Source organism: Rhinoderma darwinii, chromosome 3, assembly GCF_050947455.1.
Source record: "Rhinoderma darwinii isolate aRhiDar2 chromosome 3, aRhiDar2.hap1, whole genome shotgun sequence".
NCBI classification, from domain to species: Eukaryota; Metazoa; Chordata; class Amphibia; order Anura; family Rhinodermatidae; genus Rhinoderma; species Rhinoderma darwinii.
Window position 1 is genome coordinate 18,233,495 of NC_134689.1, and position 122,014 is coordinate 18,355,508.

Below are 122,014 nucleotides of genomic sequence, written 5' to 3' on the forward strand. Positions count from 1 at the left end.
CTAAACTGAGTCCTTTAAAGTTGGACAAATGGGTGTTAGGTGCTCCCAGGACCAGATCAAAGTCTTTGGGGTCCCCTGAGAACAATAGGCATTGAAGCCCTCTGCCAAAATTTTGGAAAGGAAATAGAGATTAAAACTGAATAGTGCTGCCCAAATAATTGTGCAACATACCCGGCCCAGCTATTTAAGGCCTCATGCCCACTTCAGTTATTTTTGTCATGGTGCTATCTGTTTTTTTTAACTGATAGCACCCTGACACATTCATTTCAATGGGGCCATGCACACTTCCGTTGTTTTAATGGAGCCGTGTGGCCGTTCCGTCAAAAATAGGTCAGGTGCTACTCCTGTTCCGTTTTTGACAGAATAATCTCTGCCTTTTCATTGATTTGGTCCATTGAACAACGGACTGCACACAAAAGCCATCAGAGCATAATTAGGACTCTCATCGACTATGCAAATTAGGCGTGTTTTTGGCGCGTTTTACACGCTCAGAATTGACCTGATGCTTCTTTTTTTACATGAAGCGTTTTTTAAACACGTGAGCCGGAAAAATAACAGATCGTATGCACTACACTGTGTTTTTCCATTGAAGTCAATGGGAAGCTTAAAGCATTCAGTTTTGACGTGTTCTTGACGTGTTTTTCGGCGCGCAAAACGTGGCAAAAATGCAGTTTGAACAAGGCCTTATGGGCTCGGCTGCTTCCATTACTCCTATAGACTGCTTTCTTTAATGCAAAAAGCAGCGCATGTGCCCAACCTGCTCTATCATTCTTCTCTTTCTTATTTTTCACCAAAAAGTCAATGGTTAGAGAACCTCTTTAGGTTCAAGATAAGCCTAAGGAGGAACGTGGACTGCATGTGGTGGTGAAAGCCTTTAAATGGTGTAAGTTCTAGGGCAATTGCCCTATTTGCCCCTTCAGCCTTGGTTGTACCCACCATGCAAACCCTTTGACACACTTAAACAGGTAGGGTCAGAGGGGGCTTCTAGAGGTGGGCTCTTAAGTATATGTGGCCTGTTGTGTTGCAGTCAGTATTCAGCAACCCCAACTGCTAGATTTAAAGGAAAAGTCTTCCCAAGTGAAAAAACTTCATAGAGGTTGTAGACCACTGATAGCCTTCCTGCCTCCCAAAACGGAAGGATTCGGTATATCAAATGTAAACAATACAACTCCATAGAGCTTTAGTATTTAATTTTCGCTCACCGCGTTTCCACTGCGTTAGTCCATGCATTAGTCAAGTCCACGGCATGAATAGCAAAGGTGCTCGAAAATACCCCAAGAAGAATCCTGAGTCGACAGCAGGTATACAAGGCAATGGGAAAAGAAAAAAATGGTCTATCCAGCACTCTAAATAAAACATAGGCTTTATTTAGTCATTTTAAAAAACAGGAGAATTAAAATGATAATCCCGGGACCACACTTACGCGTTTCAAACCTCTAGGGTTCTTAATCTAAGAACATGGGGGAAACCCCTCTCCTATCTACATTTGAGCAGGAGGACTCATTTAATTTGACCAAGGGTCATCCAAAGTGGGCAAACATATTAATGCGAGTGATACAGAGAATAATCTTGATTCTGAACATGTACAAATACATAGAAGTCTTATATTACAGTGCACAAAACCATGAAGTGAATGTCCAATTTTGTTGCAATTATATTTTTTAATCTAAATAGGTCCAAATTCTTAATGCGGATTCATTTCTTAGTATATTTTTATAGTGGTCAGAGCTCCTTTTCTGGTGGTACAGATACCGGTCATTACCGCCGGCACGGGAAATGTAAAATTATTTATGCTAGACGGTCGAGAGGTGTGTGTCTCTTAATGAATTCTTAACAAATCCAACTTTCTTTATGTTAAGACTGGTGTATGGAACGTCAGTCTTAACAAATTCTCCCCTATATCTATATAGGACATTTAAAGCTCCATATGACAAAGGCGGAGCTCCGACCTCTGTAAAGATATATTACAACATTAATGAGCACATCATTTAGGACCTAAAAATTACATTATGTTAAAAAAGGAGCATTCACTTTAAATTATGCTATGAAGCTGGTCATAGATGTAACAATCTTCAGGTCAACAAACATTTGTCGCATTGGCCATAATTACATTATGATAGGTTTTGTTCTGATTTTTTTTCAACCGGTACTAATCGAAAACTATAAGGCTTCGTTCACATCTGCGTCAGGGCTCCATTCCGTTGGAGACTTCCGTCGGAACGGAGCCCTAACAGACACAAACGGAAACCATAGGTTTCGACTATGTCGACTAGCACAACGGAGACAAACGGAAATTATTGCCACCGGATCTGTCATCATTGATATCAATGGTGATGGAAACGGAAACCTATGGTTTCCATTTGTGTCACTCAGGGTCCCGTTCCGATGGAAAACTCAGACGGAACCCTGGCGCAGATGTGAATGAAGCCTTATTATTACGTGTGCAGCAACGAACATAAACAACACTTACAATAGTAAAATAGTCTTGAACCTGGAAAATTATTGACATGTATCATGTCATGTCCGGCCCTTTATTGACCAGCATCGAGATAGCAAGGAATATCGGAATGCTAGTTATATCGGGGCAGATTGTCCCATCAACAGCCAGGTTAAAGGCAACGTCTCATATTTAATTTTAGTTTCATTAAGTCTGTAGAAGAAAAATGATGTTTCTTCTTTTTAAAAATTTTGTAGACATTTATTTTTTAATTTCAAAAACTTGGGGGCGACCATATTAGAGAAGCACACTTTCTTTTTGTGTTGTCTGTATAGACAGTGCAACAGGGTGTGTGCTTTCTTGCAGGTGCAATGAATGGGAGTCAATTGACAGAGAGATATCAAAAACTATCACAGTCGCCAGGAAGGAATGGACTACACCCCTCCCCCAGAGATCAGGGAGTGACAGGGGAGCTGAATACAGAGCCTTATCTGTGTTTATGGTCTTATTATCTTGCCTTACCTAGGCCTCCAACAGTACAACAGAGCGGTCATTAACTCGCCCACTCTCAAATGATAATGAGATGACTCTGCTTATTCTTTCCCAGTCTATAGAGCAAAGCTGATAAGTGAGCTAAAGAAAGCAGGAAGTTTCAGCCTATGGTGACTACGCTAGTGGTCAATTTGAGAACTGCAATCAGATTTTTTTTATGTGTATAGTCATTTTAAAAAAATATGTTTAGAATAAAAACCTCATATAAATTGTATGTCATTTTCTTTTTATTCTGTAGCAATCAATGAGAAAAGAAAGAAGGACAACTAGATGACACAGAATAAGAGTCCAAAAAGTTATGCTAGTATTTTTCTAACTGTAGCGTTCCTTTAAATAGCCATTTTTCATGTATTTTCTTTTCTTCTTTGTATTCTGGTATTATATTATATAAAAAAAAAGTCCATCATTTTTCACATGATGAAATTACAGAGCTGTCACTGAATCTAATACATTGTTTCTATCTAGCCCAAGGGGTGCTTTGCACCAGTTATTGGAACCTTGGGTCCCCAATAGAATTTCTAGCACAGAAACCTGTACAACAACCTCGATGAGAGACGAACTCTGTTCTTTGTTTTCTAAAAATAACTCCCCTTCTGTCTGCCGTGTCCCCGGCGTATCCTCGTTCTCGTCCATGTTACAAAATACTGCATATATTTTTATCGCTACATTAAAAAAAGTAGACACCGACATATAAAGAGAGAAAATGTGTGATTTTCAGGGGAAATAATATGATTATATGCCAAGAACAATAACCAGGTTTATAGACCCGTAGCTACTTGCAAAGTTTGAACAATATAAATTTCACTGTGTCTGATTTATGACTACAAAGGCCTAGGTGAGCTGGATACACTATAAATAGGGGGGGGGTGACATTTCTTCTGGGGCCTTTATCGTGCGTTTAGCGTCTGATTTGCACCCTTTGCTTGCGTGTAGCTATTTTTTATCATCTGCAAGAACAAGAAGTTCAACACGTTCCGAATTCTCCCCCAGTAGAACATTGGTCAAACTGTCACTGGCCGCTACACTTTGTATAATTATTCATACCCTGCACATTTTTTACTAAAGCAAAAGTCTTCTGAGAGCTCATGTCTTATCACTTTTCGGAATGGAAGGGAATTTCAATGTTTTATAACTTTGCGTGGGAGCCGGAAACTTTTTAATTTTTTCTTTTTGCTTGCAACACATACTTCTATACACATTTTTCATTACAGTCTCATAAAAATAGGAGCGTTACCACTGTTATTAAGGATACAAATGAAATAGCTACTGGCAAAAGAGTGGTTTGGACCAGCAGTCAACACTCTTAAACTCTACGCCTATGATTAAGAACCCCAGAAGTTTGAAACGCGTTAGCGTGGTCCCGGGATTTTCATTTTAATTGTTCTGGTTTTTTTTTAAATGACCAAATAAAGCAAATGTTTTTACTAGAGTGCTGGATACACCATTTTTGTCTTTCTCCATTGCCTTGTATACCTGCTGTCGATTTAGGATTCTTCTTGGGATATTTTCGAGCACCTGTATCATTCAAGACATGGAATCAACTAACGCATGAACTAACGCAGTGGAAACGCGGTGAGCGAACCTTTGTAATCACTTTTCCTATTACTCTTAATCTCTCTTGCTCAGGGAAGTAACTGCTTCATGGTCTAAGTTGACTAAATGTGCATGTTACCCCCTATGGGAATGGAGGGGAAGTAGCTGCCCGACACCTCGGGGGTGGAAACAAACTACAAGATGGGCAATTTAAGACATATGAATATTAAAAACGGGGATCCACCACTTGGGAGATCCCTCTAGAGCAGAAAGATGTCAACAATGAGTGTCTTTCATTTTGGTGGAACCAGTCTGTCCATTTAACCCCTTCCCGCCGCAGCCATTTTTCGCATTTTCACTTTCGTTTTTTCCTCCCCACTTTCCAAAATCTGTAACTTTTTTATTTTTCATCAATATCGCCGTATGAGGGCTTGTTTTTTGCAGGACGAGTTGTAGATTTTTACAGCACCATTTATTGTACCATATAATGTAGTGGAAACGGGAAAAAAAATATTTGTGGGGTGGAATAGGAAAAAAACAGCGATTTCTCAATCTTTTTGGTGGTTTTGTTTTTACGGCGTTCACCGTGTGGTAAAAATGGCATGTTAACTTTATTCAGCGGGTCAATACGATTACAGCGATACCAAATTTATATATTTTTTTAATGTTTTACTACTTTTACAAGGAAAAAACTGATTGTTAAAAATAAAATATGAGCTTTGTCGAGCCATAACTATTTAGCAGTATGAGAGCTTATTTTTTGCGGGACGAGCTGTAGTTTCTATTGGTACCATTTTGGGGTACATGAGACTTTTTGATCACTTTTTATTTCATTTTATGTGGGAGATGAAGTGACCACAAAACAGCAATTCTGAGGTTTTGTTTTTTTACAGCATTCACCGTGCGGACCAAATAATGATATATTGTAATAGTTCAGACTTTTACGGACACGTCAATACCAGTTATGTTAATCTTTAATTTTTTTACATTGTGCTTGAGGGAAAAAGGGGAAAAGGGGGTTTTTCATTTACATTTTTTTTTTATTTATTAAAAAAATCTTTATTTCACAGTTTTATACTTTTTTTTTTTACTTGTCCCCCTAGGGGACTTGAACCAGCGATCGCTGGATTGCTCGCATGATATACTGCAGTACTAATGTATTGCAGTATATCGTTATACTGAGTCTTCTATGAAGCCCTGCCGGAGGCCGGGCTTCTTAGGTGTACAAAGATGGCGGACCTGGGGGCCTACATCAGGCCCCCATGCAAACCAAACGGCACCCCCCGGTCGTGCCACGGGGGGGGGGGCTGTTGAAATGTTACAGGGGGTTGCTCCCCTGCTTTTAGTCATTTAAATGCCGCGGTCGCTATTGGCCGCAGCATTTAACGGCTTAAACGAGCGGGATCGCGCTCAAGCGGGATCCCGCTCATTACCCGGAAGTGTCGGCTGTGATACACAGCCGACACGCTTGTTCTATGGAGTGTGCCCACTCCATACTCCACTACCAGACGTGTGCCGTATATATACGGCAGATGTTGGGAAGGGGTTAATAAATGGTCAGCCAATAATTTGAATGGCCAGCATGTAATACTACACTTCCCTCGAAGTGGCTCTTGTAGGGGAAATTCAGGCTGGCCCCAATTTTCAAAGGGGTTGTCCTCATGAGATATTAGTAAGGCCTAATGCACACGACCACAGATCTGTTGCGATCCATTTGCCTGCAAAAAAACTCTTGTTGTACATCCATTTGTCATCAGGATTTACGGATCCGCAACAAAAAAAAAAATTGATGTTGCCAGTTTGTGAAGTTGCAAATCCGGACCGTAAAATGAAGTTTTTGCGGCCCGGATAAGTGGTTCCCGCACGGATCCGTAAACATCACGGTCGTGTGCATGGGGCTATAGAAATTAATGGATCCGCAATTTATCCAATTGGGGCGTATGGGTGTTTCCTGTGCCCTCCATTTTGGCAAACTGTGAAGTATAGTATAGTTAAAAGGCAATGCTATCTTAATTCTTGACAAATTCTGAGTAGGGTTTCTCCTTCTACTTAATTTTTAGTCTCCATCCTGTGTGATATTTTATTCTTATTGAGAAATTCAAGATTGTGGAACCCAAAAACTACTATTCAGTAGATGCAGTTCGCACCCGCAGACTCTATTAATTAAAGGAACACTGAGAAAGGCCTCATGCACACGACCGTAGTGGTGTGTGCGCCTGTGATTTTCGGATCGGACGGCCGCAGAGTGTCACCGCGGGCCGCCTGCAAATCGCGGGCCGTGCACATGGCTGCGTGCATTCATTTCTATGAGCCTGGACCACAAAACACGGGAGTAATAAGATATGTCTGTTCTTTTTGCAGTCCAGGCTCCTGGGCAAAGCACGGACTTGTGCATGGGCCCATAGAAATGAATGAGACCGCAATTCACCCGCAGATTTGAGGGAGAATTGTGGCCGCAAAAACACGTTCGTTTGCATGGGGCCCAGTGCAGACCCTGATAGGGTGCTTGACATAGGGATCCTCTATTCTATTTTGTTCTTTTCTCTTCCTCCTTCATGAACCACCTCTTTAGGCCCTGGAGTAGGCATAGTTGTCCACTTTGGACAATCCCTTTTTGTAAGAAGGGTCCTCTGATGATAAGCTGGTGACAGGGTTTCCCCTGCAATCTGCGATTGAACCCATTAGCAAGTGTTTAATTCCTCTGCAGTGCCACCACAGGAGAAATGAAGCATTACACAGTTTCCATCAAAATCAATAGGGTGTCTGTGTAATGTACAGACATGCTGGGTCGTCCAGAGCAACTCTTTGTAGCGGCTAATAGAAGAGGGTCCTGAATGAGGGACTCCCCCTCTATTATCGCAGAACTCCTTAATAGGGTATTTGAAAGGGGGTTTTATACGGAGCCCACAGGGATTATCTAACCAAGGTTGAAGTCATTGTTATTGTATACAAACAACATAAGACCACCTAATGCATTTTCCACCAAATCCACCATCATAATATATTGAAATGGTTTATCTCAATCAAAAATCTCCTATCCGGGTGTGGGAAAGTGACAGCAGTAATGGATTTTCTTATAACACAATTTATAATCCTATATTTCCTTTCAGTATAGCAGATGTTTAGGAAATAAGATATTACAAAAAGTCTCCCATTGGGGCTATTAATAGTTTCTTAGTAAGGGGATCCACCGCTAAATATGTCAGAAGGTATCTGTCAATAGACGGATGGAACAAGAAGAAAACAATAAAGAGAGTGCATTGCAAATAAGAAATAATGAGATCCAACTATGTCTTCTACACATCGGAACAAATCTTACACCTGAGGATTTATGAACAACAAAGACCTGCCGTCTAATCTGAAATTAGATTCTGTATTTTAGAATTTGAGTTGTATTATAAGATGTTGAACGACTATGGAGTCAGACTACGTTGACTCGGTCCACACAGATGCTGCCATGGTCCGAGAAATCACAGGTTTTCAACAGCAATTACATCAACAAATGGAATGGGAGAGAGGAAAAAACATCCAAGATTAGGCTGTATTTCCGTATTGCCAGAATTACACCAGTATTCGTATAAAGAGGACCTGTCACCGCTCCTGACGTGTCTGTTTTAGTAAATACATGTATTCCCCCTGAAATAACACTTTTGGAGCATCATTTCTTAGAACTGTTTGTGCTGTTCCTCTGTTATTCCTCCTGGAAATTAATAAATTGACAACTGGGCGATACCATTCCCCTGTGTCCTTTCCCAGTGTGACTCTGTCAGCGCTGATTGGACATTGTCAGAGGGTGAAGGGACACTCCCCATTGACAAGGAGAATGGTAACACCCAGTTGTCAATACATACATTCAGGAGGAATAACAGAGGAACAGCACAATGCAGAATTGTAAGAAAAGATGCTCCGGAATTATTATTTTATGGGGAATACAATTATTTACTAAAACAGACATGTCAGCTAACAAGTCCTGTTTTAAGAGGTGTAGTCCTACCAGATATTTAGTATAGTACCTGGAAAGAAGCTACAATTCAGAATGGGGTTATTAGTGCCAGGGTAGACCACAGGGGCTATTAGTAACAGGCCAGCAATTTAGATTTAAGTTCTTAAATTTCAACTGTTGCGAATTACTGCCCGCTTGGAAATTGTTGTCCAGTTGGTGGACAAGGGAATAAAGTCTGGTCTTTCCAATCTCAAAGTTAGGAGTTTCTCTTCTCAGGACTCCTCTACCCTTACAAAGCTATTTGATGGGGTGCTCAAAAATGTAATCTAATTTGTACAGTAGCAGGCAAGACCCATTTTTGCCTCATCATCTGGACACCCTATGAAATATCTTATATTTCAGTGTTTTGTTTTTTTACCAGGTTTGATGAAATGGACCTCGTAGCGATGATCTGCTGTGAAACCCCTCAGAGATAATTTGCCACATTCTCCAGGGATTAGCTTTCCCCTTTGGAAGGTCTATCAAATGGGTAAGAGGCGATGAAGGAGTTCTCCAGATATAGACAAGCTCTTCGGAACTTCAACTTCTGTTTTTGCACCTGATATAGTAGACTTTGCCAATAAATCCCAAAAGCATAAGTCAAGGGAAGCCTCCTCTCCACCATCTGTAGGCACCTGACTACTGGCTTTTAAAGGCTATGTACACTTTTGAAAAGGATTTTTTTTTTCATACATAAAATGGTCAGTCAGTGTGATTGGTGCAACTTTACAATTAGTTTTTATTAACAATTTGTTTTACTTTTTAAGATACAGAGCAGCAGTATCTAGCGCAAAGACCTGAATCCGTCAGTCCTGCGGACCTAATGGGTTCAGCGTCAGCGGGTCCTGCCTGTCTCTGACACGCAGGATTCGCCTGTAATCAATCAGATCTAAGTTATGACACGCAGGACCCGCTTTCACTGAGCCCGGCAGTCCTGCGGGCTTGACGGGAGCAGGATTTAGCAAACTATACAGCTGCTCTGTACAATTTTTAATACAAATTATTTATAAAGTTGCACTAATCACACTGACTGACCTTTTTATGAAAAGAAAATCCCTTTCAAAGGTTTACATAGCCTTTAAAATCCAGGACTGTGTTATTATGACAGTCCTTTACGTTGTTAGTGGCCCTTGATGACCATCAATTCAAGGGACACCGAACAATTGTCTTTGCTACTCAAGAAGGGACGTGTGACCTTCTCAACAAAGAACAGTCTCCTGTACTGCTTAAGGCCCTATTATACCGGCCGGTGCAGCGAGCGCTGATCAACGAGACATTATTGATCGGCGCTCGTTTACTCCTGTCAGAAGGAGCTATGGATGGGGACGAGTGGTCGTTACTCCGATCGCTCATCCCCATACATTATTATCATGTCGGCAGCGCGTCTCCCTGTTTACACAGAGATGTGCTGCCGACAACAATAATATTTCACTTTTTTTAAAACTATACGATCAGCCGATGATATCACAAGTGAAAAAGTATGCGTTACCTCCAGTACAACAGTCAAGGGCAACTAATCTCAGATTGCCCAATCACAATAGCATCATGTTTGTGCATAAGAAAATTGGAATGATCTTACTATCCCACTTGCCATAACGGCAGGGGCTTTCGGACTTTAATAGGTCCTGGTCCTTTACTCTTCAGATCCACATGACGGATGGACGCGTCCAATGTTCCTGTTAAACTAGATCAATGTGGAAGTCTGCCAGTTACCCTAGTACCTAACACCGAGCTACCACCGCAAAAAGGGCGACCCCATCCGCAACCTTCCCTTCCCTATGTTTACCCTACACAAGTCCGTTATACATTCCGGATGCGTCTCATCTTAAACTTAGGGAACCCAAGAATTGAGCGACTGTAACAGCACGGCCTGTCACCGCCATTTCTGACTTTTTTCAGAGCGCAGGGAAGTTCGACAGCGCTGCACATAAGGAGTCCAATGGTATATGGAGTCCATTATTAGCCACCCATAGAGTCAAATATCTTACTTGTGATACAATTCTTAGGATTTGCCACTAATACATAATTGTGCTACACCAGATTCGATGTCCTGATCTACCATGTGGCATTTGTAATACTGTTGTCTTCTTATGTGGCAGAGGGGTCTCTGGACCCCGTCATGCACTAGGGCTTGGGTGCAACTACTACCTCTGCACCACCTATAGCTACACCCCTGGTAATAGCAATACCTACAAGAGTTCTTAGCGGAGGGATGTTCCCCCAGGTTACCAACTCTGACCCTTATGACCTAAAAATACGTTATTTAACCAACTATTGAGACCTGTTTACGTGGCTTCTGCTTCACAACGTGAATTACAAGTAAAGCCTATTACACCGAGAGATTTTGGCAGGTGCAGCGAGCGCCGATCAACAAGACATCTTGATCGGTGCTCGTTTGCTCCTGTCACAAGGAGCTATGGATGAGGACGAGCGGTCGTTACTCTGATCGATCGTCTCCATACATTATTATCATGTCGGCAGCACGTCGCCCTGTTTACACAAGGAGATCTGCTGCCGACAACGATAATATTTTACTTTTTTTTAAACGATATGATCGGCAGATGATCCAGCGTTTGCTCGTTCATCTGCTGATCGCTGCCCTGTTTAAGGGAATGTGAGGTTTTGGAAAGTAGATTTAAGGAGAAAAATTTCCCTAGACAACTTATTAAAGGTGCACGTTCAAAAGCCGCAGAATTGACCCAAAAGTCCTGTGTGAGCCAAACTAAAAAGACAGAGGATACTACCGATTGCACTAATAAAAATGGAAAAACGAATACCAACAAGATTAAGTTTACAAATAATTTTATTACATCGTATAATAGTGGACATAATTTGGTGAGATCTATTTTGTCCAAACATTGGCATATCTTGAGAAATGATCCTTTCCTCAAAAATTCTCTACCCGACAAACCAAATATCACCTTTAGACGGTCAGCTAATTTGAAGAATATATTGGCCCCTAGTCGTATTAACAATCTTAAACCTTCTATTCCAAGAGTTCTACCAGTTTTGAATGGATCCTATAAGTGTAGCCAAGGACGTTGTCTGTGTTGTAATAATATCTCACACAAAAAACTGACCTTCTGTTCCAATACAACCAAAGAAATTTTCCCAATTAAGGCTTTCCTTAATTGTGGTAGTAATTTTGTAATTTACCTCCTTGAGTGTTCGTGCCACTTACAGTACATTGGGAGGACCATCCAATGTTTGAGAAGCAGAATCAACAAACATAGATATAATGTCCTTAAGGGGTTTTTAAAACACAGTGTTTCGAGACACTGTGCTTCATCCCATAACTGCCAGTTCAATAGAATTACCATTACGCCTATTGAGCAAATTCCTTGTGACGTTCCCAACCGGTTCCAAAAACTCAAGCAACGAGAAAATTTTTGGATATTTAAATTATTGACCCTACATCCAAACGGTTTGAATGACATTTCGGAAACTAATCTTGATTAATGCCCCTTTTTTATCACAGTTATATTTGTGTTTTTTTAGCATATAGGACTCACTTCTGACTTATACATGTATACTTAATACTTATATATTTTTTTGGTAGAAATCTGTAGTGAATTCTCCACATTTTACTACACAGGATAATCACTGTTAATACTATCATGATCATCGTAAAGGATGAGCAGTGGTTCTATTAAAATTAATATCATTGGGTGTAATTTCCCTGATTATTTTGGGGTCTGGCCGTTACGGGTTTATAGTATTTTTAATCATTTTCTCCTCCTGAACCCATTTTTTTCCAAAATCGTTTTGATTGCAAGTAATTGGTGAATTACCGCAAAATATCGCTGTTTTGATACAGCACAAACTTCTGTATTTTTTCTTGAGCTTTTAAACTTTTATCTTAAATCATAGTTAAATATTTGAGATTGTCTAAAATAGCCCTCCCTGTTATTCAAATTAACTTTACTCGACATCTACATCTTTGTATGATGGAATGTTCTTATTTTTTTCCATAGGATAATTACTAAAAATAAAAATATAAATGACATTCAGATCAACTTAATGGTTGATTGTTGTTTTTTCACCGAAATATACATCATTTTTATGGTTTCCACGTTCAGTTGAGTTCCCAGTAATATGGGTTCAATAGCAGTTTTTATTATTTTCACCTATTCAGTTTATTTTCTTTTAATTCGTTTTCATCTTAATTAAATGGTGAATTACCGCGTAATATTGCAAGTACGATACATCGCTAAACTTCTGTATATTTTATTGTGTTTTAGCAACTGTTTAAATTCATCGATATGGATATTAATGTTTTATAGATTGTCTGCAATTGTCCCCCCTCCCCCCTTTTTCTTATGGCAAGATCCCATACCGCATTTTATTTCCACTCTGCCGATTTTAGTTTAAATTAACATTATATACAATTGGATTTCTTTCTTGTAACTGTTATGTTTGAACTGTTCACAGTGATTACGTCATCTTGCACTTTAACCCTGTCTACATTGGCGTTTTTTTTCTCCCGCGTGGTGTATTTAAAGGGCTGTTGTTCAGACTGCAATGTGTGTGGCCTGAGGAAGATGCCGGTGCGGCATTGAAACGCGTAGCCTACAATAAAGTTTCAATTATAACTACTACTGTATCCGTTCCTGAGTAGCAGCGCCGTATGGGGTCCCGTTTTTTCAAAGAAATTATACATTTACATCGCGGTGGTCCTTCAAGATCGACCGGGCTGGGATCTCGGCAGCAGCACTCATCCATTACTTATCTACCTACTACACGCTCCTGACATTGTCACCTGTGGTAAGCCTCCATCTGTCAAACATAGTTTGTTATTTCTTGGGCTTACTCACACTATGTGGCGCCGTGCTTTTTTCTCTCAATTCTCTGTTTACACAGGGACATTATCGGCAACGAGCGTTATATGAATGCTTGTCTGCCCAATAATCGTCCAGTGTAAAACCCCCTTAAATCTCATGAAGTATCTTCAAACTTAAAAATTGACACTAGGAGAGAAACTTAGTTTACTCCGTCACCAAACTCTAGCAGTAACTGGATGTGCTATAGATCTAGATTGCTATCTCTGCAGTCCATAAATAGACTTAAATATCATCCAGTTCATAAAGTCTCTGAGGTCATGAAAGGCGCCAGGGGCATTGTTCAGCCAAGACACCTATAAAGTTTTTAGGTGAACAAATTATACAACAATGTGACTTGAATTCAATACCGTATCTTTATAGAGAAGAGACTCCATGTAGTTAAACAAATGAATGGGTTTTATGTTTATCAGGGCTGAACTCTTGAAGCAAAAAGTTGACAAAATAGAAAAAAAAATTTGATGTCAAAAAGTTCCTTCTTTCCATAACTTTTTCATGAGAAGGTGACTCAAGTCTTACAAATTGACTCGTATTTCAAAACCGTACAAATGTACAGCCCCTTTAAGAACAATCCGACTCTATGCAGAGAAAACCACTGCAAGTGTGTTAGATAAACAAGTCGCCGATCACACTTAGCCGACTCGGAGTGACCGTAAATCCCATTACCATCAGCTGGAGAAGATGGAGCTCAAGGTAAGTGAATCTCCGTCTCTGAGCATCTCCCAGAGATGATTTAATGCCGCCATTTGTGTCGCTAGACAATTTATCATCCTTGTTGTTTGTATCACGAGTCAAATATAAAAAGTAATGGTAAATTTCAGTCATCTGTAGCCGGAACAGTTTGTTCCATACAAACATTGCACTTTTTAAAACATTTATAGCTTCGAATTTTCCTTCCTGAATATACTTGGTAATGTGATGTTACCGCGCGCGTACACCCTATAAATGAAAATAGGAAATTTTTTCTACAACCGGCTGGAAATAGGAGTTTGATGGCTGAAAAATCCTTCTGCAATGACTCATTAAAATCACTGTCTGTAGTATGAACATACTAAACTGCGGTTCAATTCCTGCTGGAAACATAAAAATAGACTTATGTGTACAGTGCTGGAGTCATGCACCTATTTACTGCATACAAATCCCAGTAGTGCAATTCATTACCCAAATTTATAGTGCATACTACATTGCCCTGAATGCCATACAATAATACAGTACCCACAAAAAGACAAAAAGGTACCCACATAGTGTTATAATGTGCCACATGTTGCCAAACAGTACCCAGAGCATGCCATGCTGTGCTTTTCCTCTGCTATGCCTCCTAGAAATGTATGAATAAATTGCCAACTGGGTGTTACCATTCCCCTTGTCAAAGAGGCGTGTCCCTATACAGTCTCACTCTGTCCGCACTGATTGGACAGTGTCAGTCTGTTTAGGGACACACCACCAACTGCTAACACCCAGTTGTCAATTTATTCATAAATTTGCAGCAGGAATAACAGAGGAATGGCACAATGTAGAGTTCTAAGATAAGATGCTCCAGAATTGTTATTTCATAGGGAATCCAATTATTTCCTAAAACAGACATGTCAGGAGAGATAACAGGTTCTCTTTAAATGTTTTTGAGTCATAAAGGATCTCACATCTGTTGGGACCTATAGGGCACATGAGAATGGAGGAGGATAGTATTTAAAATACAGGACTGTTTTACTGGATCCAGGAAACTTGGGAGCTACATGTTTTTACAGATCATTTGTCTATGCTAGGTTCACCAAGCATCAGATGAGATTTCAAGTTCCTCTCCGCTTCATAGAAGGAAAAAAAAAAGGACATAGCCTTGCTATCCTCTCAGTGCTGGCCCTTACTGTAAGGGGTTGTCTGGGTATAAAAATCCTGTTTTTAAATACCCCATTATTCTGAGCTAATGAAGGAGGGTCCTGCATTCAGTTCCTATCTATTAAAAAGGACAGGGAGAGGCGACAAAGAGTTTCTCTCATTCTGGAGGACCAAACCAACCCGTACATTACATGGACAACTCATTGATTAGAAAAAAAAAATCCTGTGTAATTCTTCATTTTCCCTGCAGTGGCGCTGCAGGGAAATGGAATTCTTGCTGCCAGGCTCCTCCACATAGTACACCTAAACGCTGTGGGTCCCATCAGCAGGTTACTTATTGATCAGCTTATTGTCAGGGGACTTTTCTAACAAAAGAGGATTGTCCAAATTGGAGTACCCCTTTAAGAGTGGTGAAAAAGGAATTTATAGTCTTTTTTTGTATCCAAGGAAGTATGTGGTTAGTTTCCCCTTTCCTCCCTCGGTAGGGCATGTAAAACAAGAAGCTTTTAAAACTGGGCTAAGCGTTTATCACTCCACTGCTTTGTCAGCAATGGAGACAAGTAATTTCCAACCAAAAATGAGGGAACCAGGAGAAGGTGGACGCTTTTTGGGACACGTAAAAATTCTTTCAAATGGTAGGTAAGTGTTTTCTTTATTCATGTTTAGATTTAGTGCCCTTAAAGGGGTTGTCTGGGTTAGTAAAATCCATTTTCAAATACCTTATTAGGGAATTCTAAGCAAATAGAGGCAGACCCCTATTTTGGACCCTCATCTATTAGTCAGTGCAGAGAGAGGCTAATGTAATGGACTACAAAGTACTGCCCTGCTAACCTTCTTAGGGTATGTTCACACGGAGAGTCAAAAACGGCTGAAAATTACGTAGCCGTTTTCCGAAAAAAAACTGCCTCTGATTTTCAGCCGTTTTTGAAGCTGAAAACTTTTGTTGAGGCCTTTTTTCTAGACGTTTTTGGAGCTGTTTTTCTATTGACACAAAGAAAAACAGCTCAAGAAGTGACATACGCCTTCTTTTTACAGGGCGTTTTTTTACGCGCCGTCTTTTTTTAAAACAGTGGCGTAAAAAAAAAAACACCCAGTCTGAACGAAACGCTGTTTTTCCCATTAAATTTAATGGGCAGATGTTTGTAGGCATTTAGCTGTGTGTGAACATACCCCTCATAGTCCATTAGGACTGTTTTAGCTCCCAACATGATATACATATGTATACCAGACTTACTTATTGTTTCACATTTTGCATGAGATGAGCAAATCTTTCCACCCTATTTGTATTCTTTGTCATACTCGATTTCCTGAGTTTCTGATTTGATTAAAATAACCACTTGGCAAATTGATCCGCCAGTATTGCCGGGTTGATTGGAAATTGATTGGCAAATCGGGCAGATCACTTTGTCTATCTCTGTTTGGTATTAAATCTGTGTTTATTATAGACATGTCACATAGTGAATACTGTCATGTACTGGATAATCGAGTGAAATTGAGCCGCCTGCACGTTACAAACTGCTCTATGCTATCAGGGAAGCATGAAGGAGAGGTCAACAAAGCCTCAATTAATCCCAAGGGGTCAGCCCTGGCACAAGGTCCACTGAATGAGCTGGTGGCTGCCACATAAATCAAAAGCAGGAGCAAAAGATATATAGAGTCTAAATCCTAGATTTCTTATATACACAAAGAGATCTAAAGAACTGATGTCTATGTAGTAAAACACAAAAAATAATCAGTCACTTCATGCTGCATCCAGTTCATGTAGTGAACCATAAATACGTTCCCAAAATATTAAATACCTAAAAGAAACCTAAGGTATGTTCCCGTGGTGTTTTTTGGCGCTGTTTTTGACGCAAAAACCGAGTCAGTAACCACGTAAAAAAATGGCCGAAAACGCCACTCATTGATTTCAATAGGAGGAGGAGGCCTTTTTTTTCCCGTGATCGGAAAAAAATGCTCACGGGAAAAAGAAACGGAGGTGTTTCCGTCTCTGACCTCCCATTGACATCCATAGAAAGCAGAGAAAACGGTTTTGTCTGCGTGTTTTGCCCATGGCACTCAATGGCCCCAGCCGAAAAAGGCAGCAAAAAAGTGGCAACAGCGTGCAGGCAGATTTTTCTGCCTGCAAAAAAACCCTGTGTGAACTAGGCCTAAAAGTGTATTATATCTTCAGCAAAAAAAACTAAATTGTATAATAAAAAGTTATACTGTTTTTGATATACTATCTGTATCAATTCCTCGTGGTTTATAAAATCTCTACTTGCTGTCTTTCAGTAGGAACCTTCACTGTTTACTTCCAGAGAATAGAAATCTGTTCTAGTCATGTGATGTTCACACAGGTGCACAGCTCGTTACAGTTATCGGAGCTGTGTCTTGTAACGAGCCATGCACCTGTGTGATCATCACATGACTAGGAAAGATTTTAACTTTTCCAGAAATACTACATTTACATAATATACTCTGTGTTGAAGTTCTTTCGCATATTGTTGCTATAGGTATCTCTGTGTGGACGGGTCAATGCCCCTCTTCTCCTCAGTCGGAGTCCAAGAATGAAGACTGCTTTCTGAGTTATTGGTCATTTTCTAATGAATGACAAGTAGAACCTACTTATGGTATAATTTACCCACAAGGCAAAGTAGTGGCCTTGACTGTTGACCCTTCCATTGTTTGCCCATGGAGAACCGGACGCAAAGGTGGCTGACCATTTTGGCATCAGAGGAGCACCGGTGGAGCCCATGGCCATAGGAGGCTCAAAACCCCTAAGTAACTTACAGCAGTCACAAAATTTAAGTGTAGGACTTACAAAAAGTGATAACGGCCCCTCTAATGCAAGTGTATCATGGCTCCAGGGGTTGGGAAGGGGTCTATGGCTTTTAATGGCTGTGGGCCTCAAAAAACTCCAAGTCCACCTCTGATGGAATTGGCCCTCCATAACACTTTCACAGACTGGTATATTTTCCCAAAAATATTTTGAAAGTTGATATAAAATTTGTAGGTTGCCAAAACATTTCCCTTTTCCGTAACATCACTGTAATAATCCAAGGCCATTAAGATAATCGGAGACAGCAATGTAAAATATGGAGACATCATTTATTGAATAAGTACGCTATTTAATTCGTTATTACCTCTCTTCACAGACGGTGCAGCCTTAACACGTCCTTGAAGTTGATTAAATTTATCACCTTTTTAATTTAGGGAATACTTGACTCAAGAAGTAATCTAGCTTTGAATCTTATATCACTGGCCTGGGGGATTTAAGAAAAATGTGGTTTGACATGACATTGTATTGGAAGAACATTTTCTACAAGTGTACACATTTAGTATGCCACTCATATGTGTCTACCCTGACAGGACGTTATATACGGGGGTTGTTTAGAGGTCTTGCTATAATAGTGGTGTGAACTTTTGTGTCCTTTTAACGTCTCTTTGTACAGAACGTACCTTTCAGTTTTAGTCTCCAGTGATAGTTGTGCAGCCTGACACATCAGAATGGTGTAGTCAATGTAACTGGATATTTAAGTCATTTAAAGTAACAAAACAAAAAAAAAAAATTAAACATTTTTTGGACTATTAAACTAATTAAGACTTCCCTCGCAGTCTAAGGCAGTGGAGGGGTTAATATTTCATTTACTTGCGGTCTAGGGTAAAAAAGGAGGCTAATATTTGAGTCCCTGGTAGGGGGGGGGGGTAATATCCCCTTTCTTTGTCATCTGGTGTAGAAGAAGAGGGGGTTAATGGCTCCTTCTTTGGTGGTGTGGGGCAGTATAGAGGTTAACATTTTTATTCCCTTGTGGTCTGGGATAGAAGAGGGGGTTAATATTTGAGTCCCTGATAGTGTAGGGTAATGGCCCTTTTCCTAGTCATCTTCTGTAGAAGAAGAAGGGGTTAATGGCTCCTTCCTTGTTGGTGTGGGGCAGTATAGAGGTTAACATTTTTATTCCCTTGAGGTTTAGGATAGAAGAGGGGGGTTAATATTTGAGTCCTTGGTAGTGTAGGATAACACCTACTTTCTTGGTCATTTACAGATGCGTAAGGATCGCAGGCGGTGCGACCGCAAAAAGGGCCCAGAGGCATTGTAGAGAATTGGAGAAGTTAATATTCGATTATTTTGTGGTCTAGGGTAAAAGAGTGGATTAATGTTTGATTCCCTGGTAGTGTAATGCTCCCTTTCTTAGCAATCTAGCATGGAAGACAGAGAGGAAGTGATAGTTAATGCCTACTTTCTTGGTGGCCTAGGGTAGAAGGTGGGATTTTTTATTTGATTTCCTAGGGGTCTAGGGTAATGCCCCCTTCTTAGGTAGTTTAGGGTATAAGAGGGGTCAATATTTGTTTCCCTGGTGGAATGGGTTACAAGAGAAGGTTCTACTGGATTCCATGGCATGCCGTATTACGAAGGTATTTTCGTCCAGTAGAAGCATTGCTTCTATGAGTAGAAAATGGTGCCTCACGAAGGCAACATACAAGGGCACGTATAGAGCCATAGGGACTCCACGGGGCACCCTTCAGGTTCTGTACACGCACCATGTCATGTGTGAGAGTTCTAAATCTAACTTTTAACCTAGTATAACTTCATATTCTGCTTTCACATGAATGAACTTTCGACTGTCTGGATTGTTCTGTGTTTTGTTCCTCTTTGAATATACAAAATCTCATCATTTAATTAGGATTTCTCTCAATCCTTAATCAATGGGAAAGGTTGGAGGAAAGATCCCATGGTAAAATAACACTACACATGAAATTTTCTGCCAGATAGTGAGAAACGCTGAAATCAGGACTAGTATAGATCCGATCTTTAATGGGAGACTGCTGGGAGACCTGGGGAAGGAAGATTACGTTACGTGGTTGTTAAAGGGGTCAAAGTAGATATAGAAATCTGCCGCTGTTACAAGACGTGAACCCGGGCAGGCTGAGGTTAGATGCTCTCATATAAATGAATGGAATTAGAATCTGTCAGTTTACAGTAAGACAGGCCGATAAAACAGGCACAAGGTCGTTCTCTCGCTGTGGCTTGTGAAGAAGCAATGACTTGGTGTTAATTTGACATTAATTTGGCAAGAGCCTGGAGCGAGATGTGGAAGGAACTCTGGAGAATTTTTCTGTAAAAGGTTTAGTTTCTACTGAGGCATGGCATGTAAACCTTTATCTGATGAGCGGAGACGGAGGGAGGTGAACGGCAATAAAAGGAGATAATTATTTTATTTAGTATTATAGTGCTGTGAAAAAGTATTTCCCCCCCCCCCCCCCAATCACACATATTATTTATACATTTGTCACGCTTAATTGCTTATGAAGGAAAATTTAGTATAAAAAAAACCAAAAACAAAATAAACACTAAATACAGTTTGGTTACTCAGTAATCCAATTAGCTAAATTGTACTAATAATTGGGTTCACTAATATTAGACACACCCTGATATAACTACTGCCATCCCTCTTAAATCTAAACAGGGATTTTACCACCATTAAATATCATATTTAATGTATAAATCTTAAAAATAAACTTGAAAAAATATCCAGTGAAGAGTTATAACATTTACTTATGGCGCCACTTGGTATTTAAAGTGTATAGCAATGTGAACGTCGAACTAATGACCTGAGTGGTGGTGGACACGAATGCTCAGTCTCTCACCTCACAGCCAGGTCTCCGCATAATAATCCTCTGCAATGTCCTGCAGAGCAGCCAATAGAAATAGCTTTCTGCCCTGCTTGTCAGGGAAGGAGCAGAGCGTCTGCAGTAACATGGCAGTATAGCTGTGAGGACTTCTGCAGGGGATGTAAGAAGGGACTATATCGTGAGCTGCCAGAGAGATAAGAAGAGTGAGTCTGATCAGAGACGCTCCCCATAGATTAACAGCTGCACCAAGGGGGACACATGGAGGCAAAAATGATGACGTTTTTTTTATTTTTCATGCTTGAAACGTTGCAAATTACTTTAGTGAATGTAGTATGTATGTAGTGAGCATATAGTAGGTGTGTAGTTAGCCTGCATGTGTTTGTATATGTGTGGGAAAATATCTATGCATGCACAGTGTACTTATTTGAGCATGAATGGATGTAGTGAGCATGCACGTATGTAGTGAGCGTGCATATGTGAGCAAACGTGTGTAGTAAATGTTGATATGTATGCATGAATGTATGAAGTGACGTATGGTGATTTTTGGGTAGTATTCAGTTGTATTACTTGGGGACTGTATGGCAGTTATATTAGGGCACTATGTAGTGGTACTATTTGGGCTTTATATGACAGTGATATTATTATTTTGGCTCAATGTAGAAGTAATTGAGCAATCTTTGGATGGTTTTGGCGATATTATGTAGATGTCGTACGGCACTGCTATTTGAGAATTTTTTAGCAGCATTATGCACTTGGTTGTATTGTTTGAGCACTATATGGCACCATGTTGTTAATATTATTATATACAATATAATTTCTGCTTTAAAATAAAAAATGTTGTTGGCATTGCACGACGCTATTATATAAACATTATTTGTCACTATGATTTGAATATAATATCATAAAAAAGTCTCCAATACCAATGACACACTAATAAAACACAAAAAAAAATCTGCTATCGTTTTTCATAAATATGAATTTAAAAGCTTCAAACGCTTATTATTAATGGATATTTGAAACACAGCATTGATTGTGGGGTGGAGGACGCAGTTTTCCCACATACAGCGGACTACCAAAAAAATCAACAACAAATTGAAATTATTAAGTTGTCTTCTGTCAAATTGTAAAATCTGTATCCAGCATTTTTTATTTATATTATATCCTGGGAAAGATGGGTATAACCAATATGGACGCCTTACGGCAATGTCATTAGGCACGTGGGTAATTTTTTTTATCCCTTGCGTAACACTGCATATCAAGATATATTTTCAATTCAGGAAATATTTATGAGATCTGTAACAGCAAGTATTTTGGATATCGTCCAGCTTTCCCAGAGGTGTAACTTCAGACTCCTGCGCCCCCACCTACCATGTGCCATTCATATTTCAGGTGTCTACTTATGGGTAGAGGAACCTTCAAGACCCTCTTAGGCACCAGGTGCGACCGTTACGTCTGCACCCCCTATAGCTACACTACGGTAAAGGTAAAGGTGGAGGCTCAAACCGCCTGTAATTCCTGGTAACATAACAACTGGATGACATTTTACAGTCAACTACACAGCAGATATTAATGGAATTAGAATTATCTCCAGTTCTGACAAGGTATGAGAACTTTCTATAGATATCTGTGAAGGTTATTTTTAAAGTTGTAATATAGTTATAGTTGCTATGCTGCACTCTCTCTCTCTCTCTCTCTCTCTCTCTCTCTCTCTGCAAGTGCTATGTGAAGATTTACCTTTACTTTACCGTATATACTTAGGAATAACGTTATAATGTAACGTGGGGTTCCTCGAGTGGATCCCCGTTAAAAGAAACACAATTCCAGACAAAATGAACGTTGAACAAGTATTTCATTGGAACACACAACTGTTATCACAGTGGCACGCAACCATACGGTTATTTCCTTTTTATGAGGCACATCAAGCGTAATGGTTACAACACATAAAGTGGTATGGACTCCTAAACGTTACTAAACAGTCAAACAGATCCATTTCTCAGACTATTTCCTTCTACAGGTCTCCATCTGTCTTTCCGAGACCACTACCCAGTTTGTGCTACTTCACACAGCTCTCCACCTATTCCTCAGCTTTCCCGTCTTTCTGTCAGCTTCCCGCACTTTTCTTGTCCAACCTCCCTTCTATTAGTGCTCTCTATGTGTCTTTTCATCCCTTCTGGCCTTAACCTTACTGGCCCTAGTCATCTAGTAGCTCTGATCCCACCCTTCTAGGGTAAATTCGCTACAGGACACCGTTGTCCAATATTTACTGACACACACCTGACAGGCAGTCCTATCAGTAGGTCTTCAGACCCAAACAAGGTCTCCTCCCTCACACTTCCTGTCACTCCAGGATACAGGTAGCCTATTCACTAGGGCCCTGCTCTTATTCGTCACCTACTGCTACCTACTCCTATGACTAGTTAGTCCAGCTTTGCCTAGGATGACAATTACCAGGCTATGTTTAGGCCTCCAGAGCAACCAGATAATCAAGAAATGGACAGAGGCAGCACTTCCAAAAAGCATCAGCAGTTTATTCACCCGTGCGACGTTTCAGTCCAGCAGGACTTTTTTCAAGCATAAAAACAGACATAAGTATATAAAGGCTCACGAGGCCCAATCAAGATAAAACAGTGATTAAGACAAAATACAATATAAAATAAGCTGCACAAAGACAAAATGCAATGTGAAGGTACAGTCATTAATACCAGTGATAATATAAACATACATAATGGTGATTAAGGGACTGGTACAGAAAAAGGCAGTCCTAGGCTCAAAAGAGTGTTAATAACATAATGACTCACCCAGTTGTATATAATAAAAATTGTTCCAAATTATCATTTACAGAAACCGGAAGGGCGAATTCCTCTTGGTCTCAGATGTTCATGTGTGTATACTACACCGTGTTCCAAATTATTATGCACATTGGATTTAAGTGTCATAAACATTTAATTATTCGTTTTTCAATTAAACTCATGGATGGTATTGTGTCTTAGGGCTCTTTGGATCATTGTAATCAATCTCAGACACCTGTGATAATTAGTTTGCCAGGTGTGCCCAATCAAAGGAAAACTACTTAAGAAGGACGTTCCACATTATTAAGCAGGCCACAGGTTTCAAGCAATATGGGAAAGAAAAAGGATCTCTCTGCTGCTGAAAAGCGTGAAATAGTGCAATACCTTGGACAAGGTATGAAAACATTGGATATTTCAAGAAAACTTAAGCGTGATCATCGTACTGTGAAAAGATTTGTGGCTGATTCAGAGCACAGACGGGTTCATTCAGATAAAGGCATAATGAGGAAGGTTTCTGCCAGACAAATTAATAGGATTAGGAGAGCAGCTGCTAAAATGCCATTGCAAAGCAGCAAACAGGTATTTGAAGCCGCTGGTGCCTCTGGAGTCCCGCGAACCTCAAGGTGTAGGATCCTCCAGAGGTTTGCAAGTGTGCATAAAGCTATTATTCGGCCACCCCTAAACAATGCTCAGAAGCAGAAACGGTTGCAGTGGGCTCAGAAATACATGAAGACTAATTTTCAAACCGTGTTGTTTACTGATGAGTGCCGTGCAACCCTGGATGGTCCAGATGGATGGAGTAGTGGATGGTTTGTGAATGGCCACCATGTCCCAACAAGGCTGTGACGTCAGCAAGAAGGTGGCGGAGTCATGTTTTGGGCTGGAATCATGGGGAGAGAGCTGGTAGGCCCCTTTAGGGTCCCTGATGGTGTGTAAATGACCTCTGCAAAGTACGTAGAGTTTATGACTGACCACTTTCTTCCGTGGTACAAAACGAAGAACCGTGCCTTCCGTAGGAAAATTATCTTCATGCATGACAATGCACCATCTCATGCTGCAAAGAATACCTCTGTGTCATTGGCTGCTATGGCCATAAAAGGAGAGAAACTCATGGTGTGGCCCCCATGTTCGCCTGACCTTAACCCTATTGAGAACCTTTGGAGCATCCTCAAGCAAAATATCTATGAGGGTGGGAGGCAGTTCACATCTAAACAGAAGCTCTGGGAGGTTATTCTGACATCCTGAAAAGATATTCAAGCAGAAACTGTCCAAATACTCACAAATTCAATAAATGCAAGAATTGTGATGGTGATATCAAAGAAGGGGTCCTATGTTAACATGTAACTTGGCCTGTTAAGTTTTTTTTTATTGAAAGAGCTTTTGATTTCTGTAAATATGACCTCCGGATGCTGCAAATTCAACAAATGACCATTTTAGTTCTCTTTACAACCTTTAAAATGTTTTGATCTCTGTTGTGCATAATAATGTGAAACCGTGCATTTTGAGATTTTTACTTCTAAAAAAAAATCTGTTATCATTAGGAGATTTGTTCAATAAAATTTGCATTATACTCCAACGGTTGATGGCTTGAAGATTATACTGTCTGTTGCATCGACTATTTAGGAAAATCAGCGAAAAATCAGCGAAAAATAACATTTGCATAATAATTTGGAATGCGGTGTACGTATATCACACATGTGTGATAGAACTGCAATCACCGCCTGCGATACATCGCAAAATCACGCGAGATCGCAAGTATTTATCCCCGCGCATGCGTACTAGATCGCACACAGCGCGGGAATAACTACTTGCGATCTCGCGTGAATTCGCGATGTATCGCAGTCGGTGATTGCAGTTCTATCACACATGTGTGAAATACGTAGTATACACACATGGACATCTGAGACCAAGAGGAATTCGCCCTTCCAGTTTCTGTAAATGATAATTTGGAACGATTTTTATTATATACAACTGGGTGAGTGTAATGTCCGTGGCTGCGGGCTGTTAGCTCCAACATCCACCTGACAGCCGCAGCCACGAGTCGGCAAGCGCTGGCCCCAGCCTCCTACTCTGGAGACGCCAGCGCTCACGTCCACTCACCTCTGCCGGATCCCGTAGAGCGGGCACGAGCGTGCACGCGCACCGGACCTCATGGACGAACTTTACCCTGGACCAGGGGTCGGGAACCTATGGCTCGCGAGCCAGATATGGCTCTTTTGATGGCCGTATCTGGCTCGCAGACAGGGCTCCTACCTGTCTATGGGAAGGATGCATGCACCGCGCTCCATCAGGCCGCGGTGCACGCTGATATAGGGATGCACGGTGCATCGAAACTTCGATACTGTTTCGATACTGTGCATCCCTAAACGGTTCGATACCGCTATTTCCTGTATTTCGATACTTCGCTGCGCAGCCGCACAGCTCAGTATAGTAATACATGAATGTATGGGAGCGCGGCTGCGGCTGTGTAATTCAGCCACTGCCCCGCTCCTGAGTCATGACATGTGCGCGGGGTCAGGATGATGCGATGCGGCCAGCGCTGCACTAATGAGCGGCGGCACTGAAGACAGAACATGGCGGTCGCACTGCAAAACACCCCCATGTTCTGTCCTCAGTGCCTGAACTGCCGCTCATTAGTGCAGCGCCGGCCGCACCTCCTCATGCTGACCGCGCGCGCACTTCCTGTCAGGAGCGGGGCAATGGCTGTATTACACAGCCGCAGCCCCGCTCTATAACGGCGGAGATCAGAGAAACCTCTCATCTCCGCCGCTATTCCCCTGAATGCTGCCATCACAGCTGACTGCAGCATTCAGGGGAAAGTGAGCAGGGGGGATGCCCCTGGATCGCGTCACAGGGAATTCCTGTGACGCGATCGAGGGCCATACCATATATGGGCAGACAGCCCAGGGTCTATTGACGGACCCCAGGGCTGTCTTACCATATTTCATGTTGTTAGGACATACCCAAGTATGTCCTAACAACTGCCTGTGTATTATCTGTCCACAGGCTAATGTACTGGCATATATCTGATATATGTCAGTACATTAAAGTTTAAAAATAAAGTAAAAACAAAGTATTGTTAAAATTTAAAAAAAAATACACATTCACCTTTTTTACAATAAACATTAAAATAAGTCTCAATACATAAAATCGACACATTCAGTAATGGCGCGGACAACAATGTTTTTTGCATCATTTATGATGTGTACGCTGTAAAAAAATGAAATAAACACGGCTTTCATTCACTTATTAATGTGAGGCACGAGGTGCGATGAATTTACCCTCCATGTTCCTCACATTAATAGTAATTAACCCCATCATGTACCTCGCACATTAACCCATTATGACTGAGAAACATGATGGGATTAATTACTATTAATGTGAGGCGCGTTCAAAATTCATCACACGTCGCGCCTCACATCAGAAAACTGAAGATTTTTCTTTTTTATTACTGTTGGCAAAAGTATCGAAATTGGTATCGAAATCGCAATACTAAACGAAGTATCGGTATCGAAGTCCAAATTCTGGTATCGTGACATCCCTACGCTGATATTGGTAGTTCTTTGATGGCCTGATAAGCATTGGCGGCAGTGGTGAGCGGCAGGGAGCATGGACTACATTTCCCATAACTCCCTGCATTGCCGCGCCGTCTGCAAGCACGCACCTGCGTCCCCTAGTAATCATTCAAAGCGCGCTTTGGAGAATTTCGTGAGCACACTCGTCTTTTTAAGTTCATCACTCATCCACATGAGTGTGCACTGGACAGCACTGACCTGAGTTATATCCCTGGTGTCTCCATCAGAGATTTTGAGCTACAAGCTGCTGACCTGAAGGCTTCAGACATGTGGGTGAATAAGTTTAAATCACTTAATGAAGATTTGGAAAAACTTGTCCAACATTCCAGCTTCTTTCTTCTGCGAATGCCTCAAAGCTGGCATTCTCTCAACATCAGGTGGGAAGAATGCCAGCTTCCAGTCATGCGCAGGAAAAAGAAGAAGCCAGACTGCTGGACTGATGTCATGCATCGCAAGCTCACAATGTAAGTTATTTATTTAATTTTTTACTGCTAATTACCATTGTTTCAGTCCAGTTGTGGCTTTATACAGCAGGGAGGAGCATTCCTTGCTGTACTAAGTGAACATTGGAGCGATTGATCTGTCAATGGCCCTTTAAACATATTGTACGGCTCTCGCGGAATTATATTTCAAAATATGTGGCGTTTACGGCTCTCTTAGCCAAAAAGGTTCCTGACCCCTGCCCTGGACTATAAGAGGGGTCCAGCCCCCTAGTTCTATGCCTGAGCGTTGTTGTGTTCCCTATAGTTGATGGCCTCCTAGTGTGTTTCCTGTTCCAGTTCCTGTTTCAGTCCCTGTTCCTGTCCCTGTACCTATACCTGTTTCCAGTTCCTGTTCCTAGCAATCCATACCTTCCTGGTCTAGCGCTGAGCTGTGCCAAAGTCGTGCCGTGCTGCATCCACGTCTGACCTGCTTCACCTAGCCTGACATCCGCCTGCTATCTAAGTCCCAGCCGAGCCTGCCCTGCTGGTGTCTGAGCTGCCACAGGTACCTATAGAACTATAGACATTCACCTGCTTCCTGTTGGCCAGCTGCCTTACCGCCAAGGCGGTACGGCCCAGTGGGTCCACAGACCCTTCGTGACAGTGAGTCATTATGTTATTAACACTCTTTTGAGTCTAGGACTGTCTTTTTCTGTACCAGTCCCTTAACCCGTTAGTGACCGGCCCATAGTCTTTTTACGTCAGTCACTAACGGGCCTTATTCCGATGCCATAGACTTTTTACATTGCGGCATCGGAATAAGTAAACAGAGCAGGGAGCTGTCAAATCTCCATGCTCTCAGCTGCCAGAGGCAGCTGAGGGCTGGGGGCGTCCCTGCTCTGCCGGGTGAGATCGATATTAGTATCGATCTCACCCGTTTAACCCCTCAGGAGCTCCCTCTCTCTCACCTACACCCGGCGATACGATCGCCGAGTGTCAGTGTCTCCGATGGCAGCCGGGGGGCCTAATAAAGGCCCCCAGGTCTGCCTGGAGCGAACGCCTGCTAGATCATGCCGGAGGCATGACCTAGCAGATGCCTGTCCGTTTTAAACGGACAGGCATAATACACTGCAATACAAAAGTATTGCAGTGTATTATAATAGCGATCGGAGGATCGCATAGTGAAGTCCCCTAGTGGGACTAGTAAAAAAGTTTAAAAAAAAGTTTAATAAAGTTAATAAAACAAAAATGTGAAAAAAAAATGAAAAACCCACTTTTTCCCCTTACAAACTGCTTTACTATTAAAAAAACTAAATAAAGTTAAAAAGTTACACATATTTGGTATCGCCGCGTCCGTAACGACCCCGACTATAAATCTATTACATTATTTAACCCGCACGGTGAACGCCGTAAAAAATTAAATAAAAAACAACTGAAAAAATGCTGTTTTCTGTGAATACTGACTTTAAAAAAATGTGATTAAAAAGTAATCAAAAAGTCGCATCTACTCCAAAATGGTACCAATAAAAACTACAAGTCTTCCCGCAAAAAAAAAGCCCTCATACAACTGCATCGGCGAAAAAATAAAAACGTTACGGCTCTTCAAATATGGAGACACAAAAACAAATAATTTTGGAAAAAAAAAAGCGTTTTTACTTTGTAAAAGTAGTAAAACATACAAAAACGATACAAATTTGGTATCGTTGCAATCGTAACAACCCGCTGAATAAACTTATTGTGTTATTTATACCACACGGTAAACGGCGTAGATTTAGAACGCAAAAAAGAGATTGGCGAAATTTCAGGTTTTTTCTATTCCCCCCCAAAAAAAAGTTAATAAAAGTTAATCAATAAATTCTATGTACCTCAAAATGGTGCTATCAAAAAATACAACTCGTCCCGCAAAAAAACAAGACCTTATACAGCTATGTCGACGCAAAAATAAAAAAGTTATAGCTCTTGGAATGCGATGATGGAAAAACGTAAAAAATAGCTTGGTCATTAAGGTCCAAAATAGGCTGGTCATTAAGGGGTTAATCACCATTATGTATGTTTATATTATCACTGGTATTAATGTCTGTACCTTCACATTGCATTTTGTCTTTGTGCAGCTTATTTTATATTGTATTTTGTCTTAATCACTGTGTTATCTTGATTGGGCTTTGTGAGCCTTTATATTCTTATGACCTGATGTGTGTTTTTATGCTTGAAAAAAGTCCTGCTGGACTGAAACGTCGCACGGGTGAATAAACTGCTGATGCTTTTTGGAAGTGCTGCCTCTGTCCATTTCTTGTTTGTCTGATATTGAGGACCGTGGACCAGGCCCAATTGAGGCGTGCACCCACCTGCAGTCCAGTGCTGTGGAAACAATTTGTTTTCCAGAGCAACCAGACGCGCTGTAGCTTCCATCCAGGCCCACCTGTTCAAAGAATCAATCCAAACTCAACTACTAGACCCACTACAGACGGGTTTGAGAACAGTTCTGCTCATTCGCTCCTGGTCCCGACTCCAGGGCTGACTATCTCCACAGCCCCCAGCAAACTCACCGAGAACTACCCCTCTAGCAAAGCAAAATACTCAGCTATCGGCACTGCTTCATCGATGGCCTGCTTGTACTTGCCAGGCCACCATCCTCCATGGCCTCTCTCCGTTCTAAACTATATACTGTATGAAGTCTGATAGCTCAGACCTCTGCAGAAAAAGTCCTGATGCCAGCCCCAAGTCAGGAGACGGCGCCTGAGAGACTTGACGGCTCTTCCAGATGGCATCACAGACATTCCGGGAGAGATGGCAAGTATGACATAAATCTGAAATGCATTCCCCATCTCTTCACTTTCATATGGGGGAGCTTGGCGTCAACCACTATAGATGTAAGAGGGTCAGTTTTTAGTGTATGTTTGGCCCTCGGTCCTAACCCATTACCCCACTAAAGGATTGCACAGACTCCTCTCCATAAACCTTCCTCCAGTCCCTGTTGTACTACCAGTCCCATGCGATATCTACTCCTCACACCTGACATTTTGCTCTACACTGTACCACTCTCTCTCAGTACACGACCCACTCTCCTCGTGTCTCACCACAGCTCCCCCTTAAATATATTTGCTACACCGCTGAATGGAGCCCCTACGGCACCACGCACATCACCAGGCGTTCGCACATCACCAGAGCCCGCCAAAATCTCCGGCGTGCCCAGTGTGTATGTCAAATAAACATGGCATGACAATTAAAAGGCCTATCCAGGTTAAAAAATAAAGTGGCCGCGGTACTCGTATGAGTGCCACAGCCCCTTCATACAGCTAATCGGCAGGGGTGCCGAGAGTCGGACCCGCACCGATCGAATATTGATGGCCCATCCTAGGTTCTAAGGATAGGCCATCAACTTTAGAAACCCGGATAACCCATTTCAAGGCAGTGCCAACATAACAAACACATGAACCGCAACACAGTACAAGTTGTGTATAAGGCTGGATTCACACCAGCATGTTCGGTCCGTAAAGGACGGAACGTATTTCGGCCACAAGTCCCGGACCGAACACACTGCAGGGTGCCGGGCTCCTAGCATCATAGTTATGTACGATGCTAGGAGTCCTTGCCTCGCTGCCGGACAACTGTCCCGTACTGTAATCATGTTTTCAGTACGGGACAGTAGTTCCACGGAGAGGCAGGGACGCCTAGCATCGTACATAAGTATGATGCTAGGAGCCCGGCTCCCTGCAGTGTGTTCGGTCCGGGACTTGTGGCCGAAATACATTCCGTCCTTTACGGACCGAACATGCTCATGTGAACCCAGCCTAACACTGGGGGGAAAGTCCACGTGAACTTTTGCGAAGCACCTCCTTACATAGACACTAATTGCTGCCATTAATGATCCCCCCTCCCCCGTCTGTATGGGAGACAACTCATAAATGGCTAAAAAGATATTAAAATAGGTGGCACTAGAGGACGACTCAGGGAATTGTAAATTTGCGTGTCTTTTTTCTATTTTAAGGGGAAATAATCTGTAAATGAGCGCGCTAACACAACATTAAATAAAATGTCTTGTCTCCACATCACCGTTAATCAAAATCATTAATCCAGTGTCATCTTTTATGTAACATAACCGGGAATATTTCTGATACTGATTTGTTTGTGTCCATTGAGGGATGTAATTACAGATTCTTTGTGAAATGAAACCCCCAGTGTTAGAATTTGTTAAATCAATACAGTCTCTTTGTATGGTTGATAAATACTGTATTTAAATGCAAATCTGTAATGCGCTGCTCAGGTAATGTCCCACATGAGCACCTTTTACAAATAAAAATAATACTTCACCGAGGATAGTCGCAGCACATAATCACATAATTAATCACAATAGTTGCTAAAAAATAAAGCAGAATTTAGCAGCCTAAAAGGTGTACTACAAGAGCGCCATCTAGTGGTCGCCCTCTAGACATTGCAGCAAGTGTGGCGATAATTTGCAGCAATCTGTGCAGTTCAGATAAATCTCTGCTCACATCATGTGGAGTCAGATTGCCCTTTGTGCCCACTCTATAGTCGGGCCCTGGCATCATATGTCTGATATTTATGTTTGTATACAAAAAAGGGTTTTTCCGTAGATTTCTATAGGGCCAACGTATACTAAAATCTGTCCTTTTGACATAGGTTTGTCTTGATACAATTTTTTTATGTTATTCAAAAACAAGTTTTAACATGACAGAAGAAAGACTTAAAAGCGTCAATCCCATTATAACAATCTTAGTCCATTTAGAACATATAGATGTCATAGAGGAGGAATAGCTTTGTAAAAGCAGCACTTTTATGCCGGAACCCGGCCTGTACATTCATCACATAGTCTTCATGTAATGCTACTGTAGGGCGTCATTCTGTATAAGGAAGATGTACTTGACTGGAGATGTCAGGCTTTACATGGCTAAGGGGTTGAAAAAAACCAAAACATTAAAAAAAAAAATAATAAAAAAGAATAATAAAAAAAATATATATATCAAATAACAGCTAGCTAATTACCCTCTAAGCCCAGAAGAAGGGCTATCTTCCAGCCATGGTTTCCCTAGAGGTTTCCCCACAAGGGTTTTTTTTCCCTTTCCTGCGTGCTGGAAGGTGACTCTTCGTGAGTCGGAGTTTTGCTGCTCACTTGAATGGCATTTTCACTTTCTGTTGTTTTTCATATCTTGTTCATGATATGTTTATATTTTATATTATGCAACCAAGTCACAGCTGGCGGTCTGAGATGGTGATGATGGTGGAGCTGAAGGCGGACTTGCCCGCTGGGAGTCCGGTGGCAGGGATAACGTTTCGGATCTCCTTGTTTACATTATGAGAGAATGGTTATGTGGAGATTTAATAAATTTGGAGATACATTAATAAAACTCTGTCCGACCCCCGGCCATCAAAAAAGTAAAATATGTGTTGTGTTTTTTATTGGGGAGCGAAAGGGCAACTCACGTTATGGGCTTATGGTCTCTACAGTTATTTCTCCTGCAGCAACTTTTCTCCTTGCAGTCTATGGACTGTGCGAAGTATCCTTTTGCAAATAGGTTACCTGGCCCTTTAAGAGACTGTTCGGACGCCAAATGTGATGTATATATGTTGTTATCCTTTGTTCTTGCTTTGTAGGTCCCTGCAGATGAAGACCGCAATACTCTGTGGCACTGCGATCAGTGGTGCTGTCATCTAGAGATGAATGGATTGGTGTCCTATGTAACACTACAGATAACACAGTGATAACTCTCTGAGTGCAGATAATGTAGTAGATGTGACCTGCAGTCCTATGTAACACAACAGATAACGCACAGTGATAACTCTCTGAGTACAGATAATGTCATAGATGTTACCTGCAGTCCTATGTAACACCACATATAACACACAGTGATAACTCTCTGAATACAGATAATGCAGTAAATGTTACCTGCAGTCCAATGTAACACCGCTGATAGCACAGTGATAACTCTGAGTACAGATAATATCATAGATGATAACTATACCCACAGACACATATAAACACACACAGAGGCATATATATATATATATATATATATATATATATATATATATATATATGGGGCAGCAGAGTATATAAGGGGCAGCAGAGTATATAAGGGGCAGCAGGGTATATAAGGGGCAGCAGGGTATATAGGGGCAGCAGGATATATAGGATGCAGCAGGATATATAAGGGGCAGCAGGATATATAAGGGGCAGCAGGATATATAGGGGAAGCAGGATATATAGGGGCAGGAGGGTATATGGGGCAGGAGAGTATATAGGGGCAGCAGGGTATATAGGGGCAGCAGGGTATATAGGGGAGCAGGGTATATAGGAGGCAGCTGAGTATATAAGGGGCAGCAGGATATATAGGGGGCAGCAGGGTATATAGGAGGCAGCAGAGTATATATGGGGCAGCAGGATATATAGGGGTAGCAGGATATGTAGGGGGCAACAGACTATATAGAGGCAGCAGGGTATATAGGGGCAGCAGGGTATATAAGGGGCAGCAGGTTATATAAGGGATAGCAGGATAGATAGGAGGCAGAATGATATATTAGGGGCAGCAGGGTATGTCTGTTCAGGTTATATCTTTGAATTATCTGTTCTACTTTAATATTGAATGCACACTTTTACAAAGAGAAATAAACACATGCAGACACATACACACACACTTTAACATATACAAACACAGACACATACTGTATATACACAGAGACACATACTGTATACACACACACACACACACACACACAGAAACATAGATACTCACCTATTTCTACCTACTCACCTATACTCACCCTTGCTGACAGGATCACAGGCTTCTTACAGGACTGGCTGTGGGCGGAGCTTCCTCCTCTTCTATTTTTCCATGGCTCTTACTTACTCCATGTGTAACTAAGAGAAGAGCACAGAATAGAGGCAGAGCCCAGTGGCGACCCCTACATGCTTGGAGGGGGCAGCGCCCTGTGCCCCTAAGGCCGGCCCTGATATATGTAATAAATGTAGGAATATCCCTTTAATCAATATAAATATAAAATAAAGCAAAAAGTACAGCTCTATATCCCGCACCATGTTATACTATTTTCTTGCTTATTGTAACATTTCGCTGTGCTGGAAAATCATGTTACATAAGACAATGATTGCAATCGGTAGGAATTAGTCCCATTTAGAGTTGTATCTGTGCATTAAAACAGACAGGCATAAAATGACATAGTAAAATAGGGTTTTGGAGATCAGAGGCGTCATGACAGAGCATGACCAGGGAGTACGGCAGCAGGCACTTAGAGATAAGAGTGTGTGAATGGCCGCCACTCCTCAGCTAAGGGAAATGTCAAAGTGGATAAAGCACGATGCCATTTGCCTTCATATAAGTCAACAAGTATTCTGTAAAATAAAAGAAAAAAGGGCTCATTAGCGAGAACAAAGGGCCTGAACTGATCCGTATAGCATGCTTCTGTGCTGTAGACGGGGGGATTGACATTGCTTATGTGTATAGATTAAATGTGTGAAATTAATTTATTGGCGCATGATGTTGCGGGTGAAACGCCTTTTGTCGAGCAGGGTTATTGACAGCTCTGCTAAGACCTGATATGTCACAGTCCTGTTTGGAGATCATGCACAGTAATCAGCACTGTATATACACTATATGGACAAAAGTATTTGGACACCTACACATTACACCTACTGGAGCTTTTATGACATCCCATTCTAAATCCATAGACATTAATATGTAGTTGATTTCCCCTTTGCAGTAAAACAGATTCCACTCTTCCGGGAAGGATTTCTACAAGATTTTGTGGTGCCTGTAGGAATTTTTGCCCATTCACCCAGAAGAGCATTTGTGAGGTCAGACACTGATGTTGAGGGAGGGGGCCTGGCTCGCAATCTCCGTTCTAGTTCACGCCAAAGATGTTGGATGTGGTTGAGGTCAGCACTGTCACGTTCTTCCACACAAAACTCACTCAATCTTGTCTTTATGAACCTTGTGCACTGGAGCGCAGTCATGCTGGAACAGAAAAGGCCGAACCCCAAACTGTTCCCACAAAGTTGGAAGCTACAATTGTCCAAAATGTCTTGTTCTGCTAAACATTAAGACTTCCCATCACTGGAACTAAGGGGCCTAGGCAACACCTGAAAAACAACCCCATAGCGTTACCCCTCCTCTACCAAAGTTTACAGTTGGCACAATGCAGTCAGGCGGGTAACGTTCTCCTGGCATTCACTAAATCCAGACTCGTCCATCAGACTGCCGGATACAGAAGCGTCACTCCACAGAAAACATTTCCACTTCTCCAGAGCCCAGTGGCGGCGGCTTTACACCACTCCATCCGACGCTTGGCATTGTGCTTGGTGATGTAAGGCTGGCATGCAGCTCCTGGAGCACAGTTTTTGTGTGGATGTTAATGCCAGAGGAGGTTTAGATCTCTGGAGTTGAGTCATCAGAGCGTTGGCGACTTTTATGCACTATGTGCCTCAGCACTCGGTTACCCTGCTCTGTAACTAATGGGGTCTTCACTTCGTGGCTGAGTTGCTGTGTTTCCTAAACGCTTGAACTTTGTAATAATACCACTCACAGTTGATATCTAGCCGGAAGAAATTTCATGAACTGACTTGTGGCCACGATGGCGTCCTATTGTAGTAGCACACTGGAATTCAATAAACTCTTTAAAACGCCCCATTGAGGACCAGCTCCAGGTTTATGTGGGCCCTTGTGCGACACAGACTTAGTGGGCCCCTTTGCGGGGAACTCACGGCGGCAGTGAAATGCCAAAAATCTTCACTTTGTGCCCCCATATAGACGATAGGCCCTGTTTATGCCCCCATAGTAGTGCCACACAGCCCCTTCCTCCCAGGTAGTGCCACACAGCCCCCTCCTCCCAGGTAGTGCCACACAGCCCCCTCCTCCCAGGTAGTGCCACACAGCCCCCTCCTCCCAGGTAGTGCCACACAGCCCCCTCCTCCCAGGTAGTACCACACAGCCCCCTCCTCCCAGGTAGTGCCACACAGCCCACTCCTCCCAGGTAGTGCCACACAGCCCCCTCTTCACAGGTAGTGCCACACAGCCCACTCCTCCCAGGTAGTGACACACAGCCCCCTCCTCCCAGGTAGTGACACACAGCCCCCTCCTCACAGGTAGTGACACACAGCCCCCTCCTCACAGGTAGTGACACACAGCCCCCTCCTCCCAGGTAGTGACACACAGCCCCCTCCTCCCAGGTAGTGACACACAGCCCCCTCCTCCCAGGTAGTGACACACAGCCCCTGACGTCACTGTCTATATATAGACAGTGTTGTCAGGGGCAACCCCGGAGCCGTAGTCTGGGCAAAGCACTACTAGCACTCTGCCTGGGAGTGGCGTAGCTATAGGTTCATGAGCCCTGAATTCAGCTTAGGCCCCCACTACCCGTCCCCAACACTACCACACCCCTGCGCACGCCTATGCCCAGCTGCCTTGCCCGACAGACCCCATGAATGCCCCCACAGTAAAATGCCCCCTATAGATGCCCTCCACACAGTATAATGCCCGCCATAGCTGCCCCATACAGTATAATTCCCCCATAGCTGCACCATACAGTATAATGCCCCCATAGCTGCACCATACAGTATAATGCTCCGCATAGCTGCCCCATACAGTATAATGCCCCCATAGCTGCACCATACAGTATAATGCCCCCCATAGCTGCACCATACAGTAAAATGCCCCCCAAAGCTGCCCCATACAGTATAATGCCCCCATAGCTGCCCCATACAGTATAATGCCCCCCTTAGCTGCCTCATACAGTATAATGCCTCCATAGCTGCATCATACAGTATAATGCTCCCCATAGCTGCCACATACAGTATAATGCCCCCCATAGCTGCCCCATGCAGTATAATGCCCCCCATACCGTATAATGCCTCCCATAGCTGTCCCATACAGTATAATGCCCAGTGGCGGATTAAGTAGACCATGGGCCCTGGGCTGTTAACCAAACTTGGGCCCCCCTTCCTCACCGCCGCGCCGTAACTATTTTTGACACTACTTTTTTGGGCAAGCATTAACAGTGTTACGATTTCCCTTGTCACAGGGCTGTGTCCCTACATACTGACAGTATCACACTGTGCAGGGACACAACCTCCTGACAAGGGGAATTGTCTATCAGTCCTGGACTGCAGAAAGACTTTTTGTGAAATACAAGGATTCCTATAATAAACATGTCAGGAGAGGTGACAGATTCTCTATAAATCTAGTGACTCACAGGTGACGACGTCTCAGATTCTAGTAGTTTTTTTCCTCTTTTCTTCACCATCCGGTCCAGCGCTCATGACGACTTCTCCTGGCCATGACTCATTTCTGCAGAATTTGCCACTCAGACGTCTCCTCACTTTTCCAACATTTCCACACCTATAAACGAAAATAAAGTTATCATGGTGCCACATACTGTACCCCTAAATATAATAGCACCAAACACTGCGCGCCTGAATATAATACCACACACTGTAAAACACCATACACACAGCCCCTGTAGATATTACACACCCCCATAGATATCGCCATACACAGCCCCCTCTATATATCACACATCCTCCCCGTAGAGAGCGTTACACACAGCCCCATATAGATAAACTTTATGAATAAAAATTGTAAAATAGCAAAAAAGGTGTGTATAAAAACGATAAAAAACGAACCCTGCATTGTCTACGGAAAAAACGTCGCAAAAATCACGTCGTTTTTATTTATTTTTTATAAAAATGTGTGTTTGGTGCAACTTTGTAATTACGTTTTATTAAAAAATATTTTCACTTTTTGAGATACCGCTGCTTTGTATCCTGTATCCGTCAGGTCAGCAGGACTGACAGGATCAGTGACACGCAGGATCCACCTCAAATCTATCACATCGAAGATTATAATTTAGCGCAGGGCCCGTTTCACTGATCCCGTCAGTCCTGCTGACCTGATGGATACAGGATACAAAGCAGCTGTATCTCAAAAAGTGAAAATATTTTTTAATAAAACGTAATTACAAAGTTGCACCAAACACACATTTTTATAAAAAAGAAATAAAAACGACGTGATTTTTGCGACGTTTTTTCCGTAGACAATGCAGGTTTCTTTTTTTTTAGCGTTTTTATACACACCTTTTTTGCTATTTTAGAATTTTTATTCATAAAGTTTAAAAATAATAGTAAAAAAATAAGCTTTTTTACGTTTCAGCTATTTTTTTGGGTAATAACATAGTTTTACCCTAAAATAGACCTTTTATTTGTAATCGTCATTGTTTACCGTAAATGTTAATATATTACATGTCTATATTAGGGTAATTGGGTCAGCGCTTGCGTTACAACAATGATTGGCGGGGGGGACGGACGGTTTTTATTGGGGTGGGTATTTTATGTGTATTTATTATTTCATTTTTTTTGCACTTTACTTTCCTATTTTTTTATTACTGTGGTCTGTTCCTCAAAGGTCAAAAAAGACCTTTGGGGAACTTTATATATATTTTTTCTTTCTTTTACACCATGTTTTTCCACTGTAACTGGGGCTGCACAGCAGCCCCAGTTACAGGGGAAATCAGCCCTCTCATAGTGACGATTGTCACTAATAGGGCTGTGCTGGGTCTAGTTAGACCCAGCAGCAGCCTGCCACTAACGGCACCCGGCGATCATGTGAACAGTCACATGATCACCGGGAGGAATAGAGACAGCGCCGCTGCTGCTGTCTCTATTCCTATACACAGCGTTCATTGAACGCTGTGTAAGAAGACATCGGAGAAGACAGAAGCAGCGAAAGCTGCTTCTGTCTTTTCCTCAGGGTCCCCGGCAGTCACTGACAGCCGGAGACCCGATCGCGCGGGCAGCAAGTTAAAACCCGAGCCGTAGAAAGTCTATGGCTCGGGTTTTAAGGACCCGTCCCTGACCGCTGGCCGTAAAAATACAGCCAGCGGTCGGGAACCAGTTGGGAAGGAGGATAAGCCTGCTGTACTGACCTCAGCGCCGGTGACCGACCGTCTTGCAGATTCGGAGTAACAGAACAGCCGTCCCTCGCTGTTCTGTTACTCAATGGCGGCGGCCCGCACTTGTCAGGGAGGCGTGTCCTACCCCTTTCCCGGCCAATTCCCTGCTCCTCCCCTCATCTTCGTTAGTTAGCAGCGCTAGCGCGCTGAATAAGTAACTTTGCAAGATGATGTGCGGTTCGGGCTGCCATGGGCCCCCTGGGAGCCTCGGGCCCCGGGCGGCCGCCCGAATCGCCCATATGATAATCCGCCACTGATAATGCCCCCCATAGCTGCCCCATACAGTATAATGCCCCCATAGCTGTCCCATACAGTATAATGCCCTCTATACCGTATAATGTCTCCCATAGCTGCACCATACCGTATAATGTCTCCCATAGCTGCACCATACAGTATAATGCCCTCCATAGCTGCACCATACAGTATAATGCCCCCCATAGCTGCACCATACAGTATAATGCCCCCCAGAGCTGCCCCATACAGTATAATGTCCCCCATACAGTATAATGCCCCCATAGCTGCACCATACAGTATAATGCCCCCCAGAGCTGCCCCATACAGTATAATGCCCCCATACAGTATAATGCTCCCCATTGCTGCACCATACAGTATAATGCCCCCCCCCAGAGCTGCACCATACAGTATAATGCCTCCATAGCTTCCCCATACAGTATAATGCCCCCCATACAGTATAATGACCCCATAGCTTCCCCATACAGTATAATGCCCCCCATACAGTATAATGCTCCCTCAGCAGCTACAATAGGACCCCCTCCCATACCCAGTATAATGCCCCCATATGTACCTAATAGAACAATAATAGCATAATTACTTACCTATCCCCGTTCCCACGACGTGTGGCGGATCCTTCTCCTCCTCTGCACTGTGCTGTGAGTGACTCGTCGCAGGCAGGCGCGATGTAGTGATGTCAATACATCGCGCCTGCCTGTGCCGAGCTGCTAAAGGCACAGTGAATGCTGGAGCGAGGCTGCGGACACAGGCTCAGTTGGAGGCGGGACCAGCGCGGTCAGGCTGGGACACTGATCTGGTCCTGGCATCGACGTCCATATTCACTGTCCATATATAGACAGCGATATCAGTGGCTTTCACAGAGACGGAGTCCCGGAGCAGAGATGCTAGCGCTCTGCCTGGGACTCCTCTCCTTCTTACATCACTGTCCATAAATGGACAGTGATGTCTTAACGACGGCAGCGTGGATTGCCGGGTGCTTGACGCCGGGCCTGGCCCCATTCTATAAGGGTATGTTCACACGTAGTCAACAAAAACGTCTGAAAATCCAGAGCTGTTTTCAAGGGAAAACAGACCCTGCTTTTCAGACGTTTTTTTACCAACTCGCACTTTTCGCAGCGTTTTTCGCGCCGTTTTCGCTGCGTTTTTTACGTCCGTTTTTGGAGCTGTTTTCATTGGAGTCTATGAGAAAACAGCTCCAAAAACGTCCAAAGAAGTGTCCTGCACTTCTTTTGACGAGGCTGTATTTTTACGTGTCGTCGTTTGACAGCTGTCAAACGACGACTCGTAAATAACAGGTCGTCTGCACAGTACGTCGGCAAACCCATTCAAATGAATGGGCAGATGTTTGCCGACGTATTTGAGACGTATTTCCAGACGTAAAACGAGGCATAATACACCTCGTATACGTCTGAAATTTGGCCGTGTGAACATACCCTTACAAGGAAAGACAGACTGCATGGCTAGTGTTGGATTTTATACACCTGTCGCAATGGGACTGAATGAAACACCTGAATTCAATGATTAGTAGGTGTGTCCCAATACTTGTGTCAAGAAAATATTATAGATATAGATACACACACATTCGGTCAAAAGTTTTAGAACACCTCAATTTTCCAGTTTTTATTGCTATTTACAGTTTAATGTTTCAAATGTAGTTTGAAATGAAAGCAGAGAAGAAATAAACAATTTAAGATAAATAAAATAATGGATTAATTTTGTTTCAACAAATAAAATCTAGATTTTCGGCTCTGGCTGATATAACAGCTTTACACAATCGAGGCATTCTTTCTACAATTGTATTCAGAGATCGTTCATGCAGCAGTTCCCACAATTGTGCTGCACTTGTAGGCGGCTTTGCTTTCACCCTTCTGTCCATTTCATCCCAAATAAGCTCAATGGGGTTTAAGTCTGGAGTCTGGAGACTGTGCCGGCCATTCCATTCTTTGAAGCCTCCCGTCTTCTTAGGTAGTCCTGGTATAACCTAGAAGTATGTTTTGGATCATTGTCTTGCTGTAATATGAACCTCTGACCAAGTAGGTCTACACCAAAGGGCATTGCATAGCGCATCAAAATACTGTAGTAGCCCTTTTTGTCCATTGTGCCCGTAACCAAGGGCAAGTAGCCAACTCTGAATCCAGACCATCCCGCTTCCTCCTCCATGTTTGGGATTTGGTGTCACCCACTGAGGAATCTTCCTTCCACGTACTCGATGACGTACAAAAACTCTGCGTGATGTACCAAAAATGTCAAATTTTGATTCATCAGTCAATAAAACCTTCTCCTACTCTTCAGGAGTCCACTGGAGGGGCTGGTTGGCCCAGGCAAGTCTTTTTTTTTTTTTTTTTTTTTGCAATCTTAGCAGTGGCTTTCTTAGGCCTTATTACACACGCAACTGCAACGTGCAAAAAACGCAGCATTTTTTGCTCACGCAATACGCACACGCTCGTGTGAATAAGGCCTTACTGATACTCGACCTGTCAAACCTGCAGATAGACGTCTTCTCTTCACAGTTGAAATGGAAACTTGTCTATCTTTCGCTGCATGAAGATGGGTTTGAAGATTTTGTGCAGTGAGGTGCCAATCACGCACACTGTTGACTCTAAAAAAAAAACCTCATCATCCGATTTAGTAGTGGCCTTTGGTCTGCTAGACCTCTTCCCTGAAAAAAACCCTTTGTTTAAAATCAGAAATTCAGACTATTGTTACGTTTGTGGTTAAAAATTCCTATTATTTTTATGTTTTTAAACTTACTTTTGAACCAATTCACATTATTTGCTGTACTAAGGCCTCATGCACACAACCGTAGCCATGTGCACGACCGTGATTTTCTAGTCGGCCGGCCGCGGAGTGTCAACCGCGAGCCGTCCGCAAATCGCAGGCCGTGCACATGGCCGCGTCCATTATTTTCTATGAGCCAGGACCGCAGAACTCGGCCGTAATAAGACATGTCCGTTCTTTCTGCGGTCCGGGCTCCGGGGACATGCACGGACCGTGAAAACCACAGTCGTGTGCATGGCCCCATAGAAATGAATGGGGCCGCAATTCTCCCGTGGATTTTCGGGGGAATTGCGGCCGCAAAAGCACGTTCGTGTGCATGGGGCCTAAAACTGTGTTAATGTAAATAGTAACTGGAAAAATGGAGGTGTTCTAAAACTTTTGATCGGTAGTGTATGTGTATATTTTTTAATATGTGTGTGTGTGTGTATGTGTGTGTGTGTGTGTGTGTGTGTGTATATATATATATATATATATATATATATATATATATATATATAGCATTGTTTTTTGTGTAATTCTATTTTCAACACAATTTCACAGTTTCAAGCTACATAAAAATTGGGTAACTTATGAAATGCTTTTTATTTCATTTACTTATTATATATTGTTTCCCTATACATAGCTGCTTTCAATAATTATTTTGGTTGCCGTTGGAAACAGACAGCAATTTATCTGCGGTCAGATAATCTTCATTCCAACGGTATAACTGTCTAATAAGCTCCCATAATGCACTGCTCTGTGGTACACAGATCTTAGCAGAATTCTGAATTAGCTTTAGACATGAACGGAGAAGAAACAACATTAGTGACGTCAGTACAAATGTACTCAATATTTTGCGTAGATTCTGTTTAGTTTATAGTGGAGTTTTCCTTTAAATAAGTCTACAGTCAAAGGTCTATTGGTGGGGAGCAACAAGTCAATGTTGCCAAAGAAAAGCAAATCAGGGAGTGAAATGTAGATTCCAATTAGGAAAATTGTCTGCCGCGGCTTGTCTTTCATTGCAGTTTTGCGTATAGTTCCCGGTCTCCAAATGTTATCACACCATCTGCAGATCTAATTTACAACTTTGCTTTGCCGTTTTCATTTAATTCATTAGATTTGAAGCTTAAATGAATGGATGTAGCAAAGTCTGCCGACAAAACACCAATTATCGAGGATTCCGCGGTGTCGTAAATCACTCCAGCAGCTCTTAAAGGGACGTGAAGCTTTAAAAAAAATGTCATGGACAAAAACAAAAAAATATATACTCATTATAATTTTGATGTTGGTCCTGCAACTCCAAAGACCAAAGCACGGTGAAGAGTAAGGGTATGTTCACACGCAGTGTGTTCAGACGTAATTCGGGCGTTTTACGCCTCGAATTATGCCTGAAAAAACGGCTCCATTACGCCTACAAACATCTGCCCATTGCTTTCAATGGGTTTTACGATGTTCTGTTCCCACGAGGTGTAATTTTACGCGTCGCTGTCAAAAGATGGCGCGTAAAAAGACGCCTCGCGAAAAAGAAGTGCATGTCACCCCTTGGGAAGTTTTTGGAGCCGTTTTTCATTGACTCCATTGAAAAACAGCTCCAATAACGGCCGTAAAATACACTGCGAAAAACACGAGTTGCTACAAAAACATATGAAAATCAGGAGCTGTTTTCGGCTGAAAACCGCTCCGTATTTCCAGACGTTTTTTGGTCACTGCGTGTGAACATACCCTAATCCAGCACCGCGCGACCAATCACAGACAGCGGTGACATTGGTCATTTGGCTGCTGCAGTCACATGGCGCTAGATGATATGTTAACACTGCCAGTAGTGTAAGAATGGCGCTAACTTTACAAGGAAACAAAATAATATTTTTTTTTTTACATTTGGATTAATTTCTTAATATTTCTTTGTAGTGGGTGGAGATCTGTATCAAAAAAAACTTTTTATAGAAAAAGTGTTAAATGATACAATTCTGGCTCCCTGCAGCTGCCACTAGGGGGAGCTTACTGCATTGAACTCAATCAAGCAGTATGCAGTAAGCTCCCCCTAATGGCGGCATCATGGAGCGAAAATGTTATAATTTAACTCTTTGTCTATGATGGTGATTTGGAGCTCTGTATCAGAGAACAGCTCTGACCCATAAATATATATTATAAAAAATTAGCACAAATGTAAGACTTGAAAATATCTACCTTCCTATGAACGTGGGTGGAGCTGACAACCTTTTATATGTTCAATTAAAGAATTGCCTTGGTCTGTATAAAACTGGGATTATATCCTGAAACAGGGACCACAAAGGTTTTCCTACTTCCTTCAGGTCGTATTTATTCCTGTATTGGCGAAAAAAAATTACGGTGGGTAATGGGTCTTAAAGGAGAAATAGTGTACAGATATAGGAGGAGCTAACCAGTCTGTCGACACCCAATTACAAATATATACAGTAGTACACATAGCCCTAGACACAAGTATATAGTAACGATAATACACACCTATTACTGAACAATTTTCCATTAGTATTTCTTTCTAAACTCCAAAAACTCTAAGTCACACACAAAACATCCCAAATAAACCCCAGGGCCCCATAAGAGTCTCGACTTGTGTGTCAGCGAAACGCGTTCTTAATGCATGTCGAGCCCTTGTACCTCATTAGCATGATCACCATCAGCCGCTGTATACAAATAACAATCCCTCTTAGAATTGCAGGGTTAACAGCGCAACAAAGAGACTTCAACAGACAAAGCTGAAAAAGCATAAAACATGTCGTGCATTAGGAGGCCGATGTAATATTTATGCACAAATTTTCCCTGCAGAATTAATAGGACTTCCATTAATTATAATAATTACTGAGCGCATTTTCAAAGTACATTGCCGAAAATGGAAGAGCCGAATCTAAATTAGTATTTAGCTAAAGTTATAGTTGCATTAATAATTAAACCCCGGTTCAGTTTGATTGTGTGCAGTGTCGTCCATGTATTCTTCGTTACAGTGTGTAGTGGGAAAATATATATGGCATGGTAGAATAGGACCTTAGTCTAAATTATTTATTTTAATTTACATATGCAAATTATTACCTATAATTGAAGCAGTCTGTACCTGTCCTGCACATACTATACAATGATTGCGGCCATTGTTGGCATGCAATCTACAGGCAGCGGAAAAATGTGTAACGTGGATTTGCCGCATATTTCCCCCTTCTGCAATGAAAGGGGTGAAATCCGCAGCAGACACACCACGTGTGCAGCCAACCTAATACAGGCGCTAAAATCCGGTCACATTATCACCATCTAAATGAGGTCTAAGGTCTTATTCACACATGTATTTCTTGTCCCTGTGCTGTCCACTTTTACAGCACACTGACACATACAAGTCAATGGGGCTATGCACACATCCACTTTTTTCAACAGAGCGTGTGTCCGTTGCGAGAAACTCACAGCATGTCCTATCCTGGTCCATTTTTCTAGTCTATGGGTACGTGAAAAACAGACGGTACATAGACGACATCCGTGTGCTGTCCGTTTTTCAAGGATCAGTTGCTAAAGAAATGCACGGAAAAAAAAAAGATAAGTAAAACCAGGAAGTGCTTGCAGGAGAAAAACGGATGACACACAAACCCCATATACACAACATGGACATGGATGGAAAAACGTTCCAATTTTGCGGACACAATTCAGACAAGCTCGTTAAAGAAGACCTAAGTCTGTACAAGAGAAATATGGGGTTTGCGGTTTTAAAAAAAAAAAAAAATTAGCTATTTTTTATTTTTAAACACTGCCATATTGGAGACACACTTCCTTCCTATATAGACAGTACAGCAGGGAGTGGGTGCTTTATGGCATCTGCAATAAATGGTACTCAATTGACAGAGAAATGTCACAGATTATTACAGTCTTGAGGAAGTAATGGAGCCCCGTCCCCCAGAGACTGGCAGGGGAGCTGCATACAGAGCCTTATTTGCATGTGTAACATTGCAATCCTATCTAGGCCTCCAGCAGGTCAATAGAGCTGTCATTAACTCACCCACCCTCTAATACTAATAATGAGGTTACTCTGCTCATTGTATCCCAGTCTATACAGCAAAGGTGACAGGCTACAGCAAACAGGAACGGTCAGCCCACCGTGACTACTTTTCTGACAAGTATAAAAACTATTTCAGGCTTTATTTTTTTTAGGTGTTTAGTAGCTACATTAAAAAAACAAAAACACCTGCTCGACTTTTATCAAAACTGGTATAAAGAAAAACAACTTTGTGTGGCATCTCCTTAGAATGTTTTTGGTTGTAAATTATATAGCTACAATATATTAGAATAGTAAGGGGGTTGTGTGAGAATAGACTAAAGGGGTCTGCTTTTTTTTTCTGAGCGGAGTTACCATTAGTGGAGTTGTTTCTGGGGGGACCACCAATTTTTCTCGACTCATACAACTCCTTAGTAACCCATAGAAAGAATCATCCTTCAAAAACTCCCAAACAAGGACCGTTTTCATTGTACATAATTTATGGTCCTTTTCTTCTTTAGGAAATGTTCTTTGATTCTGTTGACCTGTATTTCTCGTCATCCTTAGGTTGTGGAGGATATTTGCCCCTATTGACCATCCTGTAACTGGACATGCAGGGAAAAAGTTGACAAGGAGATATTGTGTTTATACTGGTAAGGACGACCTGGTGGAAAAGGTTGCAAAACAAGAATGAAAACAATTTAGAAATGGTAAACGCTGACCGGAACATTATAGAACCAAAAATCCATGAATGTATCCATAGGGCGATGTTTTTCAGATCTTACAGTAGGGCTGGGCGATTCTGGCAAAAAATAAAAGCTCGATTTTTTTTTTCAACACTTTGGCCGATTTTCGATTTAAATCTCGATTGTCTGATTTTTTTGTTCTGTTTATTTAATAGTAATACCAAGAGATGATTGAATATATTTCTTTAGAAATAACTTTTCAACATATATTGCTATAATTATTGTACGTAACCTCTGCAAATACATTATTTGATCATAAATACAATTGGAAAGATTTATATCCAACGGATTATAACTTGTGTTCCCTGGCAGGGAACAGGTTAACGGAATCTATAATCAATGATGCGCTGCGTGCACTAACAGCCCTCTCTACCCGTCACCACCCCAGCCGGTCTCTGACATTGCCGGATTCACACGACTGTGATTGGACCGTGAAAAACGGTCCATGTGTCAGCCGGATTTCGCGGCCCGAACACGTTACATGTGAACTGGACTCCTGGCATCACAGTCATTTAGGCTACAGTCACACGACAGTGAAAAAAAAAATGGCCATTAAAAACGGATCAATGGTCAGTTTTTCATGTCCATTTTGCAGCAGTGTCTCCAAATTCTCATCCATTTCCAGTCCGTCCTTCATGGCCGTAAAAAAAAAGAAAAAAGGATGGATTTAATTTGTCAGGGTATAGTGCCCCAGTGCCCATATGTAGTGACACCCCCACTATAGTGCCCAGTTCCCCATGTAGTGACATAGGGCCCCCATGTAGTGTCAGTGCCTCCATGTAGTGACAGTGCCCCCATGTAGTGACAGTGCCCCCATGTAGTGACAGTGCCCCCATGTAGTGACAGTGCCCACAACATATAGTAAAAGCGCCAGTGCTCACATGTAGTGAGTGCGCACATAGTGCCGCCACCCCCCCCCCCCCCCCCAATACAGTGCCGCTGTAGACAGGGCCACACGCCCTTGTAGATATCACAACCCCCCGCTCTGTTGCAGATCGCAGCACCACCCGCCTCGCCTCCCTTGTAGATCGCAACGCTGTAGCTGCCACTAGGTGCTGAATCCCCAGCCAGACGGTTTGGCCAGGGACTTAGCTCCTAGTCAGAGCTACAGTGGCACGATCTATAAGGTGGAGGGGGGGATGTGATGCGATCTACAAGGTACAAGGGGGGATGCGATCTGCAAGGGGGTTGCTATCTACGGCAGCACAATTTATAAGGGGGGGTTGTGGTGCGAATTACAATGTACAAGGGGGGGGGGTTTGCGATCTGCAAGGGAGGCGGGTGGTGGCATCTACAGCGGGGTGTTATGGCTATGTACTAGGAGTCACAGTTTCCCCGCGGAACTTCTGTTCCCTGACGTATAATTTTGTTCACTACGGTACAGCAGCTCCGTGGGGAAGCAAAGACAGAACAGGGCGGACGCGGAAGTGACGAGGCGGAGCTTCCTCCTGCAGCTCGGCGGCGTCGCTAAAGAATCGACTCTACGATTCTGTTAAAAACCGGAATCATGGGAGTCCTTGAGGGCAAATTAATTTGATTAATCGCCCAGTCCATTCTTACAGTAATGCAGGTTGAGAGGCCAAATACAGCTTAGAGGCTCTGTCACCAGATTTTGCAACCCCTATCTCCTATTGCAGCAGATCGGCGCTGCAATGTAGATTACAGTAACGTTTTTATTTTTTTAAAACGAGCATTTTTGGCCAAGTTATGACCATTTTTATATTTATGTAAATGAGGCTTTCTTAAGTACAACTGGGCGTGTATTATGTGCGTACATCGGGGCGTGTTTACTTCTTTTACTAGCTGGGCGTTCTGATGAGAAGTATCATCCACTTCTCTTCACAACGCCCAGCTTCTGGCAGTGCAGACACTGTGACGTCACTCACTTCCTGCCCCAGGTCCTGCATCGTGTCGGCACCAGAGGCTACAGTTGATTCTGCAGCAGCATCAGCGTTTGCAGGTAAGTAGCTACATCGACTTACCTGCTAACGCTGATGCTGCTGCAGAATCAACTGTAGCCTCTGGTGCCGATGTGTCCTCGCTCGTCCGACACGATGCAGGACCTGGGGCAGGAAGTGACGTCACAGCGTGATCTCTGGAGAACACGCTGTGTGTCTGCACTGCCAGAAGCTGGGCGTTCTGAAGAGAAGTGGATGATGCTGATTCGTCAGAACGCCCAGCTAGTAAAAGTAGTAAAAACGCCCCGATGTACGAACACAATACACGCCCAGTTGTACTTTTACTTTAAACACGCCCACTTGGACTTTTGCAAGCCTCATTTGCATAAATATAAAAATGGTCATAACTTGGCCAAAAATGCTCGTTTTTAAAAACAAAAAAAACGTTACTGTAATCTACATTGCAGCGCCGATCTGCTGCAATACGAGATAGGGGTTGCAAAATCTGGTGACAGAGCCTCTTTAAGGCTACATGCACACGTTGTGTAACTTGATGCGGAAAATCCACACCAAAACCGCAGGTGTACGCACGGAATTCCGCACATAATGGTGCGTTTTTAGGTGCAGGATTTACAGGTCAATTTACGCACAGAAAAATGATGCACCATGTAGACGAGATTTCTTGAAATCTCATTTACTTTGCTGGTACTGTATGACGCTGCTGTGAACAGGCCCTTATACTTTTTTCTGGACCCACTATTTTGGTTTAAAAAAACAAAAAAAAAACCTTGCAGGATACTGATCAAATCTGCGCTGTGTAAATCTAGGCTCACAGTTGCGCAAAGAATTCCACGTTTATGTTCCGTAGAAGGTGCAAAAAAACTGAATTCAATGCGGGGTCGGATTGGTCACATGACAGAAAACGGCACCTGACGTGTTCCATTGATTTCTATTGGGTTCGGTCATGGTGTCCATTACTTTACCAGAAAAAATAATGCAGCATGCTGCGATATTTTGTTTAGGCAAACTTGAAAGATTAGTTGACCCCGGCTGTGAACACAGTCTTGAGGCCTCATACAAGCAGTCTTTATAGGCTGTATCTTCACTACATACCACTGGGTTTTGGATGCATAGTCCACCACAGGGGCATAAAGGAACTATTTGTACATCGCATCTCATCCCATTGTACGTAAAGTGGCATTCCTATCTAATAACGTTCTGGAGTATTACTTATATTTGTCATAACGTTGTGATTATTGAGTGTCTAACTTCCCGTACTACCCCACCCCATGATCCCTAAAACAAAGGGACATATGTCCCTTCAGCAGATGTGTAGCACAAAGGCGCTCCCAGTCGCACGCTGTGCAGGGGAGAATCGGGCTGTATTGTAGTTTGTTGCACGGTGTCGCTAGCAAGGAAAATCTAGGAAGGGGGGCTGCTTAACCAGCGCTGCAGCCCCTTTACTATGAGGATGGTAGGTGGTCTGGCAGTTCTACCCCTCCATGAGGATACAATGGTATTTCCTATATCCTGTGATATACCATTATATCCTATAGTGTAAAAACACATTTCCGGCAACAACCCCTTTTTATAACTCTTATGACTTGTCAATTAGGTAATAAGTGGGAGGGGGGGGGGGTAACCGGTTGGACACCCATCTATCAAGTTTTTATGGCAGGCAGCCAGGCCATGCTGCGAGATGTAGTTTTCATGCAGCTGGAAAGCCACAGCTCGCCAACCTCCACTTTATTCAGATAAACGGTACGGCTATGTGCCAATTTGAAAGTGAAATTATAAATAAAAAATGTCAGTGTGATTGGTGCAGCTTTCAAATTAGTTTTTATGAAAAATAATTTTTACTTTTTGAGATACAGCTGCTTTGTATCCTGTATACCCGCTGACAGTGAACCCGTCAGTCCCGCTGACCTGACGGATTCAGGTCTTCGCGCGCGATACAGCTGCTCTGTATGCAGAATACAAAGCAGCTGCATCTGAAAAACGTAAAATAATTTTGAATAAAAACTAATTTGAAAGCTGCACCAATCACACTGATCTATATATATGTATATATATATATATAATTATATATCAAATAAAAATCACTTTCGGAGGTGCACATAGCCTTTAATTCTACAAAATGACGGCTTCCAAAAATATACGGAAATGGAAACAGTCAAACGGTGACCAAAGAAGAATTGATAGATCTAAAGATGGGAATTGGCCGTCCGTCGGATGTATCTCGTCTGTGTCATTATTAACAATGGCATAAACCATGACCGCTATCACATGTCCGAGGAATACAGATTCTCCCTGTGAGTGCTGGAAAGGTTACAGCTGTCACCCGCTCAGCTTTTGTACCCCGTGATGTCACTTTATAATCTCTAAACACAGTTTAATTGGCAGCAGAACAGGGCACAGCTATTTTAATTAAGCTTTTTTTTTTTTTTCCACCAAGGCCAATAAAGGGACTATTAGAACCTCTCATGACGATCGTACTTACCAGCAAGTGTCAAACGTAAGGGGGGTTTAAAAAACACGTCAGGTTGGAAAATACGTCTTTATTATTATAGGTACCGGCAGCAAACACTCCAAGATCTGCTTCTAGGGAAATCGGATTCCTCTTCTCTCCCAAGTGCCATGGTATTCCCCACTGCAGTCCAGGATACAGTGATCATTACTGGGCAGTCGATCAGCTTTTCTAGAGTCTTGAATGGCAAATTTGCCTAGAATGGGTAATGGATTTGCTTAACTGCGCACAAAAGCATGTCATATGTGTAGCTCTTCAAGGGATATTCCTATCTGAGAGTATTACGGTATATCACTAGGGTACACCACAACATTCATATGTGGAGGTCTGACCTTTGGGGACCCCCCCCCCCCCACTGATCCTGAAAACACAAAGGGACAGATGTAGCCGGCTGGATGGGGGACTGCGACATCGTTCCATTCAAGTGAATCGAGATGTTTTGTAGTTCCCTGCACAGCGGGTGGCAGGAAAAATAAAACCAGTAAAGAAGCTGCCGGTCTTAACTCGACCTGCGGCCTCTTCATTCTGAGGATCGTTGGGGGGGGGGGGGGGGGGGGGTCTCAGCAGTCGGACCCCAACCGTTTACTCTAGCGGTACGCCATCACTTTCCATAGCAGGAAACCATCTTTAACCGCGCCACTATTAATCCCGGTGTGAAGAAAGGCAAGGCTCCTATCACATGGCCGATGTGCGCCGTGAAAACGAGCGCCAACCAACGAGACTGCTTGTCGATCGGCGCTCATTTGCGCCTTTTACAGAAGCAATGATCGGTTATGTATAGGGACGGGCAATCGTTACTATGAACGTTCATCCCCATACACTTCCATTATGTTTACACAGGGAGATGTGCTGCCGACTAAAGGCCATTTTATTGGCCACGTAAACGAGCAGATCAGCCGACGTACGAGCCTTTGCTCATTTGCCCGATCATTGACCCATATAAAATGGCCTTCAGGTTTATCTATTTGGCATGGTCATATGTACAGATAAAGTCCCTATGGGTCTGTAATACGGCGTCGCAGGTACTATGTGCGCCATATGGTGCCTCTGTGAGACATCGTAGTCTGCACAAGAAGCAATGCCTCCAGGAAAGAATACCCCTATAATACAGCAAGGCGGCTCCGTCATTGGCATTGTTGCCTTGCAGCGCTGGGGTCCTGGATTCGGATCCAAGCAAGGACAACATCTGTATGGAGTTTGTATGTTCTCCCCGTGTTTGCGTTGGTTTTCTCCGGGTGCTCCGGTTTCCTCTCACACTCCAAAAACATTGATAGGTCAATTTGGAATTTAGATTGTGAGCCCCAGCGGGGACAGGGACCAGTGTAAGTGATGACAATATCTGTACAGCGCTGCGGAACATGTCGGCGATATGTAAAAGCCTTGACTTCTTCTCTCAGATTCATTCAGAACATACAGATATCAGCACCGCAATGAGAGGGTTTTTAGAAGAGAACTATTCACAGTCCAGGTGTAGACAGACAATCTAACATCACTTAAAATATATTTTAACAGTTTAATTTTTTTAGCATCGCAGCCTCTTATTCTTAGGAATAGTTTGGCCGAGCCGTCAGCCACACAGGACTTCAGTATTATCAGTGCACACGTGAGGTCTTATTATGTTAGTACGGGCACGGCCTTCTTCCAAAATAATGCAGCCATAGGGAAAACCGAATTAAGCAGTCAACGTGTGATCAAGAGTCACCAGACAGCGGATGGATGTCTTGGTCATCAGATTTGGGAAATTGGCGAAATATTAACGTTACGTGAAGCCGATGTTGTCTTTAAAATGAAGAATCCTGGTCTATGAAACCCTCAAGGTGATTGTTGGGTTTCTAAGATCGCATTGACGCTGCAGTTGTTTCACTGTTCCCTGCTGCACTGGTTGAGGTGGAGCTGGATAGGTTGGTCACCATCAGCCGTTCTCTACCACCAAAAGCTTCTTTAACTGGAGAGGGAGAGAGAGAACAAGCAAGTCAATGATGAATTATTCCAAATATTGTAGAACGCAACTTATTTTCCAAAAACAGGTCCGACATGTGTAGCTAAACGTTTGACAAACTTCTGACATGTATAAAATGTATCAGAGTACAGACTCAATAGAAAGTCTGAGCCTGTACTCCGATACATCGGCTTTCCGGAAAAAGCCGAACAGACACGAAGTGGCTGAATACTCACATGAGCGCTTCAGCTGCTTCGTTCTAAAGATTGGTGGGGGTCTCAGTGCTCGGACCACCACCAATCCAAACTTCTGACATGTCTCTATGACATGTCAGAAGTTTATCAAACGTTTAGCTACACTTTAAAGCCTACGACAGGCCTGGGCCTCATGCATAACAAAATATTCAAAGGAAAAGAGTCGCTAACCAATCAGATGAAAGCTGGAATCTGATTGGGCGACACTATTTTTACGTAACTATATCTATATATAAAAAGACAAGTGGGGAGCTCTAACAAAAAACAAGGCCCCGTGCGCACGACCGTCATTACGAGGTACGGCCAGTCATCCGCATTTACGGACCGCGCACCCATTAGAAAGTATGGCAGTCCGGTCCGTAAAATAAAAAAATAGGACATGTCCTATTTATTACGGAAAGTTTCTAAGGCACGGACACCTACCCGTAAATATACGGGAAGGTGTCAGTCGGCCATAGAAATGAATGGGTCTATAATTACAGACAAAATCTACGGTTCGTGTGCATGGGGCCTTACTTCGTATAAATGTTACAGTACTTATTTTGTACTGATCTTAAGGTACAGACTGTATCATACAATAACAATGGCATTCACAATTGTGCTGGTTGTCATTGGAAACCGTCCACAAGCTTGTTGACAGACACACCCCCTTATAGATTAGAAGAGCTCCTATAATGCAGTTATAGATCAGGTTACTGGACAGTGCCTGGCGTAGAGGCAGCACTCACAAAAATGCCAATCAATATGAACATGCAATAATATACAATTAATCCAGATTCCGATCCAATGTAACATTTTCTACCATGACCAAAACTGCTCCTTCACGATACTGCTCCATCAGTCCAGTTACATAGTGTAGGCCACAGCACTGCATGATAGGAGATTGTACTCACCAGCAGCAATAGTGCTGATGTCCCATAACCTCTGTCCGTCCTTCTGGCCCCCAAACGCATACAAAAATGGCAAATCGGGGCAGCATGCCGTGCAGAACAATATGCCCTAAGAGGAAGAAAAAAAAAAAAGGGGCGTTTGTGAAAGTACCGAAATATGGAGTTACTGTATTTCCCTTCTCTCTTACATAATGTGATTGGCGCTGTAATGTCGATAAAAGTGGTTTTTATTTAAAAAAAACAATCATTTTTGACGGAGTTATGACCTATTTGAGGTTTATGCTAATGACTTTCTTAATAGACAACTGGGCGTGTTTTACTTTTTGACCAAGTGGGCGTGTGGAGAGAAGTGTATGACGCTGACCAATCAGCGACATACACTTCTCCATTCATGTACTCAGCACAGCGTGATCTCGCAAGCTCACACTTGCTGTCACTTACTCACGCATTAACGTTACTGAAGTGTCTTGAGAGAGAATAGACATCACCTCCAGCCAGGACACTGTCTATTCACAATCCCAACACTTTGGTAACGTTTGTGTGTCACTTACTCACACAGCACAGCAAGATCATGCTTGCTGTCATTAAGTCCCACACAAACGTTACCGAAGTGTTGGGATTGTGAATAGACATCGCGTCCTGGCTGGAGGTGATGTCTATTCACTCTCGACAATTCAGTATCGTTAATACGCAAGTGACCACAAGCGTAAGCTCGCGAGATCATGCTGTGTGTGAGTACATGAATGGAGAGAAGTGTATGACGCTGATTGGTCAATGTCATACACTCCTCTGTACAACGCCCACTTGGTCAAAAAGTAAAAAACACACCCATGTGTCTTAAGAAAGTCATTAGCATAAGTCTCAAATAGGTCATTATGCCGTCAAAAATGTATCGTTTTTCGAAATAAAAACCACTGTTATCTACATTACAGCGCCGATCACATTATGTAGAAGATAAGGCACTTATAATGTGGTGACAGAGACTCTTTAAACTACATTCTGTAAATGGTGATCTACCATGTGTGGAGCTATCCCACTCTATTGCTATCCATGAATCCTCTATAAAGAAGTCATGGATACTATGTGGCAATGCTCGTCACTGCTAAAGCTACATGGTGTTGCCTGCGAGTCGCGGTAAAATCACAACTTGCATCTGCTGCAAAATTTCCCACGCGGTCGGATTCTTTTACTATAGTTGTTTAAGACTTGTCTCCATAGGGCAACAAAATTTAAAGTGAAATCACAATTTTACTAAGATTTGTGGGCGACGTCATGCCACAATAAAGTCTTAAGGGGTAATGTCTCATGAAGACACCCCGTTTTTGACTGGAAACCAGGACAGTGATCAATGGTGGTCCAGGCTTCCCCCCTGTGAGAACAGCAGATTTCTGGTAGTTAAGGAAGCCACCACAGTCGATGTCTATGCATGCATTACGTCCTTATAATGTATGGACAGGCTGGGACCATCACAGTGGCTCTCCATTCTGGCTCATAAAGGGGTCCCTGAGCGGAAGACTCCCCACTAGGACATAGATATGCCCTAATAGGAGGACCTGCCTTGCATATAGACAGGGTTTGGTTTCGGCCCCCTGTTTTTCAATATGTGTGGTGGGGGTTAGGGTGCCACAACATCTCCCAGCATAGCTGTATTATGAGACCCCACAGAAGTCCTAATTTAAAGAATTCGGTCATTGTGACAAAGCAGATAAAATAAAAACTATAATAAAACACCATCACAAATTCCTTTACATAAACTCGATTTGCAGGTTTAGTGACTGAGAACAGGAGACATGTAGACGGGTGATTCAGTAATAATAAATAACTGGGTCGTGTTTTTTTTTTACCATTTTCATATCCCGGGAATGAATGAGACTTGGTTTGTCCTGTAAAATGTCCCAGATCTTCACATATTTATCAGCAGATGACGTCACTAGACAGCCCTTCACCTGACTGCTCAACTCCAGGCCTAAGTAGAACAAAAAGAAATAAATTCAATAAAATCATATGAAAAATCTCACAGTAAGGCCGGATTTACACGAGCGTGCGCGTTTTGCCCAAGCAAAAAACGTGGCGCAAAAGGTACTTAACAGCTCCGTGCGTCTCCCTTGTATGATGCGCGGCTGCGTGATTTTCACGCAGCCGCCATCATTATGACACTGTCTATGTTTGTAAACAGAAAAGCACGTGGTGCTTTTCTGTTTTCATTCATACTTTTTACTGCTGTTGCGCGAATCGCGTGCTTCGGTGTGCTGCGCGAGATTTTCATGCACCCATTGACTTCAATGGGTGCGTGATGCGCAAACAACGCACAAATAATGGACATGTTGTGAGTTTTACGCAGCGGACACACGCTGCGTGAAACTCACGGACAGTCTGCACGGCCCCATAGGCTAACATAGGTCCGTGCGAGGCGCGTGAAAATCACGTGCGTTGCACGGACGTATATCACGTTCGTCTAAATAAGCCCTAAGGCTTCGTTCACATCTGCGTCAGCGCTCTATTGTGGCGTTCCGTCTGAGCTTTCTGTCAGAACGGAGCCCTTACAAACAAACGGAAACTTGAGGTTTCCGTCACCATTGATTTCAATGGTGATGGATCCGGTGCCAATGGTTTCCGTTTGTCTCCGTTGTGCAAGGGTTACATCGTTTTGACGGAATCAATAGCACAGTAGACTGCGCTGCTTCCGTAACTGCCATTCACTATTATGGGAGTTCCGGGAAACCGCGTAACTCAGTGATGTGGCTGAAGCGTGTGATTTCCAACCATGAATTACGGGAACCTCGTAGCTCGCTGTTTCCGTAAGTCCCATAGAACTGAATGATCGTTACGGAAACAGCGTAGCTCAGCGAGCTATGCGGATTCCGTAATTTATGGCCGGAAATCACACACGTCAGTCACAACACAGAGCAGTAGAATGAGGTTTAGGGGGCCCTGTTCTAGAGATAGGTGCAAGTCCCAGAGGTGGGACCCGCATCTATCTGACATATCCTGTGGATACGTCATAAATGTCTCTGATGGGAAAACCCCATTAAAGATAATTTCCAGGAATAGAAAAAAAAAAAAATAAGACTGATTTCTTCAAAAAACAGTGCCACACCTGCCCACAGGTTGTGTGCGGTATTGCAGCGCTGGCTAATTCACTTCAAAACGGCTGAGCTGCATTTACGGACACAACCCATGGACAGGTGTGGCAGCCATGTTTTTCTAACCGTGGGCAACCCATTTAACCCTTAACCTTAGTTGTTGGTCATGGTTTTAAAAATCAATAGCTTATACTTTGTTTTCTTATCCTTTCTTATGGTTTTTGCCACTTTAGAACTATCATGAGGATACTAGTAGTGTGTACTAATATTTAGTCAATATAACAAAGAAGCAATACGCACCTTACCCATCTCCATGCAACTGGCTACGGCCAGCCAAGCGGGGGACCAAGCAAACATCGGCGCGGGAGGAGGGTAAAGCAAGTATTGCCCGTTTTGTTATTTTTAATACCATTGTCAGCTGTTTGTAAAAGACTTCACTGCGGCATATGCAACAGGTCTCCTTTAAGTGAATCTGAACAATATAAATTTATGGTAGGGATGGAGGACGCAAACACAGATTACACCGGCTACACCAGCGAACCTTCAATGTGACGAATGACCTTTAAGTACTGCCAGAAATCAAAGCAATTGTAACGAGAGGAAATAAAACATCAATAACAAACAAGTTACAACAATAGACTAAATAGGACACAGAATATCATGACTTCTTCTCACTATGGGTAAAGTCAGACAGCGCAAGTTCATTGTCTGATAGTTGGGGACCTCATCAATACCAAGGAAGGGTGTCCCGCACCCCACCATTCCTCCTCACCACACTTCTCGCAGGGAGTAGGACTATGAATGGAGCAGCAGTCACTCACGTGTGGAAAAAGCCGAGGTGGGGCCCCCAGCGATCACCTTTCCTGTGGATAGTTGATGATTCTAGTTCAAGCCACCGCCCGCCCCCCTGATTAGCCATTGCTCTCTTGCCCGAGCACCGGCAGCAGTGTAAGTGCAGGGAGAGCAGCTTGTAATCACCGGCAGCCTCTCCCTACACAGGAAAAGCTCAATTCAACATTTTGTTGCCCCATTTTTTTTTTTTGCAAAAATTACGAGAAAATATGTTTGTTACTTTTGCAAAAAAAGAACCTAATGTAAAAAAAAAAATACAAAAATAAAAATGTACAATTTTATGTACCATATCATCCCTACATCAGGTGCTGCTCCCCTGTCCTTATCGTTCGTATAGGCCGGCATCCATGAGCAAAACAAAGGTGCCCCTTCAATATTTATTCAGGTACAGCGCCATACATACTGGTGTGGCTGTGTCAGGTACTGCAAATCAGGCTACTCAAATGGCTCCTATGTTCTGCTGGGGGTCGACCCCCCGCCAATCATACATTTTTTTGGCTTATCCTAAAAATAGGCAATCAGCTAAAAGCCCCAGACAACCTATTTACAGGAACACTAAACATAGAAAATGTACACAAAAAGCATAGCCCAGCACTTCAGACCCCTTAATCTACTGCTTTTATTTGCACTTATTCTGGTATTGCAATACTGAAAAATATACAAATAAATCTTCTGTGTGTCCCAAGAGATCAGCCATGTCCCCCTCCTCCTCACAACCTTGAGTCTTGCTATAAGACAACTGGCTGCAGTAGGAGCTTCCCCCTCTGCAGTAGGACACAGAATATTCTGCCCCCGCCCATTTGTTGGATCCCACCCTCCTGCCGTTCAGTAGCCCAAAATGCAACCGAAGAGCAGAAAATGAACCCGTGTTCTCTGCAAGATTTCTAGAAAACTATTTCAGATATAGGCAGCAGATCCTGCAGACAAACACTGGGAGCAAATATATTTGCGGCTTACTTGTATCCTTTGTTTCTAGGTTTAATCTTCCTTTACAGTGAACCTACCCTTTAAAATTACACCATAAAAATGACTGATTTTTTTTCAGGCCATTCTAAACTAATAATGGGAGACACATACCGGACACTTCACCATCGTGAGCCTTCAATGTGAAGAGAAGCTTGTCCGACCGGGCATCTAAGCAGTACACAAAGCCGTCCTCTGTGCTGGCCTAGAGAAGACACAAGGAGAAGGGATATATTAGGAAACTGATTAGAAGTCTTTTTGTTCTAATGTAAAGACCAATAATCAATCTAGAGACAAATGAACCCAGAACACGAAACAAAATAGAGGCCGACACGATTAAACCTCCCAGTCACTCCCATCACGCGGCTTTTTAGAAATCAATTTTTGCTTGTAGTTCTCAAGAGGGCATATCGGCAGTCGTTGCCATTCCTGTGGTCCGCAGTTACGTTCCGTAACGTATATAAAAAAATATTTATATATATTTTTTTATTTTCTATGGTTTTCCTAATGAGCTGTTGGTTATAATGTAATCGTCAAATCATGACCTTGGAGACCGCAGCGGTTACAGGTGCTGCACTTGTTTTCTCACATCTTACCACAGATGGTGGATATGCCCATAGGGATCTATGCAATATAAGATCATTGCGGGGTGCCTGGTGTTCTAATCCTGGCATAGCTATGGGTATGTATTAACAGTCACTCGGAGATCCGAAAACAGCAGAGTAGCAGAGTGGGCGTGGTGTTCACCAATTCAATTTAGACTTAAAGGGATTGTCCAGGATTAAAAATAAATAAAAAATAAATAAAAAGACTTCCAAAAACAGCACCACACGTCTATAGGTTGTGCATGGTATCCCAGCTCAGCCCCATGCACTACAATGGTGTGGAGCTGCAATACCACACACAACCTGTGGACAGGTGTGGCACTGTTTTTTTGTTTTTTAAGACAGCAGCCATGTTTTTCAAATCCTGTACAACCCCTATAAGGTCACAATAAAATTGAAAATTTTCCGAATATGTTAGCAATTCTGACAATGGTCTCAAATCACCCGTGATACCCTGATTATCGGGTTCAGGAGAGGTCCAGTATCCCTAGTTGATATATCATAAAAGTTTGTATTACTGTGGCTACCTTATTAAAGGGGTATTCCAAGAATCGACAAATAACTATCCATAGGATAGTTGGTAATTGTCTGATCGCTGGGTGCTCCACTGATCGCGAGAAAAGGGGGTCCCGAACCTTCTGTTCCTTTTCACTGTTCAACCAGATTGGGGAGGACAATGAATGGAGCAGCTTTCGAGCATGCGCGCTGCTGCTCCAATCCAAGTCTATGGGAATGATAGAAACACCGAGTACAGCTCCGTCATTCTCAGACATTGAATCAAGCAGCAGGCGCATGCCTCCGCTCAAGCTCTTCCTCACTGCAGGGCGTGTAGTGAAGAGGAATAGGGGGTTCAGGACCCCTATTCTCGCAATCAGCGGGGCACCTAGTGATCAGACAATTACCACCCATCCGATACAGGTAATAAATCATTGACGTCTGGTACAACCCCTTGAGGTCCACTATAAATACTTACTAAAAAGTTTCTTGGTGAGAAAGGATTCCACGTGACTCTCTCGACATGTCCGCTAAAGCTCCACAATCTGTGGTTTTCCTGGGGACTCCTACAGTCGTATAATATTACAGACCTAAAACAGAAAAACATGACGGCGTAAGACTCGGTATAAATATTCTAACTGTGCGGTTACCCACGACAGTGATCGAAACAGCCCGAAACGTTCCTGGAAGAATCACAGGAAACCCCACAGCTGGAATCCCTCACTGATCAGCTGGAATCCGCGGGGGAACCTGCGCTAGCAATTCCCCTGCAGCACCGCCACAGGAGAAAAGTAGTATTACACAGCACCCATTGAAATGAATAGACAGTGTAATGCATGAACGAGCCAAGTCCTCCACAGCGAGGGCTGCTTTTTGTAAATAAATAAGGGTCGTAACAGGAACTTCCCCTCTAGGAGCGCAGACGTCCCCAGTAGGGTATTTTAAAATGTGTTTTCTGAAGCGGGAAACCCTTAAATAATAGAAGTAAAAGAAAAGTGAAGACCAACTACAATTCAGTCAAGCGATCATTTTTCCAAGCTATTCCAAACTGGTTAGATTGAAAACAATAGAGTGAAAAGGGGGTGTGGCTTATTTGACAAACGCTGACATTTTATACGACTTTCAAAACTCGTATCTCTACGCAGCATCACCCTGAAGCTTAAAAAGGACCATACTTCTCGCCAGTGTAAAGGTAAAAGGCCCGCTAACATCGTGCTGTATGTTGAAACAAATTGATCAAAATGATGTCCATGCGTATATACATTTTTTGCAACGTTACAGTCTTGAAATTAGGCAGAATTCAGACGACGGTAGTATATCCCGTGTGATGGCTGATAAAACAGCCGTCACAAGGACGCATGTATTTCAATGGGGCCAATCACGCGGCCGTTGTTTCAACGGACCGTATGAAGGGTCAGTTGATAGAACATGTCCTATTTTCTTCCGTTTTCACGGATCCCTCCATAGACAAGTCTATGGGGATCTGTGAAAATGGGACCTGCACGGGGGCGACTGACTTAAAAACGTCTGTTTTTCACATTTGAGTTTGCCCTCGTTCATGTGAAGCTGGCCTTAGGTACAGGCCAAAATGACACCACTTTTCATACACCTGGGTTGTTGAAACAAAGTATTGGGACTGGAGAGAGATGTTTGCCTAGACTTGATACTATTGCAGCAAACCTTCAGCTGTGAGAAGTATTGTATAACTTTATTATACAATAATCAAGCTTAATTAACATTAAACCTGAAAATCCCTTTAAAATGAATGTCCACACATGGACCTTATACTATTTAGGTCTAATTAATTTCTTAATTTATCTAGTGGTTGAAGCTTAATTTTTCTGATGGAGCTCCAAATTCCCTGCATAAATATAGCACTAAATAACAAAATTCTAGCCTTTGCAGTTGCCACTAGGGGGAGCTCAGAACATAAGAGTTTAACACTATGCAGTAAGCTCCCCCTAGTGGTGATATGTCACAGAAAGTGCCATGTCAATTTTGGCTTAAAGAGAAACCAGTAGCTCTCCTGACAGGTCTGTTTTAGAAAATACTTACATTCCCCATTAACCCCTTAATGACCATCCTATTTTAGACCTTAATGACCAAGCTATTTTTTACGTTTTTCCATCGTCGCATTCCAAGAGCTATATCTTTTTTCTTTTTGCGTCGACATAGCTGTATAAGGTCTTGTTTTTTGCATGACAAGTTGTATTTTTTAATAGCACCGTATTGAGGTACATATTTATTGATTAACTTTTATTAACTTTTTGGGGGGGGGGAGAGAATAGAAAAAACCTGAAATTTCGCCACACTTTTTTGCGTCCTAAATCTACGCCGTTTACCGTGTGGTATAAATAACACAATAACTTTATTCAGCGGGTTGTTACGATTGCAATGATACCAAATTTTTATCGTTTTTGTATGTTTTACTACTTTTACACAGTAAAAACGCTTTTTTTTTTCAAAATTATTTGTTTTTTTGTCTCCCAACTTGAAGAGCTGTAACGTTTTTATTTTTTCGCCGATGCGATTGTATGAGGGCTTTTTTTTTGCGGGAAGACGTGTCGTTTTTATTGGTACCATTTTGGAGTAGATGCGACTTTTTAATCACATTTTTTAAAAGTCAGGATTCACAGAAAACGATTTTTCCGTCGTTTTTATGGTTTTTTTTACGTGTTCACCGTGCGGGTTAAATAATGTAATAGATTTATAGTCGGGGTCGTTACGGACGCGGTTATACCAAATGTGTAACTTTTTTTACTTTATTTCGTTTTTTTAATACTAAAGCAGTTTGTAAGGGGAAAAAGTGGGTTTTTCATTTTTTTTTTCAATAACTTTAGTAAACTTTTTTTTTACTAGTCCCATTAGGGGACTTTAATATGCGATTCTCCGATCGCTATTATAATACACTGCAATACTTTTGTATTGCAGTGTATTACTGCCTGTCCGTTTAAAATGGACAGGCATCTGCTAGGACATGCCTGCGGCATGATCTAGCAGGCATTCACTACATGCAGACCTGGGGGCCTTTATTAGGCCGGGTATTATCGCCGGGTGTCAGTGGGGATGAGAGGGAGCTCCCTCCCTCCAAAAACCACTCAGATGCGGCGCTCGCTATTGCGCACCGCATCTGAAGGGTTAAACAGGTGAGATTGATACCAATATCGATCTTACCAGGTCGAGCAGGGACGCCCCCAGCTCTCAGCTACGTCTGGCAGCTGAGAGCAGGGAGATTTGACGCTCCCTGCTATGTTTACTTTATTCTGATGTAGCGCCGTGAAAAGGCATATGCATCAGAATAAAGCCCATTAGTGGCTGCCGTGAATAGGCGTATTGGCGGTCACTAACGGGTTAAATAACAAGTGTATTTATTTTTTATTTTTTAAGAACTCTGCATTGTGTTGTTCCTCGGTTATTACTCCTGGAAATCTCAATAACCTGCCAACTGAGTTTTTATTCCCCTTGTCAATGTAGCATGTATTTACACATACTCCAATCAGTACTCAGTCATATCCTAATGAAAACTGGTTAATTTAAGTTATTTTAACATTTCCAGGAGGAATAACAGAGGATCAGCAAAATGCAGTGTTAAAAAAAAAAAATACAGATGTCAGGAGAGCTGACTGTTCATTATTTTAGCTTAAATAGGACGTGTCAGCTCCCCTATCAGGTCTGTTTTCTTGTTTTACACACTGATGTTTCTCTGTTATTCCTCCTGGAAATGTTTCAAAAAATTAAATTAGGCACTGATTGGAGTGTGTGTAAAGACATGCTACATTGAACAGGGGAGATTACACTCAGTTGTCAGGTTATTGAGATTTCCCGGAGGAATAAAAGAGGAACACCACAATGCACTGTCAAAAAAATAAATAAAAATTAAATAAAAACAAAAAACAGACATGTCAGGAGAGCGGACAGGTCCTATTTAGGGTAATATACTGGAGAACAGAGCTTCACCTAGAATTTTCTGTGACTTTAAAAGTGCAGAGCAATATGAACAGAGCAGGAGAAGAATCAGGACCAGGGCGAGCAGTCATTTCCCACACGCGACCATAAGACGTAACATCGGGGAATAAAAATAAAAGTGCTTTGACGAAAAGGAAACTCATCCCAGAACTGCAATTCCTGAAAGATTTGAGCTTCAACTACAAGGGTGTCTGAGGACCAGGCATCAAAAGATAATGGACTATAAGTGCGGACGAACAACGCATTTCAGATAAGATGCCTCCGAAATGGCCGCGTCAGGGGACTGCACACAATGTGATTTATTACAGTGCTCATCAAAAAGTTCAGCCACATTAGATAAATGTTCTAAAAAAACATACACCACCCAATGCCCATCTGCTGCGGAGCGAGACCGCGTCCCCCACGTACTGCCGATCACACTATACATGCACTATGTGACGAAAAGTCAGATGACAAAACCCGACTGAAGGTTCGTTCAGCGCGACAGATGGCCTGGACTATCTTTGTAGTATTTTGCGTGACCGATGGCGATTTTGCCTTTGGTTATTATTTGGTTGCCGCTGTAAAGACAAAATGAACGCACAAACAGATGGAAACTTGGACAATTTGCCACAATGTCGTCGTCTTCTTCTGGGGTTGTCCGGGATTAGAAAAACATGGCTGCCTTCTTCCAGAAATATCGCCAACCCGGTCCATGGGATGTGTCTGGTATTGCAGCTCAGCTCGTGAATGGGGCTAAGCTGCAATACATCACACAACCTGCAGACAGGGGGTGGCGCCATTTATGTAATAAGGCAGACACGTTTTCCTAATTCTGAACAATTATCGGCTTTGATAACCTTTTCGTTGGAATGGTCCCCCAACAATAAACATCAGAGTGTCCGACTGCTGGGACCCCTCCAGCAATTAGTTGGAATTAGGTTAATTCCCCTACATTGTCACCACAGGGTAAAGTAGAAAGCCTCATGCGCACGTCAGTGGAGTATTTACAGTCCGTAAATGCTCCACGAACTGTCACCCGCAATTGCGGCCCGTGCTCTCATTATAAAGCATAGGAGCACGGTCCGTAAATGGAAAAAAAATAGGACATGTCCTATTTTTTGCGGGTCATTTCTACCGTAAATATGGTGTGCGTGGCCGATAGTAATGAATGTGTCTCTATTTTGTCCGCAATTACGGATCAGTAATTGCGGATAAAAATTACGGTCGTGTGAATGAGGCCTTAGGCCCAGCTCAAACAGGGTTTTTTGGCGCAGTTTTTGTAGGAAACCGTGCCAAAAAACTGGTCCGCTCGCGGAAAAAAGCAGCGTCATGCCCTTTCATCAGGCGTTTCCATCTCTGACCTGATTTTCACTGTTTTTTGTCCGCGGCACTCAATGGCCATAGCCGAAGAACGCTGCAAAGAGTGCAGGTAGGTAAAAATTTGCCTCAAAATTCTGCCTGCAAAAAACAGTGTAAACTAGGCCTTAGGGTTTTTTGCCGAGGAAAGCGCCTCGGAAACTGCCAAAATATGGCCGAAAAGGTCTCATTGAAAGGAGGCGTTTTTTTTCCTGCGAGCATTAGAAACCACTCAATGGGAGGCAGAGAAAGCGGTTTTCGCTGCTTTTTTTGCACGCAGCGCTAAACGACCGTGGTCAAAAAACACATTGGCAAACAGCGTACAGACAGGTCAAAATCTGCCTCAAAATTCCTGCAAAAAAACTGGTGTGAACTGCCATGGGTGCGGCCTGCGCGCCACCCTATGCAAACCTGTTTCTCGGACTATGGGAGAGGCAGGTTTTCCTTGGGGATGGCGCTCGGGCCGCTGAACATGTGCAGTGCTGGCTTCGGTATGTTGACTATGTCCTTTTCATCTGGCAAGGGTCCGAGTGTGGTCTGGCAGAATTCATGCCGCAGTTGAATTCTAATTCTCTTATCATCAAGTTGACTTACAAGTCACATAATCAAATAGACTTCTTGGATATTCAAATCTCTGCTGATCACGATGGATTTCTCCAGACAGATATATTTCGTAAATCCACATCAGTGAATTCACTGCTGCATGCCACATCATTTCACACCCGCTCCACTGTCAAAGCCATCCCGGTTGGACAGTTTCTCAGGACGAAGCGGATCTGTTCCACGGATATACTTTTTGAACGACAATCTGACAAACTTAAAACTAGATTTGCAGATAGAGGATATAGCACACGTGTTATTAAATCAGGGTACAATAGGGCTAGAACGACGCCTCGCTGTAATTTACTACGGACTAAAGTCCAGGTGGCCAACGATAGTAATGTCCGCTTTATTACAACTTATAATAATCAGTGGGACAATATCAGGTCTATTCTTGGGCAACACTGGTCAATTTTGAGATCAGAACCTGCTTTAGCACAGTGTTTGCCTATGAGACCCCATGACAGCTAAGAGGAGCAAAAATCTTAAAGATTTTTTGACTAAGAGCCATTATGTACCGAAACATGTGAATCCCTTTAGCTCAAGAGAACCAAGAGTTGGATGCTACCCATGTGGTGACTGCATCGCCTGTCCTAATATCAGCAGAGCAAGTGATTTTGCAACCACAGATGGAACACGTACTTTTAAGATTAGAGACTACATCTCATGTAGCACTACTCATGTAGTGTATTACGCACTCTGTGGTTGCCCTAAGATCTATGTGGGCTTGACCTCGAGACAGTTGAGGATACGCACTAGGGAGCATGTTCGGGATATCATTGGAGCAAGCGCCATCAGTGATCCCAAACAGCTCAAAACACTGCCGAAACATTTTAAGCAGCACCATGGGTGCAATCCGAAGTCTCTCCAAATCCGTGGAATCGACCATATACACTGTGGCATCAGAGGGGGTAATTTGAGGAAGGTCTTGGCCCAAAGAGAGTGTATGTGGATCGTTAAATTAGGATCCATGACACCCGGAGGTCTTAATGAACAACTTAATTTTGCACCATTTCTCGAGTCCCTACCCCCAATATGGTTTTAATTGTATTTTAATGGTGTGTCTTTTTATTATGGTACATAGGTGTTTGATGCATTACCTCTTGATATCCTCTTCGTGATATGAATTGGAACAGTCGTATTGGACTCGTCATGGAAGATGCACAGAGATATTTAACTAGAATATGTTCACTTACTAATGACCCAAAATCATGTCTTCTTATTGTACATTATTAATTGTTTAATGATATATATTTATTGCTTTTATCTTATATATCTTTGTAACTATTTAATCTACACACTTGTATGATTATGGTATATATCTTCGATAAAAATATTAGTTTATTATATATATATTTTTTTTTTCTTACGGTCTGATAATTTCTGCACTTTTTTTATTTTGATATTTTTATTGGGAGATTTATTCTTCCTCGTATCCAATCCTGCAAGTTTATACAGCGGTATTGGTCATAATATTATTTTATTTTTTTTCACATTCTGGTTTTAATTTTATTATTTTTTATGAACTGTTGTTTTTTGGTTCTTCTAACTCTTTAACACACATATATTTTTGTATTTCATTATGCTATATAGCAATATTTATTTTCTTTGTGTCTGTATATTTGAGCAATATAGCAACCTTTTTTGAAGATAACTAATTTTAAAATATGAGGATAATGTCTGCGTTCTGCACTTTTATCTACCTGTATCTCCCATGTCTGTTCCTTGTCCAATGAGGAGCGCACGTCTTCTGTGTGTTTTGCCGGCATGTGCCTGGCCTCGTTCCCACCCCCTTCAGCGCACTGCGCATGTCTGGGATCCCTGTACGCGTCGGGGATCCTGGATGTGCGCTGTGGGGCTTGCCACACTTCCGGTTTCGGCAGAATGCGTGCGCCGTGAGAACTCCTGGCATTAACAAACATTCATGTCAGCTGCTGCTTATACTATTTAAAGCAGCAGCTTTATTGACACTACAAGCCCCTTGAGAAAGCTCATTGCGAAACGCGCGTTGGGGTCCTATGCACGGCTGTCAGACTTCTCCACCAACTATTTAATGGGTAAGACTATCACTATTGGAGGGAAAGGGTGGTTGCATTTGTTGTTTGTAACGATTTATATATTAGCACTATCTTATCCGTACCACTATTAACTACTATTGACTTTTTGTTGTGATATGATATTTAGTACTTCCTACTTCCATCTACCTCATAGCTATGTATACTTGAAATTGATACTTCTTCCCATAGTTTACGAATAGTCTGTTCATAACGTGTTTTCCACTGGAATTGTAACAGTGTCCTCATGTCCATTTTGTACCTTTTTAAGTAATCTTTTTGTGTCTATGCTATTATGTGTCATTAAAGTAATATTTTAATATATGGCTTCTAAGCTCCTTTCCTTTTCTCTAGTTTATAAGTGCAATTAATATGCTGGCCATGTAATGCACAGGTGTGCCGGGTCTTCCAGAGACGCTCTTTGTAGCCACCCCCCCCCCCCCCAATACAGAATTTCCAAAGGAGGCATTTTAAAATGGGTTGTGACAACCCATATGGCAACCACCGATAATGATAGATAACGGAGTATGTAATATCCCATAATAAGGCTGATTTGCCATTCAGGTGTCTAGGAAAGCTGGGTGACTACACAGGCATGTATGGCTCAGTGAAGCCTGTTCTAAAACATCCTGTGCTGGCAGATACTGTTCGAGGATCCCACAAGGTGGACGGGGATCAGTATGTGCCTGTCATGTAGAATTTATGGCTTTTTAAGCAACTTTATATTTTCTTGTCCTCTTAAGGCTATGTTCACACGGAGTATTTTGGGGGAGGAATATCTGCCTCAAAATTCCGTTTGGAACTTTGAGGCAGATATTCCTCTCCCTGCACGCCGATTTTCGCGGCAATTATCGCGCCGTTTTTCGCCCGCGGCCATTGAGCGCCGCGGGCATAAAACAGCGAGAAATACGCTTTCTCCTGCCTCCCATTGAAGTCAATGGGAGGTCAGAGGCGGAAGCGCCCGAAGATAGGGCATGTCGCTTCTTTTTCCCGCGAGGCAGTTTTACTGCTCGCGGGAAAAAGACGCCGACGCCTCCCATTGAAATCAATGGGAGGCGTTCTCGGGCCGTTTTTGCCGAGTTTTGCGACGCGGTTTCCGCGTCAAAAAACTCGGCAAAATACTCCGTGTGAACATAGCCTAAAAGTCACTAAATGAGAAACTCCTCGTCTCATGTTTTGCGCGACTTTGTGCTTTCTATTCCTAAACGTCACTGACAGATGAACTCACTTGTCAAATGATCCCGATAGAAGAGTCTGAGGCTCAAAGGGGTGAAACTGTAACGTCTGGACCTGAAGGAGAAAAGCAACCGGCCATTAAGATGGAGAAACAACAACAACCCCCGCCGTATACAAAAAAAACAATAGAAGTAGAATTCCAGTTTGGAGATATTATTTATAGATTTGGGAATTGTATTATTAGCATTTCCTTGATATATTATGACTGGGCAAAATGCTCTAGCTGCAAGCCGGCGGTATTCAACCACAGAGCTGGGACTCCCGTAGAGAAGATCTCAGCCCGTCAATGGGCGTTAGACCGCTACATAACAGTCCGCAGGCTACCACCCGAATATAAACACTATTGGAGAGGTATACCTTTTACAATTAGAAGGGCACACATCACATGGGCAAGTCAGGTAAACCTTCTCCCCTTGCGTAGTGTGGACCTGCCCAGGATCCTCCTCACACTCCTCTACTGGCTCTACCATCTTAGCGGGGCGGAGGGGAGAAAGGGAGCAAACAAGCAACGTCTGCAAATGTTGGCTTGTGAGGTCATCAACATACACCAGGAGGGCCCCCCCCCCCCACTTCTCTCATCCCTACCTGGGAGGATAGTCATTTTCGGTGACAGCCATGCTCACTATTCGGACACTAACAATACACTAAGGGGTACAAATAATCACTGACAAAGTGGAGAAACTCAAGTTCTGTGCTCTGCCATTTCTGCTTTGTATTTTTTTTTTAAACATTTCAATAGTGGTAAGGATGGGTGTGCAGGGCAAAGCGTTCGTTCATTACCCGGTCTTTGTGCATGGTAAGGCTGGCAGCTGGTTTACCCATGGAGATATCCCAAAGTAGTACTGTATTATCTGCGGAGGCGCTGGCCAAGACATTTCTGTAAGGGAAAGACAAACTAAGTAACTGCAATCGTATCTTCTTTATTAAAATAAGAACTCCCACATCTATCTCCATTGTGTTTCTCCTGGCGGACAGCGAGGGGGACAGGTAGGCCAGGGTCAGAATCTTACCGTATTTGTTTATTCCATGAGAGATCCAGGACGGCATCAGAATGGCCTTCTTGAGTTCCCTCTGATGAAGCGCCCTGGACATATAAGAATGGTACGACTTCAAATTGAGGATTCGGTTTCACAATTTATTTTAGATTACATGAGCTTCTAGGAACCAGGTATGTACAAGCCAAGTCTTACACGTCACCTGAGGTGCCCTCCATTAATCCTAGTAGGTCTCCCCTAAATGGTAGTTAAAGGGGTTTTCCAGCCACTAAAAATGGATGGCCTATCCTCAGGATAGGCCATCAATAGCGGATGGGTCGGGGTCCGACTCCCGGGAACCCAGCAGATCAGTACGAGCGCTGCTTCCCCTTAATTTCTTCTTGCTCACCGAGTAGTCGACACGCATTTAGCAGCAATTCACAGGTATTGCAACCTTTTCTCCAATTCACTTCAATAGAAGGCGGCTGCAATACTGTGAGTCACCACAACATCCGTGTCGGCGATTGACAGTGAGCAAGTAAAAGAGAAACGGAGCAGTGCTTGTACGAGCACTGCAGCCCCTTCAAAACAGAAGATCGGCGGGGGTCCTGGTAGTTGGACCCCGACCCATGAGCTATTGATGGCCTATTCTGAGGATAGGCCATCAATTTTTAGTGGCTAGAAAACCCCTTTAAAGCAGTGACCTCCCTTCTAGAAGTACAAATTGTGTCCCCAACTCTCCACTTGCCAATAGTTACAGTAGGTGTCCCGTCCCCCCCAATACCAATAAGAAATCCAGACCCCCCCTCCCCAGTAGTCATAGCAAGGCCTCCCCCATGTACTTGCCTTCTGCGCACTCCAGCGACGCGCTTTTGCTGCCAGGAAGCTATGTAACGATCGCCGGCTGCTGGATCTAGCGTCAGGCATTGGACAGTCAGTTTGAGCTGTCTAGTGCCCAATTGGAGAAGGAGAGTTGGCGCTTCCCATTCATCTCCATGATAGCACCCAGTTGCCAAATGCGTGTCTAGAGTCTTACAGGTAATGCTCCCTGGGTAAAGTATGCAAAATAGCTCTCCTCCAGAAAAAAAGAAAACTGTCTCGAGTGGCACCTATAGTTAACTTCCCTGTACAGGACCATTTATAGATCCTGGAAACATGACTGGTTAATAGCCAAACCAGAGACACCCCAGCTTCGTAGTGGTTGCGCCTCGTCAGTACAGAGTAAGGTTCTGGTTGGCTGAATGAGACTTTTCATGCAGATGGAAGTCAGTGGTTCCCCTTGTTGAGATCCAGGTGCTAGGGAGTCTTAAGAATGACCTGTCACCTCTCCTGACATGTCTACTTTACTAAATACTTGTATTCCCCATGAAATATAAATTCTGGAGCACCTAGTCATAGAACTCTACATTGTGTCGTTCCTCTGTTATTCCTCCTAGACATTTATAGATGAATTGACAACTGGGTGTTAGCAGTTGGGGGAGTGTCCGTACATTGACTGACACTGTCCAATCAGTGCGGACAGAATGAGGCTGTGTAGGGACGCGCCCCTTTGACCAAGAGGAATGGTAACACCCAGTGGTCCATTTTTTCATAAATTTCCAGGAGGAATAAGAAAGGAACTGCACAATGAAGAGTTTGCAAGAAAAGATGGTCCAGAATTCTCTGTTTTAATAAACTCTTGTATTCTCCATAAAACGACAGGTTCTTATTTAGGGCAATTCACCCTGTTAAAAGTATGCAAAATATGGCCATAGGTGGCACGAGAGGAGGGTGTGTGTGTGTGTGTGTGTGTGTGTGTGTGTGTGTGTGTGTGTGTGTGTGTGTGTAGGTGGCACGAGAGGAGGGGGGGGGGGTGTGTGTAGGTGGCACGAGAGGAGGGGGTGTGTGTGTGTGTGTGTGTGTGTGTGGCACGAGAGGAGGGGGTGTGTGTGTGTGTGTGTGTGTGTGTGTGTGTGTGTGTGTGTGTGTATGTGTGTGTGTACCTGTATTCCGGTGACACTGTATTCACGGCATCAGAAGGAAATTAGAAGTGCCTGCAGGGTTATTACTAAATGCTCATATAAAAAGGGAGAATTTTTAACAATGACATTGTATTAGGGAGTTGCTGGTTATGCAATTCCCTAATATAATTGTGACAATGGCTCAAACCCAAAGCGCTCTTGCGCTAATTCTAAATGTACATTATATATAATTTCCTCTAAATAAAAAATGCAGGTAAACATCCTAATGAAACATCTACGCTGTTCGCGGCCCCTGTACAATCCCCCCCCCCCCCCCCCGCTACCAGCCCAGCAACGCAGAAAGTCTCCAGTCCTAACATTTGTCTTCAATCTGTTTCCCATCACGTGCAGTAACCACATTGGTATTTACAGCCATTCTGCTGGCCAGATCCATTAACCAGGAGACCAAACTGCTCCTAAATGGGTAATATTGGGAAAGAAAACACCCCCCACCCTCACACAATTACCTGCTTTCCTTTCTTTTTCTTCTTTTTTATTTCCTTGCTTCCCAGTGAAAACACAGGTTCTAAGCAGTCAACCAGATCGAGGTCCCAGACGTCAATGACGGGGGTCATGTTACCGACAGCTACGTAGTTTCCTGGTGAAACGCAAGTTAACAGATCAGACAGACACCGATAATGAAGGATTTTTATTGTAGACTACGTGGTCCAGAACATGACATAACGTCACTATGGTTGTGCCAACTACAGAACCGGTAAAAATTCCTATAATCCGGCATGTGATAATCCAGAAATTCTGATAATCTGGCACTTGATACAATTAAAGGTAGAAAAAAAAATAAAACTCTGCTTAGAAAACAAAGTTATACCCCAACAACTTCGTATAGTATTTTTCTTTTGATGTCAGATAGTCCAGTACTGGTCAGGTGCAATTGATGCCGGATTAAAGGAATTTCTCAGTAATTGCTTTAAGAATAGCAATCAATATAACAGATCTAGTTATAGTAAAGAATCTCAGATGCCACAATAATGAAAATCTTCTCGGTGTAGATGTACCTAATGAACGCTGCTTCTTCAGATTCCTTTAATCCGGCATCAATGGGTCCTGGATTATCAAGTATTCTGGATTAACCAAACAACCATAGAAAAGTTTACAAATCTCATTCTATGGGTAGCAAACCAAGAATATATTCCGAACTACCCAAAGTCTGTTACGGTAACCAGTACTTAAAGGGGTTCTCCAGGCATTTTATATTTATGGCCTATTCTTAGGATAGGTTTATCAATATCCGATTGGTGGGAGCCCGGCTGCCGGCTCCCCAATCAGTTTGCTGCAGGGGCCCCTTCAATGTTTACCAGGCACCGTGCCGTACACATTCGTAGCGGCTGTGCCTGGGATTGCAGCAGTCCCGGTCACTTGAAAGGGTAGGACAGCTACAAATGTGTACGGCGCTGTGCCTAGTAAGCTATGAAGAGGCAGCGGTGTTCTGCGCTGGAGCCCCTTTAGTCAGCTGATCGGCGGTGGTATCAGGAGTCAGACCCCAGCGATCTCCCTAATTTGTTCTATTTGCTAATTCTCCTGCGTCTTTTCTACATTATACGGTTGTTTGCTGCAAACAAGTGTCAGATTATTAGATTATTCTGGATTATTGGATGTCTGATTAAAGGAATTTCACTGTATATAATTATTTATTTTTTTAACCCCTTGACACATTATCACATACATGTATGTGATAAGTGTTATAGGGAAGTATGGAGCATGCTCAGCCTGAGCGCGCTCTATACCATGGAGCGTACAGCTGACACCCAGGACTAACCAGGAACAGCACTAGCGCTGTTCCTGGCCGTTTAACCCCTCAAATGCTGCAGTCAATCGCCACGGCAACATCTAAGGCTCTGAAAAGAGGAGGGTGGCCTCCTCCGACAGCTCATCAGCGCCCCCACAACGCGATTGGAGGGTGCCGATGGTTGTCCTGGCAGCTTAGGGGCGTAATGAAGGCCCCCAGGTCTGCCTTCACTCTGCCTGTTAAGCCCGGCCTGTGGCATGGCTTAACAGAAGCCTGTGAAAATTACAATATACTGCAATACATTAGTATCGCAGTGTATTGTACCAGCGATCCAAGGATCGCTGGTTCAAGTCCCCTAGAGGGACTAATAGAATGTGTAAAAAAAAAAAAAGAAGTTTAATAAAGTTATTAGTACTGGAAAAAAAAAAAAAAAAAGTAAAAAAAAAAAACCAAAAAAACTTTTCCCATTTTTCCTCTAAAAGTAATAATAAAAAAAATTTAAAAATTGGTATATCGCTGTGTCCGTAAAAGTCAGAATGACTACAATATACCATTATTTAACTCGCACGTGAACACAGTCAAAAATAAATTAAAATTTGGTATCACCGTAATCTTATTGAGGAGCAGAATAAAAGCTAAAGTTGTAGTTTTTACCACACGGTGAAAGTCATAAAAATTAACAAAAAACAATAGCGGAATAGTTTTTTTTTTCCAATTTAAGCCCACAATTTCTTTTTTTCAGTTTCCCAGTACATTATGGGGTACTTGAAATGGTGTCAATAGATACTACAACTCCTCCCGCCAACAATAAGCCCTCACACCCCTCTACTGACGGAAAAATTAAAAAGTTAAGGCTCTTGGAAGGCGGGGAGTGAAAAACGAAAATGAAAAATAAAAAAAATGGCTCAGTCCTTAAGGGGTTAATATATATTTCCGGCGGTTCCCATGACGCGACTTGTTGCCGTGTTCCTTCAGAGAAAGGCAGTACATCTGTGAGATTTTCATTAAGCTTCATATAAACATCTATTTTATCAGGAATTATTTGCTGTCGTTAAGTAGCGGCAGCACGAAGCCCCCCGGTGTGAACGAGCCCCGAAGACCTTATAACTGGACTGTGAGATCGATCAATAAAAAACACCCCAGGACAGCGCCGAGAACGCGCCAACTCCGATTCAATAAGAGGTTCACAAACGAGAGGGGAGGAATAAAAAAAAAAAAAGTTTTACAGCAAATCCTGACCGCTGATCTATTGCTTCTCTCCTTCAGGGGCTCATTATACATTATTACACGGTTACTAAGTGAAAGAACTATTATGTGATGTCAAGTCTCACGGCCGTTAGCAACTAAGTAAAGGTTTCTTATTTATAGCTGGTCATGAAAAAGCTGGGTGACAAATCTGGCCAAAATTAGTTTTCCACCCAACTTTCTAAGATTCCAGAATGACATACAGTATCTGAGGTGTGACGTAGTAATATAGGAGGAATGGATGCAGGAATATCAGCGGCTTCCGCTCTGGTGAACCCGGCCTGTCCGCGGGCTACATGGCCGGCATGTCATTTCACGTATGGCCCCTGGTTTTGGAAGCCTTCAGATGGGACTGTCGAGTCCTGGATAACCCCTCATCTTCTCATCCTCACACTCCATAACGTTATTTTTCCGCCACTGTAGGAAGGCTTATTTTTTACTTTTGCGTATGGAGTTGTATTTTTTTGCAATAGCACTTCATATAGATGAATAGTTAACTTTTATTAACTTTTTTTTTTTTTTGTGGGGGGGGGGGGGGGTAATTCAAAAAACACAACACCGCAATTCCACCATAGTTTATTTGATACCAATGCAGTCACACCATATGTGCACAGCGTAAAAAGCATGTAGCCATGGCAACCCATTTGCGCCCCGTCATCACATGAAGGGAGCTCCTTCGATCTGTTAACCGTGACATCTATGGGGTTAATCTGCCAGGATCAGAGCCGTCTCCGATCCTGCCGTTGGTTGAACTCCCGGGTGCAATGACAGAGCCCACGAGATTACCATGACGAAAGTGTAGGCACCACGTGGGAGCCAGCACCCGACAGCGACGTACATTTTCGTGATGGGTCGTTAAGGTGTTAAACACAACAGAGTGATGACAAAGAGCATCTCGCTCCAGAAGACCCGATATGGCCATGTATTACACGGTAGAGGTCACCAGGGGGCTTCCAGCAGTCAGCCCCTGGGGACCAGCTCTCTATCGGTTACAATGGTTTTCAATAATAATAATAATAGGAAAAACAAAACTGGAATGCAAGTCAGATCTTGACAAAAAAAAAAAAAAAAAATACTTGGAAACCAGGCCTTATGGTGTAAAGTTTGCTTATACGTGGTTATTCTGTTTATTTCCAGCACAGCATGGGTTAACTGCTTCGCCTTGACTTACCTCTAGACTCTTCGGGACTAGGGTCAAAGTCAAGCCACTCGATGCAGAGAGGGTATGCAGGTAAGAGAATGTCGTGGTGCACGTAGAAGGAATCCTCCTCATGGTTATACACTGCCGGGAGCACAACGACAAGGGAGCCTTACAAACGACATAATACTACAACTGCATCTTCACCGAGACAACGCTGTTATATAAGGAATTTACCGGAAGCCCTAACACCAATGTGGACTTCTAACAATCAGCTCACAGCGATCCTTGAAATTTAAAAAGCTCGCCATCTAATGGCCACATATGCGTGTATAAATTCATATCACAAAAAAATCTGACTATGCAAGTCATAATGTCTTCTAAATATTGTATCCAAAAACACATGATTAAGCTCCTTAAAGGGGTCTTGCCATAATCGATATTTGTCACCTATCCACAGGATAAGTGAATAATATCTGATAATTGGCAGTCCAACCGCTGGGACCCCCACTGATCACAAGAAAGGGCTTAACTTACTGTTCCTGGGAGCCCCATAGGAATTGAGCGGTTCTGCGCATGCTCGGCAACCGCTCCATTCCTTTCTATGGTGCTGCCGAAGATGGCACTCGGCAGAAGCACAGAAATGAATGGTGCGGTGGTCGAGCATGTGCAGAACCGCTCAATTTCTATGGGGCTCCCAGGTACAGCGAGGTAAGCCCGTTCTCGTGATCGGTGGGGGTCCCAGTGGTTGAACCCCCACTGATCAGATATTTATCACCTAACCTGTGGATCGGTGATAAACATGGATTATGGGAAAACCCCTTTAAAGCTACACAAAGAAAAAAGGAGTACAGAAAGACACATGAACACATGCTCACCATGGATTTCAAGATTACAGCGATCCCTCTCTGCCCTCCCACAAACCAGAAGATTATCTGTGGGTTTAATAACAAAGTCTTCTGTTTCATACTGCTCCTAAAAGAAAAGAAGTGTTAACATCCAACCAGGTCGGCATCTGCATAAAATAATTTTTTTAAAGGGGTTTTCCAGGACTTTGACATTGATGACATATCCTTAGGCTAGGCCATCAATAGCTGATCAGTGGGGGTCCAACTGCTGGCACCCCAGGGATCAGATGATAGGAGCTTCATTGTTGATCAGAAACAGCTCCATACATTTGATTTTGGCCAAGCCTGGTATTGCAGCTCACTGCTGTTCCGTTCCATTTGAGCTGCAGTACCAGGCACAGCCACTACCGAATGTAAGGTGCTGCGCCTGGTGATTAATGAAGTGGATGTAGTGTTGGCCGAAAAGCCACAACCCCTTCAATCAATTGATCGTGGGGGGTGCTGGGAATCAGACTATCCAATATGGCACCCAAGGGTCTGCAGACCCCATCAACACAGCATGCAACAAAAATGCCATGCCAAACCACATTAGCAGAAAAGTATCTGACTAGAGAAGACTGTTCAGCGTAAGGTCAGTGTAGGCCCTTAGAACTGCTGGAGGGCTATCTAATGACGCCAACATCTGTGCCACGGGCACATCACAGCAACTCCCTGGATCAGCTGCCTCTGGTGCTGGGCTATGAGGTGATCTGCTGCCAATTCTGCATGAAACTATCATGCTATGTTCACACAGGACGGATACTCTGTAAAAGTACACAGCGTATCCGCATTGGTCCCCGCAGGGAATTCCGTCCGAAAAACCGCACCAAATTGTGGGGCAGTTAATTGTCCGGAATGACCACTGTGGAAAACTGCACAAAATGTTTTTAAAAAGTCTATACTTATCCGTAGCCATGGCGATGCATCTCTCCGCCGTCCTGCAGCCCAGCTTCCTGGGACGACATTTCCTACCATGTGACCGCTGCAGCCAATCACAGTCACATGGAATAAAACATCATCCTAGGAGCCCGGGCTGGCTGCAGAAAGATCTGGGTAAGCATAAGCTTTTTTTTTTTTTTTCTGAGTAGCGATTTTTGGGTGGTTCGGAGTCGCAGCTTTTCCGCCGCTAAAATCGCAACATCTGCTATTTGTTGCAGGTTTTACCTCCCCATTAAATTCAATGGAGAAAACCCGCAACAGTAAAAGCAGCAATTACACAAACACAATTGGAATGGTGCGGATTAAAAAAAACGCACCGCAGGTCAATTTATAAACGTTTTTTGGCTGATTTTTTACGCAGCGTGCGGATGAGATTTTGCTGTGGTTTTTCCGCGATGAAATGGGTTGTGGAAAATCCATAGTATTCACGCTACGGCTTCATAGTTGCATGCTTGAATTGTGGGGTTTCCGGGCAAACCGGTGCCAGACTTGGACCGTTACAGTAATATATTAGGTAGGAAGACAAGGATAAAAGTGTAAACTCTCCATTAACAACCCTAAGGTGACACCTCTGATTTCATATTAAGGAATTACAGATCTAGCAATTCCCAATATACTTCTCTTCTTGAAATCGCTTCCTTTTTGCAAATCATAGGAAAACTGAGGAGCCCATCAGCAGAGGCAGCATGTAGGGGGGAGGGGAGGTTACTGCACCCTGTATTGTTCCCATCCATAACATATTAGGGAGTTGCCGTACGTGCAGTTACCTTATATCGAAGCATTTGCAAATTCCCTATGAAGTAATTCTACGTACTGTATCTTTTAAAGTGACGTAAGCATCAGACTCGTTGCTGGAGTATACTGCAAGCCCGGCAAGACTGTCTCCGAGGTTCGCCACATCTAAGACAAAGACCAAATATATATTTGCAAAAAAAAAACAAACAATGAACATCGTTATGCAAGAAAAATCACAACTGCAGAAATAAAAGCATGCAAAGGGAAGGAATAAACACAGTGAGGCCCCATGCACACTACCGTAAAAATCGCCTGCAATTATGGACCCATTCACTTCAATTTTCCACAGATAGGTTCCCGTATATTTACGGGAAGGTGTCCGGGAAGTAGTAGCGTAGTGCAAAAAATAGGACATGTACTATCTTTTGCGTTTTACGGGCCGTGCTCCCATACTTTGTGTGGGAACACAGGCCAAGAATGCGGCCGGCTGTCCGCAGCCGGCCATGCCCATAATCGTGGCCCGTGATTAAGGGTACGGCCGTGTGCATGGGGCCTAAGGCCTTATTCACATGATCATATTCGGTCTGTAAGATACAGATCATATGTTGGCTGCATTTCCCGGACCGAACCCCGTTCAGGGAGCCGGACTCCTAGCATCCATGATGCTGCGTCACTGCCTCCCCGCGGGACTACCATCCCATACAGAAACCATGACAACAGTACAGGACACTATTCCCGCGGGGAAGCAGTGACACCGAGCATCATAAATAACTGAAGCTAGGAGTCCGGCTCCCTGAACGGGGTTCGGTCCGGGAAATGTGGCTGACATATGGTCCAAATCTTACGCACCGCACACAACCATGTCAATAAGGCCTAAAAAAAAAGCACGGAAGCGTTACACATCAGCGCTGTATGGAACCTCAAAATCTACCGGTAAATACCCTAAAAAAGAACATTTTACCCCCCCCCCCCCCTTAATTACATATTTTCATGGGAAAGCTGAGTGACAGCCAACATGGCCACCATCGCCATGCCAAGCAGGGTATTCTTGAGCCTTTCCTGAATCCAGAACAGGAGTCGGCAATCGGCGGCAAAGCAGGTGTGAAACTTCAACTCCCGGAACGGTCTGGCGGCCTGAACCTGTCAGGGCATGCTGGGAGTTGTAGTCTCAACACCTGGAGTCCTGCTGGTTGGGTACCCCTGCTCTAGAACATTAATTCCGCAATGAGATGTCCAGTGTTCCTGTATTTGCCATTCAGGACCCTTAGGAAGCTGGGTAATAAGCCTTATGTAAGCTGTAATAGCGGATATTTTGGTTGTCACCTTACTCAGAAACAACTGAATAGCATTTGAAGGCGAAACGCAGGAGAGGTGTACTTTAGTGTACTGCTATTTAAGCGATTTTGTTCTATTTTCCAGCCTGCGCACACACAATGTAATCGAACCATTCAGATATCCTACTAGCCGGGAGGTAAAGTCCTCCTGTATTTCCGCTCCTGACCATGTATCATAGAAAAATCAATTCTTTCCAATTAATTCCGCAAAATTGTCTTATCTCGTGAGCTGATGTGCCCAAAGTGAAGTGATTAAAGTGTAATTACCAGCGCTGTAACCTCGCCCCAAACAATTTGTCTTCTTGCACGAATGTAATTCATCTGGTGGAGGAGCATCATTTGCAATAAGTGACGGCTGCCAAATAGACACGGAGCAGTTTCCCATAGCAACCTACTGGATTACGGTCGAAGAAAATGAGAGCTGGAATATGACTGGTTGCTCTGGGTAACTCTTTCCTTGTACAAGTGGAATCTGACTGGTTGCTATGGGTAACTCCTTGTACAAGTGGAATCTGATTGGTTGCTATGGGTAACTCCTTGTACAAGTGGAATCTGATTGGTTGCTATGGGTAACTCTTTCCTTGTACAAGTGGAATCTGACTGGTTGCTATGGGTAACTCTTTCCTTGTACAAGTGGAATATGACTGGTTGCTATGGGTAACTCCTTGTACAAGTGGAATCTGATTTGTTGCTATGGGTAACTCTTTCCTTGTACAAGTGGAATCTGACTGGTTGCTATGGATAACTCTTCCCTTGTACAAGTGGAATCTGATTGGTTGCTATGGGTAACTCCTTGTACAAGTGGAATCTGGTTGCTATGGGTAACTCTTTCCTTGTACAAGTGGAATCTGACTGGTCACTATGGGTAACTTCACTTGCACTAGGGCAGGGCAGTACAAAAATCGTGCAAAATTTGCCGGCGCACAAACTGAGCTCTCCCCTATGCAGCTGCCAACAGCTCATATTATATTACGTGATAATGACCGCTGTAATAACGCACGTCAAAAAAAGTGTCCTTTCGAGATATGTTTGCCTCTGAATCGCCCCCATTTAGATGGACGATTTATTGAAAGTCCCCCAATATACGAGTGCAGGTTTACCAGACGAAACGGACATCGTAAAGTCGCAGCCCGGCGCATACAAGCCAAGACGCCTGTCCGGGTAGTTACAGATCATTCGGAGACCCTGTACCTGTTTTTCCTTCTTCGTCGTAATTGTCCAAGTCGTATTCTGCAAGTTCATCGTCCTTCAGCTTAGAAAGGTTTTCCTCTTGATCCTCGGCTGATGGATTTGTGTCTTCCTCAGATTCCTCCGCCTTATCCATCCCATCGTCTCCTTCCTCCTCAGCCTCATCTTCATTATCCTCAAGTTCTTCCCTGAAGAGCCAAGAAAACAAGCTCAGAAATATCAACCGTTCGGCTTCATTCACACGAGCGTGTCCGCATTTACATTTTGCGCGTCCCTTATTTCCTCATAGATTGTAAGCTCTTGTGAGCAGGGTCCTCACGCCTCTCGTTTGAATTGTAAATTAGTTTTCTCACTATGTAATGTGCGATATCGTCTGTACATGAACCCTCTGAATTGTAATGTGCTGCGGAATATATATATATATATATATATTATATATAGACTCATCCCCTTATTATTCTATCCTGTCACCCAGCTTTCTCAGAGTCCTGAACGGCAAGTCTGACTAGTTATGCAAAAAGAAAATGGATGTAAAATAGACAGCTTATTTTTTTCATTGCAAATGCACTAAATTAACAGGCTATTTATTTTTTAAAGAACATTTTCTCCTGACAGAAGTGAATCGTGACTCCCGTTACTTACTCAAGCTGCTCTTTGGCTTCGGTTATAAGTTTGTTTAACTCTTCCTTGCTCAGCTGAACCTAAAAAAGGTAAAAAGCGACAAGATGCATGAAAACGACTATTCACGAAACACGACCAGAATCATAGCAAAAAAAAACAAACAATTTGGAGTATAAACCAGGAACGTTGAAATTCCTTTGATCTGATAATCTGATGCATGCAGCGTTATTCCCATCAAACTGATGGTGAAATAGGGATCAGGGGACCCCCATCTTCCAGATAAGTGGTAGTACCGCCCTGTAATCCATTATTAACCTATGCTTTGCAACAGCAATGTATAGATTTGTTCAGTGCACTATGGCTGATTATTCATAAACAGGCCTGGTGTGAAGTTTATAACAAATTGGTGCATATTAAATAGTACAACAATCACGGGCCACGTAATAATAATCAGCGCCATCCTCCCACCTTATCTGGGACTTCTTTGGCGACCCCTCGCTGTACCCAGGACACGCAGGTAATCTGACAGCTCATGTTGTACACCTGAGCGATCACAGCCGCGATGCAAGCGACTTCCGGTATTTAATGGCAGCCCCCGTTCAGCACACGTGTGTTCCTTCATGATTCTATTTCCGGTCACATGACATCGCTGAGTTTCTGCTGTGTAGTTTGTACACGACGAAAAATACAGACGCCATCTTTAGTACGGGAAACCGTGCAATAGGGCTTCCCATCATGCTTTGCGTCGTTTACCCACAACCAATCACGAGGAGATGTATCAAAAGACACGCCCCTTCCTCATATATAAGCAACTTGTCGACATTTTGTGTGTCAGTGGCTGTAGGTCTTGTGAACGATACCGCTTGTAATGGAAGCTATAGGTTTTACATAAAGGTCTCCATTTCCAAAGTATTAGTTGTGCTCTAAGGCCTCATTCAGACAGGCAGATTTGAAGCCGCTACTTAGCGTCCATTACTGCAAGACCCACGTCCCCTTCAATTCAAGTGAATTTAACTTATGTAACCATAGAATCCTAAGGCCCCATGCACATGAACGTGCTTTTGCGGCTGCAATTTCCCCGAAAATCCACGGGAGAATTGCGGCCCCATTCATTTCTATGGGGCCACGCACACGACCGTAGTTTTTACGGTCTGTGCATGGCTCGGGAGCCCGCACCGCAGAAAGAACGGACATGTCTTATTATGGCCATCTTCTGCGGTCCGGACTCATTGAAAATAATGGCCGCGGCCATCTCGCGGCTGACAGTCTGCAGCCGGCCGACCCGAAAATCACAGCCTAACAGCTGCAAAAACTGGACCAGGGGTCTGCTACTTCCAGCTGTAATATGGACATTAAAAGACAGCCTACAATTTTGTCTGTCTGAATGAAGCCTAAGGCCGCTTTCAGACTAATGCTGCATTAGAATCCATAAAATGACCTCGAGCCCTGCCCTGACCTCGGGTCCACTGACCCAAACGAACAGTATCAAAGGGCTCTATAATGTTGTTAGTGAAGGTCATTAGATTCGCCGTTGGGCCGGGATTTTCAGTCCTGATGCGGATTCTAAAATGTCAATGCATTATGGTCGTCTGAATGAGACCTAACTGCGCTACATAAATCACTCCCCGTCATTCACACGGTTACACTCAAGACAGCGCAATTCATTGATAAGCACGTGCACCAGCAGCATTTTTTTTTTAAACATTTTAGATTCACCAGTTACAAATAAAATTGTAAACGTCTCTCCTATAGCGCGGCCGATAACGCGCTGCACAGCCTATGTCTTGGATTTACCGTTTTTATTCTGTGAGTTTGGACCTCGAGTTATAGGGTTGTCATCCGTAGCTGACGCTGGAGCGTTTTGCAGACTAGAAGTTAAAACTGAAAACCACACGTATAAACACCCTATGACCAGAAGTATGTGACCACCGGACCATGCTGGGACCCGCATCAGACATTTATGGCATATCCTTTGGCTATGCCAAAAGTTTTATAAATAAAACTACCCTTCACTGGAAATGAGGGGCCAAACTTTCAAAAACTAGTTAGTCTATTATCCCTCCTCCACCAAATTTTAGTCGGCACTATACATTGCGGTAGGGGACGTTCTCCTGGCATCCGCCAGGACCAGATTCCTCCATTAGACGGCCAGATAGTGAGACGCAATTCATCCCTCCAGAGAACACGCTGCTCCATGCGCTTTACACCCCGCCAGACGACACTTGGCATTGTGCTTGGTGATCTTAGGCTTATGTGCGGCTGCTCAACTGTAGAAACCCATTTCATGAAGCTCCAGATAGTTTTTGGTGCTGATGTCACACACAGGAACCTGGAACTCCGTCATGACAGATACGTGACTTTTAGGCGCCATGCGCTTCAGCTCTCAGCAGCCATGCTCGGATTGTGTGGTCTACTGCTTCATGGCTGAGCATTTACAGAGACACTTCCACTTCACAGGTGAAAATTTCATAAATGGAGTTGTGGCATCTTATGACCGTACCATGTTTAACCCCTTAATGACCAAGCCATTTTTTATGTTTCCAGCTTCGCATCCCAAGAGCTATAACTTTTTTTTTTATTCTTGCGTCGACATAGCTGTATAAGGTCGTTTTTTGCGGGACACGTAATTTTTAATAGCATGATTTTGGGGTACATAGAATTTATTGATTGACCTTGATTTTTGGGGGGGGGGCGGGGGATAGAAATAACATGCAATTTTGCCACGCTTTTTTGCATCCTAAATTTACGCCGTTTACCGTGTGGTATAAATAACACAATAACTTTATTCAGCGGGTTGTTACGATTGCAACGATACCAAATTTGTATAGATTTTGTATGTTTTACTACTTCTACACAGTGAAAATTTGTTTTTGTCTCAATATTTGAAGAGCCATAACTTATTTTTTCACCGATGCGGTCGTATGAGGGCTTTTTTTTTGCGGGACAACTTGTAGTTTTTATCGGTACCATTTTGGAGTAGATGCGACTTTTTAGCACATTCTTTTTAAGGCTGGATTCACAGAAAACAGCAATTTTTGCATCGTTTTTGATTTTATACGACGTTCACATCTTGCAATTAGTTTATAGTTGGTCGTTACGGATGCGGCGATACCAAATTTGTAACTTTACTTTGTTTTATTAATAAAGCAGTTTGTAAGGGGGGGGGGGGGGAGGAAGTGGGTTTATTTTTTTTCACTTTTTATTAAACTATTTTTTTTTTTTATTACTAGTCCCACTAGGGGCCTTCACTATGCAATTATACGATCACATTTATAATATACTGCAATACTTCTGTATTGCAGTGTATTATGCCTGTCTAAATTGGACAGGCATCTGCTAGGACATGCCTCTGGCATGATCTAGCAGGCATTCACTACAGGCAGGCCTGGGGGCCTTTTAGGCCCCCGGCTGCCATCAGAGACAGATGATCTGATCGCCGGTGGGATGAGAGGGAGCTCCCTCCCTCCAAAACCACTCAGATGTGGTGCTCGCTATTGAGCGCTGCATCTGAGGGGGTTAAACAGGTAAGAGCGATACTAATATCGATCTCACCCGGTCGAGCAGGGATGCCCCCAGCTACCTCTGGTAGCCGAGAGCTGAGAGATTTGACCGCTCCCTGCTCTATTTATTCCAATGCAGCCCGTAAAAAGTCTTGCATCGGAATAAAGCCCATTAGTGGCCGCCGTAAAAACACTATGGGGCGGTCACTAACGGGTTAAAGCTATTGAGCTCACATACTACTGTTTACATGTCTGTGCTTGATGCTTTACATCTCACACCGTCTCCTCTTTGCTGCCATTTATAATTTTAAATACACTCCTGTAATTATATTCTACACCAAAAACTAGAGCAGATCCTCTGGCACATCCAGGTTTTTTTTTCCCCCTATTAGGCCTCCTGAACACGACCATAATCATGGCACGGAGAGTCACCTGCAATACAGACCGTGCACACATTTGTGAGCCCAGACGGCAAGTGCTCCCAGCCAATGCATGGATTGTGGAAGCCCGTCATGTGCATGGGCCCATAGACATGAATGGGTCTGCAATTCATCTGCATTTTTTGCTGATTAATTGAACACAAAACACACATGTATGAAGCCTTAAGAGTATGTTCTCACATTGTTTTCAGGTGTATTTTGAGGCGTTTGCACCTCGAAAAATGCCTGAAAAAACACGGAAGCTGAATGCCTACAAACATCTGCCCATTGAACTCCATGGGGGAAAAAAAAAAACAGCATTTAGTTCATACAGGGACACACACACCGAGTTTGATGCAGCACTCTGAGACCTAAGGCAGGATTTGTAAAACCAATCTATGCCTCAGCAGTTGGGATAACTACAACTCCCAGCATGCTCTGACAGCCACAACTTGGAGATCACTGCCTTAGGCCCCATGCACACTGCCGTAATTTCATCTATCCTGAAATACTGCTTGTAAAGACTGATCTGTAGTCAGTGTCAGCAGACACCCCTCAGTAAATACTAAAAAGGTGCCCGTGGCCAATAGAAGTGACTGGGTCTGTAATTACAGGTCAAATATACTGGAGCTACACTTTTTTTTTTTTTTTTTTTTTTTAACAGTCAGAGGATATATTTTAGTGGTTGGAGCATTTTGTGATTGAATTCTGCTGATCTGGAGCTCTAATAAAATCCTGGTAGCCTGCAGCCCCCACTAGGGGGTTATTACTCCTTACATATTCAGTATGCTGCCCAGTGGCCACTAAAATTTGCATCGTTTCACTCTGTAGGAGATTTGACAAAAACAAAAAACCTGCACACACCATGGGTTTTAACCCAGTGCCCATTTACTACATTGCAACAGCTAGGCTCTGTAGTCTATGGTGCTACACTGGGGCTGTGTGTACTGCCATCGTCCGCCTGTACCATCTTTCAGATGAGGCCATTATGGCCAGTATTGCGGAACATGGGCAGTATTGCACAGCAGGTGTGTTGTATGTGTCCTTCTAGAACAGGGATCAGCAACCACACTGAAACTACAACTCCCAGCATTCCTTGACAGCCTATGGGAGTGGAGGGTGTTGTAGTTTAACAGCTGGAATGCCACTGGTTGTGGACCCCTGTTCTAGGACTATGGTCTAATGGTAGTTACTGGAAGGTTGTGTATGGTGACCACCACTATGGTGGTCCAATAGAAACATGTTTTGGCTACTGGTAAACCCTCAGGCATATTGCACCCGTTTTACCGTCCATATGCCGTATGTACCTGGACCCACCTCTGAACATACTTTACGGCAATGTAGGGAACAAATATAGCCAAACGCAAGCACCTTCAGTTGTTCAGTAGCAGATTTTATTTTGACAACTATTGTTACTCTAGAAACCGTATACAATAAATTTATTAGGGATAAATGCGTTCTGTCCAGGCCATTCAGCAACGTGCCAAGATGTTTAGAGGTCTTTGAGGTCTTTCTGAATGCTCCACAGTGTGTCCGCACTCTTCTTCAACTGAGCAACTTCACCATCGGTTAGTTTCTGATTTATCACCTCAACCAACCCTTGGCCATTCAGGACACATGGGAGACTGAGGAAGACTTCGTCATCGATGCCATAGAAGTTCTGGTGAAGAATAAGAAGTTAGTTGACTCGTCATCACTAAGTGTTTGAAAGTAGAAGTGTTGACCCAAACAGCTTAAGATGGGTGAAAGAACCTACAAAATGGGAATAGTCAACCATGGATCTACCAACATACATGCAATACCTTAAGGTTGTCCCATAAGCTCAGGTGGCTTCTCCATAGCAGACATTGGTGCAGCTGTTGCACATCCTTTAAATGCAGACCTACCATTCTTCTCATACAAGGGCTTTTAGTACATAGGATTTACCCACTGATGAATGTCCTGGCTGTAGACATATCTAAGTTTCTGATCTCTACAATTGGTATGAAAAGTGCTAATTTCCACCAGACCCATATATTTAACATCTACTGCCATGTCAGAAAGCAGTCTGTTCAGACCAGAGGTGAAAAATGCTCTGAATCAGCGACTTAGATTTTTGGAAAATCTTATCTGTCCGAAGGATCCAGGTTTGAGATTTAACCCATCCTCAAGAATAGGACTCAGTGGGGATGGAAACGGAAACCTCTGGTGTCAATTTGTTCAGGGTCCTGTTCTGATGGAAAGCTCTGACAGATCAGGACGGGACCCCAACGCAGATGTGAACAGAGCCTTTCAAAGCTTCATCCTCTTACCTTGACCATTGTGGAGACTGGATGTACTCTAGACAGGTTCTTGGTTATGGATTCTGACAGGTCAGCCACACTCATGCCAATAGCCCAGTTGGTGTATCCTTTAAGCTTGATCACTTCATAGGCACTACAGTGACAAATACAGGTTTAACTTAGTCAGCCTTAGCATTTGTGTACTTTGACATAGGAGCTAAAGACAACCTCTTAATATAGTCATGAATTAAAGACATCTAGTTTATATGCCCACCATTGTTACAGTATGCCAACTTCTTATAAAGTAAGGGAGCCTGCAGCGATCAAGGTCTGGCCATGAACTTAATGTTAATTGCCCAAGCACCATGACCTGGGGTTTCTGGTCATGAGCCCACCAATCATTTGCCAAGGGTCTGCACACCTATTTAGTTCTAGTCAGTGGGTTTGACCGTCAGCATGTTGAGATGAGCCCCTGCTCAATTTCCAAAATCTTGAGTAATTTAATGCATAGGGAAAGCAAGACAAGTGATAATGCTTAGCTCACTATTTTAACGTGAAGCCTCCATTATCCTCATTAGTCCCAGATTTGTAGACATTTCCAGAAGGTCAACCTTAGTTATAGAACCTTGGTCCTTGAGGCCATTACTTTGGTTATTGCAGACATTACCTGTCAACCACATCTTTGTGAACCTTTTGCCAATTCTCAGAGTCCTTGTCAGTTCCAATATCTGGGTTAAGGGACTGTAGGGAAACACCAGCAACATTAACACCACTCCAGACAGGAACTGTAAAATGAAGAGCGCTTTGTCACATGCGAGATAGTATTATCAGCGAATATAGTAGCTTTAATAAATATGGTCACTCACCACTGGAGTCTCCATGTTCTCCTAGGACGTAACCATGGCAACTGGTAGGATGGACGCCAAGCTTCTGAGAAATTATGTAGCGGAATCTTGCAGAGTCCAGATTGGTTCCACTTCCTATGACACGGCTCTGGGGCAGACCACTCAGCTTCCATGTGACATAGGTCATGATGTCAACTGAAAGCAAATTTCTTGCTCATTAAAAGGTGTTATCCAGTTTACAAACCCATTTTCATATACCCTATGAGGAAATTATGAGGTGGGGGGGTCTTAATCTCTTGGCCAGAGGCTAGGGTTTAAGGGTGTCTCTGGAGGACTCGTCTTGCATTAAACACAAAACCCATTGATATTAATTGTATACTGTAATGCTTCATTTCTCCTTTGGTGGCACTGCTGGGAAAAATGAACACTAAGATTTTCCAACAGATCCCAGCTGATCACTGGGAGTCCCAGTAGGGCAACAGTTTCAATCTTATTGTCTGGTGACTAGAAAGTTGGTATAGTCCAAAACTGAGTACCCCTCATACATTTAAATCAGTTTCTCACGGGATAAGCTTTTACACATGCAATGTTTAAGTCTAGAACACACATCAAATTTAGAAGTTACCTGGATTGGAGACTACAAGGATTGTGGCATCAGGACTGTATTTCACAACTTGAGGAATAATGAATTTGAAGACATTAACATTTCTCTGTACCAAGTTAAGACGGCTTTCGCCTTCCTGCTGTCGGACTCCACCAGTGACCACTACAATCCTAGAATTTGCGGTTACGGCATAATCTGCAGAATGGGAAGACATGACATTTGTAGGCACTGTACATATTATAGTAGTCATGAAGTAACATCACTTTGGTTTGAAGCTTTTAAAATCAGGGGCGAGGAAGACCCAGGCCACGGGCCGTATAAGGCCAGGGGGATCATTTGGTCTGGCTCAACCTCTGACTGCTGCCATGATTCCGCCCTACTCACATTTAGGAGCCAAGCATGGTGGCGGTCTGAGTGAGGTCAGTGCGTGCTGGCCCAAGAGCGGGTCAGTCCGGTCACCTGACCCGAGCCAGTGACATGAGGTCAGGAGACCGGACTGACCCACTCTGGCTGGCAGTGGTGTAGCTATAAGGGTCTTGATGGTCACAATGGTGACCAGGGCCCCCGTTGTCACACAGTGCTAACTGCACCGATCTCGCATCCAACTGAATCAGCATCCACAGGACGCACATTCAGTTGCGTCCATTCATTGTGCTGCGAGCAGCTCGGCACAGGCAGGTGCGATGTAGTGATGTCATTGTGCCTGTCTGCGCCGAGTCTTTCACAGCACAGACCAGAGGAGAAGGATCCTCCACCCGTCATGGGAATAGGTAAGTAGTTATGTTATTGTTTTCCTATTAGGTACATACCTATGGGGCATTATACTGGGTATGATGGGGCTCGTATGGTAGCTGTTGAGGGGGTAATATACTGTGTGGAGGGCATTGTACTGTATGTGGCAGCTATGGGAGGCATTATTAAATTGATAGTTTTGTACGGCCCGCGAATGCAGTTAAAAATATCCAAATGGCCCTTGGCAGAAAGGTTCCCCACCCCTGTTTTAAGTGGTCATCAGCAGGTCAAGGAAGATGTGCATTTTTTTGATAAGAGCATACAAGACCAAGTGCCAAAGCTGGAGTGTAGTTTGTCAGAACAGTGAACTTTCCCACAATTCAACCCATGTGAAATTCATCCATGTTCCTCACCCTTGTCTGCAACAATCTTTGGGGTTTTAAGGAACAAGCTTCCATGTTGAAGATCCAGCATCTCACCCCTCAGTTTGTCTTCCAAGATATCAACCAAGGCCAGTTCATCAGCAATATCCTGTTGGAGACATTCTTTCCATGAGACCACATTAAGTTAGAAAGAAAAAAACTCTCAAGGGATTATTTGAAGACCTATAATGCCACCCAGTAATCTTTCAATTTCAAACCAAGTACTGATAGCCGTACACATGGCCTAATTTTTAATAGAAGTTACTTTCAAGCCCAACTTAAGTAGACTCGGTCACAGCCACTCTGGCTCTATTAAGCCAGAAGTATAGGTTGGCTTTTCAGTAAGTTTCAGGAACCATTAATTTTATTTGAGGTAGGAGTTTCCCCCTCAACATGAGGCTAGTTTGTGGACGGAACAGCATCTACAGTCTGACAAAAGTTAACCACATTTATCTACAGCCATTTTGTATAGGCAGCTGAGCAGTTTCTACTACAAGAACACCTTCGATAGAGTGCATCAAGAGTGTCCTACCATTAACCCCCCCCCCCCCATCCAAGTTCAGGTGATGCAGCAAGCCTTGTAGAGAAGTTACCTTTAAGAATCTCTATGATGAAAGAAAGCTTAACCTAAGTGTTGGTCCTATAGATTCCATACCGATTTATGGTACAATACAAGTGGTCAACATTTTGCCCATTACGATCTCAGTGGACCAGGCAATAAGTGGTTGTCTCATCACCCTGGGTCTGGCTTCAGAAACTTGGGCAAAGCTGTAATGCATGGATCAGCCAGAGCTTCCCTTTATTAACCCTCCTCCCCTGTGGCATCCATATGTCCTGCAGGGCATCTTCCACGAGACAACCCCATTCAAGAGTTTGCCTTGAGAAGATCTCAGAGCCAATTCAGTAGATGGCTTGAGTCTTCAGCTGTTCTTACTCTTGCCCCAGACTGGCCATCAAGCACCACTGTTGCAAAATCTGGTTGAACCCCAAATTGGACAAATTGTTTATGGTGCAAAACCAAATGTATGCAGGTTTTGGTTAGTAGCAGGTGTTTACTACAGGGTGGTGTATAATAGGCATTCTGGATTTCTCTTGACACGCACAGGAAAGTGCACTTGGTGATTACAGACACGTCAGCCGGTACTGGACTGAAGCAGAGGGAACACTAGACAAAAGGCTGCTGAAGGTCATCTGTAAAGGAAGCAGTCATGTGCTTTGTGAGTAGTTATATTTGGCACATACCTTCTGTAGGATGCTGATGGCACATGCCATGCCAACTTGCCCGACACCTACGATTGTTATCTTGTTCTTCGGAGCAGCGACCTTCTCACTTGTAGTGCTGCTGAGCAGTTTCTCTTGTACGGTTGCCATGATTTCTTAAACTAAAATATATTAAAAGTTTTAAAGGCTGCATTTGCCTCATGACCTCTGACCAAATGCCAGTCTAGACTGAGGAGCAACTGGCAGTTTTATATACTTCGTTATTTAATCAGCCACCATTTTCAGGATCTCTGCAAATCATTGAATGGAGACAGCTCATTACAGAACAGCCCTGACACTTAGAGCCATGAACCTATGTCTAGCTGGACAGGTTATCGGTCTATGGATGGAATGAAGATTTTGGTCGATTTACCATTAAAAAAAGTTCAACAGAATCCTGGTGCACATGACGTGAGGCATTTCTAGAGCATTTTAGACGCTTATACTGTTTACCTGACAACGGGGTTGTGGCTTTAGCCACCCCAAAATTTGTGCAAAAAATAAAAAAAATTGTAGTAAGCCAATCAAGAGATTGCATATTAGACAAGTGCGCCCATTTTATCATCCAGCAATGAGCCACTAATAATCTTGGTGCATCGTCTAATTCCAAGTGGTCTAAATTTAGGACAGTACTAGTAAATATTTCGGAGTATTTCCATTTACTGACAGCAAGCAGATTGACGTGGGTCAGAAATAAAAGGACTATTAAGGCGCATTTTACCCCAGTACTTTGACTGGTGTACAAGACTCCAATGTTAGGCGAATCTGTGGCCGTCCAAGAGCAGGAATAGGATTTACTCTATATTTAAATCAGTGTATGGGTTGCGGAGGGCCATGACCCTTTCCTCTAAGCCCCACCAACTTCAGTAAAGAGGCCTAGGCAGCAGAAACTCATCAAAAAGTCAGTCATCTCTATCCTATGGCATACTAAAAAAAAAATCCAGGACATTATACAATGAATATTTGTTCACCAAGCCAGAAAAACTTTCTAGACACCCCCCTCCCCCCCTCTCCGGCTGTCCCACTCACAGGACTGTTGGCATTAAGGAGCGAGGCACCAGCAGAACTTACACATTAGGAAGTGGAAAAATATATGCACTGTGTTGGGAGCTGTGACCTGACAGATCAAGGGACTGCCCCTTACAAGACATTATATGGTCATTTGCAGAGATCCTGCAAAAAGGTCTGGTGGTCCGAGGGTCCAGCCCTGCTAGACACAAAGGGGGCTGCAAGAAACATTCAGATGTGACATGTCATTTAACCCTTCAGCCATTACACATTTCTGTAGTACCAGAAAACTCCATCATCCCTTCACCCACAGATCGAAAGCGCAGGGAACAGATTTATAGGCTTTGGAATGAAACGCAGCAGAAGGGGCAATTTTTTGCAACGTCACATCTTTGTAGTCACTACTCTATAGTACATCAGACGCAGCCCTACACGTCATGGAAGAAATGTGGCTCATGTAAACCCTACGTCAGTGTCATATTTCCAAGTCACCGCATTGTATTTCTGCACAGACATTCCTTCAATGTTCTTTGTAGAAGTGGAATTAACCGTAAATAGGCGTTAGTGTCTTTTGGGCCATCATTAGATGTGACAGCAGGAGTGGCATTTATTGTAACCACACATGTATAGTCTGTGCTTCAACTCTATTCTAGATCCATAGCAAACGTGTCAAAGTAAACAGCTTTATCTGGCAAATACCAAGGTAACCACAGGCAACAGTAAAACTGAATACATGAGAGAAGACATTAACATGAAGTTAGCTACTACGATCACTAAGGACTCATGCATGGCATCGTGGCTTACCCAGACCCTGTATGGTGGTACATGGAGGCCCTATGGCTCTATTCTGGACCCACAAGCACACCATGTGCTGACAGTCTAGCATTGCGAGTGAGTGAGTGAGTGACGGCATTGGCCCATAACCAGTTGTGGGCAGTCTATGATCCCTTAATAGACAATGAGCCCTTAGTTTTGGCATCACCTGTGACTACAAGTTTCTAAATCTCACGATGTGAGTCTTTCAGTCTTTCGTCCGTCCGCTTGCAACATGTATAAGACTTGGATCTTATTCACACAACCATGCGAGATTTGCATATACGCAGAAACCAGACCATTTTTCATGCATATGACTGTCCGTATGGCATCAGCTTTTTCTCATCCGTGTTTCTCCTCCGCAAGCGCCTCAAGTTTTACTTTGTTCTCTGCATCCGTCATCCACATGCAGTCCATAGTTTCACACCCATTGACTTCAATGGGCAGCATGATTTGCAAAAACAGACATGGAGAGTTTCACGCAACAGACACATGCTCCGTGAAAACATGGGTGTGAATAAGATTGGTCAGTGCACGGTCAGTTATTTTAACAGCAGACAGATATAAAACACGCTTGTCTGAACGAGGCCTAGGGTATTTTTGCTTCTGATCTACAATAACCAATTTCCTGCTTAGTAATAGTTCCAGTAACCATCTGCATGTCAGACGCAGACTTACGAAACTGTATCTGCCCCATCCTGGAGGAAGGACATGTATCTACCATACTACATTGCCCATCCTGGGGATTTAGACCTAAACCGTCATATCCTGGTTTAGAGGGCCAACGTGCACAGGCCTATAACCTGTAAAGCCGCAGGCTATTTAAACGCAGGCGTGGAGATCTGGCAGGTGTCCGGCTCACATACTACAATAAAGAGGCCTGCGCAAGATTGTATGGAGAGCACAAGATGTGTATTAATAACAAAGGGTTACACAACATTCTGCTCACCAGCACAAGGTTAAAAGGAAACAATCGGAGGTAAGAAAAATGTGGAAAGAGGTCATTCTACCCACTGATGCACCCTACGGGCAAGATGTGCCAAAGCAAGAGACCGTAGAGGTCACTGCCAAGATCATCTCATTAAGATGCCAGCATATCTGATTATTGGGTGTGTGTGCGCGCACCAAGAAAGCAAGAACACAGGGCACAAGCGAGCTTAACCCTTCAATTGCCAAGAGCAGCAGACATACGCACCGGGAAAGTCTTAAAGGACAAGAGAGCACAATGGCAGCATACATACATGTCTTAGGCCGTCTGATTTCTACGAGGCTTCTGCTGTTAGAATGAGGCAGAGGAGTGGCTACAGTCTTCTTTCTTCTGTCGACCAGACTACATCACTACAGCTGAGACACTCCCCATCACCTCACTCAATCCCCTCCAAGGACAACTCTGCAAGGGCAATATAGGCCCAGCCCTTCATACGCCTCCTTATAGCCTAAAATTCCCAGGCCATACAGAAGAGAATTGTTAGGAGGGGAATCTGTGTCCTACTTCACTTTCTATCCTTCGAGACCAGTCACTGCAGGAAGGTGACTGATAAAGTACACCATGTAGTGAGCGTGCATTATTATTACAGCTGGGATATATACAAGTAATGCAGAGAAAAGTAGTGGTGTTACTCCCAGCACCTGGATTTCTACACTTTATAAAGTCCCTACTGATGTACACGTTTGACATACATAATTGGTACAACTTCCTAAATACATTTTATTAAAATTCCTTACTTTAAGATACAGCCGCTTTGTATCCTGTATACAGAGCAGCTGTATCTAGCATTGAATCCTGTATCCGTCAGGTCAGCAGGACTGAGTGGTTGAGTGTCAGAAGGTCTTGTGTGTCTGACACGCAGATCAAGCTGTTAATGATTACATCTAAGGCCCCCTGCACACAGCCGTAGCTGTGTGTACAGGCAGCGATCAGACCGTGCACACAGAAGACAATTGATATCCATGAGCCCAGACCACAAATGCAGACCGTATAATGACAGGTCCTATTTTTTTGGCAGTCCAGGCAGTGCACAGACCATCAAGACAATGGTCGTGTACATTGGTCCATAGGAAGCATTCATTCTATACTATCCGCAATTACAGACAGTATACAGCCGCAAAGCCACGGTCGTGTGCATGATTCCTAAGTTCTTAATTTAGATGTGATGAATTACAGGTGAATCCTGCATGTCAGACACACAGGACCCTCTGACACTGAACCCATCAGTCCCGCTGACCTGACAGATACAGGATTCAGTGCAAGATACAACAGCTCTGTATGCAGGATACAAAGCAGCTGTATCAAAAAGTAAAGAATTCTTAATAGAGTATATTTAGGAAGTTGCACCAATCACACTTATGCAGTGTTTTATATAAAATAAAACACACAAAGGTGTACATAGCATCCAACTCTATTAGCAATTCAGCTCCAGGGTATAGGCTATAACAGCCCTCAATCACCTAAATATACTGGTTTTCTAGAGAAGGCTCATGCACAGGCATAGATGTAGCAGAGCCCAGTGTCCCACAAATACTTATCACCCATTTACTGGATAAGTGATAGATGTCTGATCGCTGGGAGCACCACTAGAACAAAGGTCCCAGAATAGAGCGACAGGGGGCATGCTCAACCACCACTCCATTCAAAGTTACCCTCACTGATCATATAGTGAGGAGGAACAGCTCAGGACCCCTGTTCTAGTGGTAGGTATGTATGTATGTATGTTCAGACATTGGTCACTTCAATAGGCAGCAACATCCACCAATATAGGACATTTCACCGAGTTTTACGCGGAGAACACTCGCGTAAAAACTTTCACATCTGAATAGCCCCATTAAAACGAATGCGTCCACGTGCGGTAAGTTCAATGGACAGAACACGCTGTTCTGAGTGAGCCTTTACTTGTATCAGAAGCTGGCAGCAAAGTTAAATTCCCTACAGCACCTCCACAGGAGGAAGTAAGCATTACATAGTTCCAATTGAAAAAACAAAACAGACCACACTATAAGAGGTATGGACATGCCAAGTCCCCTAGAGTGGGGAACACTTTGTATCTCATCCACTCCAGCTAATAGATGAGGGTCCTGGATAAGGGACTCCAATCTATTAACTCAAACTATTTATGCTCCTCTTTAGGAGCTGCTCCTCGGCTTTTGGAGTATAAACTCACACCATTATTTTTAAAAAAAACATGCACCACACAAACTTGTGGCATTCATTTTTTATTTTTTTTGTGCAATTTCTATCAGAATTTTATCACATTTTACTTAGGTCGAAAGAACCAAAAAGCCACAAAAGTTGACTCCGCCTGAGCGCTACATACCTGCTGACTGCTCCACGTCTAACCTTCCAAGGCAGCGAATAGCTCCACACAGCGCGCACTGCTATTTATCTGCTCAATGCTAATTAATCAGCTGATATCTGGTAATTGGTTCTGATTGGAGGGAGAATTTGGCCAGGGCTACACCACCTAGACTTTTTGTAGGGATACTGGTTGATTTTAACACTTTAGTGACAGCTGCAGTCCACAAGATCGCATGCAACTCAATGTATTCATTTGGACTGCAGCTGTCACTCAAAAGTTAATATCAACCAGTATCCCTACAAAATATCTAGGTGTAGCCCTGGCCTTTGGGTACCCGTACAAATGCAGCTTTTGAAGCCAAAACCAGGTGTGTATCATAAAGGGAGAAAAAGTGTTCACATTTTGGGGTCAAAATGCATTTTTTTTTTGCCACAATTTTCAGCAAAACCGCTCTTTTTTTGCCTCGAATTACTCAAAATCACATATTTACTGGGACGTTTTTACCAGCTGAAAGGACACAAACTACTTCTGGTTTTGGCTTCAAAAACTGCTTCAAAAAATCTGATCTAAATCTGCCGTGTATTGGGTCTATTGACATAGTTTCTTTTAGGCTGGGTTCACAGACATGGACGCCACTTTGAAATGCGAGTCCGCCAGGAAATTTTCACAATCGCAGCAAAACCGTATCGTTTTCGTAAAATACACTTCAGTTTTTGCCACGATTACAAAAAAACAAAAAAGGGTGTTATTCCCACCTTAGGGTGTGTTCACACACTTAACAAAAAACTACTGAAAAGGGAAAACCACTCCTGATGTTCAGTCGTATTTTTAGCAACTCGTGTTTTTTACGGCTCAAGAAGTGACATGCACTTCTTTTTACGAGGTGTTTTTTTACGCGGCTGTTCTTAAAAACTGCCGCGTAAAAAAACACCCCGTGCGAACGGAATGCCGTTTTTCCCATTGAAATCAATAGACAGATGTCAGCCCCCGCATTTTTAGCCGTTTTTCGGGGCATTTACGGCCCGAAAAACATCTGAAAATAGCTAGTGTGAACATACCCTTAGACATTTATGGCATATCCACGGGATATGCCATAAATGTCTGATAGATGTGGGTCAAAACTCTAGTACCCACACCTATCTGAAGAACCTATCACCGTGCATAAGTGCGGCCACATCTCCATTCATTCTGGATGCGGCGGCCGCCGGGTGATCCCAGTTCTCAAAATAGGTGCTTCTCGCCAGTCTGGCACTTAGATATTTATGGCATATTCCGTGTATATGACAAATATGTCTGAGATGTGAATACCCCTTTAAAGGAAGACTCTGGGAATAAAGTGATTAAGATAATGGCACCAAAAAAGTGTAGTACATGGTGTGCGCCAAATTTATAATGGGTTGTAGACCATGGCTCCATGTTGATAGCACAAGCGGAGTGATCACACGTTCCCAGTAAACACATTGCGATATCGAATACAATGCAAGTCTATAGGATCGCATGATATTGCATGTGTACATCCATGCATCCAAATTACAGATTTGATGGCCGGGCGCCTGCTCTACGGAACCGAACTTAGATCACCCCTGGGGTGCGGGCGTAATACAGACATAAAAATGTGGCCATATTCTGGTCATGTGAAACTACACTTTTAATTCTTCCCTGAATTATTTCGTAAAGTGTCTTAAAATGCGCGAACATTTTTCGGGGCGCAAAATACTGGTTTATATGTACACCAGCCATGAGGTAAAGGTAAATTGCACCACATTTATCATTTAATTGCTCCGTTATTGACGGCTCCTACATACATACTACAAATGATAGTATTGATTAATCTCCCACATTGTATGCCTGGTGCAAGACTTAAAGGGGTATTCCCAGAATCCACAGGATAGGTGATAATTGTCTGATTGTTGGGGGACATACCGCCGGGAACGTCACCAATCTCGAGAAAGGGGATACCAAACCCCTTCTTCCTCCTCACTAATCGACCGCAGCGAGGAGGACATTAAATGGAGCGGTGGCCAAGTATGCGTGCTGCCGCTCTATTCAAAGTCTATGGGAATGAGGGAAACAGTCGAGTACAGAGATCAGTCCCACAGATATTGAATAGATCGGCAGCACTGATACTCGACCGCCGCTCCATTCAGGCTCGTCCTCACTGTGTAAGGTGCAGTGAGAATAAACGGGGGCTCAGGACCCTCGTTTTCGCAAACGGTGGGGGTTCTAGAAGTGGGGCCGCTAGCGATCAGACAAATTACCACCTGTTCTGTAGGTAGGTAATAGTTGTTGATTCTGGTACAACCCGTCTAAGGGAGTGGTACCTGACTACTTGCGGTAAGGCGATCAACTGTGATCAGAAAGTGCGATAATGGTGTCTTATCTCCATGGATCTTGGGAAGGATCAGATAAGGTGGATAGGGATATAAGAGCAAAACATATCGGTCAGCCACAGGTTACAACACGTTTTCCAGCAAACATTGTTTTCTGGGTCACCTTGTTATATAACTGCATAGCAGCAGCATATCATTACCTGGCAGCCTCTACCACCTTCACCAGCTCAGTATGGGAAATTACTAGTGTGCACATGGCAAGATTTATGTGTTAGGGTATGTTCACACACAGGGATCAAAAACGTCTGAAAATACCTAGCTGTTTTCAGGCAAAAACAGCACTGATTTTTAGACTTTTTTTTTTAACAACTCGCGTTTTTCGCGGTGTATTTTACTGCTGTTTTTGGAGCTGTTTTTCAATGGAGTCAATGAAAAACGGCTCCAAAAACATCCAAAGAAGTGACATGCACTTCTTTGACGTGGGCGTATTTTTATGCGCCGTCTTTTGATAGCGACGTGTAAAATTACACCTCGTCTGAACAGAACATCGTAAAACCCATTGCAAGCAATGGGCAGATGTTTGCAGACGTAATGGAGCCGTCTTTTCAGGTGTAATTCGAGGCGTAAAATGCCCGAATTACATCTGAAAATAGGCCGTGTGAACATACCCTTAGGGCTCATTCAGACGAGCGTATATGTAGTCCGTGTGACGGCTGTTGAAACAACAGCCGTCACACGGACCCATGTATTTCAATGGGGCCGTTCACACGAGCGTGTGAAGGGTCCATGGAATAATAGGACACGTCCTATTTTCTTGTGCTTCACGCATCCCTCCATAGACTAGGCTATGGGGGATGCGTGATAATGCGTCCTGCACGGGTGCACTTCGGAAGTTGGTGTTGGAAAATGGGGTTGGCCACGTTCGTGTGAATTTAGCCTAATATAGTGAAAACAGAGGCGTAACTAGAAGCTCAGGGCACCAATGCAAAATCTGTAACAGGCCCACCTCACCTACCATATGCCATGAAAGGTCAAATTAACCCCTTAGCGCACCAGGACGCACCGGTACGTCCTGCATTGAAGTGCTTTAAGCCACAGGGACGTACCGGTGCGTCCTGGCTAAAAACTGTCACCCTGTCAAAGGACAAGGTGACAGAACTGTGCCGTCAACTGTTTATGACAGTTGATCGGCACAGTAAGACGGCAGGGGACCATTCACAGCGGTCTCCTGCCGGCGATCGCTGTGATTGGTCAGTCAAAGCAGACTGACCAATCACAGCTCTATGACGTGTGTATGTGATGACGCTGGCTCAGAAACTGAGCCAGCGTTATCACTGCCGGGAATCAGCTGTCCGACGCCCCTCTGCAACGGCCAGGACCAGAGCTAGGCTCCGATCCGGCTGATTAACCCCTTCGATGCATCGATAAATGTGATCGATGCATCGAAGTGGCTTGTAGCCTATCGGCAACCACGATGGTTGCCACGGGCGCGGGTGTCAGCTGTTTGTCACAGCTGACATCGTGCCCTAACGGCCAGGACCGGAGCAAGGCTCCGATCCGGCCGATTAACCCCTTAGATGCAGCTATCGCTGCATCTAAGTGATTAGATCGTACCCTATGGTTGCTAATGACACCCGCGGGTGTTCCTATGGTTGCTATGGCAACCATAGCCTAACAATCGCTTCCTAGTACGGAAGCCTATTAGGCCCCGCCGGGAGGCGAAGCCTAATAGGCTTGCTGTCAGTGAATAGCTGACAGCTCTAATACACTGTACTATGTAGGTAGTGCAGTGTATTAGAATAGCGATCAGGGCTTCATGTCTTCAAGTTCCCTAGTGGGACAAAAAAAAAAAGTTAAAACAAGTTAAGAAAAATGTTGTAAAAAAGTTAAAAAAAATAAGTTTCATGTTAAAGAACACTATAACAGCCTTTTTTCCTATAATAAGTCTTTTATTATAGGAAAAAACATAAAAAAAGTATACATATGTGGTATCCCTGCGTCCGTAACGACCCAAACTATAAAAATATCATGCTATTTTACCCGTACGGTGAACACCGTAAAAAAAAAAAAAAAAAAAACTATTCCAGAATCGCTGTTTGTTAGTCACTACCCCTTGCAAAACAGAATATAAAAAGGGATATAAAAGTTGCATGTACCCCAAAATTATACCATTAAAAAACGCAGCCCGTCCCGCAAAAAACAAGCCCTCCCACCGCTTTTTTGACGGAAAAATAAAAAAGTTATGGCTCTCAAAATATGGGGACACCAAAAATAAATTATTTGAAACAAAAGTGATTTTATCGTGCAGACGCTGCAAAACATAAGAAAAACTATATACATCTGGTATCACCGCAATCGTACCGACCCGCAGAATAACGTAAAATTGTCATTCATAGCTTATGGCGAACGCCGTAAAAAAATAAATAATAAAAGTCATCAGAATTGCAGGTTTTTGGTCACTAGGCTTGCCAAAAAAATGAAATACAAAGTGATCAAAAAATCGCATGTACCCCAAAATGGTACCAATGAAATCTACAGATTGTCCCGCAACAAATAAGCCCTCACGCAGCTCCGGTGGAGAAAAAATAAAGACATTTTGGCTCTCAGAATGTGGCGATGCAAAGTGTCCAAAAGCGGATAAGATTAGGTGCCATTTATCAGTGTGACACCGGCCACACATCTGTGGATAATTATTTATTTACCCCATTATTATACCCTCTTATTATACCCTGATGTTCTCCGCACAGATTACATATGCCCCCACATAATAAACTGAAATACCAGTAATACCCCAAACAGAACAACTAGCGAGCAAAATCCACGCTCCAAAAGCCAAATGGTGCGCCCTGCAGCGTGCCCAAGCAGCAGTGGACGTCCACATATATGGCATCGCCATACCCGGGAGAACCCGCTTAACAGTTTGAGGTATTTGTCTTCAGTGGCACGAACTGGGCACTAAATATTGTGCACTAAAATGGCATATACCTGTGGAAATTTGCAATTTTCACTTTGCACCATCCTCTGAGCATTCATTTCTAATATAAAAAAAACAAAACCTGTGTGGTCAAAATGCTCACTACACCAGTTAATAAAATGCCTTCAGGGATGCAGTTTCCAAAATGGGGGTCACTACTTGCGGGTTTGTTTTACTATTTGACCCCAGAGCCCTGCCGTTGTGGGCTAATGCTGCGAAAATCACCAAAATAGGTCTCACATGCGCCTTTCACTCCTAAGCCCTGTCATATGTCCAGGCAAATGATAAATGCCTTGAGGGGTGTAGTTTACCAAATGGGGTCACTTCTCAGGGTTTTACACTCTACTCTGGTACCTAAGGAAGCTCTGCAAATGTGACATGGCGCCCCTACACCAGTCCAGCAAAATCTGTGCTCTAAAAGCCAAATGGCGCTCCTTCCATTTTGAGCTCTGCCATTTGCCCAAACAGCAGTTTAGGGCCTCACATTGGGTATTGCCGTACTCGGGAGAAATTGGGTAACAAATTATGTGTTGTTTTTTCTCCTATTACCCCTTGTGGGGAAAAAAATTGGTTGCAAAACAACATATTTTTGGGAAAACATTTTTTTTTTCATTTTCACTGCCTGATTCTAATACAATCTATGAAACACCTGTGGGATCAAAATGCTCAGAACACCCCTAGATGATTACCCTGAAGGGTAACGTTTCCAAAATGGAGTCACTTCTCAGGGATTTCTACTGTACGGGTACCTCAGGGGCTCTGCAAATGCGACATCGCGCCCAAAAAACAATCAACCAAAATCTACATGCCAAGTAGCACTCCTGCCATTCTGAGCCCTGCGGTGTATCCAAGCAGCAGTTTATAACCACATATGGGGTATTGCCGTACTCGGGAGAAATTGCTTTACAATTATTGGGGCGCTTTTTCTCCTTTATTCCTTATGAAAATAAAAACAATTCAACATTTTAGTGGAAAGAATGTAGATTTTCATTTTCACTGTATAATCCCAATAATTCAGCAAAAAAACTGTGGGGTCAAAATGCTCACTATACCGCTAGATAAATTCCATGAGGGGTATAGTTTCCCAAATGGGGTCACTTTTGCCGGGTTTGTACTATTTTGGCCCCTCAGTGGCTTTGCAAATGTGACATGGGGCCGCAAACCATTCCAGCAAAACTTGAGCTCCAAAAGTCAAATGGTGCTCCATCCTTTCTAACTTCCGCCATGTGTCCAAACAGCAGTTTATTACCACATATGGGGTATTGCTGTGCTCAGAAGAGTTTGCTTTACAAATATTGGGGTGTTTTTTCTCCTTTATCTGTTGTAAAAATGAAAAAATCTGAGCTAAAACTACATTTTGTTAGAAAAATTTAGATTTTCAATTTCACGCCATAATTCCCATAGATTCAGCAAAAACCGTGTAGGGTCAAAATGCTAACTATACCCCTAGAAAAATTCCTTGAGGGGTGTAGTTTCCAAAATGGGGTCACTTTTGGGGAGTTTCCACTGTTATGATCCCTCCAGGGCTTTGCAAACACGACATGGCACCGAAAACAATTCTGCGCTCCAAAATCCAAATGGCCCTCGTTCCCTTCTGAGCCCTGCCGTGGGTCCAAACAGCAGTTTATTACCACATATGGGGTATTGCCGTAATCGGGAGACATTGCTTTACAAATGTTGGGGTGCTTTTTCTCCTTTATTGCTTGTAAAAATGAAAAGATCGTATGTTTTTTCAGAAAAAAAGTAGATTTTCATTTTCACAGACAAGTTCCAATAAATTTAGCAAAAAACCTGTGGGCTAAAAATGCTAACTATACCCCTAGAAAAATTCCTTGAGGGGTGTAGTTTCCAAGATGGGGTCACTTTTGGGGAGTTTCCACTGTTTTGGCACCACAAGACCTCTTCAAACCTGACATGGTGCCTAAAATATATTCTAATAAAATAGAGGCCCCAAAATCCACTAGGTGCTCCTTTGCTTCTGAGGCCGGTGTTTCGGTCCTTTACCGCACTAGGGCCACATGTGGGATATTTCTAAAAATTGCAGAATATGGGCAATAAATATTGAGTTGCATTTCTCTGGTAAAAACTTCTGTGGTACAGAAAAAACTGTATTACAAATGAATTTCGTAAAACAAAATAGAAATTTGTAAATTTCACCTCTACTTTGCTTTATTTCTTGTGAAATGCCTAAAGGGTTAAAATAATTTCTGAATGCTGTTTTGAAAACTTTGAGGGGTGCAGTTTTTAAAATGGGGTGTTTTATAGGGGGTTTCTAATATATAAGGCCCTCAAAGCCACTTCAGAACTGAACTGGTCCCTAAAAAAATAGCCTTTTGAAATTTTCTTGAAAATGCGAGAAATTGCAGCTAAAGTTCTAAGCCTTGTGATGTCATAGAAAAATAAAAGCACGTTCAAAAAACGATGCAAACATAAAGTAGACATATGGCAAATGTTAACTAGTAACTATTTTGTGTGGTATAACTATCTGTTTTACAAGCAGATACATTACAATTTAGAAAAATGCAGATTTTTGCACATTTTCTCTAAATTTTGGTGTTTTTTACAAATAAATATTGAATTTAACGACAAAATTTTTTCAGTATCATAAATTGCCCCATTCATTTCTATTGACCACGGACACCTTCCCGTATATTTGCGGGAAGGTGTCCGGGCCGTAGAAAGCCTCCGCAAAAGATAGTTCATGTCCTACCTTTTGCTTTTTACGGACCGTGCTCCCATACTTTATATGGGAGCACGGGCCGAAAATGCGGATGGCTGTCCGCGAACCGTGATTACAGGCACGGCCGTGAGCCTGAGGCCTTAGGGATCATGGCAAAGCTGTTCAGTATGGGCCATAACCGTTCTGTAATATGGTTGTGTTCATGAGATGTACAAAGATGAGGGGGACCCTGTAGTAAAGATAACAATTAGGCCCATTTCAGGTGCTGCTTGAAACCACCAGACTCTGAAGCACCATCACATCCCGTGTAGGTGTAAGGGTGAGGTGTGATGGTGAAACCTCGTCAGGAACGCCACGGAAAGAGATGAAACAAAACAAGTAGTTAGTGTGCCAACTTTGTCTTTTACTTTGCATTTTATGATACGTACAGTCATTTTGCCGGCGCTGATGGTACACTCGGCCACAAATATTATATCCATACTTCCCAGTGTGGGAGGCACAGCTAGTATTTACAAAGCAGGTTGGCGAGATGGCTGGCTTGTGGTTCTGTATGACTGGCAGACTTATGGTTCAGGGCACCCCTCCTCGACACGAAAATTATCTGCTTGGGCTTAGTAGGCCTCAAAATTTTGGCTGCATCTGTGTAATTTGGGTCTAGCACCCCTTGTAATGATGGTGGCTCACTGCTTACTCTACAGGCCTATATAGGCCTCCATGTGGACCGACTCTCCCCTTGCACATACACAGTCCTGGATACTGACCAGTAAACCCTCTTCTAGACCGTCTTGGGACACGTCTCTATTACTTTCCCCTCCCCACCTTTCTTCTGCACACAGCATGTCTTTTCCCTTCTTTGTCAGACCATGGTCAGTTCACCATGGTACAAGTCCCACCTCTAGTGGAAGGTAAAGACTACGACCACAACAACAGAAATGCAAGACCGCAAAAAGAAGGGTTCTTAAAGGCACAGTACCAGTTAAATAACTACATGACACATATTGGCCCTGGGAACATTCGAGTATAATCAGACTAATACAATTGTCCCCACTGTACTTGGGGACCTGGTTCCCATACATTACACAGGTTCTCAAAACCCATTCTTATCACCAACCTGGAATGGGCTGCCTTGATGGTAAGTACACCCTTGCATGATGCCCTTATGAAGTTTTTCATACATATACCCCTAGGTGTTCCTCAATACATTTTAAGTGAATTCTCACATCATACTTATGAAGGCTGCTTTTTGCTTAATATTATTTTACAATTCTCAGCACAGTAGAAATAAGGACCTTTTACACCGATTTCTCTCTCCAGTATAGTGAATAGCCCTGTAAACACATTAGTACATGACTTTTTCTGCTCATCATCACCTTTCCTCTACCTCAATAATTACAGCAGCCACAAATCTAGTCCCACTGGCCTGAGCAACATTCCAAAATCAAAACTTTAGCCATTTTTTTTTCTTTAAAGACGTTGTCCGGTTTCTGCAAATTAATGTTATTTTTTTTTGTATAATTAAAAGTTATAAAATTTTCCAGTATACTTTCTGTATTAATTCCTCATGGTTTTCAAAATCTCTGCTTGTTGTTATTCAGTAGGAATATTCATTGTTTACTTCCAGTGGATAAAGTTCTGTCCATGGTCATGTGATGGACACACAGGTGCACGGCTCGTTACAGTTACATTATGTGTATCGGAGCTGTGTCTTCTAACGATCTGAGCACCTGTGTGTCCATCACATGACCGTGGACAGAATTTTAACCCATGGAAGTAAAGTCTGAATGTTCCTACCGAATAACAACAAGCAGAGATCCTGAAAACCGTGAGGAATTAATACAGAAAGCATATAGGAAAATTGTATAACTTTTTACAGACAAAAAAAAACAATATAAATTTGCTGAAATCGGAATACCCCTTTAAGCAAGAATCAATTATAGAAGACTGATAATGCTTTTACCTCTCTCGTAAAATAAGTCCTAGGTTTTGTCCACTTTCATTTGGAGCCTCAGTCACAGATCCGGTCAAGAATGGCAGACAAAATAGCGCGGCATGCTGCAATATTTTGTCCGATAAAGTAACAGAGACCATGACGATAACCCAACGGAATTCATTATAGTCAATGGGGTCAGTCGGGGGCCGTTGGTGTTCGTCATGCGACGGATCCGTCACTGGCGTAATTTTCCTTGTTCTGCTCCTATGATGGAATGAAGAACGCAGATGTGAACAGAGCCTAATTTTAGTATTTTTCAAAGCAAAAATGATTGTTCTACTTTAATAAGTAGGATAAAGGATTTTCCAGAGCATAATCTTAAGGGCCTAAATTTAGGATGGGCCATCAATGTGTGATCATAGGGGTCTGGCCCTCGGGATCTCCACCGATCAGCAGAATGAATGGGTCACAGATTAAATGCTTTGATGTACCAGGCACAGCCACACCTTCGGAAGGGCCCCTATGCCTGGAAAAACAATGAAGTGGCTGTGATGCTCCAGAGATGGAGGTTCAATGGGTCAGACCCTAACCATTCACACATTTATGGCCTTTCATAAGAATAGGCCATCAATGTTTTTTCCTGGAGATCCCTGTTAAGTCACCACATGCAATTGTAACACTAGTGACTGGCATAACTGTGCCCTAGTGCTGTCTTCCTTCCTGCATATAGGGCATTCTACTGTATTTTACCACTTTAGCCTTCAGCTGTAGTGTCTTCACATCAAATCCTCTAGTTGATAAGTTTTAGGTTACCTACACGTGCAGCAGAAAGTTTTTGTTGGAAAATCCACCAGTGTCTGTGGGCACAACCCAACTGCCCCCCAACAGACATCTGATAGGTTGGATCTTTACCAGTCAAATTCTTTGCTTTACCCAAGATAAGTAGTGCCAGGTGTGCCTGGCTACCGCTTATCTCCGTCCCTTCATAGAAATATGTCTTTGGAGTCAGGGAAGATAGTTATCTTAACTCTTACAGAGGCTCTGTCACCACATTATAAGTGCCCTATCTTCTACATAATGTGATTGGCGCTGTAATGTAGATAACAAGAGTGTTTTTTTTATTTAGAAAAAAATCAATTTTGACCAAGTTATGACCTATTTTAGATTTATGCTAATAAGTTTCTTAATAGACAACTGTGCATGTTTTTACTTTTTGATCAAGTGGGCGTTGTAAAGAGAAGTGTATGACGCTGACCAATCGGGATTGTGAATAGACATCGCGTCCTGGCTGGAGGTGATGTCTATTTACTTTCAAGACACTTCAGTAACGTTAGTGTGTGTGTATGTGGATGCACATCATGATCTAGCAAGATCACTATGTGCTGAATAAATGAATGGAGAGAAGTGTATGATGCTGATTGGTCATCGTCATACACTTCTCTCCACAACGCACACTTGGTCAAAAGTAAAAACACGCCCAGTTGTCTATTAAGAAACTCATTAGCATAAATCTAAAATAGGTCTTAACTCCATAAAAATTGATTGGTTTTCTAAATAAAATACACTGCTGTAATCTACATTACAGCGCCGATCACATTATGTAGAAGATAGGCCACTTATAATGTGGTGACAGAGCCTCTTTAAGGACAGTTTACCAATGAAGCATCTGTCACGAAATAATGCATTAATTGCCATTTTTACCCTATTTATGAAAAAAAGCCATGTTATTTACTACACTTATGTGATTCTTCATGGGAAATCCACCATATCCAGACATTTTACATGGTGGAACAGACTGTGTTATACAATAATTCACGATCAGCTGAGCATCGCCTTGTGCAATTTCCACAGATTTTACTCTGTTGTCTTTTCAATTTTCCATAATTGTACACATTCCAGTTTTTTAAAGAGGCTCGGTCACCAGATTCTGAAATCCCTATCTCCTATTGCATGGGATCGGCGCTGCAATGTAGATAACAGTAACTTTTTTTTTATTTTTAAAAACGTTAATTTTTGGCCAAGTTATGAGCTATTTTATATATATGCAAATGAGGTTTGAAATGGACAACTGGGCGTTTCTTTTTAGTTATGTCCAACTGGGCGTGTATTGTGTTTTTAACTGGGCGTGTTTACGTGTATGATGCTGACCAATCAGTGACCTGTCCGCATCATACACTCATCTCCATTGATTTACACAGCAGCGATGTGCAGCCACATACACAGAGATTAACGTTACTGCAGTGTCCTGATAATGAATACACATGACCATCCAGCCTGGACGTCATGTGTACTCAGAATCCTGACACTTCTGAATCTTTTCTGAAGTGCCTGAAGTGGACATAGTGAAAAGAACACACTCCGATCCGAGGACCACCTCGACGCGCGTTTCGCTTCCTTCGTCCTCTCCTCCACTCCTGTCCTCAATAACACCTTCACATGATTGGCAAGTCACCACCCCGCACAAGATCCGCACGCTCATCTCCTGAAATACTCTGTGCTGCTGTGAACTCTGCTCTTACCATTACGTAGCTCTCAGTCTGTTACCTCTCCTCCACTCCTGTCCTCAATAACACGTGTCTTCACATGATTGGCAAGTCACCACGTAATGGTAAGAGCAGAGTTCACAGCAGCACAGAGTATTTCAGGAGATGAGGGTGCGGATCTTGTGCGGGGTGGTGACTTGCCAATCATGTGAAGGTGTTATTGAGCACAGGAGTGGAGGAGAGGTAACAGACTGAGAGCTACGTAATGGTAAGAGCAGAGTTCACAGCAGCACAGAATATTTCAGGAGAGGAGCGTGTGATTGGCTGCAGAGGCCGCGGCAGCCTGTGATTGGCTGCAGAGGCCGCCACTACAGCCTGTGATTGGCTGCAGCGAGCGGCGACATGGATGAAACGTCATCGCTCGAGGCTGGACAGGAGGAATGTAAGTATGAACGTATTATTTTTTTTTTATTATTACATTAAAATGGTATTTTCCGCGCGCCGAGCATGTACTGTCAAGGTTGCTGCAAGAGTTAGTGCAGCCCATTAACTCTTTCAGCACCCTGGACAGTACCATGCTCGGTGCACGGAAATTACAGGTTCGGTCAGAACTAGTTTGGTCCGAATCAAACTTTTTCGTGAAATTCCGCGAACTAGCCGAACCGAACTTTTCATAAGTTCGCTCATCTCTACTTACAACACAAAATTGGGTATTTAAATAATGAGCTTTTACTCTAGCTATACCGTAAGTCAACCTCCCGAGCAACGCCGGGTATAAAAGCTAGTGAATTATAATATTGTATCTTGTCCCTAGAGAGGTGAATGATCTTCCTATAAGGGATATATTACAGCAATTCATTACATGGGTTTTGTTTTTTTGAGAAATGCCTGTATGTCTGCACAGACGCATGGTGCAGATACCACCACATATTTTGATTCTTCATTATGTTGTTTGCTGCTGTATTCCTACGTCTCCGGTCAGCACATATCAATCAGCAACTTGGCGCATGCAGACCTGGTACTCTAAAAAAGATATAATAATATTGATTTAAGACATTGAATATTTTTAAAGCCTAACTCTCAGGGGTGAACTTATCATTTGGCAATTAGGTCAGTGGCAAAGGGTCCCCTGGCTAGAAGGGGCCTCCAGCTCCTGAGTAGGTACAGAGGTAGTCCGAAAATTACATTTTATATTTCTCGATTCTTATTAGCTGCCCTGCACAATAGCTGTAATCACTCCACCTCCCATGTACAAGAGGATACGGATGAGTGGGACTGAATTACAGGGCATGTTAGTCCACCGTCACGGGACACATTAGGTGGACGTCCTGAGAGGCAATCACCGGACAACTGGGGGCGCCATAACAAGTATGTTATAGCAATATCTAGACACAGCGACGTTTTTTTTTCCCAATTGAACCATTGGGGGCAAACCCCCTTTATGACATGCACAAGGGTAGTCATAATGAGGAATGCTTCAGGCAAAACGGATATTCTGTGTTATGCCTTATGCCTATAGGGGGCGGTGCATGACACAGGGATTCAAGGAACACCCAACAGAGAATCCCTGTGTCATGCTCCGCCCCCTCAGGCCTTGCACTAGACATAACACAGTGTATCACTTTTTCATGGAGTGTTCCTTTAAGCAACAATGGCTTGACTTTCTCTTTAAGTAAAAATGGAGCTTCCTTTTAAATCTTTTACTAAATACATTTCCTTTTTAGCCGTACTCTTCCTTTTCCTTCATATATCTGTCACTTTAATTGCATGTGTAAAACACAAAACGACTATCTTCTAGATACAATAGTATCAGAACATCGGTTCACCATATAATATCTCTATAGAAGGAATAAAATATGTTGGAAGTGCTTGCATCTTTCATCCTTAAAATTAGAAATGGAACATATTACCAGCCACACAGAGTACACTACAGGCAAATCATTGCTTATTTATCAAAAATGTTTAGACAAATATTTTTGGAAAAATAATGCAACAGATGAAATATTCAATCTCCAGACGCAGCAGCAAAGAACGGGACAGCAGAGGCGAACGGCACCAGAATACAAATACAGTCAGATTGTATCTCTGCCGAAAAAAAATACGGCTCCTTCTGGCAGGTGGTAAAAATGATATAGGGAAGCAATCCAAAGCCCCAGACAGATTTAATAAAGCATTCCAGTAAAGAAAACGATTCTATCTTTTCAATGGATCTGTGTTATATATACGGTGAATTAAGTCCAAGCGCCTCCCGGGTCAAACAGGAACAGTTGTGACTGACACACAAAATTGATACTAAAAGCCACCGACTTAGGAAGTCCTTCTCGTAGAATCCTGCCAATAAGTCTTTTATTTTTTTTAATCTTGTAATATCATCATAAAAAGTATATACTTTGCTGTAGTCGCTTGTGCAAGAACCAAAAATAAGGAGCACAGCTTTAGACCGGGGCAAAGGAGTAACTTGAAGCTCCTAGTCCCCAAGCGCTGTGCTGCTTCATTTCTGATCGGCTTTGCTCAGCTCTCGGAAAGCCGAGCAAACAGTGTATGGGCTCAATAGAAAGTCTATGAGTCCGTACACCGCTCGCTCCGAGTAAAACTGAGCAGAGTCGATCAAAAGAAAAGCGGCACAGCGCTCACCTGAGGGCTTCTTCCGCTTCGTTTTAGCGATTAGTAGAGGTGTCAGCTCTCAGACCCCCACTGATCAAAACTTCTGACATCACTATGACATGTCAAAAGTTTTATGAAAGTTTAGTTACCCTTTTATTGTTCTGAAGGCGGACATTTTGGAGGCTCACACTTCTTTTCTGTATCGTTGGTATATAGACAGTGCAACAGAATGTGTGCTTTATGTCAGATGTAATGAATGGGAGTTAATGGACAGAAAAGTGTTGACGTAATTTGATGGGTCAACTCCAGCATAAATGGTAAGCGTGGGTGGGGTTGTGCAAATTTGTGACAGGCACTGATGGAGAGTCATCTGTAGCATTGATGGGGGGGGGGCATCTGTTGCAGTCACTCATGTAGCGGCATCTCTGTTGGTACTGATGTTGGTATCTTGCCATGCACAGATAGGGACTTGTGTAACAGGGACTGATGGGGGCATCTGTGACAGACATTGATGGGATTTTTGTGTGGCGGGTCCTTTATATAGTTAGGGTGAGTTCACACTGAGTTTTTTTACGTGGAAAACGTGCCAAAAAACGGGCAAAAATGCCTACCATTGATTTCAATGGGAGGCGGAGGCGTTTTTTTCCTGCGAGCGGAAAAAGAAGGGACATGCCCTATCTTCGGGCATTTACGCTTCTGATCTCCCATTGACATCAATGGGAGGCAGAGAGAGCGTATTTTGCTGCGTTTTATGCCTGCGGAGCTCAATGGCCACGGGCGAAAAACGCAGCGAAAATCGGCGTGCAGGCAGAGGAAAATCTGCCTCAGAATTCCAACCGGAATTTTGAGGCAGATTTTCCTCCTGCAAAAAACTCCGTGTGAACTCACCCTTACATAGTACGGTTGAAAAAAGACACATGTCCATCAAGTTCAATCAAGGGACGGGAAAAGGGAAGGTAAAAATTTCTACACATAGGAGCTGATATTTTTTTGTTCTAGGAAATGATCTAAGCCATTTTTGCAACCATCTCCTGTCCTTGCTGTGACGGCTCCTGCGGTGACTATTCCATAGATTCACAGTTCTCACAGTAAAGAAGGCTTGTTGCCTCTGCAGGTTGAACCTTTCTTTTTCCAGACGGAGGGAGTGCCCCCTTGTTTTTTGAGGGGGTTTTACATGGAACAGGATTTCACCATATTTTTTGTATGTGCCATTCATATATTTATATAAATTAATCATGTCCCCCCTTAGTCGTCTTTTCAAGGCTAAATAGGTTTAATTCTTTTACTCTTTCCTCATAACTTAGATTCTCCATGCCCCTTATTAGCTTCGATGCTCTTCTTTGTATTTTTTCCAACTCCAGGGCATCCTTTCTATGAACTGGAGCCCAGAACTGAACTCCATATTCTAGATGAGGCCTCACTAATGCTTTGTAAGGTGGTAATATTACATCCCTGTCCCGCGAGTCCATGCCTCTTTTAATACACGACAATATCTTGCTGGCTTTTGAAGCAGCTGATTGACATTGCATGCTGTTATTTAGTTTATGATTTACAAGTACACCCAGATCCTTCTCAACAAGTGAATCCCCCAGTGTAGCTCCCTCTAGGGTCTGATTGGGTGCCTTTTGTGACCGGCACTAGTCAGTGGCATCTATGGAAAGCAGTAATGGGAGAGAATCTGAGGGCAATGATGGGGCAGTTGAGGCATGCAGTAATAGGGAGCAACATGTAAAGGATCTGCCAGACACAGCTTCTGTGTCGACGCCCGTCGTTAATCAGTCTGCATCTGCTCCTAGGTCTGATAGAGTGACTCGATCTGCTACCACTCAAGCTGGTAGGCTGAGTAGTGGGAGAACCTATCACAGCCTGACCAGACGGAGCTAGCTCCTGCCCTCGGTCTATTTATACCTTCATTTCCTGCTCTTCCTTTTGCCTGTGATTCTGTCTGGTTTCCTGGCTCTGCTGTTCTTGCTAGTACTATTGACCTCTGCTTCAAATTGACCCTGGCTTTACTGACTACGCTCCTGCTCTGCGTTTGGTACCTCGTACACTCCTGGTTTGACTCGACTCGTTCACTACTCTTGTTGCTCACGATGTTGCCGTGGGCAACTGCCCCATTTCCCTTAGCTTCTGTGTACCCTTGTCTGTTTGTCTGTCGTGCAGTTATTTGAGCGTAGGGACCGTCGCCCAGTTGTACGCCGTCGCCTAGGATGGGCCGTGCAAGTAGGCAGGGACTGAGTGGTGGGTAGATTAGGGCTCACCTGTCTGTCTCCCTACCCCGATATTACACAACATCTATGACAGGCACTAATGAGAAGGAATGTTGAGAAGAAAAGTAGCAGTGTAGTATCGGGTATCGGCATGGCCGCCATCAGGGCAGTACTGGCGGTACTGCCGTCAGGGGCCCGGTCATAAATGTGAAAAAACGGGGGCTCCACTGCTGGAATTCATTTGCTCACGGGCCCTTATGATTTCACTTTGGTGAAAGGAACAGGTCCCATTACAGAGTCAGGCCCCGTTCTTTGCATCAAAGTAAAATCATAAGGACCCGCTATTCACATAGAGCACGCCTCTCCCCCTCCTCCACAGCAGTGTGACAGCGCATGTGAGGGTTGCAACGGGACTTACCCCTCTCGGAGGACGGCGCAGGAGCGCGGGCTTGGCGGGCGCTGAAGAGGTAGCGGCTCAGGAGGAAGGAGCGTCTGTGGCGTCATGGCAACGGCCGCACCGCCGAGAGCCATGACGCATGCGCCCGACGGCGAGGAGGGCGAGGTCTGCACGGCGGGACAAGGAAGAGGGACTCGGCAGGAAGAGAAGAGGTGGCGCGAAATAGCAGGGGGCGGAGTCAGCAGCGGCGCGCAGAGAAAGAGTCAGAGGAGTGAGAGGAGAAGAGTGCGGTGTGATAGCAGGAGGACAGAGGAGAGGACGGGGAGGAACAGGGAAGAACAAGAAAGTGGAAAGTGAGAGGTGCAGGAAAGGCACCGGAATAAGGAAGGCAGGAGCCTGCCAGCACGTGGGCTAGCAGCTGCAGCCTGAGGATAAGAGAAAGAAGGACAACACGTGGGTTTCAAAGGAAAGCCTGGAGGAGGATAGAGGACCGGCCAAAGCACAAGGAGTGTGCCAACCGCCACAGGTACCGTGCCCAGACCTTAAGGCCCCTGACAAAGAACTAGATTCCCGCCATAACCAAAGGGCCCGTGTCCTAGTCCGTGACCGTTCCTGCCGTGACATCCCTCACTAACTACCGCCACTTTACTCCCAAGAGAATAGTCTAAAAAGGGGACAAACAACCCTTGCATGGAACTGTTATAGATAAAGCACCGTCTGTAACCCTTGCATGGAACTGTTATAGATAAAGCACCGCATGTAACCCTTGCATGGAACTGTTATAGATAAAGCACCGCATGTAACCCTTGCATGGAACTGTTGTTTATGAATCTTGTTGGAATAGGAGCAGACAGAAGGAACGGTCGGGTTGACGGGACTTTGATGGACTATTAGCTGGACTTCGTGTAACCCTTAGCGTCAGCCGGCCAGTTCAGTTGCGTCCTAGGGGTCCATCGTTTGGACTACCGACTAAGGAGAGAGAGGGTTTTCATGAAAGGTAGCGGATAGCTCCGCAAGGACCCGTGACGGTGCTAGTAGGTACGTTAGTCGCTGATTCCCACGACGCGATCCGTGGGCCGAGAGTGCGACTCTTACCCTAGGATAGGCTGTCAGTAGTGGGTAGCTCCCGCCGTGACTGACAGCGGCGTATCCTTAGCCAAGCCGGCAACGTGGGGTCAGGCACAACCTCTCTCCGGGGGACTTCCAGAGGGATCGAAGTCCCCAACCTCAGGATTCCTGTCTGCTCCATAGAGAAGAATTTGTTATTTGCTCGCTACAGTAAAGAAGTTGCACAACAGGAGGTGTGTCGTGTGCATTTAATTTCTACCGCGGTAGTTCCTCCTACATAAATTGGCGTAGTCGGCAGGATCCGAAACCTCGACGCGATGGAACCGTCCAGCAGCGGGACCTTACCACCGACCCCGACCGTCATGATACCCATGGGGGCCGTCCTAATGAACATTCCCAAATTTGACGGAAAGAATGTATCGATTGCGGACTGGACGGAACGAGTTCGTACTGCGGCCCGGTTATTCCAGGTACCGGTGACCCACCAAGCCGACCTGGCCTTCAACTCACTCGAAGGGGACGCGAGACAAGCTGTCTTGGTTTTATCGCTAGAACACCGCGACACGCTAGAAGCAATCATCAGCCGATTAGAGTCCCTATATGGAGACGTCACTTCAGCCGCTGACCTCCGGAAGAAATTTTATACCCGGGTACAGAGGAACGGGGAATCACTCCAGCAATTCGCGGTAGGATTACAAGGAATGTGGAGTCGACTGGTATGGAAGGATCCCGCGGGATGTGCGGCCTTAACAGAGCCGGACCGAATAGTGCGAGACCAGTTTGTATCCGGGCTAGACAGTCAGACCCTGAGGCGCGCCGCGAGAGACCTCGTCCGGAGCACCCCCGCCGCCACGATGAGTGAGGTGTTGCGAGAAACACTCGAAGTTCACCGAGAGGAGTTGGGAGAAGCGAGTATGGCCCTGCAGAATGTGGGTACACCCGAACCATCTTCAAGGGCGACCGGACGGCCAGAAGCAGTGTTCACCGAATTCGCCCGGGATGTCAAGGAGGCTATTCGGGAATTGAAGACCGATGTGGCGCAATTAAGAGTAATGGCCGATCGACCGGAACCCCTTCTTCGTCCACCCCGATCGACACAAGGAGGGCCTCGACGCTGTTGGCAGTGTGACCAGCCGGGTCATTTCGCCAGAGATTGCAGGATGAGACGCTACCCAAGACGAGAGCAGCCACCTTTAAACTAAGGTACCCCGCCGCTGAGGGCCAAGCTGCGGGCATTCCATCGACAGGCCCAAAAGGAAGGGTGGAACTTTTGACCGGAAAATGCCCTGTAGTGACAGCCAAGATCGGGGGGGTTAACGTTCCTTGCCTTATTGACACTGGGTCGGAGGTAACCACCATGACTTATCAGTTGTTCCATGAACAATTCCAAGGTCACCAGACTCTAGAAGCCCCTTGGATTGAACTTACGGCGGCTAATAGCCTGCCAATTCCCATTGCCGGTGTGACATGGTTAGAATTAGAAGTGTTTAACCGTAATTTTCCCCGTGCTGGTATTGTGGTAGTACATAATTGTGCAAGGCCGGGTATACCTGTTATAATTGGTATGAATGTGTTGCAGGAAATACATGGCATGATGTTTAACGAGACGAGCGGTGCCCGATGGGAAGAGCTGGCAACCGATGGAACCGCCCGGCAAGCTTTGTTTCATGTGCATCAAATCTGCCAACGACAGGCTGACTTGAAGACGCTATGGGGGCGAGTGGGGTCGGTGAGGGCACCAGGTAAAGCGGTGCTGCAAGTACCACCTCTACAGGAAGTAGCCATTCCCCTCTCCGTAGGGACTCATCATCGCCTAAGGGATGCCATGGTCATGGTGGAACCCATGCGAAGTCTCAAAAGCACGCCACCCTGGGTGGTAGGAAGAACGGTGTGTCGGATAACCAAAGGAATGGTGACCGTCAGGGTGCTGAATCCGACCCAAAGGGTGGTCGAGATACCGGCCGGCACAGTGCTAGCTACTGTTGAGATGGTTAGGCCAGAGGACGTGACGGACCCGGCCATGGTCGAAACTTTAAAAGAGACATCGCCGAGAGATGAAGGAAGTGAGGCCGACGTGAACGAGCAGACTGATCGACTGTGGCGCCAACTTGAACTGGACGGGATAGCCCCGGATACCAAGTCAGAAGAGCAACTGAGGACGCTTCTGCAACGCTTCAGATGGGTTTTCGCTCAGCATGAGGAGGACTTTGGGTGCACCACTACCATCGAACATGGGATTCACACGGATGCGGCGCCGCCCATCCGAGAGCGATATCGCAATATCCCCCCGCGCTGTATCGAGAGGTAAAAGAGCTCCTCCAGAAGATGCTAGACGGACAGGTGATTCGAGAGAGTCAGAGCCCCTGGGCAGCCCCGATTGTGCTGGTAAGGAAGAAGGATGGGTCGCTCCGGTTTTGTGTGGATTACCGCAAATTGAACGCCTGTACTCATAGGGATGCTTACCCACTGCCCCGAGTGGAAGAATCACTAACCGCCATGCAGGAGGCTCGGTACTACACGACGCTCGATTTAGCAAATGGGTACTGGCAAGTACCCATGAAGGAAGCGGATAAGGAGAAGACGGCGTTCATCACTCCCTCAGGCTTGTTCGAATTCAACCGGATGCCGTTCGGGCTAACAAATGCGCCCAGTACTTTCCAACGGCTAATGGAGCATTGTTTGGGAGATCTAAATTATGAGTCAGTCTTGATCTATCTGGACGATATTGTCATTTTTTCAAAGACCTTCCCAGAACACCTGCAGCATCTACAGGTCGTGTTGGAACGATTGGGAAGGTATGGACTCAAACTAAAACCCAGCAAATGCCGATTGGGCCGCCGGCAGATCAAGTACTTGGGCCATGTCGTGAATGCAACAGGAATTGCACCTGACCCAGATAAGATTAAAGCCATACAGGAGTGGGCCATTCCCCAGAACACAACGGAAGTACGAGCCTATCTTGGATTGGTCGGTTACTATCGGAGGTACATCCGAGACTTCTCAAAAATTGCAAGTCCTCTGAATCAGCTCCTCTGTGGACAGCCCACCCAAAAGAAGGGGAGCCGAAGCCCCAGTGTAGTGGAACAATGGCAGGAGCCACAACAAGCGGCATTGGCAGCACTGAAGGCACGACTGGTGACCGCACGCATCCTCGCGTTTGCAGACTTCGCCCAGCCATTCCGGCTGTACACCGACGCCAGCCTGAAGGGACTGGGAGCGGTCCTGGTCCAGCAGCAAGGAGACGTAGAGCGCGTCATCGCCTATGGTAGTCGTAGTCTGCGACCGTCAGAACGCAATCCAACCAATTACAGCTCATTCAGGCTCGAGTTATTGGCCATCGTGTGGGCTGTTACCGAACGGTTTGCCGAACACCTGGTCGGAAGTCAAGTGGAAATCTACACGGATAACAACCCCCTGGCGTACCTTGGGACTGCAAAATTGGGGGCGATGGATAGTCCGACTGGCTCGATTCAACTATACCATCCGCTACAAGCCCGGTAAGAACCATACCAACGCCGATGCACTCTCCCGACAGCCGTGTGAGACCCCGGTCGGAGAGGTGGACGAGGAGCAAGAAGAGGTAGAGATACCCCCACTGCGCGTGGTGCATCCCCCAATGCAGCAACAGCGGGTAGTGACCGCAATACAAGGGATTGAGGATCTTACTGAGATGTATGATAGGGCCGAGTGGAAGAAGCGGCAGCAGCAAGACCTCCAAGCCATCGACAAATGGGTGCGGCGGCAGGAAAGACCCACGGCAGAGGAGCGAAGCAGGCTGTCAGCGCCAGCTAAAGCATTGGTTCGGCAATTGAAGCGACTAGAACACCATGATGGGGTATTGTACCGAAGAGTGTGGGCACCACGGGAATCGCGCGATATATGGCAGTTGGTATTGCCCATCGCCGACGTCAAACCCGTGTGCAAGTGGATGCACGAGAACCGAGGTCATTTTGCAGTGGAAAAGACTGTACAGAGCATCAGGAATCACTTCTATGCTTCACACCTGGAAGAAATAATGAGAGGTGTCTACAAGGAATGCACAGAGTGTGTCTTACACAAGGCGACGGAACAGGCAGAAAAGCCCATGACCATTGTGACGGGTGAACCATTAGAACTACTGACGGTAGACTTCTTAACAGTCCAAGAAGTCACCTCGGGGCACCGATATGCGTTAGTATGCTTGGACCATTTTTCGAAATTTGCCGTGGTGATTCCTACGAGGGACCAGACTGCGACAACTACCGCGACTGCATTGTGGAGGTATGTCATCCGTCCGTACGGGTGCCCCAGGTGCATCTTGTCGGATCAAGGACCGAATTTTGAGTCGGATCTCTTTCAAGAGCTGTGTATCTTACACGGAATTCGGAAATCCAGAACGACCCCCTATCACCCCCAAGGGAATGGGGCTTGTGAACGATTCAATCGCACCTTACTCGGCCTATTAAAAACCATCGGGGACGAACGGCAAGAACGGTGGCCCGAGTATGTGGACGACCTGGTGTGGGCCTATAACAACACTGTGCATCGAGCTACCGGGTATACCCCATATCAATTGATGTTCGGCCGACCAAGCCGAGTTCTTTTGGATCTTCTGTTAGAGACGCCGGAGGTAGGGAGCAATCGATCCCCGTCACAATGGATACAGGAACACCAACGACGAATGAGCGCAGCAAAAGACGAAATGGAGAGAGCTCGGCCCACAGAGAGCCTACCCGTCGTAGAAGAACGGCAGCAGGCCTTTCATACGGGGGATCGGGTGCTGGTGCGAAATCGCAGGGCAGCACGTGGCCGTAAGCTGGAGTCCCGATGGGAGAGGAAACCATATGTGGTGGTAAAACGCGTCGATCCCAGGCTTCCTGTGTATGAAGTGAGACCAGAGGGTGATCAGGGACCGAGCAGAAGGCTGCATCGCAACCTGCTGCGGCCGTGTACATTCCTGACACCAGAACCAGTCACGCCCGCGAGGCCAGAAGAACCGCAGGGTGCTCCACCGACAAATATTGACGGAGATTGGTTGTTGGTGGTTCCATCAGACGACCCTAGTGTGTCCTGGGCGTCACGACCAACAGGGACGGAGAACCAAACGGAGTGTGGAGAGACACCTGCAACGGAATTGAATCGTGTACTGTGTTACCCACAGAGGTGCACTCGCAACCGGCAACCGGCCTATTTACAAGACTATGAAGTTTAGTGCAGAGGACTGCACTTGTTAACAAGGGGGGAAGTGTGAGGGTTGCAACGGGACTTACCCCTCTCGGAGGACAGCGCAGGAGCGCGGGCTTGGCGGGCGCTGAAGAGGTGGCGGCTCAGGAGGAAGGAGCGTCTGTGGCGTCATGGCAACGGCCGCACCGCCGAGAGCCATGACGCATGCGCCCGACGG

At 43.7% G+C, this 122,014-nt stretch overlaps 2 protein-coding genes across 2 annotated transcripts; both read right to left on the reverse strand.

The window, feature by feature from the left end:
- Positions 1-53,217: 53,217 nt before the first annotated feature.
- PWP1 (PWP1 homolog, endonuclein) lies at positions 53,218-83,425 on the reverse strand. The gene is made up of 15 exons (XM_075856057.1): positions 83,270-83,425; positions 82,823-82,881; positions 82,184-82,368; positions 79,738-79,823; positions 77,976-78,072; positions 77,131-77,241; positions 73,435-73,565; positions 71,004-71,077; positions 70,774-70,870; positions 69,986-70,047; positions 61,278-61,389; positions 59,814-59,904; positions 56,646-56,767; positions 54,805-54,910; positions 53,218-53,663 (listed from the first exon to the last, which is right to left on the reverse strand). Exons 1-15 carry the CDS (start codon positions 83,333-83,335, stop codon positions 53,551-53,553), a joined length of 1,512 nt encoding a protein of 503 aa, XP_075712172.1. The 5' UTR covers positions 83,336-83,425; the 3' UTR covers positions 53,218-53,550.
- A 4,667-nt stretch (positions 83,426-88,092) lies between these two features.
- Positions 88,093-96,044, reverse strand: LDHB (lactate dehydrogenase B). The gene is made up of 8 exons (XM_075856058.1): positions 95,907-96,044; positions 92,827-92,966; positions 91,576-91,693; positions 90,452-90,625; positions 89,848-90,021; positions 89,649-89,766; positions 89,012-89,135; positions 88,093-88,380 (listed from the first exon to the last, which is right to left on the reverse strand). Exons 2-8 carry the CDS (start codon positions 92,953-92,955, stop codon positions 88,213-88,215), a joined length of 1,005 nt encoding a protein of 334 aa, XP_075712173.1. The 5' UTR covers positions 92,956-92,966; positions 95,907-96,044; the 3' UTR covers positions 88,093-88,212.
- Positions 96,045-122,014: the final 25,970 nt, after the last annotated feature.

Excerpts from the sequence above, each read along its gene's own strand:
- PWP1 (XM_075856057.1), bottom strand. The coding sequence starts at position 83,335 with ATGAGCTGTCAGATTACCTGCGTGTCCTGGGTACAGCGAGGGGTCGCC. Across the intron at positions 79,824-82,183 it reads CGACGAAGAAGGAAAAACAG|ATGTGGCGAACCTCGGAGAC; the intron begins GTACAGGGTCTC and ends TCTTTGTCTTAG. Across the intron at positions 77,242-77,975 it reads CTGTAATCTTGAAATCCATG|TGTATAACCATGAGGAGGAT; the intron begins GTGAGCATGTGT and ends TGCTCCCGGCAG.
- LDHB (XM_075856058.1), bottom strand. The coding sequence starts at position 92,955 with ATGGCAACCGTACAAGAGAAACTGCTCAGCAGCACTACAAGTGAGAAG. Across the intron at positions 91,694-92,826 it reads CCATCAGCATCCTACAGAAG|GATATTGCTGATGAACTGGC; the intron begins GTATGTGCCAAA and ends TGTCTCCAACAG. Across the intron at positions 89,136-89,648 it reads CACAAAGATGTGGTTGACAG|TGCCTATGAAGTGATCAAGC; the intron begins GTAATGTCTGCA and ends TTGTCACTGTAG.